A 144,179-nucleotide genomic window follows, 5' to 3' on the forward strand; every position below is an offset into this window, starting at 1 on the left:
ACCCAAAAGCAAGTTACATTTAGTAAGGTAATCACAGAGAAAATCACAAATTTAACTAAGGATTGTAACATCTCATTGTATGCTAATACAGATCTTGCAGGTACTTTGCCAGCTTGGAGAATTCAGATCACATTTAGGAGTTCACATCCAAGTTCTCTATGCAGTGCAAGGGCTGAGTTAAGTACAAAAGAGAAAAATCCAAAAAGAATGTAATTCACTTGTGAGAATAAGGAGAGGAAGGTGGACCAAATTGGCCAGAGCAGTTGATGTCAAATAGCAAGGAAGGATCGTGGCTTTGATTCTGCCCCTTCTACAGAAGTTCTTAACTCTGTGGTTAGGTGCTTTGCCTAAAATAGAATTTTCTCAAAAAAGCAGTAAGGGAAGAGTGTTTACTCACATGCCTATTCAATTCTTCTGAAGTAATTATTTATTAAAGTGAAGAGGAGCATGGTTATTTTTTTCTACATCCTTGACTAAACACCCTAAAGCAATGGGCAACAGATCTGATATTTTCTTTGGCTCTTTTGTTGTACAGTGCATAGTAAAAACCACGTGTTCTTTGAGCTTGTTCTATGGAGAACAAAACCTGGATGGCAAAATATGCAATCTCACCTACACTGAGCAGGTTGATGATAAAACACCTTTCAGCTGCATTCTGGGGGGGAAACCAAGCCCACCTGAGTGTTATTTTGGAGTGCTGAGACTGTGCATTTGCCAAGGGAAAAACCTTTAGCATACTGCCCTCCTTCCACACTATTATAGCAGATTCTTCTGTTGTATGTATATGGTTATTCTTCAAATGGAATGAAGAACTTAATCATACTAACAGAAATTATTTTCAACTTTACTGGCATTGAAATCTAATGTTTGTCTGGAAACAAACATTTATAGAGCAGTACTTTACAGCTAAGGAGCAGAAATCAACCTCTGTGGCTTTCAGTAAACTAGAACACATTTAAACTGCGTGCCCTAAGAGAGACTCTCATCCTAAAATCTGTCTCCAAGCAAGGAAATACACCTTTTGTGCAATGTGCTGAAGCTAAAGTATTGATCTTCGGACTGAGTTACCCATATGGATGCTGTTCAACACTGTTCTAGTGGTACCATAGAAGTGAACACAAAGATGTGCTCCGCTAAAAAAAAAAAAAAAAAGAAAATCTTATGCATCTCTGCTTTTTAAAGTGTCTTTGTGAGAGACACTTTTTTTGGATGTAACAATAAATTCTATGAATGGGAGCTGTGAGTCTGCATGCATGTGTTAATTTCACATAGTACTGAACACAAATATCTGTTCCAGAGCCCTTCTGGGAACAGATTTATTAAACAAAAAGAATAACTCATTTTGTGGAAGGAAAAACATTGTCTACTGTCAATGTTATTACAAATAAAGCTTGAATTGTTTCTTTTCAGTTTTTATTTCAGTTTATTGCATTTCCTTCAGTTAGTGGCATTCTGGTGAACGTGATGAAAATCTTGCCTCCTGCAAGAGTACGTGTGTGAACCATAACCGAAATCCAGTTTTGTCAAAGTTTTTGGAAGTGTGAATGTTCATAGAACATTCAGAATAGTTTGGCACAATCTCCAGTGTGAACACACATGAAAATACTAGTTAATACTATCAAAATGTGACATTTTGTTGTTTCTGTTTTCATTTATAGATCCTGCCTGTTCTGCAGCTGTTCCTTGTTATACAAGCTGACTAGAAACTGAAGAATAAACATGAGGAAGAAAAGAATAATAGTACTATCTTAACCTGCTCTTTCGATTTTCCAAGTTCACATATCAGCCCTTTGCACTAAATGTATGTCTGTCTAGTACAAATCCCATCCAAGTGCACTTCCAGGTAACATTATTCTAATTAGCAGACCCAGCAGACCGATGTTCCCCACAGAAGTAAAAAATCACCAAATGTCTGTTATTCCTGACTGGTCTGGTTTTTTTTTTTTTTTTTTTGTTAAAACCAACCCAAAAACTCACATCTGAATATTTTCAAATCTACAAATACAGTTTTGCTGGAAGTAGGGAAAGGTCAGAAGAGTAATTGGTATGGACCAAAGGTGCTTGGTGGATAAAAAGTTTCTAATGAGAAGTTATTATATGCCAACTTCTCTTGTTAAATTTTTTGCATGGGATTTTTAAAGGGCAGAACTTCCCACCTGTCTTATGCTGTGCTATAAAACACCATAACTCTAGATGGAAGGTAGGGGGGTTTGTCCACAATGCTGTTAGCTGAACTGTACAAGCATTGATCCTTATTAGATAAAAAATATAAGAAATGTCACCCATAAGATGTCAGTGTTCCTTATGCCCCTCAATAGTGCTAATGCCTCCATGCCTCCTGGGTGGGAACAATCCTGTTCTTCACCTGCTCAACACCCACACTACACAGAGAAATTATTGGATCCTTTCAAGCAAAACATTAGAAAATTTTGCATGGGAGCCGTGGTGGAGGGATGAGATCGAGGAGGCTTCTTGAATTGTTCAGCACAAACTGAAATGTGCAAGTCTGTGGTTTTCAGGACAATACCTGTTTCAGTACTCTAAATGGCTAGATGGGAATGATTTCTTTTTCCTTCATTAAATTTAGACTCACGGCTTATGAAATACTGAGCAAAATGGCTGTACCTTCACAGCTACCACAGGAGAGCCTGGAGTGGGGCTCTCCAAGTGAACTGTTTCTAAAATGACACAGTTTTGGTTCTTAGTAAATCCACTTCAAAACCAGTATCAATGACAACCAAAGAGCACTCGAATCAAGCTGAAACCGATCGTAGCTTGTGGTTCTGAGATGTCCATTGCAATTCCAAGTCCTGGGTTGTTTGGTGGGTTTTTTCAGGCTTGGTGAGTTGTGTTTGAAAAGGCAATCTAGGGAGTGTTTCATGGTGCTGTCTGTCTCAGTCTGTATGAGGCAGAATTGATTTCTTGCATTGGGCAAAATGTCTTGCTATGGAGAGAGACACTGAAACTTTAGAATGTTTTTTCTCCTGTCTTGGAAATATAACATCAAGCTGTGGACTCCAAAACTGCTGGGTTGGTGGGGTGTGAAGTCTTTTCATTCTGGAAAAAAAAAAGCATGGCTAATAACACTTGTTAATGGCTAATAATAAGAAAATAGGCATGGCTAATGGGATGGGGGGACCATAATTTTATGCAGTGTACATATAATAACAGACTGTTCCTGCTGAGATGCAGTAGAATAAGCAGAGAGTAATAAAAAGTAGGATAATTTTGAGTTATTAGCCCAAAATTTAGGAGAAGGAATCTCTCAACAGATGACATGTGTGTCAGAGCTGGGAACCAGAGCCAACAGGCTGCATCAATCACAGGGTCAATTGTTCTGATTTTAAGAGAAGGAATTGTTTGGGCAGCCTTCGAGAGCTTCACATAAGTATCAGATTGTAATTCTAGCTTTAAATTTCTTACTTAAACCAAACCCCAAGTCCAACCCCCCTGGGGGTCTCTCAGCACTGCTAATGCACCCGTCAGTGCACATTCCAAGCAGCATGTGTATCCAGCAGACAATAGGGATTGTTGTGGTGGCAGGCAAAATATGCAGTGGGTTGCAGTAGCAGGATCACATCCCATATATTTTTAATATGATGTATGGCTCATGTTTCAAAAACTGATTATAACTAAAATTAGGGTATAAAATATTTGACTTTGATTGATATTTGCATCCAATCTAATGCCTTCATTTGTTCTGTAGTTTCATTTGAAACAATCCTATGTACAAAATGTTATGTCAGCTGAAGCTTAGCAACTGTTATTTATCTCTTATAGTCTTGCTGGAAACTTCTCAGCAGTTTACAATATTTAGTTAGGATATTTGAAGAGACCTAAAGGATTATTATAAAGAAGCAAAGCTAGGTTTGGCAAGGAGCCTTTCTTTTGTCTCTGAAACCTTCTGCAGTAAATTTAGAACAGAAGAGCAGTTCTCTGGAGTAAAAATATATGTATTGCTGGCTACAAGTGTATGTTTGCTGCTTCACAATTTTAGAATTAGATGATGGACTTATTTAGTAGACATTGGAGAGTAAAAAGTAAAACCTCTAATTTAAAACATTCCACATTACCACATTCCAAGAAAAACATGGACCGGTGAACAAAACCAGCAGTATTGTAATAAGAAAACAACTAGGTGCATTTTTTCCAAAACCTAAACCCAGAAATCTAAATGTATGAGTTACTGGCTAAAAAATCCCATTTTCATGTCTCAGTTTCTTCATGAACTGAAAAAAAAAACCAACTCAGACTTCAGAAAATTAAAAAAATAAGATCTAAGACTCCAGGTCAAGCTTTAGAGCACAGTTCTGATATTATAAAAATCTTTTTTGAACCTTAATGTTGCAATTTTTTTGTTAATTTAAAAATGTGTGGGTTTTTTCTTTATAGGTGATTTAATGTTAAAGCATTTTTTTAAATTTAAAGCTAGAATCCTTTTGACTCTTCATTTAGATGCTCATCGTTAGCTTTAAGAACAGGGTAACATTCCAGCCCAGCTTTCTACAGCATCAGCTTAATTTGAGTTTTACTGAATCCTAACTGCAATAATGCATGGAAGTGAGACTGGAAGATTGTGGGAAGATCAAAGGGACAGAAAACTTGAGATTCTTGAATCCCTGAAAACCAGATTCTTGAATCCCTGCTCTTAAGAAGAGTGCTAAATCTGCTTTGCTTTGACTTTCTTAAGGGATTTGCAGAACAAGAGGATCTGTACCTGTGCAAGAGGCACAGCCGAGAGGAAGACAGGTACAGATCCTGGAACACAACTGCAGAGATACTTGTTTGTATTAATGGAAGGCCCTGAATATGGATAAAAACCATTGTGAGGAAGGCAGGGTATTTTGGAAGATTTTGGAAGATTTTGGAAATCTGAGGTACAATCTCCTCCTCCCAGACATCACTGTGCTGCTTGGTGTAGCTCACCCTCTCTTGAATATTTAAGAAAATAGTTGTGATCAGAGATGGATCAATAGCTGTGTGAATGACATGGATAGAAGGAAGGATGTAGCACTGAGGGATGCTTTGGAATCAACAAGGCTCCACACTACTGCTGTGATTTTGGCAGGACAATATTTTCCAAACTCATAAGGACTTTCCTCCTGTAGTAGTCCATGTCTCTAGATAAGCAACAGCTGCTTTCTATCAGGCAATTTCTCTTATGTCTAATCCTTCTTGCTTCATTCACATGGAAGGAACAGAATTATTGGACTACTACCCACTGGTTGGTACATCTGTATGATTCTACTGGTATGTGCAGATCTCTAACACATTACAGTCAGTCACTTCCCTGTGGCACCTTTAATGGATCCCTGTTCCAGAATTCATATTTAGTTATCTTCCTATGCCCCAGAATATCTCATGAGGGCAAAATATTATTTTAAAGTAATATTTCACTTTTGAAAGGGTGATGGGGCAAAGGGTCCTGGATCCAGGCTTGCTCAGCTGTTTGAGCTCTTGCTGTTTATGGATAGATCAATATTAATCAGAAGGACACTGCATGTAAAATATAATCATCTTTGTGATTACATCCTTTATCTCCCTCTTGAAAATCTAGTCAAAAGGCAGCCTCTTTACTATGCTCAGTGCTTTGTACAAGTCCATGACAGACCAGAAAAAAACACCAAAATGTGGTGTGTCAAATGCAGCTCCCTTGGGAGGGTCAGTGTGACTGCTCCATTATGTGCCCTGACCTTCATTGCCTGAAGGACAAGGATTTTGTTCTTGGATCTGTTTCTCTCAACCTCTGCCTTCCCATTTTGACACGTGTTATAAATACAAGTGCCATAAATAGCTGTTTAAATAACCAGCCTGTATTGTCTCATTGCACTTGCTGTGATGTACAGGGAAAGATAGATCTTTGATACATGATTAGAAGTATATGAATTTAACTATAGCCCTTCAAGGTAAGAAATATGGTTTGATGAATAATTTCTTCATATTTAGAAAATATGGAATCCAATTCCAAGTTAGCTGTAGATTTTTTATGTAATAATAGGATGAATCACTTATGAGTTCACCTGATAAAAGTGGTATGAGGTTAAGCTGATGCTCCTAAACTGCTTGGGAATGCACACAGCAGGTTGCCACTATTCAGAGTAGCCCTGACTGAAAAACCTCCACCCCAGCATCTACAGGGGCACATTGCTTACTGTGCCATAGTGGCAGCACTGTGAGCTTTTCCATGTTGGAGCTTACTTTTGGGAATGTGCAGCATTAGCTCAGCAAGGCAGTGGACCATAGGAAAAGTAGGTCACAGCTACTGGGATGGATAAGAGGGATACTTCTTGGAGTCCAAGTTTCTTAGCTGGGTGTCTAAAAGTCTTGAGGGGTTTAAACAAGTTGTATCCAAATAAATTCCATGTATGACCTGGGGTTAATACCACTGCAGAACCCCAGACTGGCATGAAAAACCAGTGTCAATCCATGCTGACAAGTTAACTGAATTACTGTCTGTATTCAAAGTTTTCTCTTCTAGCCTTTGGTCTCTTCTCATTTTTTTTCCTCTTCTGTTTTCACCTCAATTTATATGTGCTGTATTTTCCGTCAATTTCTCCTTTCCCTTTCAACTGGACTCTAGGTAGGAGATGGAACAGGTAATGTTGTTTGGGTTTGGACCAATATTTTTCATATCTGATATTCAGTTCTTTTAAATTAGGCAAAACTTATTGCAACTAAGAAGTGGAGGCATCTTTAATTCAGCTGACACACAGGTTATTGTTATAAGGACTGCATCTGTGGTTGATATCCTGCTAAGTGATGCAATTATTCCACATTGCTAGGAAAACTGGAGTGCAAAGCACACCCACCATAAGGCTTAAGGCAATGTGCAGTATGAAAACATTTTGAAATATTTATTACAAAAAAAGTCTAACATCTAAAGAGAAAAAGAAATTCAATCCATGCAGTCCAAATGAGATGAAAGTCTACCTAAGAAAATTGCATAAAAAAATGCAGAAAGTCTGAAGCCAATAAAATATATTTTTGGTTATGACCTAAGAAACTATCATGTTGTTGCATTACAATTGAATAAAATAGGAAGCTGGGTTATTGTCTGAGTGATAAACCTTTTGTGAGACATTGAAGTTCACTGAAGATTATTCCTGTGTTTTCCTTCACATAACTGTACTATCATTTTATGAGTTGCAAGCAAAATGTGCACCTCAAGTCATGCACTCTTAAAAAAACCAGCAATATAATCTATTTAGAGAAGGCCTGAAGCATTTTCAGAACAAGTACATCATTTTTAAAGTTTTCCATGGGGAATTACTTATAAAAATATGTATCTTTTGGGATTTGAACCAGGATATTTGTTAATTATTGCTGACATGCCCCCCATAACACCATAAGCTCCCTCAAAGGGCAGGAAAAGAGAATCGGTCTCCCTTAATCACCAAGTATAAACCAAATAAATTTAGCAGGCACCTCTTGCTATTGAGGCAACAAACTGATACATTCGGAGTTCCCTAATGACTTAAATGTATAAAAACTAACAGGAAAAAATAGTGCTGCATGTTGTCAGGTTGAAACCTCAACTGGTTTTATTTCTTAGGGCACTTTCCAGAGCTACCCACCGGCTCAGAGAGCTGCAAGTGGGGTGAAACCAAAGGTTGTCTAATCAGTCAGAGGGATCACTTGTGTCACAGAGGGAGCTAAATTGACTTGCAGGTGTAGTGAATGAGGCCTTCAAGCAATCAGGAGAGGAGACAAGGCCTGAATGCATTTAATATCTAGAACAGCATTTTGAAAACATGAGTTATCTTGCTATTTCGGGAATTTTAAAAATAAAGACTAAAACCCAAGGATTTGCACAAAGAATTTGTGTAGAGTATCCTTGAAGGATGCTATATGTCATCTTCAACTTTGTACAACTGCCCTGAACATCCAACCTCTGTTATATTAAGTATAACATGCAATTTTGGTCTACATGACAATTTTCCTTCTATTTATCCTCATTCATTGATTTGTTGAGTTCTTCAGGCAGGAATAAACTCAATACTTTAAAGAAGTTTCCTAGCATGGATCCATATTTTTATAGACTGATAGTATGACAACTTTGTAGACTCCCAGGGGGCACTGAGGTTACATTACACTATTTGCTTTATAAATTTTTTAAAGAGACAAAGCCACTCCAGGTTGTCCCATGCTATTAAAACTGTATTTGGCTATGAGAGGGAAGAAACTTAACCATGTGCTTTACATGTAATATATCAAAGCCATCCATCAACACCAGCTCACTTGAATCTTGTCTGAATTTGAAGTCCTGTGTTTTGCAGAAAAGGGCTTGAAACCAGATGAGTTTTATGACAAATGTTTCTCACAATGTTAGATGCAATCCTTGTGTATTTATTTATATTTTTATCCTGGAGAATGTTTAGATTCTTATGGGAATGGGAACTCATTTCCAACTGACTTTATTTAAAGTTATGAATCTGCATTGGTTCAATGACCCTTGCACACAGGGTTTTAGTACAGGAGACACTTAAAATCACTGTCAAATTACACACAGGCCTTCACACTTGCACATACTAGAAGAAAAATTTGTGTTGTGCTTTTACTTTTCTGTTTATTGTTATTTTTTTCTGACAATTTAAAGGAATAAAAGACTGATGTCATTTGTCTATACAGGAACGTGTAAAAGAATTATAATCACTGTGGTGATGTTCATCCAAGATTATTTAATCCACTGATTTGCTTTAAAGAATGCATTTTAAATTTTAATTTTCAAATGCTTCAGCAAAGAGATGAAGCTGAATGAGAGTCTTGTTCTGCTGCAATCTCTAACTTTTGCAGTTCAAATTTATCAATCTGTTATATTTTTGTAAGTACAGATTCAAACACCATAACCTTCCTCTGTATTCATCTGATTCTTCTACTTTTGCCTTCCAGTCTTTAGGAGCTGTCTAAATAGTAGAACTTTTGTTCAGGTACGTTTTAATGTTCTTTGGAACAAACTTGAAAGACATTTAATGCTTTATCCACAGGAAAAATTGAATTAATTTACTCTTTCCACTTCAAAACTCCACTAAACCCCTGTTCAGTCATCTGCTCACCCTGGAGCCAGCTAAGGTTCACAGCTACTAGATTATTGCCCAATGAAGTTCCTAAACATGTATTGTTAAAAGTCTGTTAAGTAAGATTGTACAATAGGTTGATTACATGTCTGGGGCTTGAATTTTGGAAATTTGACTTCCAGGTTTCTAATTCAATCAGTGCGTCTATTGTTTCACATATAAATATATAATATATATGAAGGAACAATAAAGGGAAACCAAAAGAGTATTTTAAAGTTCTTTTCTAAAACAAGAGAACCCTTCTCAACACTGAAAAACACGACCTTTCATTCCTTTCTTGGTCTGAATTAAAGAAGAAACAACTTGCAGCTGCAAAAAAACTCAATGATTTTTGTGCCTTATAAAACGATAACGTAAAAATCTTTTTACTCAAGATTTTTAAGAACTTTTAAAACTTTCCAAAATATTGTCATCACATACCTATTTAAGGTCTTATTTGAAATTTAAGTTTATTGAAATTGAAATGCTTACTAATTGAAACTCAAATGCTTACTTTTTCGGGAGTGTCCCTGCAGGATCTACAGAGCAACCTATGTTTATCTAATAATTTTGGATATTCACTTTCCTAAAAATTTATTTTCATACTTGATACTTTTGTTTCATAAACTCTTTCTTCACTCAAGTTATATATCACTTTTCATTGAAGTACATATATTTTTTGACTGAACAACCCTGTTACCTGATGTTACCAAACAGATCAAACTCTCTCCAAGGGGGAAGGTTGTCTCCATTCTGAGAATTGCAGGCAGTGGTCTTAGTCAGGAATTCCCATTTCTTTAAGGGTTTTTTTATACTTTTTGATTTTTCCTTTTTTTTTTTTTTTAAGAAAACCCTATGTAAATGCACTTCAGTAAACAAATAATCTTACAATCCCCCCAAAATCCCAGGGTTTATGCTACTGTTCCATATCACACGAGGGTGTTAGGCCCTCTGCCAATGTTAATCCATTCCATATTAGAAACCTAAAACCTCTCAGATGTATTAGGCAGCCTACCAACACAGCCGTTCTGTGCTGGAATTTGGCTTAATTCCTCACAGTCATCCCTTTGCACTTCTTCAGCAAGGAGAAGGCTGGGGTTCCTAAGAGCTTGCCATCGGTGGCTGCTGAGATTTTTGGTTGCAGTGGAGTTTCATTAAAGCTGTTACTGGAGCCATGGGCTTTGCCATCCAAACTGCAGTGGTCACTACTGAAAAACTGAAGGTTTCATGCCACAGAGTCAGAACATGCTATATTTGCCAGCACATACCACAGTTATTTCCTTTCCTAAGCCTGTGGAAATAGACACAAATGATAATTGTTAGCAAATGTCGTGTGCTGTACTGTTTGCAGAGAGGCTTACATAATTAATGAGCAGCCCAGGGATACTGATGTTCACTGAACTATTGTTAGTCTGAAACACCTCAGCACCTGTTTGCTTTTTTTATCAATCTGTCTTTACAAAGCTTTGAAAATGATGTCATAATGACACCAACATACAGAGCAAGCAGTGATTTTTGTTTTCTGGATTTCACAGACTCCAGGGGAAAAGTAGTGCCTACTGATTTATGCAGATGAAGCAAACACTCCATTTTAAAATATAAATGGGTGTTAACAAATGTTAGCCAGCCTCTAGCCTGACATCCCTGTTTAACATAGTCCTGCTATAAATTGTATCATGATATCATGGTCCTAAATTTTGAGGACACTAAAAGAATCCATTCCAAGGGCTAGATGCAATTTCAAGGCTTGCTTTTTCCCTAAATTCTCTTCATGCCAGAGGTGAATATAAGCTAACTGAATTATTTCACCCTCTACATCATCAGCCAAACAACTTGAAGAGCAGTTGCCATTTTTAGATAATTAATACCCTAAATCAATTCATGTTTATCTGGGTGTCCCTTACGCAATCTGTTTCTGTTATCCAACACAACAGCTGGGTATAATTTATTTCTGGCTTATCTGGCAGCTTACAGGCATAGAATTTAAACTTACTTATTCTTCAAAAGTGTTGTAAAACAGTTACCATGAAAGTATCCCCTTCTAGCACAGAGTTCTGTTTTGTCTGAGTTGTGTTGGATGTTTTGAACCTTTTTTCACCCAACCTAGGGGCCTCTAAACACCTATGTATTTTGTAGAACAGGAAAATGCCATCAGATGATATTCCCAGTATTTACCCAGCTAACAGCTTCATAGGATAGAGCTGAGATTTTGGGAACATGCATACATGTACTTAAGAAAAGAATTTAAAGGACAGAGCTGCAGACCTGTAAATACTGTCAGGTGCTGCTCTGCTTAAAGGAATTTAAGATGGGGCTGAGGAGTGGCAAATGGGATAGAGCTGCTGGGGAATGGGTGTCAGAGCCTGCCTAAGACCTTCTGCAAATCTGGTCTGAAGATGTTGTGCTATAAGTGGAAGCACAGCAAAGCTCCTTGACAGCCTTGACAGCACCACTTGAGGAGGAGTGTGGCAGGAGTGGTGACAAGGAGTGCTTTACATTTGTGGTCACACACACCTTATCCCGTGCTCCAAGTTTCTGTACATCCTACCAGTGACCAATGGCATGGATCCATCTGCATGATGCTTTTAATAGCTTTAAAGCACATGGAATCCAATATCTTCTTCTGGCTGGCTATCCATGTCTGACAGGATGTGCAGGGCTGCTGGCCAGAAAGCTGATTGACTTTTGGTGTCTTGGGGGCCAAGGCTCAAAAGGCAAAGAGGAACACTGGCCCAAAATTTCTAATCAGCAATGAAAAAACTAAAGATCGATCTCATTCAAGTGAAAAGGTAATTAAAAAGAGATACTATGTATTTATGAATAGTATTAAACAAATATACCAAAATGTTAGTAAGCTCATTTTTCAAAAGAAACTTACACGCATGGAGTGAAAAATATTTGTATTTAAAAGTTGCTGTAGTAGGTTTTTGTTTTGTAAAACACATTTCTTAAGAAAAAGAACATGCCATATAAACACAAACATACACACACACACATCTGCACACACATACTTCCCAAACCCGTGAGATGTCTGTTTGAAAGATGTCAGTTCTTTCAGTGACTTAAAGTTTCTTCAAGGCAGAAAACTATGGAAGATACTGTATAGCTGAACATCTGTCTTGTCATGTAGGCAGATATTAGGATTAAATTAACTAGAAATGAATAGAATGATATATGACAGGGTGCAGATGTCCCAGCCACAGTGTGATAATTTCATTGCAAAACTATGTAATGAATTCCATACATTACAGAAACACAAATATACCACTTTAGGTAATTGTGATGAAAAGGTATAATATGGAATGGATAAACAGATGGTGTACCCAAAGGCATTTTTCGTTTACTGTTGCTCTCGAGTCATTTTGAAATTACTTTATTTGGTTTACTGTACATCTATTATTACATCCTTTTCCTTCTTTTTAATTTTTTTTTTATCCTCTTAGCTCTCCTGAATCTGGATTCCATGAGGAGCTTTAAGGGCCATTTTGCATGTCTGCTTCTGATAGATTGGTTAGCTCTTATTTTCTTTTGTAAACTGTACATAACTGGGCTACATCTGAAGCCAACATTTCCGTGACTTCAGCACAAATTGGATTGATTCTGGTAGCTTTTTGCCTTTACATATTTTCTAAATTGGCACATGCTGCATCTGTGCTACTTGAATTAGCAGTACCGTTCATATTTTATCACAGATTATTGGCAAATTTTCCTTTATTACCTGGAAATGGGTACATTGGATAGCATGAGAAGTTCAGCTGAGGCCTAACCATTTCCAACGGGAATATTAAAATGGGATTACATGAAGATATACGTTAGAATATGATTATTTGACCATCCTGAAAAATAAACCCCTTTTTTTACACCTGTCAACAGGTGTTTTTAAGTGCTACAAATAGTTAAATCTGCAACATGGCTTTCAATCATTGGCCTCCTTTGGAGAATATATCCAGCTCTTGAAATTTGGATGTCCATAGATAAACTTTAGGGAGATCAGTAGCTGAGGTGCTCCACGTAGAAACTTAAAATCTGTTCACTGCATCCATATTTGCCTGTTCTTGGAGGCTGGACTGAGGCCCACTTGAAAATACAAAATCTTAGTTCTGCTGTTAACTGCAGATTAATTGGCTCATCAACTCAAAAAGTAATATAAAAATATTTTCAAATGCAGTAGAGATCAGGAAAAAACCCATCTGCAATAAATTATTATTTATTTTTTGCCGTTATCATATTGATTCATATTCCAGTATCCCAGCAATAGTATCTGAAGCATTGGTGTTCACTTGCAATAAAGAGATTTTGAGGTTATCAAGAGCTTCAGTTCCAATTCAGTATTTAATCACCTGCCAAAGATATTTATTGCTGTGTATTCTCCAATTCCATGGATGTTCCCTCTTAATTATTAACCATGTCTCTAATTTTAGATCTATTTTTTAAGAGAAAAATCTTTAGTAAATGAAACAAAACAGGCGAGTGTTGTCAGCTGATTTTATTTCTATCCTAAAGCAAATCAGTGACTAAATATGGCAGCATTTTTATTGCCACCAGTACAAACACATGCAAGCACCCTACATATTTCAATCATTTCTGCAGTGGTTGGTTTTATTGCTGGGTTTAATCGCTTTAATTCAATGCAGTTTATACAGTGGTTTGATGTAGGTCCAGTTCCAGTACATTAAAATGTTAACACACTGATTACTAGAGTTTTACTTCATACCTGCTTGTTTCATTTTCAGGTTCGATGTTACTTTTTTCTGTTACTTGAGCTTTCAAAGGAAGGGAATCTATTTAGAAGCATATGTTTTAAAATATGGAGACAGCACAGTTCATTTTCTCACGATGAAAGCATATTTTGGATAATCATTTTTTTCCAAACAGATGCCCAGTTTATCTCACTTAAATCAACTGTTTCTGACTGGACCAATTCCTGGATGAGTTAATTGAGCATGGCTAAACCAAAAATGCTGGACTAATCCAAGGAAATAGGAAGAGGTGATGACTGTGAAGATTCTCAGCTTTCAGTAAAGGTGTTTAGTTGTTTACTTATATTCTCACAACAGAAGGAATGTAACAAACTCAGCCCACTGGAAATAATTCTGGATAATCTCACTCCATTACTTTCAGTGAAATTGAGTCTGCTCACTCTACCCTTGTGGACCAACATCTCGGGGAAACAAGAAGGTAATAGCTCATTCAGGCAGTACAAAATAAGTGACAGAAGGAAAGGCAGACTGAAAGCTGTGTGTCTCTAGTTTTTAATTCACATTAGTAGTCCACCATTAATGTATTAGCTTCTCAATAGCTACACTGAGCACAGGAAATCAGTGAAATGCTGTCAGTGTTGTTGGCAATGTTGTTCATTAATGCCAGGCTGTCTTGCACACATCACAGCTGTCCATCCATGTTCACTTTTCATACTTGGAAATTTTGGTTTGGTGAATATTGATACCTTGTTTGATCCTTTCCTCCCCCAAGCATCTCCCATGAAATCCTATTCTGAGAAACACATACTAAAAGAAAATTCAGATTCTTGAATATCTTTGCCATAAAAGAAGCTTACTTTCTATTCTCAGTGCTTTGTATACATTCATCTGTCATTTCTGTAATAAAGTTCATAGGCAGACAGCCCATGGGACCAGGCACAGACACCTATCACCATTGTAGCACAAAGCTGAGGCAGGGGAGGTTTAGGTTGGGTATCAGGAAAAAATTCTGCACACAGAGGGTGTTTGGGCACTGGAACAGCTCCCCAGGGCAGTGCTCACAGCACCAAGACTTTCTGATTTCAAGAAGTGTTTGGAAATGCTCTCAGGCACATGGTGTGACTCCTGGGCTGTCCTGTACAGGGCCAGGAGCTGGACCCCATGATCCTGTGGGTCACATCCAACTGAGCATATTCTATGGTTCTATGATTGAAAAAAAAAATAAAAACATGTCCTCTGGATCTGAGGGTCATAGTTTTTATGGTTAGAGGCTTTATTATGAATATTTTGGCTAATTATTAATTTTAAATGTTAATAATTATACTGATTTTGAGTTCTGTTTTAATAAGTACTAGTGAGATGATAACTGATGCAGTTACCAGTTGTTTGATGTTTCTGAAGTCTTTCTTAAAATTCATTTGGCCTTTATTTGAAACCATGGCAAAATGTTTCTTTTTGCAGGTCTTCCGCTAGCTTACCACTTACCACAATCCTCTACACCTACAAACTAATAATCTCAGGTGAAATCCCCTTGTGACATTACTGATGTGGCACAGTGATGCAGCTTTAATTAATTGTGGGGTGTCAGGGAAGAATTTGGTTCCTCTCTCTCATGCAACAACCAAGTAAAGACTTTTGCATCCATTCTGCTGCCTGTGAACAAAATGGGATGATGATAAATTGCTAGTTGTCTTAACAGACACAAACACATCCATGACCTTTGAATGGATCCTTTTGCACTCCTGACAGAGGCCACAGCGCCTTCTAGATGGAATATAATGTTCTTCCTATTGGCTTTGGGTTTGAAGCACAGCCATGGAGAGATTTGCCTGAAAAGTTCACACCTTTTCCATGCAGTACCAGGCCAGTGCTCAGAAAATTCACTTAAGCTATGAGAATTAAGAAATGCCCTTAGGTGCCTGACAGCTACTATAAGTAAAACTGAAATACCTGAAATTATAGCTTAACCTCTCTCTGCCATTTTTCCATCTAAGGATGAGCATTCCATCCTTTTAAAATGTTAATTTTCAGTTCAAAATAACCCCTTGTATTTTTCTTCTAGAAAATAAAAAATTACTTGAAGGATACCAGTCCACTACTTGTAGGCAAATTTACAATGAGACAATGAGGTTTATTTGCATAGAAGACAATTTCTCAAATCTTTTCACATATATTTCACAGGACTACTACAAAATGAGTGCTTCCACTATGGAATGGTTCTGCTGATAGAAATATATTGCTTTTAGCAAACATGCCTTGCAGCATGGCTTTGAATTGCACAGAAATGATATTCTTCTTCCTACTAACCTCTGCTTGTGATTTTTTATATTTCAACAGGTTCTTTTTTCCAAATTACCATTGTTAAGCCCTTATTAGAAAAGCAGAAACAAAAACTCTGAAACAAGAAAATCATTAGCACCTCTGTCTGACCACAAGCCCTCCCCCTCAGAGAAAAAAAAACCACAAAAAAATCAACAATTCTCTTCCAATACTTTGTTAAGCAGATGTGCATGTAATAGGCTCACAGTTGTCACAGTCTGATTTTTTTTGGACAAGGCAGCTCGACTGGAGAAGGAATTAGGAAATCACTGGCATAGAGGAGGAAGAAAAAAAAATAGCCAGGGGTTCATTCTGTGAGGACTTGTTGGGTCATATGAGGTTATCAACTAAACAAGTTAGTGGAATCACACCCTGCTTGAAAAACAGACAAGAATATGCTTATGAATGACCAAATGCAAACCCCTTTTTTTCCTGTTTATTATTGTTTTTTCCCTGTTTATTATTGTTTGCAGACACAAAAACTCTCAAGCAGATTTCTGAGGCTATTAACAAAAAACCTAGAAGAAATTTAGAGATTTGAGGCTTTAATTTTACCTATTCCCTGTGTGGCTATTTACTATCAGTATTTTTCTGATATTAATGACAATGAGCTGCAAAGTGGATTTGTGACCATGAATGAGACCAGCAGAGCTAGCCCTTTAAAAGCAAACCTCTTCCTCTGAATATTAATAAACTAGATTGTTTATATTAGCTTTTTTATCTATTTATTCCTCTTGTGGATGTCTTATTAGGATCTCCATCCTAATAATCATTTTGACTCATGAATGCAAAAAACCCCCAAAACTGGGCAGCAACCACCAAAATCATCAAATATTATCTCATTTTTATCAGGGTGAGTTGTGTTCAAGAATCAAGAGTCAGGACAGGCAATACTGACTGCAATATGAGGAATTATAACTGATTACAAAAGAACTGAAATTGTTTTTGCTATTCTGAGGCAAATGGAGTAGTACTACTTACCACATTTCTTAATTTTTTCTCTCTTTCCTCCTCCCTCGCCACTACTAGAAAGCCAACAATAGACATTTCAGTGGAAATGTGAGACATCTTTCATGAATTTTAATCTAAAAACTGGGTTTCAATGCATCTGCAGCTACCAATAGGGCCAGTTAGCTGAAGCAAGGCTATGCAAAGAGCTAATGTCTAATATTTGTAAGCTCAGTTGAGTTTGTGTCTCATGTGAGGCATTGTTGCATAAAATGCATTTCATGTTTTGAAAAAAAAAATTATGACTACGGTCTTTAGTTATTTTTAATGCAAACTAGGGGGCCATAGGGAATATTGTGATTTCCAAGATTTCTGATAAGAATGCTTCTCAACACATGTGCTGGAATACATTTCTGTAAGTCTTTATTCATTTATTTATCATGCTGCAATTCTCTAAAAAGGAAAATACTTGTGCTATAGTGGTATCACTGCTCATACAGGGAACTAATCACAGATTAAATTTAAATAATTTATATGTAAAATTAATTTGCCTAATGGTATAGGAGTTCAGTTAGCTGTACAGCAGCTTTACTGCTATCCTGAAGCCCTTACTATGCTGAAAAAGGAAAACAAACCTAAATGCAAAACATCAGTGAACACAATCTGAGATTTGCATAAGGACATTTTCCATATTCAGGATGTGATCTTGGTGCAGGAGCAGACTGGAGTGCAGAACTGGTTGCAGTAAGTGTGTTTTATCTTTTCCAGGTGCCCAGCTGACAGAGGCAGAAATGCACGCAAGCTCAGGCATTAGGTACTTTGGCCTGACCCACACTGGTGCTACCTGAAGAAGCCTTTCAGGTCATTTTTGGCAGGCATGGATGAGGGTTTTAGGATCAGAATCTGAGCTATATAACAGCCTTCATGTTGTGGATACAGCAGCTCTCATGCTGTGTTTTGGTGAAAGGCACTTGGCAGCCCTGTGTGCTGTGACTTCAGCCTGGAGACCTTGGTGTCAGGGATGAACTCTGTGAAATGTTCAGGCTTTAATAAAGGAAATAGTGGGTTGCACTAGTGGGGCTGTCATAGGGTCAATGATTGAAATGTTATTGTAAAAAATACTGATACCCTCCTGCTGTTTGATTTAACCTCCCTCTGAGATGAACAGAAGGTTTTGTTAATTGTCCTAAAACTGGTATTAACAGTATACTGAAAAAAAATCTGAGGTCCAACATGCTAGAAGATGGATTTCTTTTAAAATACTGTCTTGGAAATAAAAGCTTTTATTTTTCTGTAATGAATTATATCTACCTAATAAACCACTGCCTTTGTAACTTAGGAACACAACCGGTCTTCCTGGGACATGGTGACTTTTATTGGAGAGGCCACTTGAAATCTTCACTTCTTTTGATCTTCAGCTTAAAAAGTTGAAACAAGTACTTCTCCCAGAAATCATAAAATCTCTGCAAATATATTAGGGAAATGGGAAAATGTTTGAATTGAAATAGATGATTAAACTGAAAGAAAAATTCTAGACTTTGGGTGTAGCAAATGAGTACTTACACAAAAAAACCCCCAAAACACAAAAAAAACCTCCAGAAAACCCCACAAAAAATAAACAAATGAACAAACAAGCAAAAAACAGCACAACCCCTCCCCCCAAAAAAAACCCCAAAAAAATACCCCAAAAAACCCCCAGTAAGAGTGGAACATAGAACGTGGAAAGAGAGGGACAGTGAAAAGAGAGGTTGTGTCTATTTACTCTTCAGTAATCTTGTAAATTCTAAACGTGGGAATTACTTATGTGATTCCTTCCTTTCTGTGTTTTTATTTTCCTTTTTTTTTTCCTTTTTCTTATCCTGCTCAGGGTTCAAAGAACCATCATCACCACTGCTAGCTTTTCTCCAGTGAGCAGAGAAGGATACAGGAATAGAAGCCTAAAAGTCAGTTTAAGAATGTGTCACCTTGTCCACCCTGCCAGGGACCACATCCCTTTCTGCTGATCCTCATCAAGGTTTAAGGCCTTTGCTCTCTCAGGATCCTCAGGAGTCCAGTGGCAAGGATTTGTTAGCTCAAAGTTTTCTCACACCAACCCTGGAAAGGAAGAGAGCAGCAGAGCTAAGAAAACTACCAAAATAAAAGAATAAAAGTGCCTCTTCTTTTTTTTTTTTTTTCTTTTTTTTTTTTTTTTTTTTTTTTTAATGTGTGTGTGTGTTTGTGATGAATTATATTAGGGAAGATGAGAAAAAGACTGCATTAATTATGGTGAAAACAATAATCTACTTTACTGCAGTACACTGAAGTAAATGCGTGAAGCAGCAAGGAAAAACATTCAGTTTATTCGATAAATACCCTAAAATATTTCCTGCATTGACATGATGTGCTTCATTTTTCACCAGAAGTTGTGTAAAACCATGTAACCCATTGCACAGGACTTTCTTCTGCCCTTGGGCCAAGTCACACACTTTCTCTTTGAGCAGCACTCAGATTTCATTCCCTAGCATTTGCATAATGTGCAAACAAGCTGAGGCAGAGGCTGCTCTGGTTTTGGCTCATTATAGGTGTGTGTGGATGTATAAATATATAATTTCTTATTGGACACATCCAGAAGTACAATAGTGCAAACACCAATGTTGGAAGGCACAATGAGGAAGTTTTTAAGGGGGCAGGGAGGCATTCCAAGAGGCACATTGTTAATGCAGGCATCACTCAACAGGTCACTGCAAACCGCCTAGTGTGCAAATAAAAGATGCTGATTTGGTACATAATCCTGCTTGCCTGGCAAATTATCAGTTTGTGACACAGCACCATAAAAATTAAGAATAAAATTAAACACAATATTGAGAATTTCAGTATTGTTAAAAGAATAGTAACGCCAGCTTTAAAAGAAGCAAGGTGGTTATTTTCTTCTCACTCTACATGACATAATCCGTTTCAAGAATAATTCTAATATCAAAAATGTTGCTAGAAAAAAATCAGAAGCAGCATCAGCTTCTGCAGAATAAAAGTAAGCTAGATCCGTAGCTAAAAGAATGCAGATGACCAAGGTACAATTTTTATATGAACATGTATGAGTTGGTGTGATTAAAAATAAACACACATAGCCTATAGTCAGAGACAGTCACAGAACCACAAACACATCCCATGTGTATGCAAAATGTAAATGCACCTGTCAGGTAGCACACACTCATTAGCCATAATGAAACATAAATGACATTTCCTATGACACATTTCACTAACTGCAAGAATACTCATTTTAACTAGTATTTTACACTAGTCATGAGGATTCTGCTAAAAAGTTGTGGACAGACTATTACAAGATAGAATGTTCTTCATACTGCCTCCATTACAATGGTCTTCGCTCCTGACAGAGCTTCCAAAATATTAGATCAGCCCAAAACAAGTTGAAGAAGAAGAGATCTTTAGATAGGAACATACAGAGCTCCTACATTATGTTTCTTTTTTTTTTTTTTTTTAAAAAGAGCATTTTAGATTCTACACTTTGAGAATTCACAACTCATTTAGGAGATTGTGGAATAATAAAATAAATACCTATCAGAAAAGATTTTGTGTTTTAATACTGGTCTTCACTGGGATTTGGTTTCCTGGTGGATAAATAAGAGAAAAACACTAGCAGTCCAGAAGCAGCAGCAGCTGCAGAAACAAAAAGGTCATGAAATGTAAGTGCTATGCAAATAAAGGAAATAAAACAAACAGATCATTTAAAGCATAAAAGAAATAAAAGAAACAGCCATAAATCAACATGCTTGGGAAAGAAAATTAAAATAAAGGGCAGTTTGAAACAAATCAAAATGTCATCAAAACAAAAAATGGCAGAACCATAAAGAACTAATAAAATAAACAGTAATTGAAAGAAATTGCAAATAAAAATAAAATAGAACTAACAGGAGCAACAGGTGGCTGCTCATGTTACACCAAAGACTGAGTGGAAGCAAAAGATTTTGGATTTCTCCAAAAGACAGGAATGGTGTTGGACCAGCGGGCCTAGCTTTTGAGACCATAAGAAATAATCAACAAATCTTAAAGTTTTATTCCAAACATGTTTGAAATTTCTGGCAGTATGGATGCACAGTTGACGACTGTTTTTCCCCCACTATTTGCTAGGCTACAGAATTAAAGAAAACCAAATCAATCCCTCCAGATCCCTCTTCCCAAAGCCAAAAATGTTGATTCAAACACCGCAGAAGCCAACAAGCAGCTAAATTCCTGTGTGTGTCTTTTGTGAGTGAAGCTGAATTTCAAGTCTGGACACGAGCTGGGCTGCTGGAGTTGCTCTGCTCGTGTTGTGGAGCGAGGTCAGGGAGCTGGGTTTAGTTCACATCCTTGTAGAAGGCCTGTGAAAAGCAGAATGGGACACAGGGAGAGACAGGGAGGATGAGACAGCCCCAAGAGGAGAACATAATCACCAGGAGGTGTGCATGGAGAGAAGAAAATTACCAGCTAATAAATGACTGAACAGGCAGGATTTCACTTCTGACTAGACACCAACTCCTGAAGGAGAAAATCAACAAATTAACGTGCTATGTCTGTTTTGCTAGTTGTGACAAATGAATGACAAAGAAACAGTAGTGGTCAAAGTGTTTGAAATAAGCTGAAATTGATAATGGGCCTTAGCTGTGCAGGACAGAGGTGGAGCAGAGGGGCTGCTGGTGTGATGTATTCCTAAATCAAAGGGCAGCCTTCCCAAAACTTGTGGAGCTGGAATTTATGTCCTGTCACCAGCAGTGTGATCCTCTGCTCCCCTGGCACCTGCCTGCAGCTGGGCCCTCTGCCCCGGGCACCCCTCATGCCTGGCAGGGCTGTGTTTGTGGTTCTGGGGCGCTGCAGAGGGGCTCCCTGCCCTGACATTTGTCACCCACCTCCATGGGCTGTGTGACACCTGCACCGAGGGCTGAGCAGGCAATCCCTCCACACCACTGCAGGGAATAGAGCAAAAGTGACTCAGGGCTGCAGCTGCAGTAAGCTGCAGATAAGGAGTAATTTCCTAACCACAGTAATAGATTAATAAAGTAGCTGAACAGTACATGTTCATCAGGCCTACTAGAAATCCAGCACCATGCACCGTGCTTCGGCAGTTTATTTTGCGGTTTTTTTTTTTTGTTCTAATATATCTGTTCTTAAATGGCCCCTAACCCCACGCTGTGCAGTAATTTATACAAATATTCACAGGCAACTCTACACTCAGTATATATAATTTTATTGTTTTGACTTAAAAGTCACAGGACTGAATTAAAAATGCATGGGTGGCGCTTTGCCATACTGCACCTAGAGAACAAGAGACTGTCAGCCCAAGCTCTGTGCCAACAGGTTGCTGTGTACTAGACTAAACTGAACAGCAATAAGTCTACACAGCAGAGCTTTGCTGAAAGATGTGATCACACCTCCTAATGTGACTCCATGGCTCTGTTACTTACAGCTAAATTACATTATTATGACTTCATTGTTGAATCCCAATTCTCCTAATTATAGCCTAGAGATCTATTATTTGATTTTGTAACACCAAGTGCTTCTTTTCTAAATCATGTAATCTCTTGTAGCTTATTAATGTCAGGTTTGTGCACACGCAGGGACTTGGTTGTTTGCCAGGGAGAATCAAATTTTCAAATTTTCACTGTGTTATGTTGCAGGGGTTTGCTTGTTACAATCTAATTATATTGGCACTGAAAGCAAATTTATATTATAAAGCACTTTAACTCTTTCACGGAAACGTATTTGCATATGTAAGTGTCTCGCCATTGGTTTATTAGCTTTTTCATTGGGAAATTTTTATGGGATTCTGTAGAAAAGAATAATAATTTTGAAGCCATTAACTATTTATTTTCCTTTGAAAATGTGAAGGTTTTAATTTAAAGTGATGCTCATTGTAATAAACCCGTGAGTGAAATGCAAGTAGGTGCCACACATGGAACTGGCTTTAAGCTTTGTAATGACAAAAGCGGAAAAATTAAAATTTATTGTTTTTTTAAATTGCATAAATTCTAAAATGCCATTTTAAATTGAGACTCTATTTCCCCAGTATAAAACTGTCTGACAGGTGGTTTGGATTTTATTTACATAATTCCCAATAATGATAAGTGTATTTGGTTACAGGTAGGGTATTTCATACTAAGAGTAAGCTTTAAAGCTTTTAAGTCCCAGTAACATGCCTGTCATTAGCTTCTGCTGAATTCAATGCATGTTTAAGTGACTCATGATCTTCCAGACTCAGAGAGTGAAATAAAAGACTGCAATTCTCAGTGACTATGGTCCCCTTGTATGAGACTTGGGACCATGAGTGATTTTAAAGCTCTCTTTAAACTTCCTGATTTTGTAATGTTTTTTCAGGGCTGTGAGGGCTGTTGCTCCCATAACATAAATAAAAGGCTGCTGGTGCAGTTTCCTCCTCTTCTGGTGAAGCTGTGAGTGGCTCCTGAAAGGAATGGGTCTGCACCACCCCACTCCAATGGCTTCTCCCAGCCAACAGGCCTCCACTCCTTTTGCATGAGGTCAAATAACATTGGCTGCAACATAAGTTACACAACTGCCAGCTTGGTGATTTTTACTGTTTTTTCACAACCCCCTGCCCTCTTCCCATCACTTGCAATTAGATCACTTATTTGGGCTGAATATCTGGGCAGTCAGGAGATCACTCAGCTCAGTCCAATACAAGAGACATGGAGAGAGGCAGGAGAGGGGCTGCTGCTTCCTGCAAGAGCTATAATGGGTTAGACAGAACATAAAACTGCACCCCAAACTCTACCCTGTCTGCCTGTCTCCTGCACCAGCTAACCTACAGTGTCCAAACTCCCTTCTCAGATTCTGACACCCAGAATTTGGTTGGTTCTGCATTAAGTGTCCATCATACAGGAAAAAATGTTCCACAGGGAATAATTCTGCCTAGTATGTGATATCTTTCTGCCATCAGGAAGAAAAAGAAAGGATCAGCATTCAGCAGCAAGCCTAGTTCTAAGCAGCTTGGGGAAGATTTTGTCATTCACCATATATTTATAAGGGGCTTAGTAGCATGGGGCACAACCTTGCTGCTGTATTCAGGCAGAGGTTTGCATGCTAATATGAATATGGGATTATGATGGAGAAAACATATGTAGACACAGTTGCCAGTAGAAGTAAATGGATTGCACATTTTTGCTGCCAACCTAACAGGCTCTGACCCTGTTCCCCAAAGAAGGTAGGCCCAGAGGCTTAGTCAGAATTCAAGAGAACCTTTCCCATTGGCTTCAGTGGGCTCTATTTCTGCTCCAGGTAGCAAATGAATTGTGGCAAAAGCATTCTTTGATGAATATCAGTAAATACTGACCATGAAATATGAAACAATGATGATGTGTTTCTCAGAAACAGTTTGACAGTACTGATATTAATGAATACTGCTCTATTTCTCCTGTATAGGGAGAAATACATCCCAAATTTTCTTCTTTCCAGATGTACATTGAAAATTACCAAGCTGAACACTTTGCTTGCAAGCTCACCCTCCTGTCATTTGAAGATCCCTATCTTTACTTTTAGCTCCTTGTTAGATTTTCCATTTATTTCTCCAGTCCATGGCCACCAGACCAAAGAGCAGTTGACATCTGTTTATGCAGTTAGTGCTCCTTACTGAATCAAGTCCAATGTCAGTCCTACTCAGTGAATAATAAAGTGTAGCTTCCAATGCCTATTAAAACCACCCCATTGGTGGGGTTCCCTGCTGCAGAAATGTGTAAACTCTACAGCCAGATTTAATGGGTTGGTTTATATGTGGATCACCTTACACTGCACGTCAGTACTTTTAATATTTACCAGGATTATCATCTCCATTCCAAGTATGCATTTGGAATGAGAAGGACAGAAACAACCACCATTTCTTTATAGTAAGGTGGCTTTTCTCTGCATTTCTATTCTGCAGAAACATCTGTGATCACCAGCAAAATTGTTACCAGTCAAGTCAATAGTAAGAATAAAAAGAGACTTCCATGAGAGAATAAGATTCCAAAAGGAAAACTGCTATCAAGATACAGTGGAACAAATGGGTGTCTTATGCATCTAAATGTCAATGTTAATTTTGATGGAGTTTCAGGAATTTTAATCTCTTTGAGCTGATCCCTGTAAAATTCAGGCCTCATGTTAAAGTTCATCTTTAAATGAAAACTGCAATTAGAATGGCAATGCAAGTGACATAGAGATCTTCTGAGTTTCCCCACAGAGTAACTTCATGCACATACACAGACCCATATTACTAGGCAACATAAGCACTATGAAATTTAAAAGAGGAACTCTTGTGTCTTCTGTGGTGTCTGTATCAGAGATTGGACCAAGGAAAGCTACAGTCCATGATAAAAAAGCGATGAAAAGCAATTACACAGCAAATTACCCTTCCATGTGGGTGTTTAGTAAGGAATACTTATCTGTAATGCAATTTGCAGCAAATCATTGATCAAATGTATGGATACATCCAAGGGTCCCTCTTACTATGCTATCAAAGTAGCATATTTAATACCTTTATTTAGCTGTCTAACAGGAAGGTGAACTTTTGATGCTAAATGAGCATCAGAGCTTATATTTTCCTTGTGGTAGATCCATAGAATTATGATCAAATAATGGATTGTGGTATTTCTTGATTACACAGTTAGGGAGCAATCACCTGCCATGTTTGCTTATCTAGTTTATTTTCCTAATCAAGCCACACTGTAATTGAAGATTTTGAAACAAAGTCAGTTCAACTGCTGGAGAAATTGCCACAATTTTGATTCTGAACTTTACATCAATCAGACTAGCTGCTCCCATGACGGTTTGCTTTTGCTACAAATAGTAATGAACTTTCTTCTTTTGGATTTTGTTTCAGACAGTTGATACTTCAGGGCTTTGTGCTTTGCCTTGCACTTCTTTTTTTGGTGAGGTGTGTATGTACATCCTGGCCTAATCACATACACTGATACACTTCATTAATTGGAAATTGCAGCAGAGATAGATGATACAACTTGCTGGTGAATCTGCAGATGTTTGAATAACTTTGGAAGAGTAGTAAGGTCTTCTGTGCCCTAAAGCTGTATTTTTTTCACTGTTGCCTTTTTACCACTTATAAATATGTAGTTGATCTCAATCCATTAGTATTTTGTCTGAAAACTGTGCAGTTTCAGCTGGATTTAATGCACATGCACTTATGTATTTTTTTCCTGCAAATATATTTAATACAAAATCAATTATTAAATAGGAAGGGTGTGAAGAAATTGAACCACAAGGAGTCACCCAAACAAACCCAATTTTTGTTGGCTGCATGACTCATTAGTGAACCTTACTCAGTGCTCCCATTGTGCTGAGTGCCTCATAATGAAACGCACAGGGTTAATGGCTGCAGTGCAGCGGGTTTAAGTGAAACCACAGCAGGTGTGAGCCTTAACGAGGTGTTAATGGGGAGACAGGTGCATGTAAACACAGAGCAGGAGGGCACAGGAGCGGCCAGGGGAGAGGGCAGAGCTGTGCCACCAGAGCGCTCCAAGGGCAGCTACAGACCTCAGCCCCATTGTCCCAGGGTCTCTGATACCGGCCAGTCAGACCTAAAAGACTTCATATCTGCAGTAAAACACTCTGTGCTACCCCTTCTGTGGGAGATGCTGGCACTAGGGAAGCTCCAAAGGCAGCTCTTCTTTATGCATTTGGCTAAATGACATTTCCTAGGAAATACTGTGGGAGGTTTTCCCCGGATTAAGCACTGGTCCCTAACTTGGTGAGTGTGGCTTGGCACACAGGCATGCACAAGGGGGTCACATCTCCACCTGCCTTGCACAGAAAGCATTTCATTACATTCCCTTCTAAATAAAAAAAAAAACCAAACCAGATATTGATAGCAAGGGCCCTAAACTGATGAGTGAAGTAGCAATAAGAAATGCTAAAACCCAGCAACCTCAAGTACCCAGCCTGAGTGCCAGGGAGAGCAGATAATCTGATCATCAGCTAAAATCCACATCTTAAAGTAGGAACTGATTCACATGTTCTCAAATGATAAGAAACAGCATTTTTGGGGTGGACAGCAGCTGACAATTGCTTCATTGTCAGGGGGGCCATTCCACAAGCATTCATATCTAGAAAAACACTTGCCCAAAGTTAGAAAGTTGAAGCCCCCTTTCAGCAAATTAAATTGTTAGTCTTTGCTACTAAAACTGTGACCGCTCTTATTCCTGCCCTGGGAGACAAGCCTCCTTTTATCCTTTCATTTGACTTTGCAAGCTATAGTTAAACAAGGTTTATTGTTGATGGTATCATTGCTCTGACATGTTACCAGCTAAAGGAGGAATAAATCACATGTCAAAATTCTCTGAGCTAGCACTGCCACTGAGATCACAATTTTTCTCCTGGCTAACTTCTAATGGTGGAGTCTCTCATTAACCCCCTTTCAACCCTGAAGATAGAGGCTTCTTTTTCAATAACAAAATAAAAAGTAGAGACCTGATTCTGGGAACTAATAGTTCCAAGAATATGTTTTCTTGACACTGTGGAATGCCATCTTGTTGCCTGTTATACTCTGTTTATGGTACACATTAATAATGTTTGGGACAAATAAAAATAAATTCCTTTAGAGGATTCACAATGAACAAAATCCTTAGGAAGAAAAAGTTTTTAATAGAACTTTTCTTATTGTTTGTTCTATTTTGACAGTTTCATCTTCCTCTTAGCTGTGAAATGAGAATATAGGATAAATCAGCTCTAAATATCATCCTCAGCGTATTTTTTTAGGCTCCTGACATAATCAGCATTGGCTCAGATTACTCAATTACCTGCTGGCACTCTGAAGTTGCCTAAAGAAATAGCGTGAATATATTGCTGGAATTTGCATTATATGTGAATGGGTAGTAAAAAGAAAATCTGGATTCTTTGACCTCTTTGTGGTTTGTATTGAAAAAAAAAACTAACTAGGATCTCTTGTGTTAGAACAGCTGCATGCTTTAAAAATGCTCCTAAAATTTATTTACTTTTAAAAATGCCTTTATTTATAACTTTTCAAGGTTAAAAATTAAAATAGTCTATTTCCATTAAATTACACTGAAAAAAAAAATAAACAAGAGAAATACAAAATGTAATGACCCTGCTTGGGTCTCATGGAAAAAGGAAAAATATGCTAAGCTCTGAGGATTGCTTGTTACTCTTTCAGGTAATCTTTTGAGCTGTCCATTTTTTTCAGTTTGTAAGGCAAGCTGACAGGCACTTTGGACAACTTATCATGACACTGTGAGCCATAAATGTGATGCAGTGCTTCATAAATGTGACAAAGTACTTCCAAAACAACTGTTGACTTTTAAAGGCATCCTACTTCTCTAAAAGGAGGATATTTACTCTAAGTGCAGTTTGTAGGGATTCTCAGCTAATTTGCTACCTACGCATCTTTAATATGTTTGTGAATTCAGAAAATATTCATAATTGTAAGTATCTATGAGATTACTGTATTTTAAACCAGGCTTGACAGCACAATAGAAACCAATAAAAGAAAGCATCTGTTGTACAAGTGATGCTTGAAAAGAAAGACAACTTGAATGCAAATAAGATTTAAAAAAATAAATTGACAAAGAGACTGAAACTGCATGTGTATGTCTGTACTTCATTCTCTCCACATCATCTCAGGAACTAAACATAAAAATACTATTGTGTCCTGGGTTGACTATGGTGCTTGACATGGCAAGGAAGCTCCGAGCATATGCAGATGCTGTACATGGCCCAACACATGCCAGAATCGCAGCGGTGGAAACACGTCTTCAAAAATTAGAGGACAAGATAGAGGAGGGTCACAAGAAACTGAGGGAGGAGATTAAAGAGAGCTTTCTCCAAATCTCGGCGGTACAGATCAGAGGTTCTGGTACCCAACGCAGACGTTCCCCAGACGGCGAGAGAAGGTACATCCCATGAGCTGAGCTGTGGTTCTATTTGCGTGATTGTGGAGAAGACATGAGGAGATGGCATAGACAACCTACCTCTGCTCTGGCACAACGGGTGAGACAACTGAAGATTCAGAGAGGAAGTTCCAAAAGGGAAGCAGCTCCAGTGGCCAGTAACCGAACTGTCACATATGATGATAATGACAATATTTTTGATCCCCTTGAAGGAACCTCCAAGACATATGCCCAGGGAAAGAAGGATAACCAGGCTTAGAGGGGCCCTGCCTCTAGCCAGGTAGAGGCTGGGGAAAACCGTGTTTTTTGGACTGTGTGGATTCGTTGGCCTGGCACATATGAACCACAAGAATACAAAGCTTTGGTTGACACTGGTGCACAATGCACATTAATCCCATCAAGACATGTGGGGACAGAGTCTGTTTCTATTGCTGGTGTGACAGGGGGATCCCAGGATTTCACTTTGGTAGAAGCTGAGGTGAGCCTGACTGGAAATGAGTGGAAGAAACACTCTATTGTGACTGGCCCAGAGGCCCCATGTATTTTGGGCATAGACTACCTTCGAAGTGGGTATTTCAAAGACCCAAAGGGACTCAGATGGGCATTTGGAATAGCTGCTGTAGAGACAGAGGGTGTCAAGCAGTTGAACAGCTTGCCTGGACTGTCAGACAGCCCATCTGCAGTAGGTCTCCTGAAGGTGGAAGAGCAACGAGTGCCAATTGCCACCTCAACAGTGCACCGCCGACAGTACCAAACGAATCGAGATGCTGTGATCCCCATCCATAAGATGATCCGAGAGCTGGAGAGCCAAGGGGTGGTCAGCAAGACCCACTCACCCTTCAACAGCCCCATCTGGCCTGTGAGAAAATCTGAAGGAGAATGGAGATTGACTGTGGACTATCGTGCATTGAATGAAGTGACCCCACCCCTGAGCGCTGCTGTGCCGGACATGCTGGAACTCCAGTACGAGCTGGAGTCCAAGGCAGCAAGGTGGTACGCCACTATAGACATTGCCAATGCATTTTTCTCCATTCCTCTGGCAGCAGAATGCAGGCCTCAGTTTGCTTTCACCTGGAGAGGCGTGCAGTGTCTGAAAAACAAACTGCGCGCTTCTTCTCTCTCCCCCTTCACTCTCTGTAACACTCTTAAAGGTACAAAACTCATTATTATTCAACATAAACAGAATGAGACGATTGGGGAAAAAAGCATCATATAGTCAACCCAGGACATATTGTTATAATAAGAGGGGCTCCAATGAAAACTGAAGTGTAGAGGACTTAAGACAGAACAAAGTGGTTTCCCATCAGATTGGTACATTAATAATCTATAAAAGATGATGCACATTTAAATTTTCCTAACTGCTTAAAACTCTATCCCACTGCTTGTGTTACATGCAGAAATTTTGCTGAAATAAAATACACTTCTAGCTTGATGGCTATCTGTGAATTCAGAGTGTTTTTCTCAGCAGATTGAAAAAATTCCAGCTGCATCCAGCCTTACACTGGGAGAGATCAAGTGATATTTACAACTTGAAATGCAGTCAAACTAATGGCTTCAACAAAACCTTCCCACTGTTATTGTCATCATATATCACATGAGTCACAGGTAATACTGATGCAGGAAACTTTTTAATGTGAGAACAAGTTATAGCAAAATTAAACAGTGCCTGATTATAGAAATATATTCACCACTAAAGCTGAAAACAAAAGTATACCCAAAATCTGCTCTGTGTCTGTTTTCCAGGTATGGTCCAAAGCAAGACATTTGCCACTCAGTAAAACCCTTGGCAGGTGGAAAAGGCAGCTCCATTGTACTTTAGGTGGTGTTATTTCTATATATCATCAGTTATCATCAAGGAAGAGCTCAGGCGTGGCAATACCTGCCTCTTGAGGCACTGATGAAAGTTCTTTTATTGATCATTTCTAGTCAAGCTTGGTTAAGAAGTTGTGATTCCTCTCTCCACTCTGTGTTTCCTCACCACATCACTGTGACACAGCATTGGGGCAGCTACACACAGCTGGACCTGAGCAGCCTCAGCTTATCCATCTTTATAAAAACTTTGGTTCTTCCAGTGATTTCCAGAAGCAACCATCAGGATAAGCAGAGGAAGAGATAAAGGGCTTTTATCTTTACGGCTCTGTTCCCCAAACTGTCTGCCATGACAATTCAGGAAATTCATCCAAAGGCATTGACTTGTTAGTCTAGTTGGGAAACTTTCAAACAAGGCTTGAAATAAGGTGATGATAAAAATCCATCTACTGCAATAAAAATGATCCCGGAGGTTAAAAGGGAATTACAAAAGAGAAAAACAAGACTGTGGTAATAAGGAAGCCAAAAGAGACTGGAGATGAATTTATTTATCCAACCATCTGTGGCAAAAAGGAGCAGGTCCCTTTAGCATGTAGTATAGATGAATTTCAGAAAGTGGAGAGAAAAGGTCCAGATGTGATAGTAAACCAAAAGAGTTCATGGCATGCAAGGAAAAAAAAAGAAGGTGGTGGGAATAGCAGGTAAAAAAAAAGAAGGTGGAGGGAGCTAGATGGCAAACCAGCAGAGGGATGTGGTAGACAGATTCTTATAAATAGATTCAATAAATTGTATGAAAAATAGGACCTTGGAGAAAGTGGTGGTTACACCATTAAATATGAAAAGCACACTTACCACCTGTCTCAATTGAGACAAAAAAGGAAATGTGGCAAAGCACTATAAAAGCTTCAAGATCTTTGTAGTATAAGTCAAAAGAAAATAAGGACTAACAAAATAGAAACAGGGTTGACTAAATATGTGTACAAAGATTGACTTGTTAGATTTACATAAAAACAGCTGAAGTACAAAATGTCTTATCAGTATCAAAACAAATAAAAAGAGATTAGGATAGAAAACGTTGATTCCTGATTAATGAAGAAAGAAAAAAGGAAATATCCATTACTGAACTTAGAAAAGAAAATGAAAGTAGGTGTCATGAAACAGACTAAGGTGTTTTCTGCCCTTTTTAATTCCTTCTGCATCAAAAAGTTTAGTTGCACAGCTAGATTTCTCATTTAATATGTGTAGAATCTGCAATGTGAAGCACGTGAGTAAAGTTGGTTTAGAGGAGTTAGATGCATTGCAGGCCCTGATGGAAAACCCACCCTAAATTTTTTCTAAAGCAAGTCAGAGTAATCTCTAAACCAGAAATTATTATTTTCAAAAAGGTGGAAAGGCTGGGAAAAGTCCCAGAAGAATTAGAATTAGAGAACTGGAAGCTGTCTTTATTGAAATAAGAGGGGAAAGGACTTTTGAGCAGACTGGCTTTTAGAAAGGCACTTGTCTCAAAAAGCCAGGAAAACATAACATGTCCTAAGGTAAATACACAGAAACCAATGTTCAGTTCTGAAAGTTACACCTTGACATTACTGGAGACCCAAGAAGTCTCTCTTGGTACTTTCACAGATGTAATTGGATTGGCATGGTACAAAATGCACGAATAGAGAAACCAGCAGAACTTAAGAAACTTGAGATGTATTCTCTCTCAGATGCAGGACTGAGTCTTCAGCTTGAAGACCTCGGTCCTGGGGGCAGATCTAGGAGTTTGGGATTACAGCAGGGGAATTTGCATGTCTTTTCATTTGGGGATCTGATTCAAGCTGGCACACCACGATTAACTGCAAAGTCTCAGATGGTTTTTATTTTTACATATTTATTTTTCCCTGCCACAAGATACAAACTAGGATGTTTAGTTAGAAAAACATGTTTAATTGTACTCTGCATAAACTTCCATTTAGAAAGAAAATGTTTTTCAAATAAAGTTCTTTAAATGTTTTGTGCCACATCTGGACTTTTTTTTTTTTTTTTTTTTTTGTATAAAGGATCTGAAAAGAATTTAGAATCCCAGACTCCTTGTGGTTCTCACATCTTCATAAAAAGGCAGATACTAGAATGTGCTTGCTGCTGGGAACTGACACTTCACAATTAATAAGGGAGGAAAACGTCTCCTACTAAGCACAGGTTTGATCCTGTAGTGCCTAGGAGTTTTGCCTGAGGGTCTTTCTGAAGAGGACTGGGAATTGTATGCAAGATAGGGAAGGGAGCTTTAAAAGATTGTTTCCTCCTGTTATCCCCTGGTGCAGGGGCTGAGCCCATTCATCCTGGCATGGCCTGTGTCACAATGTGCACATGCAGCATTCCCTGTGGGCACTGGAGACAGGAGGGTGTCCTCCTGCAGCCACCATCCTGACAGGTGCAGCACAGAGGAGAAGCCCATACACACAACAATAATGCAGATTATATTCCCCAGACTACTTAGATAAATGCAGTATGATCCAGTCTCCTCATTTTATCACAACTCCTAAACTTTATTTATTACTTCCCAGGAAGATCTGATTTCTGAAGGCATATGATGATATGAAATCTTAATCTTTGTTGAAAAAAAAGAAAGTATGTTATAAACTCTTAGGCTTCCAAAGAAGGTATAAAAAGCACGAGCTGTAAGCGTTCAAAACCAAAAAAGGCTAGAACAAACAGTTTTTCAGTTTTTAGCATTTCTTCTACTACTTTGGAGTTAACCTTACCACTTACCACAACTAGAATATTGTCTTGGGCTTTCAATCCATGCTCTATTCCTATTCTCTATGGTTTGAAAATTATAGCTGCTTTGAAGATAAATGAATTCTACAGGGCTAGAGAAGAATAAAACTTTTGATAGTTTTCAGGAATACCAAAAAATTTAAGTCTTATATCCCTTAGCATGGCAGTGGTAGCCAAGTGTTTAACTCTTCTAAGCTCCTTTGCAAATCTTACCTGAAATTTCTGTTATATGTAAGTATTTTGCCTGTTGAGCTGAAGGACCAGAATCGACTCTTGCACAGTATGTTTCTTATAATTACTCACAATGGGAGGCTGCACTGACAGCCAACTCTGGGAGGTATTTCTGAGTCTCTGATTTCTAACATTCTTCACTTTCTCACCCTATGGTATGAACAGACTGCCTTATATTGCTGACAATTTATGTTTTCCCTCTATCACCCACCTACGTAACATCTATGTTGAGCATTTACGTTTACACTAATAGCCCCTGAGAATCAATTACCATAAGAAGATCTGTTTCTTTACACTTCAACTGATGAATCAGTCATAGGTTAAAACAAGAGGAGGTAAAAAGCCAGCATGTCTGCACAGATTTTCTAAAAGCCCTTTACTTAAAAATACTCTGGATACAGAGTTGGTTTTTTTTTCCCTGTCATGTGCATGCTCAGTATTATTTTACCAGCCTTAGAATCTGCTTTCATAAATGAATTGAGCAGAAAAGCACTCAGGATTAAGTGTATATTTTATACACTCCACTACTGTGTAGTATCCCCATGCAGCAGAACACAGGCTGTTTAGTTGGCACTCCCTGGTGGAAGGAAGCATGATAGCAAACTGAGCTTAACTTCAGGCCTGATCTTGTAAATATGGCACTGTGAGGAGAACAGAAAAAAATCTTCTGATTTCCCAACCACCACTGATTATTGACCAGCCCCAGATAGAGTTCTTCCATGGAGATTTTGTCTGCCTCTCACACATAGAGAGGGGTTTGTGGATCTGTTGATGACTTTCCCTCTCTTTCTAAAAGCTCTCAGCGATAAAGTTCTGCAACAATGAGTCCTTTCTACCTTTCCCAAAGGTTTTTCAGATGTGTGGAACCATCACCATGTATAGAATGTGATGTCTGTCCTGATTTTCCTTTCACAGACCAAAAATGGCTTAAAGAACCTTACTCAGACTTCTATAATAGATCTCAGACAGCCAAAGTTGCCCAAAAACTGATTATTATTTTATCTTTTCAAATATTGTTTAGAAATGCCTTCACTTTCTCATTGCTGACCAAATACTCCTTATTAGAAGATGCAGTTATGTCCCATCAGTTTCCTGGCATCTGTGTGCATTTCCAGAATCATTTATACGGTGGCCGTAATAGTCTGAGTTGCAAAGCAGTCTAAAGACAGGCACCTGCCCGGCGGCCTTTCTCTGCTACACGTAATTTCCTTACAACAAAGGCAATCCAAGCCCCAGGTCCTGTCACCTAACTGGCACATTTCCATAAGCAAATTTACAGATGTACACTTATCATACTTTCCTGGGAACAAATAGCTTCCAATCACCAAGTATTGAGAAGAACTTGGATATTCATTGACAGTGTGACTCTATTAGCCAAATACTGCCTTTCTAACCTTGATTATATAGGTACAATGGCAAAAGAGGTGCTGGATGAACAAAGGCAGTTGCCAGGAAACACTGGCAAAATGTTTCCTAAGCACAGGCAAAATCAGCAAAAATTCATATGTTAATGCAATTTAAATGCCAATCTCAAAGCTCTCAAGATCTTCCTAATTCTGAAGTTCACAGTGAGGAATTTATAAAACTATCAAAGGAATCTCTTTCTTTGGATCAAATCCATTTCAATTTAATTAAACATCCTGAAAAAATATTTTGTAAAAGACAAATATTTTTAAAGTTATTGCAAGGCAACATTGATATGTTTGATTTCCATCTGAGAAGTATAAAAACCATATGACTGCTGTTTATAGTTACAGTCTCTCAGCAATTTCCCAATTATAGCTCCTTATTTAAGAAGTGAAAAGACTATTTTCAAACCACTTGTCTCTTGTCTTATACATTACTATCAGTATTGAAAATGTAAAAGAAAATTTCATGGTCAGCTTTTATCCTTAGTTTCAGGTATCTAAGGCTCATATTGTGACAATGTCTAAAAGACATATAAATCAAATCTCATCTCCCTTTACAATGCAACCACAGTTAAAAAGAATTGGAGAAATATCTGAGTCACTAAAGTCCGTAACATCTTTCACTTGCAGGGCACATCTGCTTAGAGAAGAGATTGCCTTTTTATATAAACACTTATTTTTGGAGTGGAACCATGATGCAAATAACTCCAAATAAACCAGGGGGACAACCTAACTTGAATTAATGTCTCCCAGAGCCAAAAAATTGATGACAGCAGGAACCAAACTACAACTATAAACAGGCAGCACCATGCACAGCACTGAGGCAGTGGAGGTGTGGCTGGTTTGTTACTTAAGAGACTGCAATGCATGGAGTCATCCCCTCTTCCTGCCAGATTTCCTGTATTGATGGAGTGTTCTGGGCAGAGGGACTGGGATCTTGCTCAGGTACTCCTGGGAAAGGTACATCTCTGCAGCTGTCATGCCCCATTAAGGGAACTCTATTTTATTCCTAAATCAATCAGAAGAGGGGGAATACTAGGGTCCCCCATACAGTGATTTAGCAAGATGTTATCCTTCTCTTTACTGCTAAGTAGAGTTGCATGTCAGCTGCAAACATTCAAAGAAACCCCTATTGTATTTTTGCCTGTTAACTCAATTTTCAAGAGAAAGAGCTTTCAATATTTGTGTTTACACAATGAGCGAACCCTTATATACCTGCCTTTGTCTGGTACTAATGACCGTTGTAATTAATTCCAGGAAAATGTCAACTATGTCTCCCTTGTAAGGATTTAAGGATTTTGGCCTCCACAAGGGGCTGCTTTCTCTTACATTCCATGGGCAAGATCCAAAGTCCATAGAGTCAATTGGACTTGGACAAGTGTGTTTTGGCTGGGGTCATGCATGCCCATGTTACTTGGCATTCATTGTTAGTGAAATTATTCCTCTGCTGTCATGCCTGTTATCCATTTCCCCCCCATAAAATTATGCATTAATCTTTCCAGTACTAATTTTCAGGTAGCCTTCACCTTTTTCATATGGTCCATGGACTCAGCTCATATTTACATTTGCTTGGTGCTCACACATGGCCGTGGTTGAGTTCACATCCTCCTGGTAAGATATTTAACTGGGGTAACCTGAGCGTGCAGCTGACCCTTGGCTTTCCACATTGTTACATTCCAATTTGATCTCTTCAAAACTGTTCTTTGTTATAATAGTATATTTGCAGTGCAGGTTCACTTTCCTTTGCTCACATCACCCAAACATGCCTTGGGTAAACCAATGAAACTTAGTCCTCAGGGTTGCTAATTCCACAGTTTTTCATAAACTGCAGGAAATACCACTTTGGTCTACTTATTCCTTCTTCACCATTTTGCTGACAGCCATGCTTGAAGTAATGCAGGATATTTTAAAGTAACATAAATAAATGGGAAAATGACACTACATCAGCCTAAATGCTGTTCAGGAATGATGCAGAACAAATAGGGAAAATATCATATATGTAAGTCATTTGTGAAATCAAGTTAAAATTAATGACAAACAAAATTGAGTTCCCTTTGTGGTTGATTTCCATTTAGCTGCACCCAACAATAAAATAGTTATCAAAGAAAGCTACCAATTAGATTTTAATTCAAAACATTTCCAAAAAAAACAGTTCTCAAATCTCAATTGATATCTCTCCAACAACCTCCTAATTGCAGCAAGTTGGTGGTAAAGGGGAAGAAAAAAAAAACTGCTTTAAATGAAAAAAAATGTATTCCGTCTGCTGGAGCATGCAGGATCCTTTCCTTAATTATTCCCAGGATTTCCCCTGTACATGAGCTTCCGCTGAAGATTATATATAGACAGATAAATATGTCTGTGTTGTCTGTGCATGTGCATACACACATGGATGTGCGCTGAGGGAAAGAGACAGGAAGCGTTATTATTTCGAAATCTAAGGAATTTATCCAATGTTCCACTGATTTCTCATGAAGCAAAGGTTCTACTGGGCAAAGGTTAAAAAGTCCACAGTATTCAGATCTCAGGATTTTCTTCCGTTTAGTTTTATCAGGTGGCATGCCTTCTTGATATGGTTTTAAGAACAGTCAGGAATTTGTAGTCACCTATAATGAGACTCTCCAGAACCTGTCCAATCTGACCTTTCACTGTCCAAACCCAGAGTAAAATATGTCACCTTAGCCAGGAAATGCAGCAAAATTTATTCTTCCTCTATTTTCCTGTCTGAAGTAGACAAACCCATCCCATGATTATGCCTTCATCTAAATGAGACCAGACTCTTCTGAAACCTCTCAGTCCTTGCCATTTTCCTCTGTCCACAACTGAAATCTGTTGACAGCCCTCTGCAAAGTCCTAAAATTGAGAAAGATGACACTGAGACATCTAAAGCCTGATCTGCCTGGCAAGAATATGCTCCACATGATGGAAAACCTTAAAATTATTATTTATGTTTTAAGCAGAAACTTCCAAGCAGATGATCAGTGATGTATTTGAGACATGCAAAATCAGCACTACATTATCTAGGAAGAACTCAAGGTACTTGACCACCTTCTAGACTGCAAGGTAAGAGTACTTCTTTTTTTTTGTTTTATTACAGGTCAATGTGTAACAGACAATATCTTAACTCTTGCTTTCCTGCTTGGAAACCATGTAACCCTCTATAAATATTTAACCATTCTGAGCCGGATTTTTAAACATCATCTAGCATTTGAAAATATGGTTATAGTCCACATTCCAGTCCCCCCAGTACAGTGGTATTGCACTGCTGGGGAAGATGGATCAGCAAACTGAGGATGAGGCAAAGTAACAGGACAGTGCTGGACAAACTTTGCAAGGAAGGACTAGATGAAGGACTAGATGAATCAGTATGCAAGGAGTGTAACAGATATTTATCAGCTGATGGTGTCACAAAATCAGGGGTTTTTTTGCAGTACATGCATACTTTAAAACAAATTCTCAGTAACACCAGTCAGCACACCTCCTGAAATTCCCCTTGCATTGAAATTTTTAAATCTGATTGAAGCCCTGGAGAAACTGGTGCCATTTATGTTCTTGGCAGCTACAGTTTCTGGGAGATGAAGGTCTCATTGACTCCTCTCCAGATCTTATGGTTAAAAGAGAACAATGTCTGGGTAGATTGTGATCTAGAGTGAAGGATTTTTAGGTCCTTCTCACAGGGTTTTGGAAGCATCAAACCAAGCTTCACCAGGGGAGGTTTAGGTTGGAGATCTGGAAGAATTCCTTCATGGAAAGGGTGGTTGAGCATTGGAATGGGCTGCCCAGGGAGGTGGTGGCATCACTAGCCCTGGAAATGTTCAAGAAACAGCTGGATGCGACACTTAGTGCCATGGTCTATTTGACAATGTGATAATTGATCAAAGGCTGGACTTGACAATATTTGAGGTCTTTTCCAGCTTTAATGATCCTGTGATTGCACATATGGTGTATTGGTGGGCTTAAAGGGTCCTTCTGTGATAATTTCCTACATAACACTTCTAAAAGAACAATTGAGGGATGTCTGAGGTCCTACACGTCTGTAGATGAAAGAATTACCTGAAAATTATAGCAGTAAAGAAAAAAACTTGGGGCATGTTCTCTTTATCACAATATACCTGCTTTACTTTCATAAGGAGCTCAACTAGTGTGAAAGTACCTTGATTTTCTCAAAAATGCATTCATGAAGAGTCTGGCATCCTTGGTACACATTAAATTAACTCTTGCAATTTCAAAAAATTTAGTGTGTGTCTATAAGATGCTTGTGTCCATAAGATGCCATCTCTGTTTTTCTGGCTTGTTTTTCCAATTTAGTTTAATTTTCCATGGTTAGGAAATTTATCTTTAAATACCAGAACAATTAATGATTATGTGAAAGGAATTTTTATAGATTGTGCTTTGATTTGTTTAGTAGGAAAAAAAAAAAGAAAAAAGGAAAGAAGATACTTGGTGTCTCCAGCAGAGTAACAGAATGGAATCAAAAAATGTCAGTACAGTCTTGGGCACATCCAATTTAATCACTATATCCATTCAAAGAAGTTCTAACACTGTTCTTTGTAATGTCATGTCCCCGGCAACCTTTTCTTGGTCAAATCCACCCACAGAAAAACACAGATTGCTTCCCTTCCATGTAAAGATATGCTAAACAAGTGACAAAGCAATGCCTTTTAACAACTGCAAAGGCTGTTTTAACAGGGATCCTACTTGCCCCCCATTCTACAGCTAAAGTCAGCAATGAAATTTGGTTATAAATTTGAATATTTATGTAGTTCTAGATTATTTGAGTTCAAGTGTTTTGATCAGAAGTGCCTTTGGTGTTCCAATGAATGTGACAAATAAGGAGCCTTGCCCAAGTGTTAAGTCTCAGCAGAAACTAAATTTACCAGCTATTGTCACAGCCACACATAAAACAAATGAGAGGTGGAGCTGCCTCTAATAAATATTTTCTGTCTTTCATCAGAGGAGTGTGGTCTGAATAATAGCTCTGACAGAGACCAGCATGTCTAAGATCAAGGCTGCAACACATACCAACAGGCCAGAGGGGAAAATATCTCATCTAAACACCAAACAGAAAAATCCCTTGTAGCTGTGATTATCAGACAGACAGAGAACTGCTCTCTGGAAGGTTATTGAGGCTCATTGTCCCACCCCCCTACTATTACACTCTATCTACAAGAAAGACACGGAAGTCACACACCAGTACCCACAGACATCCGCAAGTATTGACTTCATTAAAATCATATTGTGCTTTTTTTCTCTCCGTTTTTTTATCTGTAGGAAAGTGTCCTCTCCGGATGTTTTCTTCCCCCATTTCCCTTTTTAAGATGCTGAGGACTCTGCCTCCTTCTTCCTGTGGGTAACCAAAAAAAAACCCACAAGAAAAGGTCATCATTCGATCCCTGCTTTGTCTCTCACTATAATAATATGATCTTCCTCTACATCACACGTTTATATGCTTGACATCTATGCTAGACATTTAGTAATAAAACTGAAGTCATAATCTGCTTTCAGTTAGAAGACTCATCTTGAAACCCTTTGGTATTCTTGTCAAAAATAATAATTGCTCATTGTCAACCTTAACCTCCTTGAGCCCACAGATCCATCATTCCCATTGCACAACTTAACAAGCATTACTGCCTACAAAAAGCTGCTGCTGAGGTAATGGATGGCACACTGTAGCTGTTACAGCCTACTAGGTGTTCTTATAGTAGTACTTCATGGTAACATTATCTGGGAATGGTTCAAAACAAGTCCTTAGTTACAGTAAAAAAATAGAGGTTTTGACAGAATTATAATAATTCAAAAAAATCCTCATTTGTTAGACAGTGCCACATTAATAACGTATTAATAACAATATTAAAATTAAATTAAAACAAAGTGCGACATATTAATAACAATACCCATGCAGGTTCGTTCTTTTAATGTTTTTAACCAGAAAGTGAAGTTGTTGTACCACATAAAGTATTTATGTCAAGTCGGATAACACTTGAGATAATAATCTTTCAGAGTTTTCCACAAAACTTTTCCTGTGTGCTTTAGGTAATAATGTCTCCACCTGAATACTTTAGGATATCTGAGGTACACAAGGAAAGTTGGAAACATGAGAAAAAGGTCTAGAATGTAATTATTGAGATCAGTTTAGAAATAAAAATAATTAAATTACCACCAGATTCTCTAAGAAACTAGAAATCTGGCTAGATGTCCATTTGAATAAATAAGAAAGTATAACACACCTCAAGGTCAGAAATTCTGCCCATTTAGAAAAAACCCAAAGAATTACAAGTGCTTTATCCACAAAGCACCCTGAAAAGACATTAATTCTCTGGGGAAAAAAAACCCAAGCAAACAAAGAAACAAACTAAGAAACAAACACCCCAGCCTCAAAATAGACAAGCTGTAAATGCTGCTCATCAACTTTCAAACCAAGAATTACAGTACAATTATTTTGCTTCTTGACTCAGTTTTCTTTATGCTGGGTAAACTGAAGGGAAAATTCCTGCTTCTGCCCAGGTTTTTTCATTAGGACCCAGGAAGTAACTGACTATAGGAAAAATGATTTTCCTAGAATTGTTTGAGACTCTATGACTTGCCTTGCTATCTATTTCGAACGCTTCTTTGAGTTCAAGTTTCCTAGTTATATTAGTGGAACGTCATGCATAACCAGGGCTGTGTAAGATAAGAGATGACAATGTGATCATACAACACTAATGCTAAATGTATTTATACTTCTAGAGTGTAATTAGTCTAAAAATATTTGTCACAGAGGTCTGATGTTCATAATGATGAAAATCTCAACATTCAATGATTGTTACTGACCCACAGTAAATATTAAAGTATGAGAATTTGATAGGGGTTGACGTTTGAAAGGAAACATCCTGTGTGTAATGATGCTAGTAGAACTTATGGTGGTATAAAATATCACTTTAGGTTTGTACTTTCCTAACTGGAAAGGTTAGGATCATGGCAGTGAAACAGTAATTTTTGTTGATGAAAAACAGTGGCAAAAACTTGCAGATGTCCTGGATGTATCATCAATAGTGGTCAAATACATGGTTGGAGATTTTATTAAGTCATTGAATGCAGCGATAACATTTTAACAATATCTGGTGGGTTTACCACACAATTGTCATTTCACTAATTTTCAGTCTGAAAAAAAAAGATAAATGTCCCTATTAAGGGTCTTCCCATAATAATGAACCACCATGAAGCTCATTTTGCAAAGGCAACTATCTAATGTCAGTTGTGTTGTTACAACTAAAGGTATCAATTGGCCAAAAAAATTAGACTAATACGTGAAGGGAATCAGTAGTTTGACAACTGACACCCAAATATGCATTTTCAGTCTCACTTTATTAGAAATCTAACATCTCACTAAAGGAGGTTATTTGGTCAAAAAAATCAGGCATAAATTTTTGCTGATTGAGAAAGAAAGGAGCACATCTGATAAATTCTCCTCCTCCTCCTCCCCATGTTCTGCTCTTTTAGCACTGGTTGGGATGTCAGATTTTCCCATATCACATGCAGCAGAGCCATGCAGATATACAGCGCACCCATTTACAGGCAAAACTTCCCCCTGGTATTGGCCCTCTTACGTTCCTGGTTTTTGATCTGAAAGACAACCAGAGGTGTTGACAGCCTGGACAGGCTTACACCCATCAGGGGTTGCCACTGCTGAGAGGAATGCTGCTCAGTGTGCATGTTCCTGTTATTCTAGATCCCAAATGCCCCCTGCTATGCTGCACTGGAGGAATCAGTGTAATGCAGAGGGTATGTGATCACAAAGTACCACCTTCTCTAAGGTCAGTTTATAGCTTAAAATGAGGGAACTTCAGAATCACAAAATACCCTGGCAAAAATCAAGACTTGTGCTCAGGCTTGCCAGCAGCAGTGTGCCCCCAAAAACTCAAAGAAAGCTGTATTCAGCTACAAAAAACCACATTCAATTCACTTCATAGAGCGTTTAGTGTTGATTTGGTTAGTGCAAATGTGATATTTGCGTCAGATTCTTGTGTCTTTAGAGCAGGTAAGGGAAAGGTCAGCCAGAAATTATTTCCTTACTGTTTTTTTAAGAGGGGCTGTCTGTATGTAGAGCATTGCTTGTAGAAATACCAGAAAAAAGTTGTTGGATGATGAAATTATATAAAGACTATTCAAATATATTATCACTCATGTTAAATCTTCAGTAATTGCGGTAGCAATGAACAACTTCTGTTTCTACACCAAATTACTATGGCTCCAAAAAGGTGGCTGTGCTATAACTTGTGTCTGAACCTGGTAAGGGTTTTCTCCTGCTTTCTGAACCAAAAGCCCATTGAACTGTGCAGTCTCACTCTCTCCAGCCACCATTGCTTTTGAATAGGGTCTCATGTTTTTCCTGCTGTCACTGTGTGCTAACTGTCCTGCCTGCTCTTTCCCACTCTCCAAACCCTGTGAAAGGCAAGAGAATCCTTAGTATTGAACTTGTGCTGGACTTTGTTAAAGTGACTGAGTGAGGTTTTTGAGGTGTGCTGCTGCACCACAATCTCCTTTTGCTTTATTCCTCTATTATCCTCACATTTTCTTTTAAGTACTGAAAGACTTGTGCTGGGAACTGACTTGAACAAAAGCCTAAGTTTTATTATATCTCCTCTCTCTTTTCCAAGTTTCTAATAGGTGAGATTGGAGAGGAACTAAATAACATGAAACTGCTCATTACTCTCACAATGACGGCTTTGCAGCTCACCTCTGTGCTGGTTTTGGCAGGGGCAGAGTTAATTTTCCTCATTGTAGCTAGTGCAGGGCTGTTTCAGATTTGCGCTAAAAGGCTTTATCATATAAAGATGCTTTCATTCTTGCTGAGCAGCATTTACAAGGAGTCAAGGCCTTTTTTTGCCTCTATTACCATCACCCCAACCAGTGAAGAGGCTGAGGGTGCACAAGAAATTGGGATGAGATAGAGCTGGGACAGCTGACCCAAGGGATGCCCCACAGCATGTGGCATTATGGTCAGCACATCGAGCTGGGGGAAGGAGCAGGAAAGAGGGAATGTTCAGAGTGATGGCATTTGCCTTCCCAAATCACTGCTACACATGATGAGGCCCTGCTTTTCTGGAGATGGCTGAACACCTGTTTGTGTTAAGTAGTAAATGAAGTCCTTCTTTTTCTTTGTTTGAGAGCACAGTTGTTGCTTTACATATTAAACTGCCTTTATGTCAACCCACAATCCAAGTTTTGTAGCTTTTGCACTTCCAATTCTCTCCATAATCCCACTGAGTGGCTGAGGGGCTGTTTGGGGCTCAGTTGCCAGCTGGGGTTAAATTGTCACACTTCAAGATTGAGTTACAAGTGGCTTAAAATGGGAGCCCACCAGTCCAAATATAAGATTTACTTATCACCTAGTTAATGCTGGCTTAATCTTGCAAGTATTTGACAAAACATAATTACAAACAGGCCTGCATATGTGAAGAAGCCAACAACCATCCAAGGACCAAACACCAGCAATTACAATTTGCTGCAAAAGTTGCCAATTTATATTACCTTCATCTTAAGTTATCAGTTTTCACCCCAAATTAATATACACTGAAAGGTTTTATAAATGCTACAGATATGTGTTTTTACCAAAGTCTGTGGTATCAGAATAATCCTTGTAAACCCTACGAATTTTCTGTTTCCAACAACATTTAGAGGAATTATAAAGATATTTTTACTTTGCTGATGTTTGAAGGTTTCACATTAGCTTGTTGATTTAAAAATTTCATCTACAACCACTGACTACATTACAGGCAATTGAAAAAACTACTTTATATCAGTCAGATCCACTATCCAAAGGGATGATGATTTTATTAGTTCACACTTTACCTATGACAAAAACCTTGGATGCTTTGATCTGGTTAAAAAATGCAATTCTAGTAAAGAAGAAATATCTTCCTTATAAGAAACTTCTGAACAGAGAGAAAAAGAACTGTCAGTAGGATAGGTACCTATAATTATTCCTGGCTCCCGAAAATGAGAAGTGCCTGAGTAGTGCCATCACAGAATTGTAAATCTTTCTATTTCCAAAAAGTTACTTCACAGTATATTTTTGCAGTACTGTGCTTTCTAAGTTCCACTGGTTTAATTGGGGTAAAACTGTAAACATAGACAGTTAACTACACGAGGAAGGGTTATATGAAGGGTTTTGTGCCCTGACTGCCTCCACAGCTTATGCAGGTCACTGAGGAGTATCAGACTAATCACAAAAGTAATTTCACTGGTGATAGCTTATACATACAAAAAGACAAAACTCAAAGATGCAGGGTTTTTTTTGCCCTTGTGAGTTACCATGCATCAATAAAAAACTTACACAAATTACCTGGATTTAATTTGCTACAAGCTAAAATATACACTCTACCGTGAGGTATTTAGTTAAATTACAGTATTCTTGGTTGTTTCTGTATTTTTGACCTTAGCAACTTGTAGTTAAAAGCATTTATAAAAGTTCATAAGACAACTGGTGACAAATATTTAATCTAACTTTTAAAATAGCAAAAGGATAGCTTTTTTTTTTTCCAAAATCATTAATGGAAGACAAGATTCTCTAGACTCTTCAGGGAAGAGCTATGCAATGCAATATTTAGCAAATAAAAATTTTTTGTTAATTGCAATCACTGTCTCTAATACTTTATGGACGTGGTTTTTTTTTTTCCAAGCACAATGACAAATAAGATTTTACCAGGTTTTTTTTCCCTTTTTAAAGCAAAACTTTCCACAGAAAGAGGATGCTCCCTACCTATTTTAGCTGTCATCATAGAAGACAGTACACAACTCCATACCATTTCCTCTCTGCCTTTCACAGCTTGAAGCGTTATATTTAAGGCAGGGGATTAGACTGAACTCAGCTGTCACAACATTGTTCTCGGAGAGTGGCTGGCAGAGGACCTGGCTGTGTCTCGGGGGGCAGTTAGAGCAGGGGATCACACAGCACCAGGGGCAAATCTCTAGCTGGCATTGACTGCTGCCATCCCACTGAAGTGCCTGCTCCCGTGCTGATCCGGGGTGGCTGTGGCTCTGAGCTGCTGCCCAGAAAGATGTGCTCCAGCCTCTGCCACCACTGGGCAACTCTTCCCGGAATGCAGGGCTGGGAGTAACCATGGCAATTTGGATTCCACTTTGCGAGAGCCGCTGGCGCCCGCCAACTTTCTAATGGCAGAGGAAGAAAGGAGCACCATCAGCACAGTCTGCTCATGCTGCTTCTGCTTGTGATGCTGACACTTGATGTCCTGAAAGCCACTGCCACCGCATCCTTCCCTGTTGGTGCCACTGCACATCCTTAGGATAAAAGCCAAGCGCTCTCCTGCTGAGATAATTTTAACCCCTACACTCCCTCAAAATACAGAATCACTGATTCAGGCAGAGACACAATTTCTGTAGAACTCCCAGCTTACTTAAAACAATCACTCCAAAGGCATGGAAAGAATTTACACTGTATCATAGGATAAGCAGTCCTATTAATTCACAGTATATTAGCTGAAAAGCTCTTGTTCTGTAGTGACAAAAACATTGATTTTCAATTAAGTTGTTGAATGTATTATCTCATCTCCTCAAAATACTTCCTTTTTTGTGTTGCCTGCCTTGTTTCCTGACTTCCTAGTTACAACTGTATATTCACCTGCTTACACTAGGCATAACAGTAGTTTCCATATTACAGGTGTTTTTCCTTTTTCTTTTTTTCTGGTTTTTTTTGGTTTTTTTGTTTGTTTGTTTGTTTTTTAGGGGAAGAATCTGAGAAAGTCAAGGGTTTGGCTCTATAAAACCTCATCAATAGAATTTTGGGGTTTTCCAGACCAAGAGGACACATGGAATTCCTGTTCAGGTGCTTGTTCTGACTGACTCACTGAAACTGGGACTGGTGGGGGTAATTGTAAGGTGCAACTTCTGCCCACCTCCAATATTTCTCAATACACAATACTCATGCATCCTTCAGCCTCTCTACATATTTCAACCACCTACGTTTGTTACTTTGGGTTTTTGTGACAATTGCTGCTTTTCCCCAGTGATCTCTTTTATGTTTCAAAAAAAATTAATGAAAATTGATAATCTTTTCTAAGTTTAAAAAATATCTGGCAGGCTGTAACAACAGGAGACATAATTTTTCAGGACCTTGTTTTCCCAGCTAGGGACTTTGGAGGAAAACTGGCTAGGCTTTGAGTTTGCTTGGAGAGCTTGAAGTGGAAATAGATTATCTGAAGACCCAGACAGATCTTGAATCTACTTTGAAATTCTTTTTTGAAATGAGCTATCTTATCATGTTAGGGGACTTCTGTGAATGGATCACAAAAGCACTGTTAAAAGGTTTAGTGGACAAAACCATGCAGTTTTTAAATAGGGATTTATGCATGGCCATGCAGTTAAAATTATTTTGATATTTGGGTTGGGTTTGGTTGGCTGATGGAGTTTTTTTTGTGTTTGGTTGGTTGGATTTTTGTGTTTGGAATTTTTTTACCATCTCTTAAAACATATGAAGTAATTGTTGTTTTTCCATCAAACACATTATCTTTGAAACAATGACTTACAGCTTGCTTCTCATTACACTGGTCAGTAAACACCAGGATAAACTCAGTATATTTTTCATTAAGTAAATATTTCTAAACTGCAGTTCTTTATCAGTGTATATTTTTTTCCAGCACAAAACAAAAGAGAGTAAATATTCTTTTGGCTGATGTGTTTTTCAACCAACTCCTTAAAGTGCTGCTTTTGAAACATGCTACTCTGGCCTATGAACACCAACACAGAGATTTGAAATAAATGAAATTAATAGCAAGAAGAGGATTTGGTCTGAGTCACATCTGTACTAGGATGGAAACACTGAGGAAAGTCTACTTTAAAAAAGCTCAGTTATTTTAATTATTGAAACATTCCAGCAAAAGCATTGAACAGATACTTTGAATATGTAATTGAACTTAATGGCCCAAATAAAAAAGAAAGGCACTGGTGCTGGTAACATCAAAGCTTGCATTCACAATCTAGGCCTAGCAACTGATAAGCTCCTTCTGGAAAAAAAAAAAAGAAAAAAAGGAAAAAAAAAAGAAAAAAAAGGAGGAAAAAGGGGAAAAAATCTGCATATTTCAGTGTCACTTGAGTAAAACTGACATGATAAAAGCAAATATGTGAAGAAAGAAAAAGCAAAGTGGGGTCAGGTTCCAGCTTCCAGCAATACTGTAGCATACAAAGTCTTAAGTAATGAACTTCATTAAAAAGTAAATTAAGTATTTCTTAGGCAGCTACAAATGAGACTTCTTTTCTATAGACTCTATTGAAATGTTGCTACCACAGTATCAAAGCAAATAAGCAACAGATACACAGAAAGCAATTCTGTTCAGATAGAGATTTTTATGTTGCTGCAAAGCACTGATGGTTAATATATAAAAGCCTTTTTTTTTCCCTGTCAGATGATTTACATTAGTTTTGGGGGTTAATAAGAGAATTAATTTTCATGGTAATCCACAGAGGGATTCTACTACCCAAGCGATATGTTAAGAATGACTAAAAAATATTACCTTAAAAATCAGTAATGTTACTACAAAGTTTCCAGAGCAATTTTTATATTAGGCATATGATAGCCCTGAACTCTTTCCAGAGATGCCAAGGCTTTCCCATTCCTACTATTTCTGTGGAAGGTAACATTTCTTGTCTTCCAACATGAGACTTTTCGTGTAAGTACAAAAATATGTTATATACTACATGCAAACACATGCACATTTCCTCTTATATATATTCAATGCACTTACAGATGGATATGGATCCATCAATCTTGGATATTAACTGTAATCCAAATATTGCTACTAGCTCAGGTAAACCTAACTGAAAGACACATACACACCCTGGGTAAAGGAAAATTCTCACCCTACTTCAGTAGAGCAGCAAAAAATATTCTCAAACCAGACATCTAAATAATAATTCCCTCTCAAATAATTTGCTTGACATTATAGGACTTGTGAAATCACAGATAAAGAAATGAACAGGAATTACCTTACTTTTTAAAATGAAAAATCTATATATTAAAATACATATATTTCAGAAAATATTTGCTTTCCTGAGTCAACATTGAAAGCACAAGCCAGAATATTTTTATGTGATTTTTTTAATCCATACAAATTGATAAAGTCTGATTATTTGCCTCAATAATAGATAATTTTTCAAAATTATATTTTTAATTTCAAGCAGATTTTTTTCCTTTTAAAGCCCTTTTAATTCTGTTTATAGGACTAGAAGTCAAGAATACAATAAGCATGCAACTTTCTGAAACAGGGGAATATATAAACACAGAGCAAGCCAGTTTTCAGTCTTTCAATAACACACACCACCCATTACCCACAAAATGAACAATTGCCAAGGTACACAAATATCTCTAAAAGGTAAATTTAGTGTGGTCAAAGAACCATGTATTCTTTCAGGGGGTAGGATCTGAAGAATCCTATGGATAAATCATGAATACACAACCTCCCTTGTCCTTATTTCTGAAAAAATAGAAGTCAGCCCAGCACAGGGGCACAGTGTCTGGATGACTATGCTGAAATTCACTTCCACTTGCTCCAAATGCAGCAACTGCTCTAATATATTTCTTCATGGGAAGCACAGAGTTAATAATGTGCTTTTTCACAGTCCCAGTTATGACAAAAATATTAAAGTTATAATTTAAAATTTTAGATAGCCCTTGCTAATATATCTCAAATCAACAAAAATAATGATATCATGAATATTGTATTTTTATATATATTGAACATATACTTAACAGAAATAAGTCTCTGTATCTTGGCTTGACTGATAGCCTTGATGGCAACATCAGTATCTAATGTGTTTTAAAAAATACTATGGCTAGCTATGGATCAATTATTTTTTCAAAAATGAAAGAACACATCTCTAATTCTTTCTCAGGGGGAGGAAAAAACTCTAAAAAACAACACGGCTGGGCCTACTGTCTTTTTAAAAAGGCATTTTCTAGGTTTGCAGAGAGTTGAACTGCAATTCAACCCTTGCCAAGAAACAACTTGCTGTTCATCCAAAGTAGTAATTCAATACATGGAACTTGACACAGCAAAATACTAGAACATCTACTTAACTTAAGCACATGTTTAATCAATTTTCTGGGCAAGACACAAGTCTGCTCACATGCTGCATTTAACTGAAATCCATTGCTTAGCAAGCGGGTTTCACTCTCCATCACTTTGTTGAGGGCCAAAGTTATCCTTGCAGTAAATAGGCTTTTATTTATTAAAAGTTATTAATTGATCATAGAATCAACATTACTTTAGCAGTGAGCTAATCTTTCAGAGGACAAATATATAATCTCTTTGTATATATACACAAAATATATATTATTATTATATCATATATTATAATGTAAGGCTTCAAAGTGACCTAATTGCAGCCTTCCAACACCTGAAGGGAACCTACAAGAAAAAGGGAAAGGGACTATTTACAAGAGCAGGTAGTGACAGGACAAAGGGAAATGACTTCAAACTGAAAGAGGACAGGATTAGATTGGATATTTGGAATAAATTCTTCCCTGTGAGGGTGGTGAGACACTGGCACAGGTTGCCAGAGAAGCTGTGGGTGCCCCATCCCTGGCAGTGTCCAAGCCAGGTTGGATGGTGCTCTGAGCAGCATGGGATACTGGAATGTGTCCCTGCTTATGGCAGAGGGGTTGGAACTGGATGATTTTTAAGGTCCCTTTCAACCCAGGCCATTCTATGATGGTGGCTTTATGACATACACCTCTCTACATTTTATATATTTAATACATACTAGGTATATCAGATGAAAATACAATCATGCTCCATCCAGTGAAAGTTTTGCCAAAGACTGAAGAAGTGCCATGGCAGTGATGAACAAGTTCCCTGTGTTTAAAATGAACTTTTCCTGAATATACCAGATATACACAATTTCTTTTTAAAGAAAGGATACATTCAGTTGATAATACAGTCAATTCCCATTACTGATTCAAAAGCAGTTCCGGGTGTTTTATATCCATGTCTGAATGTTTGTGACAGATTCTTTGAACTTTCAATCATAATTCACATATCCTATAAACACTTTTCAAAGTCTTTGTATTCTCTCATGCTGTGTGAAAGACCTTGTGAAACTGTGAGAAAATAATGATTTTTCACAATATACAGTGGATTACAGAAAGCACATTGGGGAAAATTTAAAAGTAATAATTTTGAGTGCACAATTTTTTTCAGATAGATTTTTTTCTTTTGGACGTAGATCAAACTAAACAAGAAAATTCTACACCTTTCTAAATTTAGATTTAGTATACCATAAGTCTTTTCCAATTCACCAATACAGAAATATGGTTGAAATCTGATTGTCTTCAATGTTTGTGCCAACTGGCATATGACAAAAATGTTCATGATCAGAACCTGATCCAGTTTCTTTATTAGCTTCACAGAGAGCTGGACAATTTACTACATAGGTAGGGCAGAGAAGAGAATGTAATCTAGGCATAAATGTCTACCTATTAGAAAATATGTAGCAGCAATTATCTAAATATGTCATGCAGAAGATATGTACACTACATGCAACAAGCCAGACATGCAGCACACACGGGTGGGAAAAGCTCCAAATGGTGCGGCTGCACTGGTGAGCAGGGAAGAGTCATCCCAAAGGGTTATGCAAAAATAGCAGGGACCAGAGGTCCAAAAGATCCTACACGTTTGTAGAGTTGGTAATGGCTGTGAAGCAAAATTTTCTGGAATGTTGGAAAAGCGTCCTGGGTTGTAAGATGTGGCTTGGGGGTATGCTGTTTCCCATCTGTTAGAGGTGGGGCAGTTGTCTTCTGTTAATTGTGGAGTTTTCTTTATCTCTTCCATGACCTATCCTCCCTCCAGGAGACATCTGCTGTAAGTGGGCCGTGGAGTGTCTCTGCCTGACTGATAAAATTGCATCATACCATCGTGAGATGCTCCGCCCGGGGGAGGAGCCAAGCATTCCTACCTGGATATAATCTGAGACTTGGAACACCAGGGCAGCCTTTTCCCACTGGATTCCCAGAGGAAGACCAGAGATATCCACACCCCCACTGGATTTCCAGTGGAAAACTGCACCATTCTGCAGGATCACTGCTTCAACAGAACCAGATTTGCCACTCCAGGAGGACTGCAGCCACCATTTGGTGGGACTGCTACCAACACCCTGACCAACAGGGTGTCAGGTTGTATTCTGACTCTCTCAGTGTTATTTTGTATTACTGCACTGTTTCTTTTATTTTTATTTTCTTCTTCACTGTTATTCCTGCTTCCATATCTTTCCCTAAGAGCCCCTTAATTTCAAAATTACAATAATTCATAGGAAGGGGGTTTACATTTTCCATTTCAGGGAGGGTCCTGCCTTCCTTAGCAGACACCTGTCTCATCAACCAAGACAAAAAGAGAAAGTGGACAGTGCTCAGCCTTACAGGAAGATCTGAGCCTGGCACTGAGGCATTCAGAGGGGCAGAAATCTCCTGCGAGCTCAGACATTTCATGCTCTTATTTCCAGGCCTAAGGCCCCTTCCTTCCAAGGGGCACTGCTCTGGGTTATGTCAGCTGAGCACAGAAGCACTGGTGAAACCCTCAGCAAAGCCACAAAAGCTCCCTGAGACCTGGCATTTCACATCTCCTGCAGAGCCAGTCCGCCCACTGCTCCCCTCTAAGTGTTCTTACAATTAAGGCACAATAAAAGATGCTGACATGCTGTGTAAGCATTGTTCCTGACTCTAGTTATCCCAATTATTTTTTATGTTTTCCCCTTAAATGAGAAAGACATCAGGTGGTAACTCAAACACTGAGATAGCTATTTATGTTTTAGAACAAACAGTTTAAACAGTATTATATACAGATGTCTAAATATTTTGAAAGTATCTGTTTATGGAAGTAAAATGGAACTACCTGTTTAAATTTAGAGAATTTTATTTAAAATGTGCATGTAGGACTGAAATTGCTTGTTAGTTGATACACAGTGGCAAATGAGGCTTATTTGCAGAGTATATGAAGTGCTTGGATTTCTGTTTGAATCGGGAAAAGCAATACATTTGAATTTTCATTAGACTGCTCCATTTTTACAAAAATGATTCATTGTATAAAAACAGTAGTAAGTGGCTTACTCTCTGTCTTTGTCAACAGACAACTGGCAAATTGCTGGCTGCATAATATTTCTGTTAGACTACTTGTGTATGGAAATCTGACTGCTTTGCAAGCAATTTAATCAGCAGTGTAAATAACCTGTGTAAAATAACCAACAGCACAAATGCCTTTAAATAATCAAGGCTCTTTAATGTACATAAAATAGGCTTTTGTACCTACAATAGACTTGATCTTTATAACCATAGCCGGTTCTCACCTATTATATCACATTGTGCTCTGCAGTAATCAATGCAATATAGAACCTTGATTCTCAAACCTACTCTTTAGTAGGTGGAATTTTTCACCCGCAGAGAATTGTGTCCACAATCTCACACTACTAATAAATTGCCAGAAGAAAACAGGATAGGATTACTGATGTAAAAGCTGGGAGCTAGGACTGAAAATTGGACTGCATAAATAAAAATCTATCTATAATAACAAAAAAAGCAAGTAATTTGCTAATGTTCTTGAGAGTAGTCTCCCATTTTTCTTGGGCAGTGAAAGTTCTCTGGGCTTTACAACGTGGTAGAAGTTATTCAGATGTTATAGGCAGCATAATGTATTTTAAAGTTTTCCCATTTTAATGTCTATCTATATACAAATGCTGAATATGTTCGTGATTTGCTTAATTACACAAACACATGAGTATTTCTCTATGTTCCCTGGCTGATGACATCACACTCTGAGAGGAAATAGAGCTGGAAAACTGGTAGGCAGGTAGAAAAAGAACCCTAGGATATGATGTTAACATAAAACAAAAATATTTGTCAGCAAGGCAACAAATTAAAATAGTTGTAAATGTAATTGTTACCCACCTAGAGCTTTCTTTAGACTCTCAGAATAATCTTATATCTGAAAATCAAGCTGTTATGCTCATTTTGCTTTAAATTTTCTTGCCTGCACATTTCTAACATGTGCATTTTAAAATACCTTTTTAAATTAAAGTATTTTTATCTTTTAATTTTTTTAGATGACAAAAATTGTATGCAAGGATAAACTTATTTAGTCTTGAACTTTTAAAAGAGTCAGAAACACCTTTCCTTTTGTTAAAAAGGAAGTTATTGAGTGTGAATGGGTTTAAAAGAAGAAGCTTTCAAGGAAATTAACTTCAGTTTTAGGCAAGCTGAGCAGTAGAATGTATTAAGATATATGAAAGAGCTAAAAATACTTATTACCAGTTATATGAAGTTAAAAGTTACATATTACATGAGCTTAAAGGTGCTAACAATGAGCCCGACATCCCAATGTATAACACAGTCATATATGTACTTTTTTCTAAATGTTAAAATACACCATTTTGACTTTAAATCAACCTAATTTTGTACCTTTTAATTCTATCTTCACCACACCTTCTCTTCCCAAGCACCTGCAATGAGTAGTTCTGCGCCCAAGTCAGGGGCCGGACAATCAGTCAGACATAAAATATATCAGTCATATATATATATCAGGTATAAAATTTGGGAAGAAGCTGAAGTTCTTTCAAAGGCAGTATTTTGGAAAAGGAAGTTCATTAAAGATACTGACTGGTAAGATCAGCCCATTGCATTTCTGTCTTTCCGTTTTCAGTGGTTTTGGTGTTTCATCTGTTCCCTCCCTATACACACCCACACAAACAAACAAAGAATTTAATGCCATAATTCTCTAGGCATAAATGTCTATACTTATACCTCCAGGTCAGTGAACCTGGTACTGATCCACAGCTCACCACAATGTACCTGAATGCAGTACTTTTGTAGTGCCTGAATTGTGGTGTCACTAATTCATGGGAGCTACTGAGAACCCAAAACTTATGCTGAGGTTTACTAAAAGGTTATTTTACTGTGCTCCAGCTATTCAGACACTCTTACTCACATTCATTTGTGGAAACAGACTGGATTCCAGATGGTTCTCTGGCCATACTTTAACTCAAAATACTATGTTAGACAGATACTTGTACCTGTCCACAAACACTGCATGTCTGCTAGGAGCAAATGAAACTACTTTGCATTTCCACCATGGGTTGTACCACTACTAGGACTGTAACCACCTCTGTCTGTAGCTAACATCCAGTGCAACCAACACAAACAATCTGGGTTATTATTGCAATAATTACTACAGTCAATGACTTCAAAGAAATTGCCATAAAGTAAATTATCATTGCTTGCATTTATCTTCATGATTTCTACTATTACTTCTCCAGAGCTCATTGAGATATCAGAAAGACACCTGGTTGTATGAGAGGAGTTTTCTTTCATGTATTTCAGGTTTATAGCAATCATAGCTTTTACCTGTTGTATACTTTTTTCCTCAAAATTATTTTGATACATTGGCCTAGAAACCAGAGCTGTTATTTGAGAAAAATAATCAAAGTTATGTTAGAGTAGATCTAGGCAAAACAGTGAGGTCTTCAGCTGAACTGGAAATCATCTTATCTCATCTTAGATGTCCACATTGCACAGTCCATTCCTCCACTAAACTGTCTGGGTTGTGCCTACATCAACAGAGAGATATGACCATCTAAGGGTAGGGATCACCTCACCTATTTTCAGTGTTTCTTTGGAAATTAATCACTACCTGGAATTTCCTCCACAGACAAAAGACTGCATCAGAGCATGTGGTTGAGATGCAAATATCGGTGCTGTAACATCCTAAAATAGGATTAATCCCAGCTGTGGATTTTTATCCATGCTACAAGACCATCTTCTGCATTCTTTAGTGGAAATTGCACCAATGGTAGCCCTTGGAAAATAAATCACTGCAGCCATAAAAGATTAATGTGTCCTTCTCTCTCACACTGGGCACTTTCTCCTTTCATAAGTAGCTCCTTTATGGAAGTGGAAAATCTCAAAATGTCATACACTATTGCAAGGGAAAAATGGTAGTGTTTCTGCTGGTCTCAGAAAGAAATTATGTAAACAAGACTCAAAGCCACTTTTACTTTTTTACTTTGTTCTTACTTAAGAACCCCCACATTTAACCTGAAATTACTACATAAGAAAGGCTTACTTGATTTTTTAATCTGTACTAGATTATTTGACTTTAATACATATTTCACTACCATCGTTGCTGGTGTAGCACTTAGAAAGGGTTACTATTAAAAATGCAAGCAGGTAATTTGGAACTCTGTCTTTAATATGTAGTAATTATCACTTTTGCTACTTTCCAAAAGTTACAGTTTCAACTTAAACACAGGAACAAAATAGTGAAGAAAAAGGTTGTTTTAAGTTGATTTTATCTGAGAGTAACAAAAGAAAGGAGTTCCTTTCTTTTCCTGGTGGTTTGGCCTGATTTATGCGGTCTTTCAACATAAAAAGAACCTGCTGTTGAGAAATATGGCAGTTCAAAAATTGGTTAATTTTGTGTTACCCTTATGGTAGCTGCATCCCCTTCTGACATTTCTACTAAAGGCTCTAATTAATGCCAAATTCCTGTGTATTCTACTGAGACTTCTTCAGGGCTCAGAGATATGGAGTTCATTGTGATGTTTGTTTAAAAACCCAAACCATGAAAAGTTTACGGGTGGAGCTCAACAAGCTGCAGCAGAAGGTATGTGTATTCTAAATAAAACAGAATCTCCTCCTTGTGTGTCAGCTGAGCCTTAGCACCAGGCTTATCCTACCTAGTCAGCAAGAGATGAGGACCTAGCTGAGAATACCCAAGTGATAGGTGTTGTTTGCATGCTTAAAAACACAAGAGAGGAAGGTGGGAAAGCAGAGCCTCAGGGTGGTTAAGAGGATGAAAAAAATCTGGACTTTTCCTTACTTCACAAATTCTTCCAAGAAAAAATGAGATTTACCCTTATCCCATCACAGAGTTTCTGTTCAGCCTCTGCTCCACGCCTATCCCTTGCATAAATATTTTCAGTGAATAAACAACTTAGGCAGCAAGCTACTGCAGGAGGGTCGAGAGTGCACAGCAGCTACATTTTTTTCTGACCATTGACAAATAATTTAGAGCTCTGTAAAGAGTAATAAAATTCCTCTTAAGATGAGTTGTTGTGGTTTCTGTCCATTATTGGAGAATGGTAAAAGCTGTGCCTTATTGCTTTGCAGGTTTCATGGGTTTGCATAATAAAACGCAATATTACAATAAAACATAAAAATAAACAACATTCAAAACACAGCCTACACCCATATGTAACAGACTGCTCCTGACTACAATAGGAATATTTTTCTATCATTATTAATATTTAAATTGTACCTGAATATTAGACTAGAAATATTTTTGTTTGGAAAACTAGATACCAGCTTCCTGAACCTAATAAGTCATATTGTACTTATATTTTTTTTTCAGATCCTTCCCACAAGAATTTCCATAGAACTGGACAGTTAGTTTTTTACAAATCTCATGTTAACTGCCTACAACATGCTTCAAAATTTTCTGTTGATGGAGCTGTTTTCTCCATCAACTCAGTTTTTCACAGACCAAACTTAAAGCCTGTTTTATTTTGATGTTTTCTGGGTTTGCCTCCTCTCAGCTTCTCAAAATTTGAATAACAGGCTTTAAATTTTTCAGTATAGAATTAGAGAATGTCTTGAGTTGAAAGGGATCTGTGAGGATCATAGATCCCTTTCATCTCTGCTCCTCACAGGGCTACCTTAAATTAAACCACATGACCAAGAGCATTGTCCATACACTCCTGGGACTCTGAATGGCTTGAGGTCATGAAGCCATGGTCATGGGGATCCTGGCCACCTTCTTGGTGAAGAACCTTTCTCTAATGTCCAGTGTGAACTTCCCCTGATCAGCTTCATACCAATTTCCACATCAGGGTTTAGACTACCTAAGAATTTCTAAAATAAGGATATCTGGAAAAATCTGCATGAAGTGAGAGAAGCTAGGAGGTCTTTTGGACCAGACCTTTAGCTATTGCTGTCTTTCTATATGAGCAGAAGAAATAGGTAAAAGGGTTTTTTTATAAGATCTGCAAAAGCTTTTCTAATCCAGGGTCATTTAGGACTTCTGATTTCCAGCTACTAGGGAGTTTTATGAGGCAATCTGGCAATCTGCATCAAACAGCTGTTCAGGCAGTTTTACTGTGCAGAATAAGCAGATCCTATGCAGAGCACAGCAGCTTTTTTTGACTCATGGCTCAACCAGCAAGGGAAAGATTTGTATAAGAAAGAATAAACTAATATTTTCACAGATTCTCAAATCTTTGGTGAGAGGGGAAAGAGGATACCTCTGTGTTTCAGAGCTGGAGATGGCTTCAGAAAATGTCTGATGGAGAAGGCTGGCATTGTGATGGCATCAGATCATCAACAAGCCTCTTGTCTCCCTCATGACCACATTCAGGATGGAGAATGTATAAACTAAAATGGCATAAATATGATGTGTTTCCAATGACTCATAAATAAACACAAACATGGTGAGGTGCCTTAAAGGGTGAGGGTTATGTGGTTTTGGGAATCCTAATTAAACTGAAAGTGAATGCATATGTCCTTACTACGCCCCATTTATAAAGATGCTCCAGATATAACAGGATCTGTTATAAATGACATATGGCTCTCTGACTGCTTTCCAGTTCTTTCTATTCAGCCTTTGGGCAAGATATTCAAAGGGGTACCAGAAGTCTCCCGCACTAGCAAACAATGTACTGTAGTCAACAGTCAGTAAGAATGACTGTCCTTGTCTTCATCATTTCACACTTCAGCATCTGATTTAAAGATTTAAAAAGGTACCAAATAACTGCCATATATTTTGTGGAGTATCCCAAAAATTCAACTGTAAAGTGGCTGTGAAAGTCAGATACTACGTTTACTTAACTGAGTAGCCTGGACAATGCCATAATTTGACAAAGCCTTTGTGACAGTGGTTATGGAACAGAAATGCTTTCACGCATAGAACAAAGTGTTTTTTTCAAGTGTGTTTCCTGGCCTCCATCTTTAAAAGAGTCTAGATATATTTCAAAGCTAATGAATACATCATCAGATCAGACAGAGTGAGCATCTTGTGTACAAATACAGCTTAAAAGGTTGGTCTGGTTAAGTGATTTTTCTCAGCTTTGGAGTTCCACCAGTTTTCAGGGGGGTCACAAATCCCTAGAGAGTGAACAGACACCTGAGAATATGCTCATTTTTCTCTGGGGATCTTGCCAGGATGGCTGACAGTGTCCAAGACCACTCCTCCTCTCTGCTGGTAACCAGCATTGTGAACAGATACCTGCCCAAGTGCAAGATTGCCCAGAGCTACATTATACCCTAATAACTTCTAAATGAATGCAAATGGAGATAGGTTATGGTAAAAGCACCATTTGGCACACAGATTCATAGCATGTAGGATATGTGCATACACATAACTCTGCATTTAACTGGCAATAGAAACCTTTAGAAAGAAAAACACCCAAGATTCTGAAATATATCTCTTTCTCTACAAGAATATACCCAAACAAACCAGTGATATCTACAGAAAGAGTGAAGAGATAAGCATTGTACCATCATACAGTCCATAAAATAAGTGTATATTTTGCTATGGTGCATTAAGATGCCCCAAAACCAAATTCTAGACATTCCATATGTGGGAATGGGGCAAAGAATTAAAAACAAAATTGTCACAACTGTATTACAAAGTCAACACTGCTTACAAACTGAAAAACAGATTCAGTATTCCTTCTCACAGACTTTAAACAGCATTTTTCATGTCTGATTATTGAGAAGCCTTTCAGAATTGCAGCACAATAGTACAGTATACCTAATTTGGGCTTTTTTATTTTCTTTCCTCAAGCACTACAGAGGGTCAGGTACACACATCACTAACATGTAGCAAGAACATCTGAATAACCAGATAACTGAGGCAGTATGGAGAGCTGTTCTCCATCCTTTCATCCCTGTAGACAGTATTTGTCCCTTTGATCCCTGAGCAGATCAAACAAATCCACTAATCAATTATTTCCTTTTTTGTCTTTCAGATGCTGCCACAGGCCTTCAAATACTGATGGCTAAGTACTTCAGGAATATTTTATTTGTTTACTTTTATAAAACAAATGTTTACCACAAAGGAATATTTTTTTCATCTTATTATTTTTCCCACCATCCAAAGCCATAAATTTAAATACTCATATGAAAATATTTGTGAAAGCTTTTTAGTATTGATTGTCGTGAATAAAAATTTTGGACACATATGGGAAACTTGTGGTGACAAAGTGGATTTCTTGCACTGAAATTTTTCAAAACGGCTGAAAATTGGACTTGAGAGTCACTTGCAAAAGTCTAGAGGGTTTGGCTTGAATGCACTATTTGAGGGGCAGCAGAGGAGAAAACATGCTACTGTAAAATAGAATTTTAAAAGAATATGAGGAATAGTCTGCACGAAAATGATAATAAAAATCAGTGACTTGATCTGCCCACTTTTCTGTGGCATTTAAAGTGTCTGAGGGACTGACACCCTCAGGGGCCAGTCCATCACATGGCTACCACCTATGTGTGGTTCCTTACACATGCTGTGTGTCCATCTCAGAGCACCAGTCCTCTCCAGATTCTGACACTGCAGGACAACCCCTCAGCCTAATCTAAACCCCTTTGGTAAAACTCAGAAATGTCTATTACAATTCTTACTGCCTCATGTTTTCCTTGTTTTTATTGGTGCTGCAGCTACAGCCCCAAAGGTTCCTCTTCAACTCCTAAATCAGAAAATGCTGATCTGAAACGTTCAGTCCTGAGAAGTCCCATATGGCATTTAGTGCTACCAATATCTCAGTAAACTTAGGTTTAAAAGCTCTATTGGTAATTAAAGATAATAAACACTTAAAACTTGACATATCATCCCATTTTGTTCTGTAGGAAGTTTATGAGAATAGAAACATAGTTTCTTTAGACTTTGAGTAGCAGAGATCACAAAGAAAAAAGAAAATTTGATTAAGAGGAAGAGAAGCTGAGTTATTGCCCTGCAATCTTCAGGTTGAGAAAGGGTACACATTGAGGATGGGAGAAGTCTGGGCAAAGGGAGGAACTCTGAGTTGGAAGTGCAACAGTGGGACTGGGAGGAAAATAACCTGATAGCTGGAGAGGTTACTCACCATGTGAGGGCTGGGAGAAGGCTGGAAGTTGTTGTAGGTGGGTGTCACAGAAACACTAACCAAGGGTGAAAAGGAAAAGGAACGCAGCAAACTGAATAAAGCTCTGGTAACATATGAGGGGAATTATTTTAAAATAGTAGAAGGAGGAAGAAAAGAGATGGGATGCACTGGAAAAAATAAAATTAATAAAAAGTGTGCAAAAACTGTATATTTTTAACTGAAAAAAAAATCTTTTATCCCACAAAAATGGGGATTACCATTACTACCTAACACATCTTTGGAAAATTTTCTATCAGGCTTCTAATTTTTGGATTTGTTTGAAACACTTTTAGAGTTCATGTTGATTATTTAGCAAATAAAGTTTACCCTAATAAATCCTATCTCAGCTATTTTCCACATATATTTTTCTTAAAATTCTATACATATTGATGTGATAACAAGAGAATAACAAAAACAATTATTCATTGTGAATAAGGTAAGTTTTCAAAGCAATAGCACAGAAGAGGGCCTGAAGATATCATTGTTTAAGTCAGATTTTTTAGTTATCTAAGAACAGAAATTAAGCACCAGGATGGAATTAATTGATCTGCAAAATGCTTTCGTTTAGGAAGGCCTGATGGAGGCTATAAAGCCTAACCAGCTGCTCAAGGAAGGGTTGAGTTCAAAGGTAACTCAGATTTATCAGGATTCATACAGCCAGGTTTTGAAAATCTTCAAGAGTACAGAGACTAAAACCTCTCTTCAGTCACTTTCAAATAAAATATATGAGTTTTTCAAGGTCCTACAGACAACTTAAATTTTAACTTTACATGTTAAAATGCTATTTTTTTTTATTCAGCTGTCAGAATTCACCCAGAGGATCATTTATCCCTACAGCAGCTGTCTAATACAGTTGGAATTTTTTCCTTTCTGTGGATGTCTATCTCACCTCCCTTGACACAAAAAAGGTCCCAGAAGAATAGTTTATGTGAGACAAGTAATTTTTACAAAACTAGAGTTATATAGGATGACCATAATGAGGCATTATGATGTTCAGGCCTGAGCTCCTTACATCTTCCTCTTATGTGTGGGCCTTTCCAGCAGTCTATATCACTCATGGATTCAAAATGGAATTTCTTTTGGAGAGAATCTTGTGGTGCATGGCAGGGACAGGTTCGTGCATGAGAGAAACCAAGCACGTAGAAGAAAATTATGGGAAATGGTGAAATGATTTGATGATGCCTTTTCTAATGAAGGAGACAGGGATTGCATAAATTAGACACAATTTTATCACAGGGAGATTAAAAGAATTAAGAATTTAAGAAAACTCAACTGAGACATAGCACTGCCCTGGCACTATGCTACAACTTTATAATTCCGTATGAATAAAGAGAGAGGCAGCAATATAGGTCATGGACAGAGCTGTCTATCCAGCTAGTGCACAAACTCATGCCATTAGAAAGAGAGCCCAAATACTCCTTTGATGAAGAATTACTGGGTCTGCTTGGACCAGCCGTTTCCCACTTGCAAGACCTGTAGATTCATTGGGATTAAGCCCCTCAGAATGTCTGCAGGCTCCAGCAGGCCCTTATCACTCTGATAAAGTTTTTGCTTAAAATACATTTAGATATCTTGGTGTCATCACACAACTCCCAGAGCCAGAATCCATGCTGAGGTATCCATGTCCTCTGAAGGTGTAGGTTAATTAGAGTCAGAGCTGTGAAGAAAGGGAACACTTTGACTGGGTGAAAGGAGAAGTAAATTCTCCCATTGGAACACAGGGAAGAAGGCATACTGCTTATAATAGGAGGAGGATTTTCAATGGCAAGGGAAAAATTCCCAGCAAACTAACTATAGGATTTCCACACATTTCAATTAAAGAAGCTTTTCTTCTGATCTATTGACATTTGTCCATTAAACTGCAACATATCTATTGTGCATTTTCATTTTCCAGATAGATGGAATGAGTCTAAAAGAAAAATAAAAGTGAAATTAAAAAAAAAAAAGATGGTACAAGACTCTAGTGAGGGATTTGGGTGATCATCATCTTTTATTTTATTTTTCATTGATCAAATTTCCTTTTGAGTTTTAAAAACTAGCTGTAATTCAGCTGTAATCCCTATGGGACAAGAAGAACCTTTAACTGTGTGTCTGTGACAGGATTTTTTCACCAACCATATTTGAAAAAATTACATATGCTCACTATTGCTTCTCCTCTGTCTAAACCAAACCCAATTTCTGCTGTAAACATGTGACATTTATGAGAGTTCTTAGTTATTTGCTATGTCTTTAACAAATACTTCATTTAAAATAATTCCATCATATCAGCTACCTGAAAGATTAATAAACCTCACAATACTTGGAAGCATGTGCTGTTTTCCACATTGTTTATATGCATTCTCAATCTCTCTCTATGAATCAGAGAAAAGTAAATCTCTTCTTCTTCTTCCCTTGCTTCTCTCCCTGCAGTTATTTAGAAGACCAGTTCATATATTGTGTCCTACTTTGATAAGAAAGAAATACTATTGATATTTTTATTTCAGTTTGATAAAAAGCATGTTTGTTTTCGTTCATAGATTTAAAGCCCCAAAATGGACCAGTACCGTAAATAAAACATGCAATCTCATTTTAAAAATTTATTACAAGGAATTTTGTTTATGATTTCATGTTCTCCAGTAATAATTAATTGGAGGTCTTCACTGATCCCCACAGACTAACTATCATTCAAAATGCACTAAAGGATGATCAACACACAGCAGCACATCTTCAGCAGTGAAAGTAACCATATGTATTTTTACTACCAGTTTAACATAAATTTAAAACAAGTCATTTTACAGTGTGTGTGTTTTGCAAACACTGCCCAAAAAATAGCTAATTTGCCAGTTTCTAAGAGTTTGAAGCTTTTTTACTGAAGTTACAAGGATTACTAAATACTTGAATGAGAATGCTTTGCACTGTTACTGTGGCTCTCATTGAAGCCTTTGGAAGAGTTTTAAAACTCAGCTGATTAATTAACAATAATTAAGTTCAATAACATATTGAAAGGAATTAGTTTTTATTCTACATGATTTTGACTTCATTTAAAACAACAATACAATGAAGGCAAAACCAGCAACAGTTTTACCTCCACTGAACAGAGAAGAAATTTATCCAGAGAATATATGGCCACTGATGCCTCAGGTTTTAGCTTTTATATTTTTCAGATTCTGTACTTCTGAGCTTCATATTAGGGGATGGTGAACTCTCTTCACAGAGTAGGGACACAAAACAATTCCTTCTCTAGCTGAGGACAAATGATGCAAATTTCAGGCCCAAGAGCATAAACAACACGAACTGAAGAGAGAAACACAAGGATGGGACTTCATAACCTAAAGCTGTAATTGGACAATTAAGTGCAATGTTCAAAAGGAGCAGAACTTAAAACAGTGAGTGACCCCGCGACCAGTCATGCATTTTTGTAACCATTTTGCTGCCCTAGGTGTACCCATTGAGGCCTTTTGATAAATACCTATTTTATTCTTTAACTCCATCTACTCTCTGTTCTAGATCAGCCTTCTCAAGGCATCACCAGCCCCTACTTCATCCCTCACACAAAATCCCAAATTCTTAGAGCAAGGATGAACTTGGTAGCACATGCCAATGAAAGAAAAATGCTCTTCTAATGCAGCAAGACCTTATTACCCTCTCTTACTGCAGGACAGTTCCTGCATGAAGAAGGTTATGAAAGTTAGGAAGCCTAAAGCAAACACTGAGGGCTATTCTGCATTTCCAAATCAGACCTCACCTTGATTTTCACATATTGTAGGTGTGGCTTTTGTTAGCAATTTGAATGTAGTACAGAAAAATAGAACACAAAAGGTATCTTGGCATCCTGAGTTTCTCTTTTCCAAAGTGAATTATTTATCGATGGAAACCATCCTTTCATCAACCTGTATGTCTAGTTTTCCATGCCATTGCCGAGCTCCTATTTATGCAAATTCTTGAATTTTCCCAAATCAGTCATATAATTCCCTGCATGTTTTTTTACAACTTAAATAATTTCTTTGTTATTTGACCTAAAACTAATTTTGGAAATATTAATTTTTGTTTTTGTTGTAGAAGTTTCCATGCTTTCTTCCATTGTCTTTTTGAATTTTTCTTCATTTTTCTGTTTATGTTGAGGTGCATGAACCAGTCGAGCGCACCTGGTCAGCGTGTCCCACCAAGGATATTTTGGAATGATGAATGCTGAATATTATTGTCTCTTCTTCACTGACAAGCATGAAGTTACATTTACCTTTTAAAATGTTCAATCCCTTAGGCAGACCAGTGCTTTAACAAAATAAAATTCTCCCCAGTCATTTCTATCTTCACTAATTCCACAGATGTCCATGCTAACTGGAGAATCAGAGAGCAGCTGAGGTGCTCTCTGATACCCATCCTGCTCAGAGCAGGGTCAGTTACAGCAGGGTTATGTCCAATTCTGCTTTGAACATCTCCAAGGACAAAGATTCCAAAACTCCTCTGGGCAACCTGTGCCAATATGTGACCAATCTGCTAAAAACAACAAAAAAATCCAACTGATCCTGGTCAACCAAGCAAATTAAGTCTTGTGTTGTATTTCTTGGATTTCAGGAAAGATGAACAAAGGAAAACAGATCACACCTTTTTTTTTTTCTCCTTTAGCTCTGATGAGGAACATTTGCTGCACACTAGCCCTTAATGTTATGCCAATTTCTATATAAAGCAGGAAGAATATTTCAGCAACACTAGCATCATTCTCTGCCTAGCATTACTGAGATTGAGTCATGACCTAAAGAACTACAAAGAGAACATATGATTATATCAAACAGAGTCATCTGAGTGTGAAGTATTTGTATTTTCATGGTACACACTGTGTGCTTCACTAAAGGGTCAGAGAGTTCTTGCAACGATTAAATGGTGTATTCTTAATATCAGCATTTCCCTTCTGCAACTAGTTTGTGTGACTGACTAAAGCAAAGGTTCAGCACTTCACTAGGAAAAGGATTTGACCCACTGACAAGAAAGAAAATGAGATGAAAAATAACAAAACATAGGACACCAGTCTAAAGAGCTCTTCATCTTTGAAATAGCTTAATTAGCTCACTGAAGTCTGTGCTGTGCACCATAGAGCTCTTAATGACTGGCTTGTGGAGCAAACTCCTACAATTTATTCAGGTTAACCACACTTTTAAACACATGGTATTTATTTAGCTAAGATTAACTGCATTTTGCAGAAGCGCCAACATTAGGAAAATGTGTTTTCCTAATGAAATAGTCTGCGATCCCATTCCTATTTTGCTGCTGCTTATTCCACCTTGTTTTTAACAATAGAAAGAAACTTCCATTGTTGGTTGGCTTAACCCCACAAGGTACATAAGCCTAAATGGTTTTAAGGGTGAGAGCTTTTCACTGATTCTAATGAGACACCTGCTTAGTTCAGTACTAGGGAATTTAAGCCAAGAACAGAAATGTAAATTTCCAAAAGTGTCTTGAATGTGCAGCAACCTTGACCTCCTCTCTCAGGGCATGATGTTCCATTCCTTCCTTACCCTTTATGCTTATATAGTTTTATAGGTTAGCTTTTAGTTAATGCTAATTGAGAAAATAGCCTCTGCTCATCAGAATTAACACTCTAGAAGAAGATATAACATATATCCTATGTATTTCCTATGTATTTCATATCCTATGGCTCTTACACATCCATGTTGCTCCTGCAGGACCCGTGTAGCATGGATTTGAACTGTGGGTTTATGAGTAAAAAGCTGTCATCTTCACGTGCCAGCCCTATCACTTTAATATTTATTAATCCCTGTTAATATCAAACCCTTTCTCACCATGCTTCTAAACCAAGCTGCTCGTTCAACAGGAGCAGAATATGGAGTCATTGACAAATCTATAATTTATTATACAAAAATTAAATATTTGATATGTTACGTAACTTATTAGCTAATTTAGTCATTATCTTAAGAGATATACAACAGTTGATTTTTACCACACACATATGCATTTAGAAATTAAACCAAATCCTGTAAAACTTAAGGATGGTCTGCATGGAGTATATCAACTCTTCACAGCAACAGATTTTGCTCATTAATGACTAATTACACTCCATTTTAAGAACTGGAATAATTTAATTATTTAAGAATCTTGCAATACATTCACTACAAAGCAGTGATATTCGTAATTCCAATTTCGTATTATCTTTGAAGTTTATGCAGTTAGAAAAAAAAAAGATATTACAGTGAAATAAATGAAAATATGTTGTTAAGAAGACTCTACTCACCCTAATCTTGCCTCTAACCCTTCCTTCCCCCATCCAAAAATCATTTTCTTTCATTAATTTTATTTAGCCCCTTGCTGCCTGCTGACAAGCAGTGAATGTCCAACACGAAGCTCTGGGAATGTAGACATACATCATGTAGTCTGTTTATTCACAGGGAATTTATAGAATGCTCTGTAAAGTTTATTTAAAAATGCATGCAAGACAATGTGAAAAACTTAACACTCTTCAGTTTTGCTGTGCAAACGTAGGCAAACCCAGTTTTATTAGTCACACTTGCCTTTTTAAAATTTACGATTTTTGTCTCTTAAGTTTGTAATGGATTTTCAGAATCTTTCTATTTCTTGTTTATAAGTATCTTGCCTGATAAATGATATAGCATTCAAGAACCAGGCAAGCTGGCTGCAGACCTCTATAGGCTATTTTGTGGTCAGAAAGATGCCATTTTATTCTGGAACATCAGATATCCAAAACGCACTGTCCTGGAGACTGACAATGTGGCTAGCATTTTATACAATATTAATCGGAAAGTACTGACAGAGTGGCAGCCATTCACTTACATTTCAAAATGTTAACCACATAATTGTACAGGAGGGATTCCTAAGGGCATCTTTCCATTTAAGAGTATTGCAGTGGAATTTGATGCTTCTGTTCACTCCCTAATGGAAGTCATGCAGGTCACAAACCCAGAAAATATAGTTTGGTGTTTTAAGTTCAGAGGTAGATCCACATACTGCAGAGCAGGTTAGCTACACATTGTTCTCAATTAAATGGAAATTTTACTAACTGTACAGCAGAGATCTACATACTTTCAGTCTCAGCATCCATTTGCATGATTTTTTAAATCAAAGATGCTTTTGCTGGGATCTTCAAAAAGCCCTGACCAGCAACTACCAGACACTAAACATGAAAGTTTTCCCACATTCCTTATTGATTTTTACCTATCTTGTCAGAATATTCTCCTGTGCTAGAAAGGTCACCAGACATAAGGGGAAAATACAGTTCCATCCTGATTTTCCTACTCAGTCATCTTTCCCACAGCAGAACTGCTACCAACACACAGGATCACTTAATCACTAATACCTTTGGCCAAATACAGCAGCACACTGAGGATTTCCAAAGTTTTTTTAGTTTTCATTGATCATGACAGCTGCTATAAAAACAAAGAAATGCTATTTCATTCTGAAGGACAGCCAGCATGAGTATGCTGTGGCAATAGTTATCTTCTTACCACACTGGCTTCATAAAGCCATGTGCTCATTTCAAGCCCAGATAGCTCCACTAATTGTGTGGGGTCTTGTTAAAGTCACAGCCAAAACTTTCTGCAATTTGAAAACAAAAGGGACATATACAGGCTGGGTGATAGAGATGAAAATGTTCTAGTGATTTGGTGCTGATGATGGCCATAAAGGTGCTCAGAAATCAAATACAGTAAGCAAGAGACCTCTGTAAAAAAGACCTGCCAATTGTGTTTTACCACACATGCCTCTTCTTCCTTCTTGTTCTCTTGTTGAAACAAAATATCTTCTTAGGTATTTTACTCTTTTACTTAAACCCTTTACTCTCTGTTTTACTCTCTTAAATCCTTTACTTTCCTTTATTTTAGAGTAGGGTCATTTTTAAATGACCCTACTCTAAAATAATGTCTATTATTTTAAAAAAAGAAAACAACCAACTTTAAGTACTGTCTTTTTAAGTTGTTTCACTTAAATACCTTTAAAAAGAGAACACTTACTGCACTGTACAGACACATTCAGCTTTTCTGCCAATCCCTTACTATCAAATCCTTTTACAGTTCTTTGTTGTGAAACCAACTATAGTGTTACATTGTCTGTCCTTACAGACATTACTGCTGGATAAAGCCCTTGGTTCCCCAGACTAAATCTGTGCTGTTCCCTGCCCTGGTTTCTCAATGCTATCTCATTGCAGCAGCTCACATTGAAAGCCTGCTATTCCCACACCCACCAACACAGCTCTTGGGATAAGAACTGCACCATTGATACAGCGTGTATTCTTTTCCATAGGTTCCCACCAGCATGTTGCTAACAATTTCCTGGGCCTTATCAAAAAAAAAAAAAAAAAAAAGAAAAGAAAAAAAAGAAGGAAAGCAGCAGAAAAAAGCCTTTGAAAAGTGAAAACAAAGAATCAGACTCTATTGTTGCTCTACTTTCACTGCCCTAATCTGTTTTCCATCATACTACATGTAGAGACTACAAACATCACCTGATACAGATACCCCAATCAACAGTTTACCATGGGCAGTTATTGTTTGCTATCTGTAATCTCCCATCCCAGTGTTTGTGGTTTTCAAATCGTCCTTTTCATTCCCTTTTAGCAACCTGAATCGAGTTGAACCTCATCCCCTGCCTCCCCCAAAAGAACCTTTGCTGTCAGCAGGAGTAACAACTGAGTCAGTTGCAAACTTTGGACTTGATTCATGCAGGCACATCATACAGATCACATGCCTCTGCTACGGAAATTACCCAGAAACAAAAGTGTGGAGCATGCCACTTTGATTAAGTGTACAACTGGGATCCCTTACTTCTCAGCGTGAGCCCTTTCCCCTGAGCGGCACTAAGGGCTTCTCAATCACACAAGGAAAATGCTGCTAAATGGGCAGGGGAGCACCAGGAGGAAGTGTGGGGGAAAAGATGTTGTTTGCTCTGTTGCAGAAAATTATTTCTTTTAAAAGTGGGAGTCTTTCTTTTCTTTTCCTCTGCGCCCCTCCACCCCTGAAAAAAATCCCTATTAAAAGCAAGCTCACCCCAGGGGATGTTTTGTGGTTCAGCCATCCTTCACAAGCCTTAATTTCATTATTCAATACATCAGACAACTCAGATCTAAAAAGTGATATAAAGCAGTAATAACATGCACAGTAGTGCCTCAGGAAACACTGGTCCTTTTTTTTTTGCAAAAAAAAGTGGTAGGTAATGTGCTTAAGACCAAGGATCCTCCAGCTCAATTCTTGTGACTGACACAGATGTGCTAAGCAAACACAGCAAATTTAGCTACACTCCCTCAGCCTACATGTATTCATTCACAGAGCTAACAACACATAACAACAAATTGTTCATACACTTCTTCTGATGGTTATCTAATATCTCGCTGCTGGGAGATAAAGTCATTGTGATGATCCCTAAACAGACTGAAGGAGAAGATAAAAAGTTTAGATGAGGATGTTCGAACTTTCAGACTTCATCACTGAAAATGTAGAATCCATAACTCTCAACATTTTGAACAGAACTGCATTAATATAATATGAAAACAAAAAGAAAACCTTGTGTTACTTTAAGTTTTACAATTAGAACTAAAAATGTAATTGAATGATAAGGCTTTTTTCTAACAGCGATGGAATTTGGGAATACATAAATTCTAGTAAAATCTGTGCTCTTTTCTTCCTTGGATTGTGAGGGGAAATCTTCCTCAGGACATTTTTGAAGGCAAAAAAAATGAAAAACTGAGTTTCTTTCAATGAGTTAGTTTTGTCATATTTTGTGTACTTTTCCACTCAAATACGGGTGTATGCCCACACAGCCTGTAAAGCATGAGTAACATCTGAACGATGAGGTTTGCTTTATCTATTTCCTGATCATTGTTAATGCTTGCAAACAACCACAGAAATTATGGAGGCAAATTCATTCTCTTTGTTCAGACCGATGAAACATTTGGGAAAGATGCTTAAGCTCCCACTGCCATTTTTTAATTTTGTCTTGGGTTTCCTCTCTTTTGACACCTTTCAGATTTTGAAGAGAAGCAATTTTAAATCTAAAGGTCAAACAGCACCATTTTCAAAATGGTGATGGGGTTAATGGGAGAAAGAAAAAAATTAAGTATTTTTAGCCCTCTCCCCATTAAACACTAAATTTTCGAGAAAGAGAAGAGAAAAATCAGAAGCGACAGATGCAGCTATAGACTGCTTTTCCTATAGAGACTAAAAAGTGATAAAAGAAAAATATTTATATTTGTATGGCAGAAATCTTATCAGAAAATTGTAAAAGTATTAAGTAGGCATATAAAACATGGCATTATTATTATACCACTAGTATAAATGTTATAAGAAGGCCTCTACAGTACTTTTATATCCCATCCCCAATAACAGAATCATATAAATCAGTTGATCAAAAAGTAAAAAAAATAAACTTGAAGAAGAAAATACTGTGAGATTTTCCCCTCAGTTTATTATTTTTACCAGAGGAGATGCAATACTGTAAATTTTTAATCTAAATGTGTGATTCATAAGAAAACAAAAATGACATGCTTGGCAGGTCACATAATAGCTGTGCACACGCATGTGCTAAGCCAGAATCAAGTGTGGTTTTGTGTGTGTGCATTTATGTGTGAGCAGGAACAGGTGACAGGAGAGGACTTTTTGGGGTGAGACTCTTGGAGGACAAACCCTTTAGCCGTGCTTTGTTCTCTGTTCATACAGATAGAGGTATTTGCCTTACAACAAAAGGAGACAGACTATATTTCTTGTAATAAAATATTTCTAGAAATAAACTAAAGTTTAAAAAATTTTAAAGACTTACCACAAAACAAATATTTTTAATATGGCAGACAATCTGAATAGAGAAAAAATGCAATCCACTCAGATTTTAGGAATGCTCCGTGTCCTATTTGACTGACATAGTTTAACAATAAAACCTAGATCCAAATAACTTAAAACCATTTGAATTACTTAAATGAAGATTAGAAAATAGACATATAGTGTAAATGTGTTTAAAGGCTAAGAGAAATTGAGTGAAGGGATTACAACTGAATGCAAAGTTAAGTTGTTGCATTAAGAACGATTCAAACAACAAAGTGTGTACTAAAATTCCTCCAGTTAAGGTGACATGTGGCAAGATCATACATTTACACCAGGTCCTTTGAGCCCATGAATTAAAATACTTTGGAAATTACTGCAGTATGGCTCCCAGCTTCCAGTTGTTTTTTGTGAAGAGAATTTCCTTTGGAATACCTGCAGCTGGTATGGCATGCAGCCCCAGCATAGTGGGCAAAGATATTTGTCACTGCCTGACTCCCTGTACCTGTGTTTTCACAAGTAGAGGTATCAGCCCCAGAGGCTCTACTCTCACTTCCACACAGGCAGGTATGGATTTAAGATGCACATAAGCAAAGCAGTCACTCAAAACCCTGTATGCAAACCTTGCTGCAATTACCAAGGGGGGCAACTCGGAGAGCAGAATGCAGAAAATGCAACCACACAGCCCTGTGTAATAAATTCATCAGTGACAAAGACAGTGGGATTAGTGCACTCAGAAAATTTACAGATTGCTCCAGGCTGGGCAACTGACACATCTGAGGGAGAGGACATCATTCAGAGGGACCTGAAACAAACTCAGGAACAGAACCCTTGGGAACCTCACAGGGTTCAAAACCAGCCAAGTCAAAGGTTTTCCACCTGGTTCAGGGCAATCTTTGGTATCAAGGCAGGCTGAGAACATCCCTGTAGAGACAGACTTGGAATACAGGTGGATGAAAAGCTGGACATTGGTGGCAATGTGCACTCCCAGCCCAGAGAGCCAAAGGTGCCCTGGGCTGCACCCAGAGCCCCTGGGCAGCAGGGCAGGGAGGGGATCCTGCCCTCTGCTCTGCTCAGAGCCCGCCTGCAGCTGCATCAGCTCTGGGGCCCAGCACAGCAAGGACAGGGACCTGCTGGGGTGAGCCCAGAGTGGGGCACAAAGACGATCAAGGGATGGGGCACATCTCCTGTGAGGAAAGGCTGACAATATTGGGGTAGTTCATCCTGAAGAAATTCTGGGGTGACCCTTTGTGATATCCCAGTACACAAAGAGGGCTTATAAGAAATAAGGGGACAGCCTTTTGGGTAGGACCTGCTGTGATAGGATGGGGTTAATAGTTTTAAAGTGAAAGAGAGAAGATTCAGATCAGACACAAGGAAGAAATGTTTTACTCTGAGGATGGTGGGACAAGGAGAGAACTGGTAGATGCCTCATCGCTGGAAATACTCAGAGGCAGGTAGGACAGGACTCTGAGCAACCCGCTCCACTTGAAAATGTCCCTGCTCCTCTTAAGGGGCTTGGACTAGAGGACCTTTAAAGCTCCTTTGCAATTCAAACTCTTCTGTGTTTCTGTGAAATATGTTGAATGACTGCACTCTTTTCAGCACATGCTATGGTATTAACTCACAACCCTCACCATTCGCTTTCTTTTTTCTCCTCTCTTTTTAACCAATTTGCCTCCTCTTTTTTCCCCTTTCCCCTCCTAATGTTTTTCTTCTTTGAGGGAATTTCTCTCTCTGTGTGATAGATAAGGCAAATAAAAATGAAAGAGACATTAATTCATTTTATGAAAAAAATATTTTTCTCAGCACTAAAGAAATGGGAATGCCTAAGGTACTAAAGTAGTAGATTTATGGTAAATAATGATACAGTAATTTAAGTATTCTATAAATTGATGAAATGGCATGACCCTGAACTTTCTGGTTCAAGTTCATCTCTGGTATAATTCTACTTGATCCAAAATAGAGTTGCAAGAATGAAAATGACACTCAAGGCTTGATTAATTTTAAGCACCATGTGCTTAAAAAGGTACATTTTTGTTTCATAAGCCTTTTCTGAACATAATTCTTTAGCAGCTTCTGACAAGCTTAAATACTAGCAAGGTGACAACTTTTTATGTCCAACAGCAGCAGCTATAGCAGGACATCGACTTCTGCACAGAGGAGGAATTTAAAGATTAAAAGACATTGCTATTTGTTACTGTCATAAATGCTGTTGAACTACCCAGTATTTAAATTAATAATTTAAATGTTTGCCTAATGAACTGGACTTGATTACATTAAGACATTCTCAATTAATTCTGACAGATCATCTTCTGAATTAGAATACAGAACCAAAATGTTTTATGGATTCCTGGCCAAAGTGTTTACTGACTGAATATTTCTTCAACAAATTATAAATAGCCCTGTTCTATAGCAAAAATGCTTAAAAAGCAATGAGTGAGAAATTCAGAAAAAATAGAAACAAAAATAGGAAGCAAGGGTAGCAAATCCTCCTTTTAGCCATCCTGTCAGCTGGAAATTGGCAACTAGAGGAAGTAGAAACAAGAAGTGACAAGTAGTGGAAGAGACATGCTACCTCTGGCAACTATTAAAAGTGAGTTAAGAGGTAAGAATTGTTTCTATAATATCACTCAGGAAAATAGCTGGAAGTTTTAAAGAAAGACAAAAGAATAAGCCACAGACCTCTGTCAGATTACAAGAAATCAATGCACAGTTTTGCCTCAAACCAACAATTTAGTGAGATGCATTGAGCCTCAGAACTACGAGCAGTTTTTTTTTAAAAAAAATATTAGGCTAGTTCAACCCGTTGTTCTTATTCTCTGCAATGGATCAGGTTTTAGAGGTGCTTTAGGTATTGGACTGGACCTGTGAGATTTCACTTCAGAGCAGTTTAGGGACCTCATTCAGGTCTTTGATTTTATGAGGAATTAAAAACTGCAGCTAGTCAGAGTTAAATTTTCATACCATATGTTAACACTACTTTCTATCTCATTCTCTTATTCATGCAACAGTTTATTTTTGGGCATTCTGTGTTCTTTGGACAATCAAATTACTCTTTTTGATTTACCCAGTTAAACATCAAATGTGTACAACAGGATTGGGTTGTGGAACTATTACAAGAAGAGAGACAATCACTCACATCAGGGCCAGGAATGGACAAGGCAGAGACATGATGGTAGCTAAGAAGGCATGTGTAGATAGTTTTGATTTTCTAGAAAACTGTTTTTTTATAAATTATTCCCTAAATATTCTAGATTCAGGAAGGGTAGTTAGAGATACCTTATGAAAAGACAAAATAGTTCATAGAGAAAATGATCACATTACCAGAAGACACTTTCTACTCCTTGACTTAATATTATCTTTTTTACCAAACTTAAAATTTAAATACTGTCTTTCAGAGGGAGCAGACTCCTTATACAGGAGTTTAGTGTTTCACAAAAGTGTGTTTCTGTTGGCATTATGTCAATAAGGTGAGTCCTTCATAATCTTCATGGTGTTTTGTCTAATTTTGGGGAGGACAACAAGAGAGAAAAACCAAAATTACACCCCAATCTTATTCTTAAAGAATTTTTAGGAGGAAGGGAAAATTGGTGCTAATATTAAGCCACAACTGTCTTTCCAGTACCAGACAAGTAGCCATGTATTCACATACACATTTAAAAACTGAGATCGCGTAGGGAGGTGGGGAAGGATGCTGGAGAACTTTCTGTTCAAGAACATGCCACCTCCTACTCACATTTTCTACATCATTCATCATGCCCAGCTCCAAGCTTATTGCAGGTTTGCAAAAAAAAAGAAGAAAAAAAAAATCAAAAAACGAAGCTGTTCTCATGGTTAATAATTTTCTGAGCTGTTTTCCTCTGCAGATCTCCACATCCGTGGCATTCAGGCAGAGCACTTCTCTGTGAATGCCATGCTGTTAATGTGGATAACTATCCTCCAGCATCTGCTAAACCAGCCTTGGCAACTCCTCTCCTCAAGCTGACGTGTTCCACTACTGAGAGTCACACCAACAGCCAGTGCATGGAGGCACTGATCAGGCCAAATTCAGCCCTCGTCTCGTCTCATCCCACCAGGGAACCTGACACATGGTGTCTTGTCTCTGGCAGACCAAGAAAGAGCAGCAGAGAGGCTTTGAGAGAGATGTTTGGGTACTGAGGATTCTACACGTGTCAGAGCAGAAGAGCTTCAAAGCATAAAAGGTGCAAAGCATTTGTGACTTGCAGGAGGCCAGTTGAGAACTTTTAGCCCCCAGGCACTCCCTCACCACTGCTGGGATGTTCTCAGACTTCACCTCTTTCTGCTTGTTTGTCTGGGCATAGGCAATTTATCATACCTGGCCTTCACGTGCAATCTGAGCTGGGTGTGCACATAATGGTCACTGACACAACAAGCAAAATTCATGTGTCCTGTGCTCTTCTGTGCAGGAACAAAGATGCTGGCAGGTTAGCAATGCATGGAACAAAAATAATCCCAATTCCCTACTTTATTTGTTCATCTTAATCTACTAAAAGTATATATAAATCAATTACAACTTATAGGGTTTTTTTTCAAAATAACTAAACCACATTGAACTAGAGAACATAACTCTTTTTGTTTTCCCTATTTTTCTCATTTTTTAAAATCTGATTTTCATACTTGATTGGGTGACTTACAGTCAAAAGTGCTATACTATTCCTTCTATATTATAAAAATTTGGAGATATTTGTGGCATTGCCCATGAAAGAATGAGGAACTCCCAGACACCTAAAAATAGTAACTTTCCAATTTAAAAAAGATAAACAACTACAATTACTTTCAGCAAGAACAGTCATTGAAAGGCTTATAACACAGAAACACTGATGGTTATATCATATGAATAGAAATTAAATGTACAATACTGAAAGGTAAACCACAATAGGAAAAAGAAGAATCTCACATAGAATCAGACAAGAAAAATTCAATATTTTAAAAGTGTAAGAAAAGCCATAAATATCAACACAGAAAATGGAAAATCTGGATATGTTTCAGAGAGAATTTTGACATATCTTGGGAAATACCGCTCAAGGTTTATCACAACTGTTATTCAGTTTCCTAGAGAGCAACACAATGCTTGATGCATATTAACACAAAACAATTTCAAAGAACAAGACGTGGCACATAAAATCAAAGTTAAGAACACATGATTTCAAATTAAAAGTAACCAAATTTCATTGGCCACATTCACATTGCTAGCATAAAATTAGATAATGCAGAAGTAAATCAAGAAAGTATTCAACCATGTTACAACAGAGGTAGTTATTTCCTTTTAGTTTAAATGTGAAATGGGTCTTTTTGGGAAATGATGATTGATACCTGGGGTTCAACTCTGGAGCTTTTACTTTAACTAAAGACTCAATAAAGTGTGTCTTTTTCTTGCATGTTTTCCAAATTTCAATTTTTTAACAACCTGTGAGCATTTCATCACTATCAGTTTTATCAAAACACTAGTCTTAGTCTCACAGAAATTTAGCTGATGGGTAACACAATGATACGACAATAATTTTACTACTACTGAGTCAATGGCAAAAATCCAACTAACTTTGAGTCATCATTTTCCCTGTTTCTGTGGATTTTCTTATACTTGTTTTTAGTAAAACTATTAACTCACATAAAAGATAATATCTATTAATGGGTAATGTTTATGATTAGAGAGTTAACATTAGCACAACCATATACCTAAAGTTAACGTTTTTGTACTACTTAACCATGTGAAGTATGGGGAGGCAGAGCTTGGCCCCAAAATCATAAACAGTTTCAGGGGGTTTTACCTCAGCTAGTCCAGGTCCAGCAATGTGCGTGACCAGGGTTCTCAAAACACTGAGCACTAAACAGCTTCCAGCTGCACGGTTTGAAAAGTTGGAGATTAAAACAGGAAACAAGTGAAAACAAGGACTCCTAATTATTGGTCACTTCAAAGTATCTGAGATGTGAGCTAGTGGATGCCTTGCACTTCTAAAAGTCTTACTTGGTCTGTTTGGAGGACAAAATACAGTGGCGAAACTGTGAAAATCAGCAGTGCTGACCAGGCACTTTCTATATAAATCTACCAGGCTAGATTTTCAGATAAGCAAGAATCAGGAATCAATAATAAACGAGACTTAGAAGGTTCTTCTTGGACAGATTTTTTCATCCAATTTCACATTCTATATACCCTCAAGCTCCCATATTTCAGGTGTGCAAGGAATGTAAAATCAGATCTCTGTTGTAAACTTCACAAATCATCCTCCCTCACAATCAACCTATTGAAACCCTTTTAATATTCCACACTGACAACATCGTGCCCAAATCCTCTCCCATTCATTTTTTATTTCATTAATTACAAAGGTATTTTCCAACGCCAGTGCAATACTGAAAATTAATATAAACAATTTCCAAAGGAATACAGATAAAACCAAACTGGCAGTTTTCTTTTTCTCTTTTTAAATTGAGTTCACCACATTATCCTAACTTGCAGAGCTGCCCTGCAGAACCTTCTCCTGAGTTTTAAACCTTTGATTTAGTTTTCTTACATGGACTCAGCTTCTTACTTATTTACAGGAAAGTGTGCTGTATTTCCATCTTCATTTGACTCCATTATCAGTTTAATTTATTTTCATAATGCTTTGCCAAAGCTACTATTTAAACACGACAATTTAGAAATTCTGTTTGACAGTTCCTTTCTGTTTGATATATGCATAACTCAAAAGCATAAAACGCTTGGCCATTTTTAAGCTTCCCTTAAAGATGTGATGACATCTAGACTGTATATTCTTGTATATTCTCCACTACCCACTGCCACCTACTGCAGAATTAGGAGCAATGCAAATAGACCTACTTTTGAAAAATTCTGAAGTTGAATTGTAAATATAAACTTAAATGCTTAGCGTATAATCTATGCAGATATATGCAGCGATATATATGCATTATGGACTATTTTAGACCTGAACTCAGTAGAATAGTTAGAATAACAAATGGTTAAGCAGTGTTAGCTTAGATCTAAAAGCCAAATTGTTTCTCTGAAGAGGTGTCACTTTTTTCCATAAATAATTAGTTGTACTGTTTCTAAAACATTTGTATAAATTATTGGGTTTTGGTTTATGTTTATTTTTCAATTTAAAAGTCCTTTGAAGTAGTCAACCTTTTCGTGCCTCTTTAGGGTTTAATGCATTTGATCTCTAAAATGCAATTGCAAATGTGCAACTACCCCAGCTAAGACAGAGGGCTTGTAAAACTACTTCAGCCCCATCTTCTCATCAGGTGAATAACTTCCTAGGCCTTAATGACAAATGCCATAGGTTATGTAAGTATATATGTTGATTTAGGCTTATTTTTCATATTAAAGAAACAAAAATCAAATTTTCTGGGAGTTAGACAACAATTTAAAATGCAATTTTCCTTTGTCAATATCCCTGTGATAAGCTTTTAGAAGCCTAGCAATGAATTAAAGACATTTATCTATGGTAATAATGTAAGCTTATTTTCCTTGTAATTTTTTTTTAAATACATCTTATTAAATTAAAATTATGTGACAAAATGGATCTTCCCTGTCCTCAAACCTATAAGTTGTGTTACATTCTTCATTTTATTTAGTCTTCAAAAACATGAAAAATTAATTGGTTTGTAAGTCAGTTATTTTCTATAAGGTGTGTGCTCTTCCAGGTACAAACACTTGACAGATTAATTTCCCATTTCTGGTCTTTGTGTTGGAATACACATCAGTTTTGACTTCCTGCAAAATTGTTTTTTGTTTTTAGCTACTTTTTCAGTGTAAAAAATTTAAGGGAGATTTTATCTTGCACATTTAAGAAAATGATATGCTCAGACATAACACTGGCAGAATAATTGTCAATCATATAAAGAATATCTGCATTAAAGCTGCTGCTTCTGTTTAACGCCTACATGACTACATCACCAGTACCTTGGGTAAGAAATAGCTGTAGACCAAAGCTTCTTAACTACAAACTGGTACTAAAAATTCCTTTAAGATAGAAGAAATTTATTTTTTTTAGTTTCCAGAACCTAATAGATTTTGAAACAAGTTTTGAATGGATGAAAAGAGATATGTTATAAAAACCTTTTTTGAGAGCTCATAATTTCATGTTTGCTATTATTACAGATGCCTTTGGCTTAAAAAGCAAGTAATAAAACACTTCATGTATCCTATATTCTTATCTATATTTTTATTACAGATTTTAAACCAAGTATCTATTCATTCTCGTTGCAGTTTCGTCTTGGTGAAAATTTTTGTTTGGAAAGAAGGAAAAGAGTTTTCTGCAAACATAAAATTTTCTTTAATTCACCAGCACAGAACTAGTAAAGACTACTTAATAGATTTGAGCAATGTTAGACTACACTAACTTCAAAGAAACAAGAACATGTACACTAAATCTTAATCCCACTGGGCTCAATGAAAACTTTCCTCTTAACATCAAAGAAATCAGGATTTGGCCTTTATGTCAACATTAACCCCTGTACCTCAGCTTTCCCACCGGACTTGGCACAAAGTAGTACTTCTGTTGAATGTATGTGTAGAAGTTTTTGGGCTTCATACGTCAGAAAATTGTAAGGATCATGCACAAGGATGGATTATTTTGTTTTTACTGAATGCATCAAAATAGTTTTCCTTTAATTTTTTTTTAACTAATAATTTATTATAATTTTCACAGCACTTCATGTGAAGCAACATGGAAATAATACTGAGTCTAAAGTCACAGAAATATGTGACCACAATTCTCATGGGACATCCACAACTTCTCTGGGCAATCTGTTCCAGTGCTTCACCACCCTCACAACTTCTTCCTAATATCTAATCTAATTCCACTGCTCTTTTCATGCAGTGTGATCAGAAGGGCCAGAACTCGAGACTGTCTTCCTCCTTTTCCACTTCCCATTCCCTCAGACATTTGTCCCTATCCAGAAGTTAAAACTTAATCTCTGGAGATGTTGGCTTATTCCCACCCACCTGTCAGGCTTTTATTTGCATCCATTGGATTCTATTACACAGCGCCTTGGAAAATAATTAACTCCAGGATGAGGACTGCTAGAAGGGGCAGATGAGGGAAGAATTCTAACCCTCACCCTGTGAATGGGTACCTTCCTTTTGTGGATCACTTTCTGGCTGATTACCTTCAGTAACACCTGACATGACTCATTTTTTTTCCCTAGTTGCTGCCATAGGCTATGCCCAGTGTTTTACACCTCCTGAGTAGCCAGTTAGTGGTTGTGAAAAATAACTGGGGAAAACAAAGACCACCTTTATAAATGTGGATCAAGGGCTCTTTCTCCCTTTCTTTTTAAAATTGCACATTCCATTACCTAAATAGGACCTACTGGAAAGACATGGAGGGACCTTTATAAGGAAGTGCAGCAATGGAACAAGGAGTAACGATTTTACACTGAAAGAGGTTTGATTTATATTAAATATTAGGAAGAAACTCTTTACTGTGAGGGTGGTGAGGCACTGGCACAGGGTGCCCAGAGAAGCTGTGGGTGCCCCATCCCTGGCAGTGTCCAAGGCCAGGTGGGATGGGGCTCTGAGCAGCCTGGGACAGTGCAAGGTGTCCCTGCCCATGGCAGGGGGTTGCAATGAGATGATCTTTAAGACCCCTTCCAACACAAATCATTCCATAGTTTTATAACTACAATTTAAATTTACTTTCTGCTTCCAAGCACATCTCCCATCTCTGACATCAATTTCTCCCCAGTTTGGATACTTAGTTCATCTATTTTTTCAAGAAAGGAGTCATTTTGAAACAAATTCCTATCCTGCCTCAAAACTGTTTTTTTCCCCTGTGTTTGCCTTTTAAAGAAAATTTAAATTTGTGTTTTACTGCTTTTTAATCAGTATGTTAAAAAAAATGTTAAAATAAAATGTCTTGATGCATTCTAGTTTAATTTAGATTCACATGAATTAAAGTTTGAATTTGCAGTAACAAGTCTGCAAAACTGCAGAGATTTTGATGATCAAGAGTGTTATGGTATACAGATAACCAGAGTACATAATACACTGGCATCCTACATTTATCCAGCTAATCTTCATCCCTTGACAAATGTTTAAACACAGTATTTTCATAAAATTACTTTTTAAAAAATGTAATGTGCTTAGTGGATACAAACTACATGATAAAGACATCAAAGTATATAACCTTTAAAATATATTCTATGCAAAATTACCTTAAAAATATGGTGGAGTCTCAAATGTTCAATGATTGCGCTCATAGAAAGCTTTAAATTAAAAATTAAGGTAAAAAACCAAAAGAATCAAAATCTCTTAGGAAACAAGCTAATACAAACTACCAAATCATGTCTAACAACCAGATAGCAATAATCTTTATTGCATTTATTCTGATTCTTGTTTACAAAGGTTTTGGCATTCCACTGAATTTGTCCCCCCACCATTTGGAGAACTTAATTTTGTAGATGTGGCCATCCCTGAGCACTGCACAGTTCTTTCAGGGGCCTCTTTTCCAACTGACAGAACAAAAGTTATAATTTCAGTTTATCTTCTGATGTGGAGTTCTTGGAAAAGACAATTTTTAACAGTTAAAACTGTTAATAACCCTACTCCTCCATGCTTGTTTTGTGTATTTGCTTATCTGGGACTCAGATAAGAGAAAAGCTGCTCTGCCTTTTGGCGTTAGATAACATCTCACATCTCACTGAATGGAAAACTGAGAAGCTGAGTTCAGGTGCTCTTGATTGGCAAATAGAGCTTAAGACTGAGTTCCCTTCAGTTTCTGCAAAGCTTCCAGAAAGACAAACAATAGTTTTATCAAAAAGCTCTGGGGTTGTGTCTCCTTCTCTTGTAGAGAATAACACATTTTATTGAACAGTAATACTTGAAAATATATGTGCATATATACATCGTGAAATTTCCTATCTTCTGCAGTGTTATTTTAGATGAGAACAGCTTTAATAGTCCTAGCTTTTAACTTCAGACATCTTATTTTGTAAATCTCTCATTTTACAATGTATGCTTTCTTAAGGTTTTATTTTCTCTCTCTCTCTCTCTCTGTAGGCTAGTGTTACCTAGAAAAAATATTTATAGAAACATCATTTTTTTTGTATTTTGCAATAAAAAAATAGTATTTTAAAAGCATTCACCATGATGCAGTGGTAGGAAATAGAGACTCATTCTTTTGTGTTTCACTAATTTAAAGATTGACTGCAGCATGGTTGGCTGTATTAATGCGTATGAATTATACTTTCTTGTGCTGCCAAAATTTCCACAGTTCCATTGTGATCAGTGGGGATCACATGTCAGGTCTGTCCTTTCCTCTTTGAACATCCCCACCACAGCCTTGATCACAGTAACTGAATTGGCCAGACAACAACTTAGTTTCAGAAAGTGCAAACTGAACACTGCATTTCAGATTCCTCTTTGCCCAGGTCATATTACAGGGAAAATATCAAGAACAACTCTGAGTCAAAGTGCAAATACTAATAACAGCCTCACCATTTTTCTGTGATATGGATAAAGATTTCTCTTTGCTGTATAGAACTGTAACTGTATGGAAGAATCTTTTTTCCTAATGATTATTAGCTGTCTTCTTCAATCAATGTGGGAAGCATTCTTTATGGTAGCCTATACTTCTTTTAATCAATGGAGAGAAAATTGTTGTGCATAAGTTACTTTTACAGTGTGTAGTTGAATATCAGTTACAGACTGGAAACAAGGCTAGAAAAAGACAATTAATATGACTGTGAAAGATGAGAGCTATAAGAAAATAAAAAATGCAAAGCAAACCACAAAAACCCTTAATCAGATCAGAGTTTGACTCCTGTCTGTCTCTGCCATGCTGCTGTGCATATGAGCTGAATATATATTTTCAGACTTAATGTAATTATCTACAAAAATTCTTAATATTACATCCTGGAGTTCTGCTCTTTCAAAAGAAGATTTTCTCCACAGCCTGTGTTAATAATACAGCTTACTTTTTTCCCTGTGCAATACTTGAGTTTATCAGATAAAATCAAAACCATTGACTATGGAAATACTGAAAGATACATTCCATACCCTAGCAACAATTTATTCCCACTAACATCTCTCAGCAAGTGAACGTTAAGTTGAATGTAGCTGTTTGGCAAAAAAAAAAAAAAAAAAAAAAAAAAAAAATTTAAAAAATTAAAAAATCAAGGCATTAAAAAAGCATAAGCATGTAGCTTAGTTGTGAAAAATCAGGAAATTTCTTAAAACACTTGGAACTGCCTTTCATTCTCCAGTGAACAGAGAAACGCACACATGCATGCAAGATCATCTTTGCTCCCAGGTCTCCTGCCTCTCCTGCAGTACGTAATCCTTGTCACCTGTTCACAAAGCACTGAAAATGTGTCAGCCCCTTCACATGAGCATTCTGCCTCTGCCACGGCAGTAACCCTGAGTGTGGGCATTGCTGAGACCTGAGCTTGATGCAAAGTGTTTCTGATCTCAGATGTACTCATCAGCTGATAATCTCTTAACAGATGTGAGGCTATTTCCCTCAGCTAAAGAAAGATAAATCTAGATTTAGCTAGTTATGGTGGCCTGCTCTAAAAGGAGCTAGCTATAAAATTGGCAATAGCAGCAATGAAAACTTGCCATTGTTCTAGCCTTCCCTTTGCATATATATTTACTAAAACACATCTGAGGGACAAGGCATGTTTTTAAAAAAAACAAGCTTCTCCTCTCAGATGAAAGGGAGAGAGAACTGAAACCAATTCATGGCTTGCAATCATCATTCATCCTGGAATAAAAATGCATGTTTGCTGGTTTGCAGTACTTTGTAGTTCAAAATTCAAGAATACAGTAGATAGAGCTGACAATGAAGTAAATGTTTCATGACAAATAGAATCTATAATACTTAAAGTGTGTGTATGGTTGCAGCTTACTCAAACAGAGCATTGCATTAGAAAGCTTACACAGTTCATACTAAAACATAATCAGACGGTCCAGCAAAAAATCCTGGATCTCATCAGCAAGGATACCATGCATTTGGTTTGCCAATTGATCTTTTCCTAGAGGCAGATTCAAGCAAACTTGCTTGATTTCACATTGTTAGTCTTAATTACAACCTGAAATACAGGACAGAGTTAAAGGGGGAAATGAGTGAGGGGGCAGGGGAGAACAGGACTCATGCCTTCAGTGTTTGGATTGATTTGTAGTGCAAAGATACAAATCTCTTGGTACCTTTGCAAAGGATTTTTTGCCACTTTCAATCTTGTAGCATGCATATCAGGAGACTCTGAGAAGCCAGCCAGCAGGATGAGGTTCTGGGGTAATTACAGGTCAGGAATCAGTGGCAGCCCTAACAGCTGGCTGTTGATTAAAGATGAAACTCAAGCCCTGTACAGAGGGCCTGAAAAAAGAGCTATACACGACTTCAAACAGTGCTTGAGCCCTGAACAATGTAACTGCACATTTGTAAAGCCAAGTACTACAACAGCGGTCTCTTGTAGAGCAAACCAATCATTCCTTGCACTTCTTGCACTTAATGGCAACTGAGGGCCTGAACCTGAATATGACACTCAAATTCTTTTTTTGGTTTAGTAAATGCAAAATAAAAAATGTTTTCTAAGACAAAATGTTTGATCAGATTAGGAATTTGAGATGATGTTTTGCAGAGATTCACCAACAGAGAAATAAAAATTTAATGCCTTTTTTTCCCCCCCATCCTGTGTTAATGCTACTGCATTAATTTATCTTGGTATGTAGAACCTATCACCCTATTTTCTAATCTGTTCATCCAGATGTAATTTTCTCTTTGAAATATATGTTCAAGTTCTTCAATACAAAAAGAGTAGAAGCAAAGTTGTAAACACTTCCTACTTCTTCCAGATAGCACAGCAGGAGCTGGAAGTGATGAATGATGCCCAGAGTATGGAGCGCTGTACGCAGAGGTACCATGGTGAGCAACTCACAGCCTTTATAATTATCATTCACAAAAGGCAATAATATCTCACTGACAATAAAAAGTAAACCAACAAAACAGCCAGAGGTAGGTTTTCTCCTCTATTGCCTTTTCCATGAGGTCATCGTGCCTCTTTATAGATCTGCCCACCAGTAATAATGGAATTGATAACAGGATATGAAAATTCTGGATTATATGTAGTAATGGTCTCTACCTACAAATGATAGCACCAGTTCCTTTGTAGCAGCTTTCAGAACGAACCTTTCTAATGTTCTATATTCCATCACAGCAGATAAGAACCAACCAGAAATACAGCATAAGTGACAGTATGTACTGAAGCATATCCTATACACTGATCTTAGAGTACATACAGGAGACATTTTAATTTGCATACTCTTTTGTAACAGATTTGGGAATCACAGTACATACACAGGAACAGCAAGGTACAGAGGCACTTCACTGGCCCAGGGATAAAACCATGCATTTGTAACTAATGGACACAAGAACATTCTGCTGAAAACTATATATATGAATGTTTTATGTGCAAGGAGTCTGAGAAAGAGGGATAAAACACTGCATTAATGTTATAGATTAACTTGACAAGACAGCTGATCCCATTGTGCTCACATTAAGTGAATATGAGGTTCACTGAATGTTAGCACAAGAGAAGGAATTATTTTCTGTAGACACTGCACAGATAAATCCTGGTCCAAGTATTATTACCCTTGCATGTGAAAGCAATCTCTTGAAATGATATACAAGTTGTATTTTCAATTTTCTTTAATTTTTTTTTCTGACATTGATCTTATTAACTAGTGTTTAAAGTCTACTTTTGTAGGGCATTTTGTAATAGTACAGTAAGTAAGATCAGGGCAGTGATTGTCCCCCTGCACTTGGTACTGGTGAGGCCACACCTCGAGTGCTGTGTCCAGTTTTGGGACTCTCACTATAGGAGAGACATTGAGGGGCTGGAGTGAGTGCAGAGAAGGGAAATGCAGCTGGTGAAGGGTTTATAGAGTGAGTCAGTGAGAAGCACCTGAGGGAGCTGGAAATAGGATTCCCGGGGTGACCCTATCACTCTACAGCTGCCTGAAAGGAGGATGAGGCAAGGTGGGGTTGGCCTCTTCTCCCAGGAAACAAGAGGATACAACAGCCTCAAGATGTGCCAGTGGAGGTTCAGGCTGGATATCAGGAAGAATTTCTTCACTGAAAGGACTGTCAAATACTGGAATGGGCTGCCCAGGGAAGTTTTGGAGTTACCATCCTTGGAGGTGTTTGGAAAACAACTCAGTGTGGTCTGGTTGAACTTGATGATCTTGGAGTTCTTTTCCAACCTCAATGATTTTGTTCTACTTTTTCATATTTTGTGTTCTTTATCAAAGTGAAAAAAAATGTTAAAATCACGAGTAAAATTGTGTGAGTAAACTAAATGGGTTTAAAAACTCTCAAGTAAGTAAAAAAATAAAGAAAAGCATTAAATAACTATTTTTTTAACAAGTTCCATTTGGGACTAGATATGATGAATAGCAAGGTAAATTTTAAGGAGAAGATTTGTATAAGCACTATTTGCTAACACCTAAACTTATTCATATACACACTTTTCATAGTCACAATGGTATAAATTATTTCCCTTTGGCTTGTTGTCATCACCTTTGGATATTGAGAACTCTAAAACATGTATGTTTATTTTTAATTTTTCTAGTGAGATTACAATTACAATCCAGTGAGACTACACATGATGTTGAGCTAGGAATGAGCTATTTTTGTGGTCATATATCTACTCTTTACTAATACTTTTGGTATTTTAATAACAGAACATGGAAATTAATTGCCACAATCTTAGAAACATTTAGTATTTTAAAAGGAAAATACTGTAAATTTTTTCTGAAATAGTCTTCCCATTATTCTAACTAGAAGCTAACATAAAATGCTGCAGATCTAGATGGTAAAACTGTATAAGAAAAGTATCATAACTTTTCAGTGTTCTGGGCAACTTAATAGCCAAAACAAACCAAACAAAAACCAAAACTGCCCTGAACTTGTTCAAGACCTGCTGCTCCAGCTGGATGCATCAAGTTATGGGGCCCAATGGGATACATCCCAGAGTACTGAAAGAGATGCCTTTGTGACCCCTCAATGCATGACTTTTCACCGCTCTTGGGAGTTTGAAGTGGTCCCAGTCAACTGGAAGCTGGAAAATGTTTTCCCAGTTTTCAGTAAGATTAGGAAGGAAGACCCTGATAATTACAGGTTTCTCTGTGTCTGCTAAAATTTTTGAGAAAGTTATTCCAGGATTTATTTGAGAGACAATACCACCACTGATGAAAGCCAATATGAGTTCATGAGGGGAAAGTCCTGCTTAATCAACTGAATTTCCTTTTATGACTGGGTTACCAGTCGAGTTGACCAAGTGTAGTCAGTAGTGGTGGGTTTGGATTTCAGTAAAGGTTTGATGCTGCCTTTCAGAGTAACCTTCTGGACAAAATGTTTAGCACTCAGGCAAGTCCAAAATATGCTGGGTGAACAATTGCCTCACAAATCAGGCTCAAAATGTTTTAGTAAGTAGGATTATGTCAGGCTGGTAGTGGGCTCCCCCAGGCTCAATTTCAGGGCTAGCGCTCTTGAACATTTTTATAAATGGTCTGGGTGCAGGAACTGAGTGTACATTGAGTATAGCAAAGACAATAAAGCAGGAGGAGCTGTGGGCTCCTCTGGGAGGATAGAGGCCTTACAAAGAGATCTGGATAGACTAGAGAGCACGGCAATCACTAACCATAAGAAATTTGAAAAAGGATAAGGGCTGGATCCTCTACTCAAGGATATAAAGAAGACACAGCCAGACTCTTTTTTTGTGGTGTCCAGAGACAGACAAGAGGCAAAGGGCACACACTGAAGCATAAGAGCTTCTATCTGAACATCAGGAAACAATTGTTTACTGTGAGGGTGACTGAGCACCAGAACAAGTTGTCAACAGAGGTTGTGGAGTCTACACCCTTGGAGATATTAGAAAAACATCTGGACATGATCCTGGTCAGACTGCTCCAGGTGGGCCTGCTTGAGCAGTGGGGTGGCACAAGGTAAACTCCAGAAGTCCCTTTCAACCTCAAACATTCTGTGATTCTGTAACTGAGTGAGAACTGAAATGAAAACTACTGTTGTAATTCTACTAAAATTATATGGTGAAAATAAAATTCACCAAGCTCATCAGATTGGACAGATTTTTCTTTGAAAATATAATGCAACACCCAATGAAAAACTTAAATGTATAATCAAAAGTGATCTCTAGCCCTGAGATATAGGATAACTCTGTTCAGATCTTCAGCAACAGGTTATAGAGGTGATATTGGAAAAACTGTTTAATATTTTAATCTCCTCTTGCTCTTTCTTATGGGCAAAATATAGACAATTCATTGAGAGCAATTAGAATCAATTTTGCATCGGTAAATATTTGTATCTGCATATGCTTGGTTATTTAAAAAGGAATAGAATAATATCCCTTTTGACAATTTCAAACCCCAAAGTTAAAATCATGTACAGTAAAAACACCACTGAAAAGCTAGAGACAGGTCACAGTAAAGTGCATTTCTCCTTGCACACCAGAATACACTATTCATTGTATGCTTATTTTAGGCTCACAGTAGCATCACACTCAACTGCACGAGTACAAAAGGAAGAGAAATGGAACAAGTGGTTGATAATGGAAGCTGCTTAAACTGTGACCCTTTACAAAAAGTTGTGTTCAAGAAACTAGAGCTCAAGGTCTGAATCATCCTCTAGTAGTAGCTACTTCTCTTCTTTGACTATGCTTATATCAAATGTGATTAAACTCTTTAAATATACTTAGTCTAACACTTAAAGTAGCCATGGCTTAGGTTCTCAGCACTTTCATTAAGAATAAGTTAAGTGGCACTTGCTGAAGTGCTAGGGGTTGTTGGGAACAGCATTCTGTGAGATGCTTCTGCTCATTTTTCTCTAGCAGAAGCATGAGCCATTCAGGGCAGAAAGCTGGAAAACTGTGACATTCTTTCATATCTCCAGAAGTCTTCTCTGTGTATCAGAAAATCTCATTTCTAAGGATAATTTAGGTAGAATGGATACTAAATATTAACTAACAAAAATCAATACTGCTTAAAGGGAAAATGACACTCAGCTTACTAGAAGAGCTTTCCAAGAATCCTAATCACAAATGTGAGCAATTGCTCCAGAAAAATAAGCTGGAGACCCTTCTCCTTACTTGTGTCGTGTGACCAGGATGCAAATGTGGTGCATGCTTAATACTCCCTTTCTTGGATATGACTTAACAAGATATGCAAAGACAAAACAGGCGGAAGACAAAATGGTTTCACAATAGAGAAGGAAACAAGCTGCCATAACCTTTTTATCTACAGCTATTTATCATATTCCCCAGCAGCTATGGGAAGGGAGCAGACAAGGTCTTAAGTTTCACATGGGTCAACTGCATTTTCCATAACAAAAACTTCAGAATAATAAAAAAAATCGTGGAAAATAACAGACAAATAGTACAGAACTTGATATATTGAAAGCATTTACATGCAAATCAACAAATAATAGATTTATATTGGACAAAGGTTAAAAAAGGGAAAGATAAATGAATTGACAGTCATAATTGCTATATGCAAGGAGAAAACAGGATACTGGGTTCACTATGCAAACAAAATCATGCCTAAGCTTGGGACTTCCCTTGACTTATGAAAAAATATCACTACAATATGGTTTTAAAATAAATTCATCTTTTTAAGTCAACTGCTTGAAATCAATTGATGTCTGCAATTCAAAAGACATCTAATCCCCAATCTGCAGGAGACAGCCTTATTTCAGTGATGGAATCTGATTTATGTGACAGGCTCAAATGCAGCCCTGATACCTCAGCCCATAATCTGATTCTCTGTTGCTTGGTCAGGGAGGCCCTGCTTGACACTCCATTAGAGAGTTTTGTCCACCTGAGATAGTTTATCAGCCCAAAGGAAAGCTCACACACCCAGCTGCAAAAGCACCTTACTGTTTCATGGAAATGCCCACACCTGTACTGAAGAGAGACAACCTAGCTACCTCTAATTCCCTGACTACTCCATAGAATGGAATACCTATTGTTTGTCACAACTTCCTGCTGTCATTCCAACATTACACAAGATTTAAGGGAAAAATAAATGTGTAGATAGTCTAAGAAATTGATGCTTAAACTCTTTAGTGACAGTAAGAAATGCAGATTACGAGCAGACATACTACGAAGTGAGACATGGCCAAGATGGTGTGCTTGTATGAGAAGGTCCTATTGTATTTCATATTAAGAAAAGGAAATGTATCTTAATCCAAACAGTCTCCCTTAGAGGTGTAGAATTCTGTATTTCCACTTTGGTGTGGCAGGGAAGAAGAAAAGATTTGAGTTACAACCCAACTTTCAGAACTCCCTGTTGATGTATTAATACAAAACTTTGCACACAGTTCAGCTGAGCAAAGCTCAGTCTTGCCTTTCCAATGTAGTTTGAGGTTGCCTGTAGAAGCAGTGTGTTACCAATTCAACTCAACTAGGTTGAATTCTCACAGGGTCCAAAGATTTAGGAGTTCATTCCTCCAAAGCGATTCTTGTCCAAAAGGAAAGCAAAATGCTGCCATACACAAACTGCCCTGGCATAAGTTTGGGATGAAACCTCAAAGAGCTTCTGTTGGAAAAGACAACTGTTACCCACTTTATGAGTGAGCATTCTAAACACTATCCACTGCTGTAAAAAAGGAGGGCAACGTCAGAATCACCACCTTCACTTTAAAAGGAAGGAGCAAGATTGGATCAATTCACTAAAGAATGCCTGGAGTCACCTATTTTCAGCAGAGATGAAGGGTCTAATTCCCAAGGGAACTGAGATCAGATGTGAGCCTGGCTCAGAGCCTTAAATGTACATTTTTTTGACATTCTCCATTTAGATTCCATAGTTATAATTTATACCATTAGCTGTTTCTTAATCCATGAGATATAATTCATACTATAGGTTGTTTCTTTATTCATGTGTTTCCATCATGATATGCCAGCCTTTCTCATCCAGTGTGGGAATACAAGCAAGCTGCTATTCTCAACACATATTTGTGACTTTGGTTAAAGTTAGGGTATTTTGATTCCTTTAGGATGCCAACTCTAATCAGTCATTAAACAAGTTCAAACAAAAAATTCCATGGCTTTCAGCATTAATATTAAAATAACAACTGAGGATAAAGAAGCAGCAGCTTTTAAAATTAAAATATAGAAGATATCTGCATGAATAGAGATATTTGCTGCTGCTGTGAGAATCCACTGATTCTAGCGAAGGCACCTGAAAAAAATTAGGTCCAAAATGTTTGTCTTATCTGAATTATGTTCCATTAAACACCAAACCTATTTCAACCTCCCAGGTCACTCTGGTAAAGAACTGATGGCGGTCTGTGCTTAATTATAGAATATTGTCTGACATAAACCGAAATCAAACCTTTGTGGGTCTCTGTTAACTAATGAGATAGAGCAGATACATTTACTTCCCTCTCTTGATTTTAGTCAGATGTTAGAATGAATTTTTAAAGCAACTGCTAAAGTAAATAAAAGTGAAGAGTTGACTGATAAGGCCAACACTGAAAGAATCCTTTGGGAATATCAGCACCACAGTGGGTGGAACATCACTTACAATTCTGACCCATATTTGGTATAATAGCTAATCCTTTCCCTCTGTTTGAAAAACTCAGCTCTCATCCATCTACCATGAATTTAACTAAGAAAGGAACTGGGTACTATGCAAACAAACAACCTTATGAAACACAGATCCTCAGATTGAAACACTCACCTGTTTCAAATATGTCTTGAGATAAAGAAGTGCTAAAACACTGTGGCATGTGTCATTGCTACTCCTTCTGCAATTCACTGAAATTAACTTGTGACTTAACTGCTTCATAATACCAGCATTCTTCTCTTCCTGAGCAAAAATGAATGCACTGCACAGTAGAACATATTCTCCTATTATGAGCTTTCTTTTGTACTCTGAGGTTTATCTCACTGTTAAAGATTAGAGCAGTCTGCACCTTTCCCTTTTTATCCAACAGAAGTTAATAGAAACAACTCCATTACAAAGTTTTGAAATCTTGAAAAAATGCCATAGGAAACAAATGAAAAAAAAAAAACCTCTGGCGACAGTTTTCTTTCCAAAAACATCTGATAGAAAACGTGTTTATCAGCCCTAATGTGTATTTATAAGCTAAAATAATTAAAATACAATATCAATTAAAGAAACAGATGTAGATGTGGGAAAGGACTATAGCATATGTTTGGAATCATGTGAGCATGTTCCTATTTGTGAAAGATACTCTGTCAACATTTTTTTAAATGTAAAGCCAGCATTTCAACCACAATTATTAAATGTGGCTACAGTCAGAAAAAGTTACTAGGCAAAAGTCTTATTCAGTAGATCTGTTCTCCATATGCAGTCAGTCCAAATGTACTCACTTAAGTGATAAAAATAAATTGTTACCATTTTTTACTTCTGTTAACTCTGTACAGCCAAATACAGCTAAGAGGAAGTGAGCTGTATTCTAACTCCTGCTCCACCACCAGATGATCTAGATGTCGGATCTGTATTATTGATGATACCATACCAGCCAGAAAGCACACAGCTTGACTGTGCAGGAAGACATGATGCAAAGGATGTGGTTTAATTAGGCAATGGCTTTATTAACTCATCTGGCAGCATTACCCAGCAATATGTCATACAGAGCAGGTCATCGCTCTTTCACCGATTGTTCCAACCCGTCTTGAAGGTTGGAACAACATTCCCCCTTCTAGACTAATTCCAGCTGCTGCTGGGGCCTCATCATCTCCTCATCTGTACCCTCTAGGGTGCTACCTGCACAGCCCACTGTGACCCTTAAACAGGTAGGCAGAGGCTCCAAACCATTGGCTTTGATCAAAGCGTGTCAAGGAGTAAGGTTTGTTTTTTTCTTCCCCCTGGACCCTCATGGGAAGCAGCAAACAGCACATTACATATAACAGGTCAGAGAAAGTGAATTACTGAGGGTTTCCTATCTCAAGAGAGCAATACAAGAACTAAATATGGTTTCCAACTGGCAGTATGTATGTTCCAAACTTCCTTACCCATAGATTTCAAACAACACTTCTAGATTTCGCTTTGCAAATGGGCACTGGGAAATGGGTTTATGTTCTCTATGTGAAGGTGAATGCACCTTAGCACATGCTGCCAGGGAAGCTGTGGAGTCTCCATCTTTGGGGATATGCAAAAGTTGTCTGAATATGGTTGGAGCAAGGGGTTGGGCAAGACGACCTTCAGATGACTCTTTCAGCCTCAGCTCCTCTGTAATTCAGAGTGCAAACATGAATTGGGTGTTAAGTGGCAAAATACATACATGGCCTCACAGACAAGCTGCCATTCTCAATTTTATGCTTTCCCCAGCAACTGAGAAACTCAAAATTCATACATTATCATAGCAGTTAGAATTCCTGAGGAATTTTTGACCTTTTGTATGGATAATGGAATGCAATTGACAACTGAATGAGAGTCAATTAGCAGCTGGCCAGAAGTAACTTGATAGATTAAGAAAACATGAGCAAACAAAAATTCACACAGAAAATCAGAAATCAGATCTTATGGCAACCAACTTTTTGCCTCAACCTCATCTATTATGCTTGGAAAAAATATTTTCTTCCTCTCTATTGACTATTTGTATGTATATTTTTATATACATATATAGTGCATTCCAGTTTTTGATATATATAGGAAAACATTGCAGGCACTAGTTTGGTATTTGAAGCTTGTATTTAGAAGCCAGCTTCATGTGCAGCACTGCTGCTTCCCTCATGACATATTAAAAAAACCACAGTAGCTACAATATGCTTCCACATGCTTAAGATGGTTTGTGTTTAACTTGCTGTATTTTCAATGAGGTACATTTAAAAGAAGAGGATGCCTGGCACCACATGCATAATTTTGATGAATAGACAAAACATTCTCATCTGAAGTATGCTCACTTTATTAAAAAGAGTAATCTAATCTTATCCTTTATTCTGTTAAATCAGTCATGTGTGACCCATTACTAACCCACTAACATGGAATGTAACTCGAGAGCCAAAGAATTATTCCCACCATATTGCTTATCAGAGAACTGAAAAATAGGTATATACTATATTTTCTTGTTTAATCATTCCCATTGGTGATTTATTGGCAAAGACACTATATTTGTGCATCTCTCTGAGCCTCACTCTTCATCTGTTAATTCTAATTATCTTCTTCCTATGTTTGCCTCTTTCACATGCCTTATTTGTATAAATTCATACAAAGCCAGCATGCCACCAAACAAATATGAAAAAACTATTTAGTGACTACCCAAGCAAAAAAGTCTGACACTGGAGGAAAGCCTGGCACTGTTTCCAGAAACAAAGATGAGAATCAAACACAACCTTTTTTCACCTGTTCCAAACAGTCAATTGTCTGGAATTTCTAGACAGTTTTCCTGGGATCCACTGAAGTTCCTAGAAGGTCTGGAAAATTGATACTAGATTTCTGAGTTTATGGTTCAAGAGGAAAATAAAAGTCCTAGTCTTGCTGAAGACAGCAGTTGCACTTATTTCTTTGCAATTTATAAAATGCTTTGAGACAGCCTTAGAAGAGATGTACAAGAAAAGCTTGTTACACTCATAGCAGAGAACTGTACAGTTTACAGATCTTTGGAAATCACAGAACTGCTGCTGTACGTCAGGCTTTCTTTTGGGGATTTATTGACCTAATATCTGGCAAATGAGCAGACTAATATCGTGAGACAAATATTCAAAACTAGAATTCTGAAATGTGCTTTTAAGACTGTAGAAGAAAGATGTTCTAAGGGACAGCTAGAACAAACCTGAATGAAAGAAAAGTTGCTGTTGGTGTCTTGGCTTTTTCTTTTATTTTTTTAATGATTTCAGAAGTTGCTTTTGAACAGAGGGACCTAGGAATCTTCATGCAATATAAAAGTTAGGTCAAACTAACCTACAGGTTTCTGATGAAGAGATACCATGGATCTTTTCTTTCTTAAAGAAACCAAAAGCAAAACAAAAAACCAACCAAAAAACTCCCAATACAACAACAAAACCAAGCTGTAAAATGTGTTCATTTTAATACTAAGTATCTAATTCATATGAAGAAAAAAAGACAATAAAAATTGTTTTACTTAACAATGACTGTGAATAGACAATGTTTGCCAAATGTAACTGAAGTGTTTCTGCCTGGACAGGATTGCCTTAAAAGACAAGCTAGAGACATGTTATTCCAACTCAGAAAGGCTTAAACTCTGCAAGAACTTAAAATAGCATTTATGCATCTCTAAGAACGCCACTACACAGTAGAAGTAAAATAAAACAGGATGAACAGGTTTCCAGGGTTCTTATAGAGAGAGATGCATTACAACTTGTAGTGGAATCTTTTTAGCTGTTCTAATCATTAGAGCTACAAGAGACCCTGCTATTTATTCAAAACAACTTAAAGCAACTCTAAAGGTCCCAGTGTGATGTTTTCACTTCTAATTTTCATAAAATGTTGATAAGAGTGGAATCAAACTAGTTAGTTATCAGTCTTGATGTTGGCATAATGTGACTGGAAATGTACAATTTGTAATTACTTGAAAGGAAACAAATTACCTTTAAGAGGAAAACCATAGGTAGAAATTGCAGAAATTAGATGTGTTAGGCTGCTCTTAAAAAAAAAGTACCTGTTATTTAACTTGTATTCTATGAGAAAGAATATGTATGCAAACCAAGGGCAAGTATGTAGTAGTAGAAACACGCAGTTGATGGCTGAGCAGACACTTTTTATCTATAATTTCCATTAAAAACACTAACAGCAAGTGACTTTTTCATGAGATTTATTCCATGTCTGAGTTCTTAGAAACATGATAGAAGATGGAAGAATTGCCTGATGTCAAACTTTCATTTAAAACCCCTCAAAATCAGAGCTTTGGAGTTTAGACTTTGAAATAAAGCTCAGACAAAAATCTCATGCAAAATCTTAGGTCACAAATAATTAAGCATGTGCTTAATTTTAAACATATTTTCAGTCCCTCCTAATCAGTACAGTTAACCTTTAAAGGCACATTCTGACAGATTTGAGATCCTATGCAATCCCTTGGCTAGGTGGGAATGGATACGAAGGAAGAACACAGGTCTCCAATTGTACCTGGACTGAAATTTGTCATGAAAATAGACAAGCATTTTTCTCGTCCAGGAGAAACACAGAATTTTGTACAATGAGTTTCTTGGTTGTTGGAAAAGCAAATTTTCCTTAATTGTCTCTTCTACCACTACTATCTGCCTAGCAATCTTAAGGTGGGCATGTAGAATATGTTTCCTGAAGTGGAATCATCCTGGTTATTGTATTTTATGTTAGCAGACAACCTAAACAAGGAACCACTTAAAGTAAATTCTAGTTAGTCACTATAGATCTCTAGACTCCAAAAGCCAGAAAGAATCACACTGATTATTTCATCTGACATTTTTATAAATAAACCATAGAATTTTCCCCAGATGTAGAATTAAAGCAAATAATTCTAAAAATTCAAACAAAAGAGTCAGAAGAGAGGAAATCTTAATCTAATCATTCTGAGCCAAGATTTTTTTTAAGAGCTGTTCATCTTTCCTGAGCAACATGTAATTAAGAGCAGTAAAATGATGGCTGGGGCACAACTCCCCTGTAAAGTATGGTGGCTGCAAAGGGAGCTGAACACGTTGAGGAGAGTGTGCAACAACAAGATCACTGCATGGATTTTTTCCTGGATGATAAAAGGGAGGGACTGTTCCAAAACACAGCAATTGCATTCTACCATAACCACCCCAGCCCAGCCTCATGCTGCTGAGGACACAGGGCTGCTCAGACACTTTTCACAGTGTGGAATAGGATGGAAATTATGTCACATTGCTCACCTCCCTGTGACAGACTACTCACCATGATACTCTGTTTTTCCATCACACATTTCATACTTTAAATGCAAAATATAGCCCTTTGCTTTCCCTAAGCCAGAGACTATGACTCAAGAGGAACTTGAACTGTGCAACCACCTTCTTTCTATCTCTCATTCTCTGCTTATTGATTGGAAAACTACGTAACTTCAAATCTAAGCAATTAATTAAAAAATAATCCCAGCAACACCATAATCCCAGGACACTTAAGAACAATTTTTTTCCTGTGTGAAAATACAACTGTCCAATCTTTTATCTCTCTGAGTAACAAAGAGATAAAAATATTACTTTACTCTTCCCTTCTTGGTGCCTATATTTCTTCAGTGTTGACCCTGGCCTTCCCCACAATGGTATTTAGTGGAACAAAGCACCACGGATCCTAAAATCTTAAAAGCCAGAAGTCTAAGAAGGGATCATCAGCAAACAATATAATGTTCTGAGACAGAATACCTGAAGCTAAACTTCCTTAACCCCTGGCCTGTACCTAAACTACAGGGAAATTCTCCTTATCAAGATAAAAAAAGGTTTAGTGAGGTGATAATAATAATAGTCTGCTCAGAGCAGAACTCATTTGTCTGAAGAGGATGTGGTTGGAATGATCTCATGATGGAGCAGGAAATCTTATTGGTTATACCTTTTGCTAGAGGAAATCTGTACTACTAGGGCAAAGATTCCTTCAGACACAAATTCCAATCCCTTAAATATCATAGTCCCACTTCAATATATTTACAAAAAAAAAAAAAAGTGAAATACTTATAGTAACAATAGAATCAATTATACTGATGGAAAAAAGGGGAAAAGAGACAGAAAATACCTTTCACCAATATCAAACTTGGTTTTTTTGGTTTTTTTTTTGGTTAGCCTTCAAGATAGATCTCTTTTTAGGAAAAATGGCTACTGTTAAGTGAGGTTGTTGAAGTAAACTTTCTATCTAGTCTGGGTAATACCAAGGTATTTATTTTCCTTACTTTCTAAGGATAAGGCTGTTTCCTTTGCAATGACCATGACCAGACTGGCCCCACTTTAATCACTTCCTATTGTTTCTGTACATGGGAATGTTTAACAACTCATAGACTCTGTTGACTGAGAATTGGCTCAAAGGAAACAATCTAACTCATCAAGTGTAATCAGCTGTTAATTGTAAGGAAGTGGAACTTTAAAATTGAATGTCACCTTCTACTGAGTCAGTATAACAAAGGCTGTTTATAGGTTCTGTGAGCCAGAAGCTCTTCACAGACTCCAAACTCTCCTTAAGAGTGGACATCAGTAGCTACTTGGTAGCAGAGAATACCACAAGTATTCCTGGAAGAAGCATGTTTTACTTGGGAAATAATTTTAATTTCCAAAGAGAGCAATCACAGGAAACAGGCAGATCAGAATGGATACAATTGTCCTGAATTCCAGACAAGAATGGGCCTAAGAGGTCTTAATAAGAAAATGTCATAATAACTTTAGTTTCCACAAGTCATTCTGCATGTCCAAAACAATTTCTCTTAATAAAAGATCAACCTTAATATTCTTAATATCAAGAGACAGGACAGCTTCAGGACACCCCATCAGATCCACTTCTCCATTGTTTGTGCATGTACTGAAAGCTGTCTCCAGTCAATATCTGAAAACCATACTGCATGTCAGTAGTTAGAGCAATATATGTATGGATCAGAATTTAGTTTTTATAAAACTACTCCGCTTTCTTTAGAGAGATTTAAGAAGAACACTTTTCAGAAATCTCTAGGAAAGTCTTTTATGACAATCATGTACCTTTCACATACACCATCCTGAGTACCAAAAGACAGTAATCACATCTGTGCTATTAGATCCTTTTTTTTTTCATTTTCCACTTGATTCATGGCTGTTCATGCAGACCAACTTTTATTCATGAGTGAAGTGAAATGCTACCAGCCACCATGTTAAAACCAGCAAATTTTCATGAAGTAATGTAGTCTGCTCCTTAATTCATGAAGAACATTATTATTCCTATTTTTTACAAGGAAGAAAAACAACCCAAACCAAACTCCTAATTCAGGGAGTCCTTCAATATGTATTTCTGCACTTAGAATAAACATGACATGTAGAAATAGCAATAATGATGCTATTGCAGATGTTCTGTCCTATATCAGGTCTTGGAACCAGAGACAATTTGTGTGGAGTATCTGCATGTTGCTATGTATATATGCTAAACACATATGATGTCCTCAGACTAGAATGTGATGTGAAAGCTGTTGTGGGAACAAAACCAAAACTTTATGCAATTTAGCTGCAATGAAAACTACAATAAATTATAGCCTGAATTAGAAGAATTACTCATGGTGCCCGAGTATTAAAGGTAGTAAAAACATATCCAGCTTTTGAGAAAGAGTAGATTTTAAAAAGGCTGTTATAGCAAATCTAGAATGCAGGGATGCTGCTGGTTTGACAAGAAAATTTTATGTGGCAAGTAAGGAAAGGGGTCCTCAGACATCCCAACCTACTCTAGCACCTTTCTTCTTTAACTCAATTAAATTTTTTTCAGAAAGTGTTAGGGGGATTTATTTTCACTCCATCAAGGAACATATGTGCTGAAACTTCGGATGTTGCCACAAAATTAGATTTTCATCCTTTGGTCAGATCTACCATAATTTCTTGCCTGAATCCTTTTCAGTGGTAATTGAAAACAAAAATGTTAATGATTACATGCAAATGTCTTTTTTTAAACTGTTGGCAGTTTAAAGGAAGAAAAGTTAGGGGTGTATTGCTGCTAACCAAAATTCATATGCTGTGTTAACTTTTACTGCTTGACTTCCTGAATTTTTTAGCAGGGGAAACTTCTTGAGACAGTGCCCATAACCACACCATTTCTGAATGAGTGAGATTCATATTCGAGCAGATTTCTAGAGCAAAAATGAAGGCTGGCATTTTGAAAAAAAAGAGCTGCTGTCTTTGTGAACAAGACACAGATACAAGAAATATTCAGAACTGGATTTCATAGGTATTTCAGTAGAAGAAGGCTCCATGCATAGCTCAATCTACAGAGAGGTTACCAGAAGTGTGGCCTTCTCTCCAAAGAACACAATAAAATTTACATCATGGTTTGATGACAGGGAACTCAGTAGCAATGCTGGTTTAAAAACTCAAGGCTTTTTTCTTGACTCTTGGCAAAGTTTGCTGTCAGTCTCATTGTGTTGACAACTCATGGAACTGTGCTGTGAACATTTCATAGAACCTGAAAAAACAACCCTCTCCCTCTTTTTTCCCCAGATTTTTTTTAGCTCTTAAATTATGCACTCTGACTTCCTGCAAGAAACAGAAAATGGGAAGCAAATCTTCACTGTAGTACCCTCGATCCCTAGTGGGCTTTTAGCTATGGGACTGACACAGACATCATGTCCTCTCCAATTTCAGACAATATCAGCCTGAAGAAACAGGATGATAACAGCAGACAATGCCTCCTGAGAGCAGGCATTGCTACACCCCCAAACAAAACATGACACCTACTTCAGCAATCACATATTGCTCCATAGTCTCTCCACAGAAATACAATGGCCAGGCTTTTCCATCTCCTGCAGCTCTTTCAGAGAAGGGAAAGAACACCTTTAGCCAACCCCAGACACCAAAAAAGGGATGGCATGAGATGAACCACATAGAGAACATTAGGGATTCTTTTGGAGAGTCCACTAGAACAGGGGGAGGTAAAGATTCAACCAGCACTACAAGTTTCTGACAGAAGAGATAAGAGGCACTGCTCACACTATTAAATATTGCAGGCACCACCAGTTTTATTCCATGTACTCATCTGTAACCAGATCTTGAGGAAGGTGTTTTTTCCATATAGGCAGCAATTTTTGTGAGCAACAGATGAGAGAGGACCCTCTCAGACCCAAGTGTCCTAGCAGAACATGTCCCCTGGGGCTTACATCAGAAGGTAAAAAGTAGGGTTGTGTGGAGAATAAGGATAGAACTGTACTGCATTTGGTGATTCAAGCAGGAACCTTTGTGACACTGTTATCAAGATCAGTCCCTGGAGCAGCCTTTCAGCCCAACCAAAACACAGATAAGACTGTATCAACTACCCTGATTATTATTTGAATCATAACAGAAGATTAATGGTAATTTAAGTGAGAGACTCTGCAGAAGGTGCCTGATAAAAAAGTGCATTCTGGCCTGAAAAGATGCAAGTCATGCTGTTGGAAGACTGTTTTAACGTGCAATGGATCTTCAAGGCAGTGAAAATAAAACATTTATGCACCTTTGATGAAGATGGTTGTGGTAGATTTACAAAACTGTTATACTGGAGATTGATATAAATCTGCTTCATTCTCTACAGCTTCTGCACAAAATAGTCACATAAGAATGATCCATGAGTATTTGCAGCTAAAGGTTCAGATGAGGTTAACCTCAGTTGTGCATTCTCTTTTCTTGCTTGTTTCTCATTTCCTCAGAGGGCCAATAAAAAGTGGAATAAAGATTTCTAAAGTGCCAGAACCACCAACTCAGGCTACTGGCTGTAGTTTTACGTGGAAAAAATGAAAGTTACTTTTCAAGAGAGCATCATTGCTATGGAAAGTTTTCTTTCAATTAAAAGTAACTGACAGAAACTCTGAAGGACAGCTGTGGACAAAATTATCCATCAGGAGAACGCTACTTATTGGCATGCAAGGGCAAAACACAAATGCCTGTGCAAAAGGAGGGGTAAATATTACCTATTACAGAGGGAGGGTTTTGTTTTATTTCCAAGTTTAAGATATAAGAAATTTTTACTTTAAAAGTTTAAACCACAACATCCATCTAATGAGAACACAGCAAAAATGTCTAAAAGGTACTACAGAGGATTAATTTCTAATTTTATTTGTAGTAGTTAATCCTATATCTCTTACACCACAAATATATCATCATTCTATGACCAGAAAGAGAACACTAATTTTGCTGTAGAAATGCTTCTTCATATCTAAAAGACAGAAGTTTGCCTTTAAATTAGAAAGTCAGCTCACTGATAAGGGAACAGTGAACAGGACTTCTCAGATGTAGCTGAATGCAGTCATATTAAAGGAGGAACAAAAAGAAAAAGCCTACTTCATAGAACCATTTGCAGGAAATAATGTGTGATATATTCTAGGAGATTCATTGCTTATGCAAAAACACCCATTTGTTAAATATGAATATGTTAATCTTAATAGCTTCCATTTTTCTTAGGCTCTCCTATGTTCCAAAAGATTCTGACTAAGAAAAGGACAGAAGATTTGTTATTATGAGAGTGGCCTAGCTCATAAGTGCTTTAATTAAAGGAATATGATCAACTCAGAACAGCTTGTACATAGATGTATAATAGATTGTTTTATCTGTTGTCCTAAGCAGCATTTTTGTAAATATAAATTAAAGGTTTTCTTGGGAAACTACAGTGTATGCATTTTGTTTACTTTGTATATTTGACATCTGTTTGGTTTAAATTAATTTCACCAGATATTCTCTGTGTAGCACTGCACAAGTGGGCTCTCCATTTCTCATCTTCAGGTAGAGCTCCCAAAAAGTAACAATGTGAGAACCCTTTTTTCACCAGAAAAATTACCATATATCAGCAAAAAGTGCCACACAGACTAAAGGGCAGAGAGAGTACCTGTAAGTTCTTTTAACAAAGTTGACAGTATTCTTTTTATCTTGCAGTAAATTTCAACTGAGATAATTAAACTGCTATTTTTAATGTTTCCAGCCAGTGTATGAGAAAAATACAGACTAGACTGCTAGCCTGAAGAATAGTGTCCAGAAGCATTTTGCTACCCTTGACCTTGTCTGAAAGCTCAGTTTCCAGAGACCCCTTGTCTTCTGAGAACTTCCTAGCAAAAACGCATTAACAATGAGTTCTGCTCTGTATCATCCTGCAACACCACTTGTCTTGCACAGAAATGAAAACAAAAATGCTTTCTTGCATAACCCACAATGCCATTTTCTTTTTGTTCCCATGGTCTTTGGTCTTGGTTAATATGCTTATCAAAAGAACATTGGAATGTTACCAGCTCTGCTTGAAATAAGCAATATGGCCTCTTAAAAGAAAATGAAAGGCTGTCCACTTCTCCCTTGATTTAGATATTTATTTTAAAACTTTTTTTTTGTACTAAGTAACCAACTAAAATCATAACTGACAATTCAAAAAGTTAAGGCTGAGGCTATTAGTGATAGCTCACCACAGGTAAATTTGGCCCAAGCACTTCTCTGTTTTGGTATTTGCAATAATATGTTCTAAATGAAAGCTCTCTACAGCCTTGGACATAAACTACAATAATTTCCACTGATCTGAGAGTCTGACCCAGAGCATCTGCTTTGCTGCCACATGGGCCTCGCCCAGGGTTAATGTCATTTGTGTGGCTTGATCAATACTGAGAGGAAAGATAATTTTTTCCCTGCACCCATGTTTGTGAACTCTAACTGGAGCTGTTCTGAATTCTGCTGCCATGGAAGTTGAGGATAAAGTTAGACTTTTCCCTGCCATTCCAGTGCAGTGCTTACACCATCCTGTCTGTATGGCAGATCATCTGGCCTATATTTAAGCAGTAAGACATGACAGGCAGTGCATTTTCTGAGAATTATTATATGCTTTGGATAGTGTGATAAGGCAAGAAGCTGAAGGCTTTCCTTTAGGTGTCTTTTTGCTATTATGAAATGGAATTTTTAAATCAAAACGGAGAGAGAAAGAGTCAGAGTCCTGCACTTAGAGGGCATTATCGACACGGCTGTGACATCACTGACAGCCAGCCAGGAAGCTCTGACTATATTCAGACTTTTAAAACCATTCCATAAACAGAACCAAAAGAGATTTTTGCCTTCAAACTTTGCATGAATACAGCAGTGAGAGTTCACAATGGACTCTATGCCTAATTTTTCTTCAGATACTATCAATGAATCTGGACACAACCAAGGCAAGGCTTTGATTACTTTTGCTTCAATAGTGTGAAATGGTGAGAGTTTTATTATGATTAAGATAGAGCTACCTCTGCATGCAAAGCTTAATCTTTAATCCCCATGTCAGCCAGTACTAAATACAGAATACACAATTAGACTTTTGCTGGAGCTTTTGTTGAGGTTTTTCTAAGAACTTCAGTGAACTTTTATGCTGTCTAGAAAATTACTGCTAAATAATGCAAAGCAAAACTTTAGGCTGATGAATATGCAGAAAACTGTGTTTGGAAACTTATTTACCCATAATTTGTTTTATTAAAAAGTTTCAGCTGAGTTTACCCATTCAGCTACATATGCTATGGAATACAGTTGTGCTGCTTGTGCAGATACTGTGAATATAAATGAAAAACCAGCTGGGGTTTTCCTGGTCACTTTTATTCATTATCAGCAATATTAAAAAGAAGAGATTTTGAATATAAAAAATTCATTAATCAAATTGGAAATTGGAATACAACAATGTTAACTACTTTCTTAGATTTCTGCCTGGGTGGCAAGATAGCCTAAACTAACCATAAAATATTGGTGTTTTTTAAATTTCATTTTATTATTTTGTTTGGGCTTTGTTATTCACAGTGTGGAATCTGACAGAATTTAGAATACCAAATTGCTTCCAATTGGGTTTTCTAGCTAATACATTCTCCCTGCACATCTTCTGTCACTCCCCAGTCCTTTATTATGAAAGGTCAAACAAAACTTCTCCCTCTGGTTTATGACATATAATTTTACCATCAGGATAACCTAAAATTTAGCTTGTAGTCTGCAACCCCATTTAACCAAAATAAATTATCCTGCAGTGAGCCAGCATTTCCATCTGGGTTCTGCAGCCACTCTGCAGGACTTGGCCCACCACAGAGCTGGGTCATGATGAATGCTGGCCACAAACATTCCAGGAGGTCAGCACCACAGAACTCGTCTTCACAGGGGAAGAAAAATGTTGTTTTCCTACAGCTGGTAGCACTGGCTTTCACTTCTGACACTTTTCCTGAAACCTGCCCAGAGGAAGGACGTGTGACACTTTTCTGGAGGAGTACTGCTCTACAAAGAAATTCAGCTTGTACACAATACTGCCAGTAAAGCATGAGTAGGAGAGAGACAGCTGAAATTCTAGAAACCTCTTTCAGAATAAAATGTCTGTTTATCTGTAGGTGGGCCAGAATTCCTGGTAATTTTCAGCTGTCAGATCTTAGGAAAGAAATTTTCTCCTAATCTCTCATAGGTGAAGTCCCAACATTCGCTGAAGTCTTAGGGGTTTTTATTTGGTTTCCAAATAAAAGAAATTAAAGAATTGTTTCCAAAAGAAAGAAAGTGAAAAAGATTCTTTGGCTTTCTATATAGATCTAAAATACATTTATCATTGCTGAAGATTTGCCACTAAATTAACTTCAGCAATTGAAACAAAAACCTGAGCAAGTTGAACAAGGACTCTGGTGTTGCCTGAAGCATACCCACATATTTACAGTGCTCTAACAAGCTTCTCTTAAGCTGTTATATCTTAAATAAAATTAACTACAACAGAACTTTCAAACTAAAGTTATGTCATACCCGATGTTATGTCTTATATTTTTCTTAGCATCCCTAGATCTTCCTCTATTGGCTGTCTTAATGAACTAAACATGCACATGAACCTAAGATGATTTGCCTTAAAACAAACAGCTACAGGACTAATTATAGGTCCACAAGTCATTTAAGTGAGGAAATAGCAGATATTGTGAGAATTAGTGTGAGGTGAAGAAGCAACATGAAATAGCCAGTAAAAAATGGTAACACATGAGCAAGAAAAATATTAGGTGAAATATAAATTGAGATTTCTGGGTTTACCACTTCTTCCTACAGAATACTACAAAATTCCCTGGGTCCAGAAGGATCTCATTGATAGTATTTTATTTTCTAACCATCTTTGATCAGAAATCGTCAAGCCTACCCAGTTTGCTCTTTGCAAACCAAAGGGAAACAACCAAAATTATCCTCCTCTCACCATTTTGCACAGAATTGCGGGTTTCAGATTCAGTCCAAGCTGCCAAACACGAGGCCTTGGCATTTTAGCTCCAGACACACAGTTCACTGTGTTGAGCATCCATTAGCATGAAGCTACACACATCAGTTCCCATTCACACGTGTAGGGAGTAGATGGATCAGAGTTTGACTCTTAGTTACTTCTCTACTTCTCTAATAAATTTTGCATATTTTTGAAACAAATTTTCTTCAGCTTGAATAGAAATTTAGACATTACCATAACACATATTACTCATACAAAGTAAGAGCCTTAATAGTTTTCAGTGCAACACCCACACTACTTCAGAATTCAGTAACAATTGGGTTTTAATCTAATTTTTTTATTGGCCCATTAATGCCCAAAAATGAGGCATTTTTTATCTGAATTTTGTTCTTTTAGAGAATACATTACCTTTAGATTGGACAATGTGATGAAGAATCTATTTTTTCAGGCTTTTTACTTGGATGGGAACCAGTGTGTTCCTATAGAAGAGCACTGAATAATCATGTGCAAAATAGGACCACCCAACATCTGTCTATATTCACTTGGAAGTCAGTTTTATATTTCTCTGCTAAAGGATTTGCAGGAAATTTATACCGAATACATGGGTGGGGTGGGATAGAATCCTTCCTCTTTGCTTAATCACATTCAGGGAAAAGTGATGATCCATTTTGTCTGGTTCGCTCCATTACTCTTTCTAAAATTAACTCACATCTGACATTATAACATATGTTAAATATTATGTAAGTGGTCTGTTCTATATTTGGTTTATTCAGTCATAAATCCTGGCATGCACGCACACACACACACACAAAATAGTGCTGTGAAAAAAAAAAAAAGAAAGCCCACACCAAAAACCCCCACAACCTTGTGCAGACAAAATGAAATTGGTAAAAGTTGGATTATTCCTCCCAAGATCATCAAGGAGCTGTAATAATCCACTGATATGAAAACTCACAAGACATCGGCCACCAGGGAAAACATTTTGCAGGTGGATATGTTCTTTTACTTGGTAGAAATAGAATTTTCACAGTCCAAGAGATCTTAAGTGCTACAGTAATTTATGCTGCAGTAATTTATGCTGAACCAGGCTCCAGTCTGGCATGACCAAGGTGTGTCTGTGAGCATGTGAAAGCCAACACATAGTGGCCACAACAATGAGTTAGGAGCTCTCTCCTTGCCTTTCTTACTGGTCTTATTTTCTACTGGTTTGCCAAGAGTATAAAGATATCTCTACTACTGCAAAAGTACAGCTTTGTCTAGAAGTAAACTTCGGTTTTTTTGAACCAGTCTCTCAGCTTTCCCAGCCTATTTCCCAAAAGCTGTGCACTGTTTAGTACAAAATTTCCAGCACTGTTTTATATCAATATTATTGGTTTCATTTGATTTGGCATGTCTGAAATAAAATACAGACACTAAATTATACATAGAACACCATTTGTATTCTAAGGCTTCTGACTTCTCTTTCTAACCAGTGTTTTGAACTATTTAAGAGCTGAAGGATTGTACCACAAATGCTGGAGTGAATGTAGGCTCTAACAGCTGCAGAAACGCTTTGACAATGAGAGGTAACATAAAAAGCCTGTCTTCTCTTCTGCTCCTTAAATACCATTTTCTGAAAATAGCTTGGAAGAGCATGCTTACAAGGGTGGCCCTCCAAGGACAGACAGACAGCTACAGCACAGCTGGCAGCAGCACACAGCTTAAGGCTGTTACAGCCATTTCAGCCAGCTGACAGCAAGGTGCCCAAATACCTTCAGCAGAGGACTTAGATTGTCCAGTCCCTCTGTTCCAGGAGTTGCCAGGGGCGAGAGCAACTCAGAAAGTGAGACATTGTCTAACACTCAGCTCTGGACCAGAGGCAATTATCCAGAAATATCTGCTCTCCTTTTCTCCTGGCAGCCCCCAAGGCCTTGTTTCTCAGGAAGGTGTGCTCACTTTTCCTCGTAAAGCTCCAGTGAGCAGTTTGTGTCTTTCTTTGATACAGATGTCAATTCCTGTGGCTCCAGACCCAAGCATTTTTCCTGTGCTTTCTGATGGTATGAAGGACTGATCCTGATGCCTCAGGCTTCAGCTTTTATATTTTTCAGATCCTGTACTGCTTTTAGTGTGTGGTTCTGAGCTTCATATTAGGGGAAGATGAGCTCTCTTCACATGGAGAGCTACCTTCAGAGTAGGGAGACAAAACAATTCCTTCTCTAACTGGGGACCAAGGAAAAACGATCCAAATTCCATGCCCAAGAACATGAAAAACAGTGGACTGAAGAGAGAAAAACAAGAAAGATGGGACTTCATAACCCAAAGCTATAATTGGACAATTAACTCCTATATGCAAATAAACCAGAACTTATAAAAGTGAGACCCCATGACTGGTTGTCCATTTTGTGACCATTTTGGTTCATTTTGGGTGTAGCCCTGGATGGGCTCTTGTGCTGCCCAAGGTGGATCCATTGAGGCCTCCTAATAAATCCCTACTTTATTCTTTAACTCTGGTCTTGTCTCTGTTCTAGCTCAGCCTTCACAAGGCATCAATCCAAATGCTTCTAACTCAGGAAAATATTGTATGGACATTTAAGCAACAAGGGCAGAATATACAGATCTGTCAAAGAAACTTTAGCAAGTAATTAAAAAGCTTTGAATCATCAGGAAGGTTATCTCTGCAATTAATTAGTTCCTTCTATCACAAGCCCTGAACTGAAAGAGCTGTTCTTAAAATGTGAACAAAACCACAGGTAAATAAGATTTTTTATGTAGTGAAAGTTATCCCAAATCTACATTTACACCTCCTTTATATCAAATTATCTCATAGCTATAATTATCTCCTAATTACATGTTTATTTCTGAATTGAAGTAAGTCCAAGCCACATATAATTACTTCTCTTGGTCACTGGTGCTGAAAAAAACCCCAACTTTAAAATGTTTAAAGCCACAAAGAAATTTTCATGTGCCAAGGTTCACACTGAGAGACACCAAAGCTCAGTTTCAGAAGAGCACCAAAAGCCTTATCCTGACCCACACAACAAAGCAGGACATTGTGAGAGCCTGGTTATATTCAGCAGCAATTCAGGGCTGAACGGATGGTTCATATTCTAAAGTGATTCCATCATGCTGAACTACAGCAAAAATATTGGAAAACAGTGCCACCATCATTTGGAATGAGAAATATTTTGCTTTTTTCTTACTACAATATGACAGGTGATGGTCTAGCATGGCATTACAGGGCAGCAGAGATCACCATATGCTTATATCACCATCATATATGCTTAAATGTCCATTTTAGCCAGCACAGGCTGCAGGAGTGAACACCAAGCACGTCTTAGCCAGCTCTATCTCCCTTGACAGGCAGCTGAGCCTTCTACCAATGTTATTCTCTTACTACCATAGTAGATACTTCAAATCAGCATGTGTAGAGCCCCCAGTCCTCGTGTAGCTGGTTTTAAGAAGTAAAACTACCTAAGCTATCATGCAATATCATGCAAAAGCTACTCTTTAGTCCCTAAAAGTTTTTCATTCTCTTATTACCCAAAATCAGCCAGAGCCTCTTGCATGGGACTCTTTCCTTGAGTATGTGGAAAGCTGACAATTATTATTAATTGACCTAATACTGATCTAGGCTCTGTTGCTGCCTAGTGGGCTGAGTCACACAGAAAGGAGCTAATTACCATAGGAGGGAGAGCAGAGATTAGAGATACTATTGGAAAAACAGCATTGAAGAGCAATAGCTTGAAAGAAAAAGGTATTATTCTATTGTACCAAAGATAGGTAAATACCTAGAGAAAGAAAAAAAAAAGAATCAAGAGTTCTGCTTTGACTTAAAAATAAGATTGGTACCATTAATCAATCTGCTAAAGCATCTTATGAACAAATTTCATAATATCAAAGAGACTATGCATTCCAGCTTTACATATAAAAATATCTCAACATAGCTCACTGTAGAGGGGGGGAAAAAAGAGAAAAACTCCCATAAACTTGTAAATTAAAATGACAGAGTAAATTATTTCTTTTAAATCCCTGCAAAGTATATTTAATGCATGATTTGAAATCACAGGAGGCGTAAAAATTGAATATTTGCAGTATGGAACAAGTGAAAGGAACAAAATTAAGCCTGGGTGGGTAGCCTTAGTAGGGTGGAGTGACAATGATGAAGAATTATACGAGGAAGAAGGGAGCTCACTACGTCCCTAAATAGTTCACATCCAGATGCTTCAGTATTTAGATTTCTTTCAAATGTATAGAAGGCTTTTAAAGAAAATGTAATTTTTATTGAAGGAGTGGGATGGAGAGAGCAGGAAAAGGAGTAGAAGCAGTCATTGGGTGGATGCCACCTAAACCAGGCATTTAGACTTTGTTCCATTTCATTGAAATCATCCCTCTCCACCCTGGCCCAGCTGACAGACACACACAAACACTCAATGTACAACACTCACAGGAGGTTGTAAAAAGCTGCTGGCACAGGTGTTATTCCAAAACATACAGAAGGACCTTACTGAGAGCCTTGTGAGAGGGCTAACTATGCTGAGGAACAAAATCACAACATTTTTGGCAACTATTATACTAAAATCAACAGAGCTTCTCTAGCCCAAGCAAAATCACAATCAAAAAAGCAACACCAGAAAGCTGCATTACAGGTTCATCTGCTCCAGGGTTTCAGCTAAAACATCTTTCTACTGTTTTCACTCTCTCTCTCATTCATCAGCTACTCACATTAAGACACAGTGTGCCTTGAAGCTCTTTGTTTAAGGCTTTTTCTACACACAAAACCTGTATTCCTTAGTGATTCTGGTGTAATAAAAAGGTGTAAACCTGCTCTTCCTCAACATATAGACACACATCCTGTGTACATATACTTCTATCAGTCTAGCTTCACGCCAAATGGGGAAAAAACACCTGTCAGTGGCATAAATACATTCACAGATATGGATTATTACATTTGATTGCACCAGAAAGAGTCAAACTTGAAACATCCTACTGTAACCCTAACTAGCTATACCAGAATACAATGTACACAGACCACCTTAATGCAGATAAAGGTATGTGTAGGAAGAGATGTATCCTAAAACCAACAAAATGCCATTTCCCAGAAAAAGCTTAGTTAAAAATAAGGAATTAATTAAATTCTGCTAGAAAATAATACAGGAAAACAATAACACCCACTGTAACTTTTTTTAAACACAGAAGTCTCCTACAAAGAAATTATTTAATAATAAATTTGAAACACAGCTCTAGGGATACCAATAATCACACCGGTTATGAAAGACTCAGGAAAAGGTAAATTTCACAAATCCACACCCAGAAAAACAGAATATTATCCAACATTAGCAATGCTCTACTTGTATACCATGTCCCTCAAAAGTCTGATCTCCTGAATAGGTGTAATTGACTGACAACAGCCCAGTGCCACCTTCAGTTGAAGCCCATCAGTTCAGGATATTTACAAACCACATTTTTGTATTTCTCAGTAATAATTTCTAAGTAATTATGATGTTCTTGGCAGAGTTTATATTTTTACTTACATTGGATTCTTGGAGTATTGGATTCCTATAGCAGAGTACAGCACAAAAATCTGTTCACGTTTGATCTCCTGTTCACTTGTACAGCAGAGGTTTGCTGAAAGCAGGATCAAAGATTACTCAACTTTTTTTTCCTCTTTTCCTGTTTTCCCTGATGACAATTCCGCACCAGCTTTTTTTTTTTTTTTTTTTTTTTTTTTTTTTTTTTTTTTTTTCTGGTGGGCAGCAAATTATTTTGTACTAGTCAACACCTGAGTTGAATTTGTGAAGCTAATTAGCAAAACATCTACAGGTGTGGAGCAAACAAGGCAACATGTTTTAATTTCCCAAGAATGTTAAAATTCAAGGAAACTCCCAAGAAATGAAGCTCTCAAAGGCAAATGAATCCTATTAATATGATTTCCACTATTTTGTGTTGATATTGTTAAAATAAGCTTTAGCTCACTTAGGTATAGTTCATAGTGGTTTCCTTTACTAGAATGGAAAATATGTAGGTTAAATTAACTTAGCACTTTACAGTGATATAGTCTTTGTATTTGTGCACTCACAATTAAAGTGCAGAAAAATGGATTTATTGTTTCAGTAAAGAAAAAAATATTGAAAACTGACTTGGTTCTGGTTCTCTTGCAACAAAATCTGGTGGTTCTGGATGGCCATTAGGTGAGAAAGCAGCCTTTTTTATGCAGGTAATGCAAGTATAAAAAAGCCCTGAAAACAGACTCAGGAAACCTGTACTGTGGATGGACCTAACAAAATATTTCTAAAACTAAATAATTAGAAAAGCAAAATAAATTTTATTGTCTCTTTCAAGTGTAATACCTGCAGATCCTTAGTAAGCTTTCAAATAGTGACATTCACGACATTCAGCATTTTTGATGTGTTCCAATGAATGGTACAGTCCTGTAACAGGAGCATATCTTGTTCAGCTTTATTGCCACAAAAATGATATGTTAAAATGAAAAAGAGAGGAGAAAAGAGTGGATAAAATGTAAATTGCATGAAATAATAAATCAAAGATCTAAAGTCTGACATTTTGATTTCTGGTGGTCCATATGTTTTACATATTATGAAACCATCCCCATAAACAATTCTTGCTAAAGAATACAATTCACATTCTTCCTAAACCATCCTATCTCATTTGTTTACAGTTTTCTTCTCAACAGCTTCATTAAATTGAAGACAGCATGAGCAAGTTGAAACAATTCATAAAGGAAAAAAAGATCTCTATTAAATAATGTCAACATCAAAGGCAACAATAAGTAATCTCCTACAAAGGGAAGGCTGTGAAAGCATCTTTTGAGCTGGTTAAAAACTGGCAATTATCAATTTCATTTTGACATGAATGAGAAGGAGGAATGTTCTGTACATGCTTTAATCTTCTAACGTATATTTTATAACAAAAAAAAATTCAAAACACCTTAAGATATATTTGGTGAATATTTAACTAAGTCTGTACTAGCACAAACAAGTTTGCACCACTGAAAGCATTATGCCTCATGTCTTTGCTTTATCCTTTAGTTTTTGTACAATGCATTTTATGGAATGGTTTTGTTAGGAGACAGTGGTCTAGTATTTATTTAGACAAAAACAGATCCATTGGAAGAGGTCACTGTGCAGGAGTGCAGGTTGGTCACAGGGTGCTGAGCAAGGGCTGGGGAGAGAAAACACCACGTGCCACCTTTTCTTGTCAATGTAAGGCCCACAGAGTTTAATAAAACAGTCATGGAATATCTGATCTAACTCACACTCCATCATTCACAGGACACTATTGAAGCAGTTCTATCCCACCCACAAACCAGCTGATCCAAATTTTCCTCATCTTTAATCCCTGATAATAGTTATGGAGTGAAAAACAGAGGAAAATACAAATTAATTTTTTTTTCACTCAGTTCTAATCACTACTTTATAATCATACTATTTTTTCTTTTCATTTTTCTCTTATCTACAGAAGAAATTTCCAAGACAAATATATTGACTGTAGTTATCTAGAGGACTTTCATATTTCAAAAATGTTATATTAAAATTATGGTGAAATAAATAAATGTTTGTAAATTTAATATCTAATAAAATAACTGTAAACAATAAAACTATTTATTTTCAATTGGTAGGTGTTAAAGACCTCTCTATACATTGTTCATCTTTCCCAAGCTGTTTAACATATGTTTTGTCCATTTTCTAATCATATTAAGGAAGATTAATAGTAATGGTACCCGTGTGATTCTATTTCCTCTGCAGATTCATCTTCATACAATACACAACACTTCCCTGAAAAATGTGTTTTAGCAAAGCTGATGGGATGGGATCAAAAATTCAAAAATTACCCCAGACAAATTTATCCTATTAGCAATTTAGGAGAAGAGAATTTACTGTGGAAATAAAAAAAAACATGGTGGTCAGCTCTGTCAGATCTGGAAAGATTAATTTAAAACAATAATGTTGAAGGGCTTGTGTGCATAAAAGCTACCCTCTCATCTTCAGCTTTCTCAGGTAATTTAATAAAGGGGTTTTTTTCCCACAAGCCTCACTAAGGAAGGGTGCCAAATTAGCTTTGCACCTCAGCCATGGCCTATGCAGAAATATCTTGAACCTCACCAGGCTTTTCATTTGACATTCAAAATGGATAGGATTACCTCATTTAGATAACACAATTGGCACAGCAGAGCTACTTGCAGAGAATAGCCACCCTTTTCTTCATCTGTTTTATATATAAATATATAAGTGCTATTGCTTCTCAAACCCCCAGAATTTTTACTTTATTATGCTACATTTACATATGACTCAAATGGTTTAGATGCTCTTTGATCAGTGTTGAACTTTGCAAGGACCCTTACAACAAGTGAGAAGATTCTCTCCTTTATTTTTTCTGAATCTGGAAACCCATGCATGTAGAATAAAAAAACCCAAAACAGCCACTTTGCAAAGCTCTATACAGAAAGGCAACTTATGTTCTCATAATTTGTGTGTATACATCCCACACATTTTATTGGGAGGTCAATCTGAGTCAAAAGCTGCTCCATTATATGAACTTTAATTTGCATTAAAAAAGTGATTTTATTTGAGTCAAAATTGTGATCACTGCACGATCTAGGTCAAGAATCAGCAGCCACTCAACATTTTCTTATAAACACATTAAGTTTTCAACCATTTTGTCTTTAACTCCCTCTATGTAATTACCTCCTCCTTATTTCTATGCACACTAATTGATTCTCTAAGGATCCACATTTCTATTTTATCACATAGGCAAGATAAAATGGAAAAATACAACAAATCCTTAGTTTTTCCTAGATCTCTCTCTGCTTCCTACAGTATTCAGTGCTACTGTTTTCACAGCACAAACTGCCATTTGTGGATATTATTATTACTACTATTTATGGATCTGTAAATGTAGCCCTTCTGTTCTCCAAGTTTAGCCACTTGTCTATCAGGAGTGAATTGTTTTAGGAAAAACACTAAAGAAAGCAAAAATGTACTGCAGTAGTCACAACATATGGATGAAATAACAAAAGCTGGCAGCCTCAAAGTAAATAGTGATTTCTCATCTTTTTTTTTTTACCAGACTAAAAGAGGTACTTTTTAGATTTCTTATTAAAAAATTGGATCCTATATATCACAAATTTATCAGTGCCCTCTAGCACTTGTTACCAACTCTATACCAAAGTCACTTTCTACACCTCATCTCTTTTCTTTATGCAATCATTTAAGGAAGTGTAGAGCTTTCTATTCCAGTTACACTGATGCAGATGCTTAGGGTAGGTGGCTGTAAAGTTGTGGAAAATATTTTTGTCACTGTATTACCTGACCTATTCCAGACTACAAGGAGAAAATAGGTTCAAAACAGATAAAGATGAGAATATAGCTCTAAATACTCTTAGTTTGAATAAAAGCTGTTTAAAGATGGAGGAAACCCTTTTGCAGTATTTTTATTTAGTATAGTACAGTACAGCAGGAGCAGTGTAGACTCTTCCATGCTGCCTGGCCAACGTGTCTGTTTCTCACTTAGGAGAGTAGGAAAGTTCCATCTCTTGGGCTATTTAATCCTCAGCATCTTTGCCAAGATCGCCAGCAAAGCTATCAATTATCACATCACAAAAAGAGAGTGAACAACCATCCTGCAGAAGCTGGCATGAAACCATCAGCTCTTTTCACATACCTCTTCATAGCTATCAGATGGTAGTAGTTTTGGGTTGCTACTGAATTAAATACTTCAAGTGCTCAATTTTTTGAGGAAAAAGAGAAAAGGAAAACTTAGTCCCAATGATGTCACAAGGTCTTACTGGAAGTCCATCGCATGACATTATCCAAGGCTCTGATGGCTCCCACATTTAGACATATCAGTTTCTGTTCTTAGTGCAGCATCGTGATGATTCCCATGAATTTCTAGGTGGGAGCCCAGTGGGTCAGTGCCAGGAAGCACGCTCATGCTTGTTCACCGGAATCCAGAGTGCTGGCGAACACTGCGCTGAAACTCCTCTTAAGGGTCTCAAGTGTATTTCAGCACACTCAGGGTATTAGAGCTTTATATCATTTGAAAGAATCCTTTATTTTTAGTGCTAAATCAACAAAGCTGTTAGTGTCATTTTCAGTCAGACTGTCATCTACTGGGAATTCAAAATTACACTCAGCTGCAAACTATTGACACTCCTCTTAACAAAAAAATGTTTTTAATAAATCTTTACATTAGCCTATGAGATAAAAAAATCTTTACCATGAAATATACAAGTGTATAAGTGTTTTATGAAAGTTTTATTAACTTTACAAAAGAAGAATTGGCAGTGAACCATGAACATCCTGTACTCCTAACACGTGGTTATAAATTACATGTTCTTTCCAATAACATCTGAAAAAGAGACTGTAATTTAAATTTCAAAACCACTTGGCATACCTACTATATAGTGCTGACATGAAGTAAAGGGAGGATCTGGAGAGACTCAAACAAAGAGTGAAAATATAAAGACATCCTTAGCTAAAAAGCTGCTGATGAATACAATTCCTTTCCAGCTGGACAGGGATCAAGTACTTGCTTGTCATATCATTCAATGCACTGTTCAATCAGGGATTCTTCCTTTCAACAGAAAGAAACTTAAGTGCTGCTAATCATCCCTTGTAGAACTTTATCTTGCAGATACCTTCTTTATGTCAGGATTTCTCAATGACCATTGCCAACAGTAGAAGGATCAAAGTTGTTATTAAACAAAAATGCCTTCACTGATGGGGAAAAGCTATCTTCTGTTCTCACACACAAGATTTTCAGCTACTAGCAGCTTAATGATATTTGGTGTGAAGTAAAGAAAAATCCGCACGAAGACTCTGAAGAAAATCTATAGAAAACATTTTACTTCCCATTTCTAGATGATGATGATGACTGCTCAATATAACCTCTTTATTCTGATTTCCTGTAGGAAGATATATGCCACTTCATCCATTTAAGGATGTACTTTAAAATGATAACACATTCAAAACTGACTTTTTTGAATAGACCTACAGTTTGCTGTGCCACATAGCAAACCATACTCTCATATGGTATGGCATTTTTAAGTCCTAGAAATGTCTTTAATAACAGACAATGCATATGCTGACAGGAAATGTAAATTTTTTGCAAGCAGACTGGATAAGTAATTTCATGCAACTCATCCTCACAGTGCTGTCTGGATAAAACTGGATTTTGTGCCTCCCAGCAGTACGTGAAAAGCCAGAGAGAAGCTCGCTGCCAGTTGGTTTAGTGGCTTGAATGGAACACAAGCCTTGAGAGAGAAAGCCAAGCCTCAAATAATCATGCAGCATCAAGATTCCTTAAGACCAGTCCTTAGCACAAAGCAAACACAAGAACACTCTTGAGAGAATCAAGTGAGAAATTAAAAGCCCAAACAAAAAAATATTAAATGTCTAAGATTAAAAAAAAATCACTGCTGGCATGCCAATCTTTTGAGAAAAACAAGTAGCAAGATCACAAAGATTTTCTAACAGTATACTCACCAACTTTGCTGAAATATTGTTAATTTCCAGTTGCAGATCTACTTTTGTTAGAAAAGGGGAAAAAGGACTTCATTTAGAAAACTTTAAACAGATTGGGCAGGCAACTCTATTTTACTCCAGCCCCTACAGTGATGTAATATGTTCTTAGAACCATGAAATGTCCAGTTTGACATATGAGAAAGCACCAGAAGACAGGACCAGTTAATTGGATAGTTTGGGTCAGGTAGGAAAACAAATTACAAAAAGAAACATAGTATTACCTCTGAAGAGTGTGTTGGGAAAAATGATCAACATCTAGTAAGACCAGGGCACCTTTCTATGGTGCATCAGTAACATGCTGGAAGCTGAAACAAAATTCTAGTTCATAGCAAAGATTCACAACAATCGAGTTAGCAGCTACAGAAGAAGCCTGGATAGCAACTGAAAATCCAGGCAAATTTTTTCAAAGTCTATGTATATGAGAGACCTGATGCTTTGAGTCCTGCAAATAACTGATGCTTATATCCATCACTTATTTTGAAGAATAAAAAGAATAGCTCAATTTCAATCCATAATTTTAGAAATGTGTGTTAGTCAAAGAGTTGAGGATGACAGCATTTTGGTCATTAATGTTTTGTTCAACATCAGGATCAAAGAAGTTTGGCAAAGCTATCAAAATGGCAGATTTTCATTTGTGGAAATATGCTTGGGAAAGTGGGTTCCTCTCAGATCACTCACATTAAAACATGGCTTACAGGACAAGTATCAAGAAGATGTGAACACTTATTAGATGAAACACTGTACAAACAAACAATATCTAGTAACAGAAACAGTTTCTAAGATGCCTTAACTGAATTATAGGGCCAACAGATATAAACTGGATGTTAATGCTATTTTGATATAGTACAGTGACATGAATTGGAACAAAGTGAAATAAAATATGCAGATATTACTCAACCAAAATACTTTGCAATTCTGGAACACTTCAAAATCCTAGCTAAAAGAGAAGAAAAATGTTGGGATTTCCTCAGAATGCAGTTCCCTTACCTTGCTGGTTGTATTTTCCACCACAGCTCTCAGTCATTTTGCTTAATAACTATTGCTTTTTTCTAGACCGCATATGTTTCTGCGTTGATCCTTCATTGCAAACTTAATTTTGAATTACTGTTAGAATAATATATGTTGGCAATGTTAGAACACCCAATCATATAGCACTTGAACAACAATGTAAGATTTAAAAAAATATTTCCTAATTTATTTAATTATATTAAAATTACACTCAATCTCTAAAAAAAAAAAAGTGATATTTCTTGATTTCCTGAAAAGATCGGTCCTATATTTTTCTCATTTCCAATATGTCAAATTAATTTGCTATTTTCTTATATAGTCATCACGTCTGAGGGCATGGTTTGACAATGCAAAGCTGATGGGAACAATACAACTGAAATGGTTCCTGTGCACCTTTTTTATACAACCATCCCAACTTCTGAGCTGAGGTGCCAAAACACTTTTTGGAACTGCTCTGAGGTAGATCAGGGAATTGATCTAGGTTAGAAAAAGAAGAAAAAACAAAGGGCTGAGGTAACTGAGGAGAAAGAGGAATGACTTAGGCTGAATGATTGAGTCATGGCTCTGCTACGAGCACCATTGTGACTTTGCCTTTTTAAATCTGTCAGGAGCTGCACTGAAACAATCAACATGGGCACACTGCTGAGTGTGTCCTGCTTCCATTAGACAGCTTCAATTTAGTCTCTGCTACATTGCAAGGGGACAATTTTCAATTGCTTTAGGATGACAGAACATGTCAAGCTTAATCTTTATTACTATGATGTTTAATATTTTATTTACTCCCTGTTTATTGATGAAAGAAACAAAAAAATGCTAAATACATAAATAAAATGAAGCAAAAAATAACAACAATCCAGTACTTGAAATCTTTGCAACAAAAGGATTTGGATGCTAGGAAATTATCTGCCCTTGATTGAAGACCTTGGAACCTTTGACCGAATAAATTAATTTTTTCCAGCTCTGAATAAGTGATGCTTGCTACAAAGTAGAACTTGCCCTTCTATGAAATGTGTTAAAGGAAAATATCATGCATATAGCGAGAATGTTGGATTTCAAGGGCATGATGTTAATCATAGCAGATCACAGTGCTATGCGGAGACAAAAATAAAAGCAGCAAAGACAAGGAGAAACATGTACCACGATTTAAAATAGAACTCCCACGCTTACAGCAGGATGAGATTGATGTATTAGACACAAAGAACTTCTGGCAAGTGACCTCTAACACTTATTATATGAAACACTGTGCAAAGACCGTTGGCAAATGAAGTTATTTAATATAAAAATTGCTCCCTTTTTAAAAATCTCTGTCAGAACAACTATCTCTAACAATAGCTCAGAAATATTAATGATAATGTGAACAAGTTACAAGTAGGAAAGGAAAAGCAGAGAAGCATTACCCACGACTTAGCAGCCTGACTAATAATTCTAGAACTGGAAAAGTGCAATAATGAAAAATAAATGGTTGTCATAGCTTTATTAAATTTTAATTTAGGTTCATTTTGGAAGATATAGACTATAACTACTTCTGCAAGTGATAAATGAATTTATTCTCTACTTGGTCACAGGAAGCTTATCTTAAAAACAAAACAAAAATATAATAAAACTTATTACCATTGAAAAAATATATATGGAAAGTTAAGGGTCAAATAATACAAACAATACAAAGTCTCTATGACCTTTGGTTTCAAATTCCTTATCTTTACACCTGAAAATAGCACAGCTCCTCTTTGCTATTATTCCAGAAAAACAATAAGTAAATGACAATGGCTTAGGAGTGCAACTTGTGAAAAAGGGTTATTACAAAGTTTGGAACTAAGATGAGCTAGACATTTTCTTCCTCTGAAAAATAATCCAGTCAGCATATCAGATTTATCACTCCTTCCTTCCTTAGGCATAGATACTTCACACATGAAGGGAAAGAATAAAAATTATCTGAGACACCAAGAATCCCTTTCTAGTCTTGATCAGATTATTTAAAATGGCTGCAAATCCGAAGGAGAACAAAACATGGCACAGAATATCCATGGATACAGAAACCAAAGAGGATTTACAGTACCACAAGTCAGCTTCCTAACAACAGTTAAAAAATATTTTTAAGCAATATCCAAGTAAAATTCTTGGTTGAAAAGTCCTCCTTACCCAAACTCACAACAACATAATTTGTGCCATAACTTGATAGAACTCTTCTAGGTGAGATTTTTTTTCTAATCTCCTATTTTGACTTGAAATAATTTCTTTGAATCTTCCTTCAGAGGAAATATGTCCTGGACTTCACTATACAAATGGCAGCATCCATACACTAAAAAATTAAATTTTCTCTAAAATTAAAAAAATAAATTGGATTCTAGTAGTATAAGTATTTTGGATTTGAAAATTTTATAACTGTGGCCAGTTGCCAAGTTGTAACAAGGTACTGACTTGTGGAAAATCATTGTTTCCAAATCTTTCAAGGAAAGATGAAAAATAACTTGGTAGTTTAAAACTTGGCAACATCAGTGGTCCAAAAGCAAAGTAGGTAATGAGGAGGAGAAAAAAAGCAGCCACAGCTGTTCTAGGTGGCCCGACAGAGCTTCTGCATAAAAATGCAATCAAATATTCAGGAAACTGTTCACAATTGTTCTGCAGGAAAGTTAATGATGCTTTTCTAAACCCCTGCCTTCTCTCTCAGTGTAAGATGACAGTGGAGCTCATAACAATTCCTTGTAGGAAGCTGGTTAGCACATCATGTGTCAGTGAATACTTTATTGCCCTCTGTGATATTACTGATACAAGAGCCCGTCCTCTTTCTATCTCTTCTTATCACTAAATACAAAAATCGTAATAAAAATATTGCCTTTCTTTCAAAATGGATTCAGATTTGACCTTCCACAATCAGAATAAAAAAATACTACGAGAAGGCTTTCTTATCACAGGTTCTCAAGGCAATCTACCCAAAGACTTTAAGACACCTTTTATATTCCCCTTTGCCTGTCCATAGAGTGCTGGGTGACCAATTTGAGGACATTACAATGGTAACAAATGCCACCAACCAATAGTGACAGCATCACCAGGCAAGGCTATACTACCAAAGCAAATCACAAAACTGAATTTGTGTCACTCCTGACCATTTCAGCATGAAATAATCAAAATTATTTTCAGGAGTTCAGTTTTGCTTCCAAGGTACTTTTTATTTATGATGACCAAGTTGTACACAAATATTTCGAACAAATATTAAACATCTGACATAAATTAAATAATTTCAAACAAATGTTAGATTTGATGAAGTTTTGAATAATCAAGATTTTCTTTCAAAGTATTAATGAGAATAGTTTTTAATTTAGAAGGAAGAACAATAATACAGAAATTGAAACCTCCTCTGAACATTCAACTTGTTCTGGCTTTCTTTTGTCTACTTTACAATCTGTCAAAACCACTTCTTTTACTACTTTTGTTTTCCATGTCTCTCCAGCTGTATCTAGCAAGGTTAGTGCTCCTTATAAACTTCAACATTCATTGCAGCTGTCAGATTATTTCTTTCTTATTCTATCCATGTTTATATATCTTCTGGAAAGATACCATTTCCCAGAACAGGGGTATTTGATATTATTTACTTTTTATAACCTTCTACCTCACTCTTTTTCTCTCTTTTTACTTAAATCTCCCCACCTATTCTTTCATTCGTATCTCTTCACACGTGAGAGAGGACATTAATTCCAGAGCTTTTTAAATATGTTTTTATTTACACCATGGAAATGCACAGGTCCTAGACACGTCATGTCAAAGGAGAAGCATTTTCCAGCAATAAAAGAAAACACTCACATAATTCCACCCTTTTCTTTGCAGAAGAAGACAAAGGCAATGAGGAAATGAGGTAAAAACCCTACCCTAGACAAAACATAACTGTGACTGATAAAGCTGACTTCAAAAGTGCAGTGAGGATATTTTAAAGCATTACAAAATATTCTGGAACTGTATAGGTAGTTGAGAATGTTAGTGAGAACACTGTAATCTTGAAATAAAATTCTGTTCTCCCACATTCTGACTGGAGTAATTTTATCTCAGATGTGTTTTGCATAAGATGTGGAGTATGTTTTAATCAGTGAAGCATTTTTTGTGTGTTCTTTTTAACATCATAGAAAACAAAGTACAAAAATTAAACATTCACTACAGTAAAACAACTGGAAATATCTATGATAAACAGTATCAGTTCCCCTTCTCCTTAAATTCAGTTACCTTAACAACTTCATGCCATTTAATCAAGAACATCACACAACTACTTAATTTTATTCTAGATCTCATTAATGCAGTTGATTTTGCCGTCGCCTTAATTTATGAGTCATTTTAACCACATCAGCAGACCCATGCTGTGAATCACAATTTGTAACCTTTATTCTGGTTCCAGTTACAAACAGCAGAAAAACAGCCAGTAGCTTTCATATGAGTTACTTACCAGTAGAGTGGAACTTCCATTTTTGGAGAAAAAATGTCCAGTTAGGAAAACATTTCTTCCAAGGAGAAATATTCGCTATTAAAAGGCCTGGAATGGAAACAAAAATGTTTCATCCTGCTTCCCATTATTATCTGGATACAAACTAAGTTCAGAGCCTAGATAACACTGCCTATGATTTAAGTCAGGGAGAATTAATGTTCTTCATCTTGTTTATGTCTCCTGCTACCACAACACTGTTCTGCTCTTGACAGTGTCAGAAGAGGCAAATATGCAGGACAAGATGTGTCCAAAACCCAGCCATTACTACTGGAAGAACAGGACACAGAGAGGAAGAAGGTTTCAAAAATAAACAGAGAGAACACTGAATCAAAGCTAAAGGGAATTTTATGTAAGATGTGGTCAATAATTAGCATTTGAAGCTGCATAAGGGGTCTGGTTCTAGAAAACATTAATAAAATGACACATTCTGGGTTATTAACTTTTCCTTGCAAATATCTGATCTTTTTTCCAAAATACCATTTTAGGTGGTTCTGATTAAACATTTTCTCAATATGTTTAAAATAATTTCCCTATTTTATTTTTAATTTCAATATACAAATTCACTATATATTTGCATGTGGTCAATATCTGACAATGTATCATTTCAATAAAATCACAAGTTTGAATACATCTGACCAAGTATGAATATTTACTGAAGATGAACTTTGAATAGAATGACTCAGCAAGGTAAAATTGAAAAGGCAAAGGAATAACTTCTAAAAATATAAGAGACATTTTAAAATAAAATTACGCCAAGTTTAGATATGCAAACATATCTAAAAAATGAAAAATGTTTTATGCATTCAGTAGTGCGAAATTAACACTTTGTTTGTGAGAAATTATATTTATCATTTAAAACCACTTGCCTGAAAACCTCAAGGAATATTGCCAATTCAATAGAGTGGCCACTGTTACCAATCTGCATCCACCAAATGCTGCTTTTTCTCCTTTTTGTGCAAAAGAAAAACATTTTCATTTCCTTTTACTAACTTGCTAATGGATAACCCTATCAAGGCAGAGTTACAAGGTTAGTAAAGAGCAATGAAGGTATACAAATATAATATTTTTCCCATGTTATTATGGTGACTGCAACAGATCCTTGAGGGGAATAGAAAAGGAGAGGGTAATATGTCAAATAAATATTACAGTGAAGGGCAGAACTTTGCTAATTTACATAGCAAGAGAACCTCCATATGCTTCTGAGTATTTGGCAGGGGAAACCTACAGTATTCTCCTGATAAAAACTCACTACCTCAGCAAGTTAAACAGAAATTCTCAAATTCTTCTGGAAGTTTGCTCTAGTGGCCTCTAGGAGAAATTCTCTCCTCAATTTTCCTCAGCTGCAACACAGGATTTCACCAACTCCATATAAAGAAAATGCTATTTTTCTGAACACTTTGATTATGACAATTCCTAAGAGAAAAGTAAAAATTTAAAATGAAAATACTGGATGAGATGAAACTCATTTTCTTTTCTTTGCCATAACCTGAAACCAGGTCTCCAGGGCTGAAAACTCACCTGCTATTTCCCTCCAATATTTCAACCCTACAAGCAACTCAGTGGAGAAATGCAGACAGGTAAAAGAAGACATAAAAATGTCAAAACCAAAACCCACACTTTTACTTCTACTGCAAGCTTTAATTCCTATAGATAGGATTTCCAAAGCCTGCTGGCCATGGAAGTTGACAAATGCTGTGTTCTGCAGATGTAGCTGCAGTAACACAGCTGGATATAATGCTCTGTGCATCTGGTGCACAGATGTTTGATTGTGTCCTTGGTAGTTAGCCAGATTTTGAAGGATCCATTTAGTTCTTGGAGTGAAATTGAAAGAACAAGAGAACAGTCCACTGGTAGTAATAATACTCCACATTTCTCTTAACTGCCTTAACCACTCTCACTTTCCCTATTAAGCTGAGTCATGGTAGTTTTGTATTACCTTTTCTGAATGCAGGATCTAGAAGAGAAAAATTAGTTGGAATTGAGCAAGCAAAAAAATCAAAATTCCACTTGAAGTTCTTTGCTATCCCAGAACTCTTATTTTCAGCTCCTTTTTGGGAAGAACTCCACCCAAACCTCTTTGGAGACAATAGGGGAAAAAGAAACTAATGAGCTTTGAAATCAGCCTCGAAAAGTGCAAAATGACTGTTCAACTGTTCAACCTGAGCAATTTCAGCACTGTTGTCTCTGCTCAACTCTGTCAGAAAGAATTTATCCTCCTTTAAATTACATGCTCATTTTACCCTGCATAAATTACCTACATTTTACCAATGTTTTCTTCAAAATGTTTCAAACTTTGGTTTCATGCTGGTTTTGGCTGCAGATTATCCTTGAGCTTTGCAGTGAGCTGTATGCAGCATTCCAGAAATATGTGTAGCAACATTGGAATATAAGGTACCTGTTTGCTCCTGCTAATAAAATCTCTGATTCTCTTCCCCTCACCAGAGGTGTCAAATGTAACAAATCAGCAACAAAAACAGAGTTTAAAAGTCAGGAGTTTAAAAGTGTCTACTCCTGAGTTTCTGGAAATACTATTTGTGCTTTGGATCATCCATTTTTCAGCAAGACACCTTTATCCATGTGATGATGTTGCCACTGCAATAGCAACTACAGTTCAATTATTAAATAATGGCAATGGACAGAATGGTATAATTATGTGAATATAGGTCTAAAATATACATGAACAATGATGTGAAATGAGGTGCAGAATCACAACAATGTATTTTCACAGGGAAAAAGAAACCAAAAATTACTTACTTGGACCTTTCATTATTGGCTGGACTGAGATATTTTTCTTTTAGCAAATTTTGTTTCAATAAAAATATAATTTTGGATGAAAAATTATCAGAGGAAACATTTTAAGCTAGCTTTTATTCATACAACTGATCCCATAAGCAATACTAGGATCATTAAGAATATAACAATTACCTTGCTGTTAAACAAATCCCTTCTAGCTTCTGCCAGCTCCCTGTCTCACACGTCATGGTGTCGACCTAGAAAGACAGTAAAAAAAGAAAAATCCTATTGAATAAAAAGTGTCAGTGAGAATTCCATGCCTTCCTTGCCCATCTTGGAAGCTGTTTCCACTGCTGGGTACTGAGCTACATTAGCTGATAAAAAAGGGGAAGTTTGTATTTGGACCTGACCTGTCCCTTTCCTGCCTCCTGACCTGTGTGCTGAGACACAAACCAGAGAGCTGAGTGGGAAGAGCTTTGTTGAGAAATGGATCTCGAGTCAGAAATTGTGACTTGGCACTCAGGCACGTGAGATGTATCGTTTTTGAAATTCATTCAGCCCTCAGACTTTAAGAGCAGCTGAAGAACATTGCAGTGGTGGCTTTCATCCATAAATAAAGTCACACATTGAACAGTTGGGAAAGCATGCTAAGTGAATGCTAAACATCCAAGGGGAGAGGGAATTTTTACAGAGGGGAATCTTACCTCCCTGAGAACACAAGACTCTGGTCAGAAGCTTAGAATTTATTAGAGTATAATCTAAACCCTGAAGTTTTACATTCTGACAAGACCTCTTCTCCTTTCAAAATAAAATCAATAAAAAAATTCAATTTTTCCTTCTCTGAAGTTCTATGCTTAGATTGCATCATTCAAACATGTCCAAACCAAGAAATAAAACAGATAAATCTGAGTGATGACAAGAAAGCAGCAGTAGCACAACAGCAACTTAAACGTTGCCCAAATTTTACTCAACCCATTTGCAATGCTGGAAACTGAAATGTTTTATATATTTCCCATTTATTTATTTCTGAGAGTGAGATCTGGTCCCATTGAAGCCAATTTGAAACACAGCATTGTTTTAACTTGAAAAAACAATTCTCTGCATTAGCAATATAATTCAGTCTGCTCATGGCATAACATTCCAGAAATTTTGGATATGTTTAGGTTAAGTATATATATTACCTTCCAAAAATTAAAAAAAAGTCCCATGAGTGAGTGAAAAGTAGGAAAATGGAAGCTGGGAGAGTCTTTCCTTTTTTGCTCCACTCATTTTCTCACTTTTATCCCAAATTCTTATTCAAAAGAACAAACTAAAAATAGATATAGATGCATAGAAAATTGAAGGTTATGTAGAATCAGGGGGTCACCAAGGTTGTCTACAGGACAGATTAAAACAGTTTCCATACTATATAAGGGTAAAAATAATTTCTCAGTTTGAAAGAGGCATGAGAAAAGTTTATAGAAACAGGAATTAAGAGGAGAAAGTGAAGAAGAAACAGTTGACTTCTCTTTGAAAAAATACAGGAATAAAGGAACAGCTCAGAAAATACCCAAATGGGAGATTTAAAATAAGTCAGGGTACATTTCCATGGAGCACATTACCGCGCTGCAAACCTCATTGCAATGGGATGCTATGGAGGTCACACTGATAAAAAAAGATTGGACAAGTTCATGGAGGATAATTCCACTGATAAACCAGGCAGGGACTGTGGGGCAGGATGTCTGCTTGCTGCAGCTGGGATGCTGTAATAGCAAAAGAATGACTCCACAGTGATCCTTCACCTAAAATATTTTTTAGGTGTCTACTATTGGCCATGCTTAGAGACTTAAGAATGGTTGCCCAGCCATAAACTAATCTCTTAAACCAGCAGATTATGGGCATATTTTTAATTATTGCTGTTTCCTCAAATAGATGAGAAATACAGCCTCCCTTTTTAGCCATAGGAAATTAATACAAGGATGACAATCCAAAATGAAAGGAGATGCCACTTGGAGTATTTATTCCATTTATATGCATACATCTATAGAACACAACATATATAAAACTTTAAGTAAGTTTTTCTCCCTCCAAAATCTGTTCAATTACACTAAAATGAGAAACAGCACGCTCCTCTTTTGAGCCTTTGGAGTCTCCAAATCATTTGAGAGCTGTTCTTTTAAAGATATGGGAAACCTACCAAAATACCAGATGTTTAATCAATACTCTTAACATTTTGGAAGTCTAGAGTGTGGAAAGGAAATGTCAATTGAATCGCTCTGGAAAATCGGATCTTTTGATTTTCACAGTCTGCAATGCACAATATTGACAGTGAGAAAAAGTTGGCTTCTTTTTCAAAAATACAAATCTGTGAGCAAAACTTTCACCATCTCCATTCCATAAATATATTTGCTTAAAAAACCCAGCACCATAAACAAACAAGATCTTGCGGAGTTTCTTTGGAGCATTTTTTCTGCATCTTATGAAATTTAAAATACTCCATCTCTTATTTCTTAGGTGGACACTTGCTTAGAAAGGAATGTATTTTCAGCTTCTGAAGGTTAACAATCTTAACTTTTCAGATTTATATATCTTTACAGAAATGAAATAATATATGTACAGAAACATGCAAAATATAATTCATGGCAGAAAATTTTATATATGTGTTTGTATATATGTATATACATGAAAATATTTTTTAAATTAAGTTTGAGAAATCTCGTTCTGTGTTAATGCATAAACCAGATATTTTAATACATTTTTGTTTAGTTAATACAAAACAGCAGACTTATTTAATCATTATCATTGCAAATTTTTATGTTGAAGACAAGAGGATTCTATTATACAGATTTTATTTTTAATTAAAAATGCTTTTTAAAAACATTTTTTTCTTTTTTAGATTGGACTTTAACACCAGGACATCCTCTTATGCTTATTAACAGATGCCAAATGACAGTTTCTGACTTCAAATAGGTCAGAACAATTTTTTGCTGCATGAAAAAGTCTCTTTCAGTTTATGCTTTTTTCAGAAACATCTCTACATCAAGAATTTAATTCAAAGACTTCTCCACTTTCTAAAAACAAGCCGTATCATGAGCATATGTATTCTTCCATCTAATACTGAAGCATCATTACTTCAGTCATTTGATATTTTCTTCTTCCATTGATAGCAAGCCAAATTATATCGTGCTAGATTTGCATGAAACACTAGAAATATCTTTGTTAAATCCACATTTAATCAGTACAGGAAGGAGAAAATATATTCTTATTCAACACATCAAACAAATGGCCAGAAACTGAGGTGGAAATGAAGAAAGGAGGTTCAGTGTGTCTCTTTGCTATGCCTTTTTAACTTGTTTGCTTATTTGGTTGACTCATCTTTTCAATGCATAATCACAGTTCGAAGACATCTCCATAATTACCTTAACAGGATAAAAGCCAGCAATGTTGATACTGGGGTTCTTTACCAGCATCCCCTAAATAACACAACAGCTGTCTCAAATTTCCTGGTTTTATTATAAGCATTTTTTTGTAGATTCCCTAGAGGCTGAGAAAAGTTTAGCACAAGAAAGTATGACAACTCTTTTTTGTTTGCTTAAGAAAAAAAAAGGAGGACTTGGGGTGCTGTGGGTGAGAGCTGGACATGGTCCAGCCATGGCACTCCCAGCCCAGAGAGCCAAAGGTGCCTTGGGCTGCACCCAGAGCCCCTGGAACAGGTTGGCCAGAGAAGATGTGGATGACCTATCCCTGTAAGTTCCCAAGCACAGTTTAATTGGAATGCTGACAACCTGGGCTAGTGAAAGGTGACCCTGCCAACAGCACGGGTTTGGAGCTAGATGATCTTTAAAGTCCCTTTCAAACCAAACCATTCTACAATTCTATGAAATATAGTTAGAGCTGTGGTGATGTGCATATGTATTCAGAATTCTATGCTTCTATGATAAGATAATTGCTACTATATAGAAGGATATAAAGAATAAAGGAAGCTAGTTTTTTTAAAAAAAATTCTATCTAGCTGCCACCTCAGTGCTCTAGAATTATAGATCCTTATAATTCTGTAACTGAGGTTCTAACAGTAACCTTCTCCTGGGCATGTTGACACTGCCTGCACTGTGGTAATAATCATAGATCTAACATGCTTGTGTCTTGCAAGGATTCATGAAGTAGACATTCCTCTAATTATTCTGTCTCTAGGCTCTCTTGTGGAGGGCATTCTCCAAACCTACTTAAACTTTCCAAAACCCTGCCATATCCAAATAACTGTTTGTGCCCAAACAAAACAGCATAGGCAATCTGCCCTCAGGATGCAGGAACCCTGGGGTTTCTTAGTCTAATAATTACATCTCTATCTCAGTAAATGTAATCTTAAAGTCCAAATCATGGGATATTTCTCAAGCTATGAAGACATAGATTACATCACATGATTACTTCAATTTTTTTCACATTTCTATGAAACAATAGGTCCATGATCCTCTGGTTAGAAAGTTCATACTGGAAGGCAGAGGAAGAGCTACAGTTCCTGCTGCCCAAAATATCTGAGAATTTCATATTAACTATTAATGGAAACAACAGGTAGAGCATTCATCCACCTAATATTCCCCACTATTATCCCAACCTACGGATCATGAATTCCACACTTGTTTCCTTTTTGGCTTGAATGAATATTTAATTATGTCATGGTAACAGAACACGTTCCTTATAAACTGCTTCTTAGAGCTCTCACATGTCAGACAAAAGTGAAGGAGCCAAACTCCATCAGGAAGTGGTTTATGCACCACTGCATCCCACACACCTTGTGTTGTTACTGCCTGTACAACCAAATGCTTCCCAAAATTAAAAATTATCTATAAACGTAATGGACTAAAGAAAAAGAAGAAAAAAAGAAAAATGCTATTTTTATAGTATTTTCTCTCTAAAATCTTACACCATCCCTAAAATGAGAAACTTTAGAGAACCACTTCTAGAAGAAGCATCAAGAATAAAATAAGCCACAGCCATCTCAGGTAAGATCTGCAGATCTAACAGAAATCAGGAGAAACCATACACTGAATGTTCAAATTTTCTAAAACTAAACAGGCAACCTCACTAGAAAACATAAACTTCTTTACATATAATTATCATCAGAAATAGGAGATTTCAGATTCATGAGAGATTACTTAGTTTTTGTCTGTCAGTGTGATTAAAATAAATGGCAAAGTTTTCACAACCTTAGATTTTGCCCAGGCTCAGGCCTGAAAATAACCTTTTTCTGGAACAGACAGTGGGAAATAATCTACTTTAACTATAACTTGATTCTCTGCAATAACTACAGTCCTCCTAGGCTTATTCAAAGGTGAAGAACACACTCCTCATGTCCGATTAGAAGAAGAAAATAGATAAAATACTCAAAAATACTGATGCTTAGCTCAGTTTATGTTAGAGCAAGTGATAGTAATCAGCTAAAATCCATGAACATCAAGTATAAGTTTATGAGGCTTAAGCTTGGTTTTAGAAGTGCAGGTCTATAAATCCTGGTACTATTTTTAAAATGCTTGTCTCTGATTTAACATTATTTATTATTTAAAAAGAAAAAAACCCAAATCACATGAAAAAAAAAATAGTAATCATTCTTAACAGCATCACTCCAACATTAGCCACCGCCAAAGAACAGCAAATCTTGTTGCTTTAACAACAATGAGGGGATATTTAGACCTACACAGGGCTTTGTTTGAAACAACTCTATTCCCAGACATTATCCTGTCCCCCAGCTGCAATTCCAGACATGAGGGGCACAAGACTAGAGTGAAATGCAAGAACAGAATCTTGATGTTTACTATGGACTTGGGCTTCAGTCTCCTTGTTTGCCTTAAAACAGGTGCTAATCCACACTTCTCTGCTTGCTGCAACCTAAGCTGTATTCTAAGCCTAAATTCAGTGAGGGGAATCCACTACTTCTAGAAAAAGTACTGGCCTCTCTTACAGGACCTTCTGAATTTTAAAATTAATCTCAGCTCTGTACCCTTGCTCTCCTTGTCTAAGATCCTAACTCTAACTGAAAGATGCTCCTTGACTACAAAATAGGCACCCACAAAAGCCTGAAAAAGAAACACAGCTCCACAAGGTATCAGTCACTTCACAGCACCTTCAAAAATTCTACAGTTTCAACTGGGAGACACTTGGGGTGCAGAAGGCCAAATCTCATAATTAACTTTAGCATTTCCCAAGACAATTAATCTGTCCCAAACTCCTGTTAGCCACTGCAACTTCATGTGAGTGTTTTTGGCCTGAAATCAACAACAACTTGTGCTTTGTACCTGAGTTTGCCTCCCTTTAGCCCAGGCTGCAGCACCGACCCGAGGATGGATGCAGACCCCCATCTATTGACAACACTCAGTTCCCTTTAGCAGAGCTGCCAAACCACACAAATTAGTTTGGTCCTGCAGCCCTTCCTTCCTTAAACCCAGCCTTCCCTAAAGACTGTGAACACCATCATGCCTGCAACTTACAAAATGTGGTTTCATATCAATTGATAACCATTCACACTTTATGGTTCTGGATGTTGCTGAAGTCATCAGCAGTACATGCACAGTGGACACAAACTTGCTGAGCTCCAATACCATGCTTGACTAAAAAACCTACAGCTTTCAGCCTTTGAAAACTGAAGGATAAAAGCTATATCAGTTGATGAAACTACCTCAGTTAGATTTTAAAAAATCAGAAATACCCTCCCCCCAACATTGCTGACTCTCCCTCACCCTAATGCCCATCTCCTTGTCCCCAAAAATATAAAGCCAGAAATTCATCACTGCATAGAAATTACAAATCAAACATGCCTATCTGTTGATGTCACAACCTCAATTTAAATCACAGAACTCTTCAAATAACTGTAGTAATTCAGAGGTGTGATCATTCTGCACAGAATAATAGTCCAGGATACCCAAAGCATTGAAATAAGTTATCCCAATCTTGATATCTGCTTAGATTAATCATTAAGCAGTGCTGAAGTGAAGAATGAGCCCATGTTCTGCACTTCCAAAACTGCTTAACAATAATCCGTACTCCCAGTTGGAGCACTCACATATTTAGTAGATGTATCTCTTTTCTTAATTAGACATTCAAACCCACTGCAATCACCTTCAGTGTAACTTGCCAGATTCTCTGGGATATCTGGTTGTATTCCAGATTCTGGTTTTATTCTGGTTTTATTCCAGATTCTCTAGAATACAACCCCAAATCCCGTCCTCAACTACAAAGAAATGATAGAGGGGTACCTTCAGCACTTATATTTGGGAGATGCAAAGTCCTAAAGATCAGAGGTACCATTTGAAAGGAAGGCACTGAATTTTGCCAATATTTTTCAGGGCATGCTTACCCTGACCTTTTTTTTCTTGTGAAATGGCCTATTTTGCCCTGTTGCCAGTTTTTTTCAAGGATGCTTGACACTTTATATTTGTTTTAGAGAACTATAATTGTTATAGAACTATAGATTTATTACAGAACCCAGGGGGTTTAGGCCCTTTTGCCAAAGGACTGAGAGTTGGTCCAGAAGAAAATCACTTTTTAATCTTTCTTTAATCTTTCTTTAATCTTTCTTTATAATCACTTTTTACAACTGATTATAAAGACATTTCAGTTAATTGGCATATCTGACACAATTATTGTATCGTGCAAATCCATTCAGCCCTTCCCACTGTGCAGTTCCTATAGCCAAGAGTAAGGCAGGTCAAAGGAGTCTACCCGAATGAGCTGTGTGTCCTTCTACCAAAATTCAACATATTATTGTGCTACTTGAGCAACCCTAAACAGACAATCTAATGAGTCAAGCCTGGCAGAAATACACAACAAAAACTGCCCCACAGTGACACTGATATCCCTAATTTTAAACAGACTAGTGAGATCAAGGATGACAAAAGTATTATGCAGGATTTACAGTGAGAATGTGTAAATACAGAAAGAGGTTTATTCAGGTCCATGTACTAAATTAGTGGCCAAACCCAAAAATAAATACATATTTCTTCTCTCTATGTTTGTAACATATCTAAGCTAGTTTGACCAAAAAAGTCCAATGTCCTTTTTTTTTCAAAGTCAGATTTGGGTGCCTGCAAGTTGAGTGAGGCAGTAGCTAACATGGGAACTTGGAATGATGTGTGAAAAATCTTCCTTTTATTTTCCTTTAGTGGGAGTCAGATTTTGATTGCATCAAGCAGCGAGAGTTAAACCCTCCTTGGCTCCTACTGGACTTTGCCTCACTATTCATAAAATTCAGAGAAATCACAGAATGACCAGGTTGGAAGGGACCTTAAAGATCATCGAGTCCAACCCATGCCCCAACACCTCAACTAAACCAAGGCACAAGTGCCACATCCAGGCTTTTTTTTAAACACATCCAGGAATGGTGACTCCACCACCTCCCTGGGCAGACCACTCCAGAACTTTATCACCCTTTCTGTAAAACACTTTTTCCTAATATCCAAACGTTATTTCCCTTGGTGCAGCTTGAGGCCATAATGGAGGGGAGGAGGCAAAGCACAGTCCCATTCCCTGAGGGGACATTGTAGCTGTCAGCTGGAACTTCATGACCAAAGCTGAGCATGGACACAGGACTGCATTGCTGCCCTGACGCCTCTGGGAGGCCAGGGCTCACAGCATCCCTTTCCCAGAGGGGTGGGAATTTGCCACTCTGGCGATGAAGGAATGGAGATATGTGAGCTTGGCTCTGCTTCCAGCTGAGAAGTGGCACCTGGTGGCTCAGAGGCAATTAAGAGCCTCTCTCAAACATGACTCTTGGCTGCAACTCAGCAGCTGTTCAAAGAGTAGAACAGAGCTGAATGAAGTGGACAAACTTACCCCTCACCATGGGAGCCATGCAGGAAAAAGCTGTAACGAGAGCTTAGGTAATCTGAATACTTGATAAGTTGGAGTACAAACTCTGGCTTTAGCAGAGCACATAAAGTTTAAATCTCAGATCAGTACCCTAACCAAAACACCTGTTTCCTGTGGCAGTAATACTTTGTTATATAGTACCCTGACAACCAATCCTCAAGAGAACTCAGCATGCCAGCTTCATTATAAAATTGATGAATCAAAGGCACTTAGCACCTTATAGGACCTATGATTGGTAAGAAAGATTTTGTCTGTCTTGTTATCATGACAGACAAGAAACTACAAAAATCACAAGGAGAAAACAGACCATCAGTCATCCAGTAATTATACAGCAACTGCAAGGCCATTTAGTTACTGTGGGATAAGCAATAGAATGCTTAATAATTTAACCAATTACCATTCATTATAATAGCCAGGTTGGCATTTGATGATCCACAGGGGTCTTACCTGCCTCCTCACATACCCAGCGCTCAGAGTTGCCATAGTAACATTGGTCACACCTCTCCAGTTCAACTTCTGTCGTTCCTCCATATAAATTCCATCTTCTAGAACCATCAAGAATAGGTTTACAAAAGAAGTACAAATTATATGAGGCACTGCTGAAGGTGCCATAAAAATGGCCTTTGGATTCTGACAGGTGTGCTATTGCCTCATCCATGGGTCCAAAATTTGTTTTCAATGTGTTGTATTTATTTGACTGATGTATTTAAGACATAAATGTGAAGGGACAGTTCTGCTGGCCACAAGACTAAAATCTACAGCACTTACATGGTGGTGCATTAAAATGACTGAACAAAGCCTTCATCATGTTTTTTACTGGCTAACCTATGCATAATGACAGTTTGCCTTTTTTTTTTTTTATGGCTGTAGTGATTACAGTCACATCTGGTGGATAAATATCCTACTGCTGTTCTCCTATAGAAAATAGCAGTTAAATAACACTCAGAAATCTTTGAGTGTATCTATTTAAACTAACACAACATGGCAATGCCTTGCTTCAGATTTATGGGGTTTCGGTTTTTTACTCTTTTTTTATTTGTGTTGGGGTTTTTGTTATTTGTTTATTGATTTGTTTTTTCTATTTATTTTTTGGTGCCCAGGCATAAAATAAAGGACACATGAAGTATTTATACCCAGATTCACTCAGTCTTTCCATTGTCTTTGATAGATCTAGTGCAGTATTCTCACTCAAGAAAAGACTCGCAAGAGATAAAAATTATTTCACTTCTCTAACTTCTTAATCAAAAAGGAAAAGGCTGCCTGCCATTCCTTATAAACATATTTACATTTTCAAATAAAGTTTTTAGTCTCATCCCTTCTGTTGTAGCCATTTGGGGTTAAAAAGCCTGAAATTTCGGACAACATTAACTTTGGGACAATTTGTGTCTGGCCACTGACTTAGTTATCCCGGCTCAGTTGTAGCTCAAGATCTGTAACAAACCTGAAACCCAGGGCAAATGTGTGAAAAAAGTGTACAGAGGTTGAGTTAACCTGGTCCTAACTTTATCAAAGACGTTGATGCAAGTCTTTGATTCAAGCCATGTGAAAGGAGTGAAAATAAAGGAAATAATTCTGTCATTTCACTTTAATGTTTTAGGTAAAGTTTAAAGAAAATGGGAGTCTGTGAATCCAGAGAGAACAAAATGAAAAAAAGCAACCAGAAAATAAAATCACTACTATGACAGGCTAAAGAGTATGCTTTAACTTTTAGTTATTCTAAAGAATAGCTTTTAAGGTTATTACCTAGATTATGGAATTGCAGGAGTCAGAAAGGACAACAAAATTCTGTTAACATGTCAAGGTGAAAAAAGGCACCTGCTAAATTCAGTCCATGCAATCCCCCTGGTTTACATGCATTGCACAGTACCCTACCTACAAAATTTAGAGCAGCAGCTAGTGTGCAAACTCAGGGCTGATAAAGAGCTAAAGCTAGGAAAAAGGCAGTTTAAAATGGTATTAGGAAATGTGAAAAGAGAGAAGAGAGATGGGAAATAAAACCTTTAAAATACAGACAAGTGCAGGATGTCTCTCCCTCAAACTTATTTTGGCTTTAGAGATGCTAGCAGGTGGCAGATATGTGACTGTGCGGTTGTCAGTCAGAGCAGAACTTTTCCTAGAGTTCCTTAAATGAAGCATCTCTCGGAGGAACCATACAAAGTAATTATGGTAGGTACTTAAGCAAATGGACTGTTAATAACTAGATAGAGGTGATAAGCTTCCCAGGCCAGCTGGAGACCTGTTAGTGAGAAAGAGAAAGGAAATGAAGAGTAGAATCTGTTTTATTAGAGAAAAGGATTCTGTAAAATATTTTCTAATCTAATTTGTACAAAAATAAAATTTAAAAGAAACACCAAAAAAGTCCCAACAACTTGTCATCAGCAAATGATGTCTTTGATGCTGAAATCTGCTGCCTATCTTCAGTCTACTGCTTCTGAAATGCTGGCTGAAATAATTTAGGACTGACTTGTTTTGTTGTACTACAAGAATTGATTTTTTTTTAAAGTTGAAGAATGACATGACTTTCAAAATTTCTTCTGTTCTTCATAGTTTATCTTAGTGTCTGAGGAATTATAATTGCTATGAAAGGATATTTACTCAATTTATTTTGTCTTTGAGAGATGATCTCTCTAATGAGCCAGAAGTTTTCAGAAGAGGGTTTGAAATGCTAAATGTGGAAATACTGTGAATCTTTTCCAATGTGGTCCTTAACAGCAGTGGAGAGAAGAAATGGAAAGTTCAATGAGATCCAGGTTCCCACACAGAAACAGCAGATATTAGAAATATGTTACTGCACTGCCTGGACAGCTCTACTGAACTACAGAAGGGACACAAGGATCTCCAGGACTGGAGCACTGGATAGGAATCAAATTAATTATATCAATATAATCTCTTACCAGCATAGGTTACTCTAGAAAATCTGAATAAGATTTTTGTGTCCCAGTTTCTATTAAGTCAAACTGAGTGGATCTGGTAACAAAAAAATAACCTCTTTAAACTACTTCAAAATTACAACAAACCAGTCTTGTTGAGAGGTCAATGAGTGGTAAGATCTATTCTCATGCTTTCTTCCCTTCTCTTTTTTTCCTTACACATTTTCTTAAGTGCTGCATAAGTGCTAGATTGCTATGGATAATAACAACCAAAATGGCTGCATACCTGCTTTCCATTGCAACAAAATTTTTCTGAAATAAACCTCCCATATATATATTTTAAGCCACCATCATTTAGTGTCTTTTCCCACTGATCTGGCCCAAGGTTCCATAAGAAGAACCCGGGTTACTGTGACTTCTGTAGGGGCAGGTGGTGACAGACTGAAATCTCAACTGGCCCTTTATTCATGGGTGGCAGACCTAGCAGAGCTCCTCACCTAACCAGCCTTCCCAGGTGTATAAAAAACCCCACCAAACTTGTACATTACTCAGTAATTTTTTTCACTTTCCATCTTCATTTGAAAAGCATTAAGAAAAAAAGCATCTCATTTTTAAAGTGATTTTATCAAAATGAGACAGTGATTGTCTCATGCATCATACTTTTTTTTTTTTACTTCAATATTTTCAACAATATAAACCTCTAGGTTTCCAGGGAAATATTTAATGAAAAAACTTTATTCTTTCTTATTATTTGCACATTGAATTTTGAATGCATTATTTTACCTTTCCCTCTGAAAAAAACAACGAAACCAACATCTTCAGTGGGGCTGATAACAGCACAATGATACATATTTTTGTCTCTCCTTCCCTCAGGATCTTGATCTGAATGAAATTGCAGCTAGAATATATTTGAAATTGACAGGATATTAGGATATCACTGTTTTTACACATCCCAAATGATATATGAGTAAACAGTGTTATATATATATATATATACAGAATGGTCATTGAAATTTAATGAATTTGCTTGAGCCAAACCTGACTTGTTACATGTTATTCACTCTGTAATGACCATTAAGAAGACGCAGACATAAGCAGGCACTGGAAACAAAAAGGATCAAATTGAAGGCATCTAAATAATAATAGTCCAATTCCAAATATGTTAATTCACATGAAATTATCATTTAAGCACTGATCCTAAAAATAATGTACCTTAGTTTAAATTATACAAGCTTTGTCAGATCATATAAAATATTTAAAATATATGTCCACTACTTTTCAAGATAAGCACCATTACCAACATCTTTTTAATTAAAGACTTTTAGTCAGATTTTTGAGTCAGACTTATGACAAAAGGAATTTAAAATTTTGAACTTTGACTCTCATCACACCTATTCTGAATATTTCTTTTTTTTTTTTTTGCCTTTTCTAGTACGCCCTGTTTTCTAACACTGACATGGAGAATATTTTCAAGAAATGCAAGTTATCTATCTCTGATTTTAAATCTCCAAACAACAGCCCATAGGGAAAAAAAAAAAAAAAAACCTGGACAAGAATTTCAGTAAATAATTTTGGCTAACATACATCAAAAACTTTGTGACCTTTACGTCCTCCTCCTATAGGGATAAATATAAGCCTGAAAGGAGAAAAGGAAAAGAAACAGACAGTTTGTTCCCAAGAAATCATCATTTTTTACAAGCTATTTCTTCCATTTTTGCAGTATGCTGAAGCAACATAGACTTTGGAGTGCATTAATATTTCTGGAGATCAGTGCTTCTGACAGTGCCTTGGCAGATTATCTCTACCCAGTCTGTGTTTTCTGAAGTAAAACCAAGTAGCTGTGTGTGGGAAAACTCACTGTCAGATGTTCTAGAATTGTTCTTCCAGAGTATTGTGGATCACTTTGTAAAGTAAAAGCCTGAAAATGCTGGATAATTTCAGAGGCTCAGCACTGGTCTGCTAATATGCCAGGAAGAATAAGCAATTATGATTTTCATCTAAGCAACATATGCTGTTTGCTGTCCTGTTCTGAACAGCTGTAGGTTAGATGCTGTTAAGATTAGGCCCCTTCTCTCCTCCATATTTCAAAATTCAAATTAAACTAAAATAACAGCACCTGCTGAACAAAAACACTATTTCAAAATGTGTACTTGCACACAATTACTATGAAGAGGCTGGCCACCATTGTTACCAGTCTATTCTTTCTGAATGGAAATGGCAGAGAAGTTTTCGATGCAGCTGCAGCTCTTCAATTGTATAACTAGTGCTGGCCCCAAGCCAACCCTCAAGAACTCAAGTGGCACCAAAAGATACTATATTGATTTGCAATCGAACATAATAGGCCATCAGCTTAATTATTACTGAAGTGACAAGGTTCTGGATATTTCATATTTATATTTCTGAGGCCTGTGAAAGATGAATGTAAATCTTTTAAATGCCTACATTTGCATATCTTCAGAAGGGTTGAGTGCTCTTACTGTATTCATAGCCTGTGAAAGACCTAAAGGACTGGCTATTCAACTCAGGTTGCTAGATGACACAGTCACTTACTTGCATAAGGAAACAGGCCTGTAAAACTAAACACATTCCTGCAGGAAAACATCCCCAGATCTCCTGTGGACACCAAAAAAATGCATGCTGATCACTAATGCCATCCCTATGGACATTTTCCTGTCCTTGTTGCATTTGGAAAAAGACTGCTTGGGTGAAAGAGAGTGAATTGACATCATCTTCCACTGTGAGCATCTCCCAAAACACCTACTGACTGACTCTCACCTTTGCTTTATGGCAGGAGGTCTGCAGACAGCACTCGACATTTGGAAGAGCTGTGTGTGAGGGGAATTCAGGAACAGCAACAGGAGAGACAGGCAGACCAAAATCCAGGATTTCAATGCTGTCACTAACCAGCTCTGCCACTCTAGGCCATCAGCTAGCCAGCTCCTAATGGTGTGCTTCTGTTTGTTAGGAGTACACACTCTTTTTCCCAAATCCTACAACTCTACTTACTTAGAATCATTTAGAGACACCATTTTAATTCTATAAAGAACCACTTCTATTTTCATGACCCTAAAGACATTTCTTCACATACCCTGTACCTCTCATCTTCCATGCAGGTTGCTCCATTGCTAGGTCACAATTTTTACTGAGCATATACAAACACATCAAGCAGTGTTTCCTCTTTTATTCCTAGTCCCTGAGTTGCAGTTGTCCTCAAAAGTGTCCTCTTTTTCTTACCATTGGTACTTGCTGTAATTTCCTTATTGCATATGGATTCCTTATATTGTACATGGATAGCTGAAAAAGAAAATTATTGTTTCTCCTGTTCTCAGGGAGATAAACAAGCTATAAGTGAAAACATGGTTACAAATACAACACCCATTTCTGGATTTGTACAGCATGGGGAAAGATTTGTTGCCATGATTATCCCCTGCTTCTGACATTATTCCCAAAGAACTCAGGTTTATATGCTCAAGTATCAATGCCCTCTACTGGAGGGAGTATGCCTGAACTCCATATGTTGAAAATTTTTTCTAGTGCTATCCATTTGGTGGCCTTTAATCACTACTGAAAGAGAAAGCCAACAGATGACTGGAAACTTGTTGTCACCATAGACCTACTGGATCCTATAAGGCAATAACTTCATTAAACTTTTCATATGAAAGAAGTCCAGCACTTAATGTTTTCACACACACACAAAAAAAAATCAACAAACAAACAAAAATCCCAAACCTAAGCAACCAAAAAAAAAAAAAATTAAAAGAGAAACCTGTTTGGCAAACAGAAATGGAACAATTTTGCAGGAAAATTTCTTTCTTCATCATCTGCTGATGTGCTCAAACACAACACCCAGCACCCTCCCCACCAAAAAAAAATCCTTCTAACAACACTCCCCTCCCCTTGCCAAACTCCAATCTGCAAACTCAAGGTTTTCCAAAACATGACTGTGCTCTTTAGGAGCTCAGTTATGACACTTTGATACTATTCTGAAATGCAGAGCAGTTTGCACATCTCCACTTGGTTGTTAATGTAAACACAAACAATTTCCTAAATGAAATCCCATAAAAAAAAAAAAAAAAAAAAAGGAAGACTTAAAACACCAGACACGAATTCAGCTTTGCCTTGAGCAGGTGTTAACTTGTGTAAAATTCCTGGCACAATATCTATGATGGATTTGGTAAAACAGAATGCATTTTAGTCATATCCCTGTAGTGCAGAGTTGTCTTCCCTTTATTTTTTCCTTCTCTTTCTAGTGTACATTGATGCTGTCTGATTACTCCATCTTAATAGTATCACAGTAAAGGCAGGTCACACCACACCTGCAATCACCATTCATTATCAAAAGGATTTAAACCAAAAAGGAAGATGAATTCTCAAGTGTAAGGTAAGCAAACATTATCTGGACCACTTTGTCTTCACACAAAAATGCCTAAATACAAACAAATCATTCCTGTGAATGAGTGCTGAGAAAGAGCAACCCAGATACAGGATAAGTTTGAAAATTTCAATAGTTTTTCCCTAGTCAAGCTCGCACAGCTACAACTTAGTATGGAGAGGCTTTTCTCCATCTCCTGGAAACAGCACTGTGTTTCTATCTCTCTAAGAACACAGACATGCTGTGTGTGTTCACAAGAAAATACAGTGAGATCTGAACCCATCAGTTTTGGTCAGGATTGGTGATTGCTAGAAAAATCTGTTGGGCTTTGTGTTTCATTGCTAATAGATGTAATTACTTAGGCAGAAATGTACCTGTCAATGCATTGTTAGGGGGAATCAACATCATTTTTTCTCACTTATCTTGAAAATAGAATATGATTTCCCAAGCAGAAACATTCCAATTTTTCCTGTCATTTTCCTGTCAAAAACAGGACAATCATGAGGAAAAAAAACCCAGTCAGATATAGTGCTTTGGAATGTGAGATCTTTTGATGATCAGTTTTTAGCCATACATGTGAAAGACACGAGAAGGGAAGGAAGAACATAGAGAGGCCAGGAGAAAGGTAACCCACAAGACACATAACTAGCGAGGGAAAAAGGGCTTTTCCAGTTTGGAGGCAATTTCCTGCGATTTCATTTGCACAGCTACTTGCTACAGAGCTAACAAAGTATTTGAACACAGTCACCAAGAAAGCTGCAAAGACTCCAAGTGATTCCAAGGGGCAGTCAGACCACCCAGGCACTGAGAATGCTCCTGGATGAAGTGGTCAGCAAGGAATCAATAATTCCTGACTTCTGCAAAGGATGTGTCCTGGGCTAAAACCAGAGTGATAACAAACCACAGGCTTTGTAGTCATGTAAAGGGAAAGAGAGCTGCTCAGCAACCACCTGCACAGGCAATTTTGAAATGAAAGGATGTGAAGATGAAAATTGGGCCATTGTTACCAAATAGCTGAGAATACAGCTGAGGTTTTTGTTGCTGTAGTTCAAAGGAACAACAAAAGAGCACTTAAAATACAGATAGGAAGTATCCAGAAACTAATAAGTAATTATTAATGTCCTTTCTATACTACAGGGCCAAAAGGTATCTGAATAATATGACATATGGCTGCTTTCTAATTACAGAAAAATTTCCTGGAGTAGCACAGAATAATTTATCTCTCTCTTTAAAACAAAGAAAAAAACCAGGCTCCTTTATTAGACTTGTAAGTAAATGAGAGGGTGCTCCTTTAACTAATTTATCCATTCATTCCTACAGAGTGTGATCGCTAAGGGATTTAGATTTTCCCCATTTCTATTCAGAGTGATAGATAACAGGTGATAAATATGTACAGCTCAGTACAGAGATGCAAAAGTAATGTAATCTCTAATGGAGTTAAGCACTATTAGTACATCGAAGTATCCCAATCAATTTTGGGAATTTGGAATAAAATCTTCAGATTTCAATAAGACCCAAAGGTTGGATTTTTCAAAAATTTGAAAACAAATATTGAAAACAGGAAAATTATAAATTAAATATTTAAATATTTTT

At 37.2% G+C, this 144,179-nt stretch overlaps 1 long non-coding RNA gene across 1 annotated transcript; it reads right to left on the reverse strand.

Moving 5' to 3' along the window:
- Positions 1-17,533: 17,533 nt before the first annotated feature.
- LOC135449220 (uncharacterized) lies at positions 17,534-112,427 on the reverse strand. The gene is made up of 3 exons (XR_010440689.1): positions 112,289-112,427; positions 18,985-19,114; positions 17,534-18,483 (listed from the first exon to the last, which is right to left on the reverse strand). It is a non-coding gene; the product is annotated as an uncharacterized LOC135449220 (long non-coding RNA).
- Between the last annotated feature and the right edge of the window lie 31,752 nt (positions 112,428-144,179).

Source organism: Zonotrichia leucophrys, chromosome 5, assembly GCF_028769735.1.
Source record: "Zonotrichia leucophrys gambelii isolate GWCS_2022_RI chromosome 5, RI_Zleu_2.0, whole genome shotgun sequence".
Taxonomy (NCBI): Eukaryota; Metazoa; Chordata; class Aves; order Passeriformes; family Passerellidae; genus Zonotrichia; species Zonotrichia leucophrys.